The 144,179-nt window shown below is 38.2% G+C and overlaps 1 protein-coding gene, 1 long non-coding RNA gene and 1 pseudogene across 2 annotated transcripts; 2 read left to right on the top strand and 1 right to left on the bottom strand.

Moving 5' to 3' along the window:
* Positions 1–6,902: 6,902 nt before the first annotated feature.
* On the bottom strand, positions 6,903–9,578 carry LOC119063887 (uncharacterized). Its single transcript, XR_005085266.2, has 3 exons — positions 9,468–9,578; positions 7,973–8,144; positions 6,903–7,354 (listed from the first exon to the last, which is right to left on the bottom strand). It is a non-coding gene; the product is annotated as an uncharacterized LOC119063887 (long non-coding RNA).
* A 25,628-nt stretch (positions 9,579–35,206) lies between these two features.
* On the top strand, positions 35,207–35,430 carry LOC119063920 (60S ribosomal protein L39-like; annotated as a pseudogene).
* Positions 35,431–42,499: 7,069 nt separating this feature from the next.
* Positions 42,500–135,453, top strand: CUNH10orf67 (chromosome unknown C10orf67 homolog). Its single transcript, XM_053654763.1, has 15 exons — positions 42,500–42,594; positions 52,232–52,352; positions 55,882–56,025; positions 57,679–57,753; positions 73,798–73,953; positions 80,672–80,819; positions 81,954–82,012; positions 88,593–88,658; positions 96,404–96,466; positions 97,130–97,306; positions 117,531–117,610; positions 117,685–117,750; positions 124,879–124,966; positions 135,162–135,245; positions 135,332–135,453. Exons 1-15 carry the CDS (start codon positions 42,500–42,502, stop codon positions 135,404–135,406), a joined length of 1,497 nt encoding a protein of 498 aa, XP_053510738.1. The 3' UTR covers positions 135,407–135,453.
* The last annotated feature ends 8,726 nt before the right edge of the window (positions 135,454–144,179 follow it).

The following is a 144,179-nucleotide window of genomic DNA, read 5'->3' as shown; positions in this document are numbered from 1 at the left end:
CTTTAAATGCTAAGGTGAGAATTCTAGGCTTATTAGGGAGATTCTGCTTCATAAGATCATTCGAGGACTCAGGTTCCTTCTAAATCACTGCTCTGCTACCCCCATTATCATTGTCAGAATAGTTAGAGAGAGTCCACCATTACACCCAGATTCCAGCTGGTGAGAAAGAAGCAGGGAAAGTTGAGGAAGCATGCCCACTGTCCATGACCTACAACTACTCCAAGCCATATTCTATTTTAAGAAATTAGTCACTTGACTACACCTAACTGCAGGGAAAGCTGGAAAATATCTAAAAAGGTACCCAGGAAGAAGGTAAGTTTATGGTGAACAGACAGCATACACAAATGTATGTTCATATTTTGTGTTTTTATTATGCATTAAATATAACTGTACAGTATTTTTATCTACAAAAATAGGACAATACCACAGAAGGTACTATTTTGTAATTTATTTTTCAAATTTATGATTTACATGGGACATTTTTACATGCCTTTTGGCTACTTAATTCTTTATGATGGTTATACATGATTTTATATACAGATTGCCATAATGTATTAACTGATCCCTAAACTTTTAACCAATTAGGAAGTTTTATATTGTTCCAATATTTTTTTTTATTTCACTTCTCCAGACTAGTCCACAACTTTACTTACATGTTTGCATAGTGGCCAGTACTTGTCCTTTGTTTGGGATTAAATAATATTTAATTAAATACATTAAATAATTTGACTTTTTTTTACAATTTTAAATTAAAGTATAGCAAAATCACTAATTGGGTGACTTGTTGTTTAATCCGTATGTCCTCTTCTGGCACATGAACTTTGTGAGAGTCCTGCATTGAAACCGGGACTGCAGCTGTTCTGTTCACTAACAGATTCCCAGAACCCAGCCCTGCATCTACTATGACATCAGTACTCAATGAATACATGCCAACTGAATGGTGAGTGTATAACTGACTGAATATCAGAAATGTTACAGACTTCACAGTGTGTTTCTGGGATAATTCATAAAGCAGAGCTTCTTGATTACATTCACAAGCACTTTGTATTTTTATAGATATCATCTAGCAAAGAGTTTCTACAAGTTCATACTCCCATCAATAGATAATAAGAGGAAATATTTTACCACACTTTCAAAAACAAGTGTAAGTTTTTACAATAAAAATACATAAGACCAAAGAGAGGAGTTACTTTAAATCAAATTATTACATCTCTGCCATTGTGAGGAGGTGAGAAATGTTATTTTTGGTTTGGGGGAAAATTTTGAAAAGATAAAATAGAGCTCCCTTTAAATGAGAGACTTAGGTATATTGGACTTTGTAAACTTTCCAAATATTATTTGATCTTTGATCCACCTCAAATATGTATTCACACATATGAGGGGGGTACCCCCCAAAAAAGGAACTATCTTCCAGAGGGCAGGTGTCTTGTAGTACAGGCTTCCCCAGCTAGGGAGTATTCCAGGAACACATTTGTAGCAGTGTGCCAACTGGTGTTGCTGTGAGAGGCTGTGTTCGGCTTCAGTGAAGTTTGTGAAGACTCATCCAACACGTTTGCCCATTTCATGATGGGGGATTTACAAGCTCACTTGTCTGTACTGTGCTGAGTGTTCAGCAGTTTTGGACCAAAAATGGCATGATCCCCATGTCCTATCCTCTCTATTTACCCAATCTCAACCCGTGAGAATTTTTTTCTGTTTTCCCAGATGAAAAAAAGTCCTCAAAAGGAAACATTTTGCCAACATGGAAGAGATGGAACAAAAAATGGCAGAAGCACTAAAAGGCATCAAAATCGACAAATTCAAACACTGTTTTGGGCAGTGGAAAAAACATCTCAACAGGTGTATTGCATCAAAGGGAGAGTGTACTTTGAAGGTGACTGAAGTTTAAATATGTAACAATAAAGACACAATTTTTTTGTCCTGGCTTCTGTGCTTCAGTGGACTGAGTGCTGGCCTGTGAACCAAAGGGTTACCGATTCAATTCCCAGTCAGGGCACATGCCTGGGTCGTGGGCCAGGTCCCCAGGAGGGGGTGTGCAAGAGGCAACCACACATTGATGTTTTTCTTCCTCTCTTTCTCCCTCCACCTCTCTCTAAAAATAAATAAAATATTTTTTTTAAAGACTATTTTTTATAAATAAATTCTGGGGGTTTTAGGGTCCCTCCTCATATATGATATGTTACTGCAGTTGCTTAATATTTTTCCTCAAAAAATTAGATTTTTATTTACTAAGATTACACAGTAAATATTTAGGTGCAGTTCTCCCTCTCTCTCCATCTCTCTGCCCTGACTCTTCCCCAGGTGTGTTTATTCACCTTGCCTCTCTCTAAGCTCCAAGGGCCCTTCTTATGCCTTTATAACTTATTTCCTGAGCCCATTTCTTCAACAACTCACATCTTCTGCCTCTAAAAAAAACTCAATATTTAAAACTTTTTATTGAAATATAATATAATACATAAACATGCACATATCTTAAGTTTTTGGTTCAATGAATTTTCACAAACTGAACATACTCATGTAAGTAGCATCTACATTAAAAAAATTGAACACTATCAGCACAGCACCTGAAAAGCCCATCAAATAACAGTTTCCATCTAATTATGTCAGCAAATTCATGGTATGTATAATAGTAATAGTAGTAATGTGCTTTTTATGTTGATATATTTAAAATACATTTGTATACATCTATATATTTTATTGTAGAGGGGTTCATACTGAAGGTTTCTCCTGAATGTCCTTTATTGTTACACAGGGTACTTTAAAGACAGGTCAATAGAGATAAACAGAAGACCTATCACGTCATTCATGGTTAAAATTAAAGCCACTGATTACCCTGCACATTCCTAGAGTATTCCAGTTAGTGAGTGCTGAAAGCCAACCAGACAAGTCATGGAAACAGCTGAGGACTCTATGTGACAGGTAGTGACGAAGGATGATTCAGGCTCATGGGCTATTATTAGAGCAAGCAAAGGTTAGATGTGTAAACAGATTATTAAATAATCACTTTGGAAGAGGAAGGAGAAAAGGAAAAGTGAATCCAAGTCCCTGGCACCTTCTCTCTCCTAACTGTACTAGTCATAATCCAAATGCAGGGTCTGCCGGGATCCTTGTAGCTCTGGTTCTCAGACTCCACGTGTCTGCTGCTTGTGCTTAGGCAGATTCCTGTGGACTGAGTCAAGCTCCACGTGTCTATTGTCCCTTTGAGTGAACTCAGGGTCACTGCTCTTCAACTCTGATTGCTATTTTCTCAGGCTTTTGAAGAGTGTCAGAAATGACACCGTATTTTATTTTTTATTTCTCTTCCCTTCCTTCCTTCCTTCCTTCCTTCCTTCCTTCCTTCCTTCCTTCCTTCCTTCCTTCCTTCCTTCCTTCCTTCCCTCCTTCCCTCCTTCCTTCCCTCCTTCTCTTTCTTTCTCTCTTTCTTTCCTTTCTTTCTTTTCTTTCTTCTTTCTTTCTTTCTTTCTTTCTTTCTTTCTTTCTTTCTTTCTTTCTTTCTTTCTTTTCTTTCTTTCTCTCTTTCTCTCTTTCTCTCTTTCTTTCGTGGAAGGGCTGTGTGTGTTTGTGATTTCAGAAGTTCTTGCCGGTAGGAAGACACAGTGTTCCTGTCAGTGGAATGGGAGGAAGAGAGGGCAATGTGACAGTTGTGAGCGTCCGTGGTGTGGCCTGCAGAACCCTAGCTGCCAGTGGAGGGGGCGGAGCCCTCATGGCCCTCATCAGTACACATGTGGAGACGCATTACAGGTTCATTCAGCTATTTGTTCCATTCAACCTATGGTTACTAGTGGGCTTGGCCACTCACCAGGAAGCTAGAGGGATCTCCCCACGGGCAGGAAGACCTTAAGTTTTGGAGGGAGGTGGGAGGGCTGTGGTCCCAGCGTCTCCACTACCCCTGTGCTGGGGGGCAGGCAGTTGTGGTTCTGGGATCTCAGGTTCCTCTCCTGTAAGTGGGCACAGGTCCCCGCAGATGCTGATGTGGGACCTGTGCAGTGGTCGGTGCCCTGGGCTACCAAAGAATTCACAAAGAGAAGAAAGTGTGGAGAGGCAAGGTTTTATTCACTCTCCCAGAGAGGAGAGGGGCATGGTGTGAAGAGATACGCCAGCCAACACCGTATTTTATGATTTTGTTTGAGTGGTAGTTATCTTACATTTGAAGGCCCAAGCATGAAAGATAAGCGTCTGTCAGCAAAGTGGGATCAAAGCAGAAGCTAATACCACTCTCCAGTAGAAATAAAACCAACTATGTAACAACAAATTTAGAAAAAGAACTATTCTCTATGTGCCAAATTGTTACACACAAATTGGATTTTCATTTGACAGACCTCATCGACATTCAAAATATCTCAGTAAATTAGGGAAGTTGCCTACTGAATAAAATTTAATAGAATAATATTATATTGAATGAAACCAATGTTTAAAGTATAACTTTAAGAAGATAACTTCTTGTGTGACTTCTAGTAGCATTTTTTACTACTTTTTTAATTTAATATGCATAATGATGTAATTAATTAGTTACTATCATTATTGCCATTTTATAATGGAGGATACAGAGTGTCGAAGAGAGGACTTGCTCTCAGTTACACACCTAGAAGGGAATAAGGAGAGAGAACTCAGGTCTGTTTGTCTCCCCAGGTTGCTCTCCTAAATATTATTTTCTATAAAATGACCTCATATTCTTTGAGCTCAATTATTGTAGTCCTTGGCCCAGAATATGAATGGCAATGTGAAAATAGGTCAAAAACAAAAGTTGTAGGTTTACAACCCACTTGTCCCACCACTTTTAATAAGCATCTGTTATGTAGGCCCAAAGCAAAACACTTTCATGGATGTTCCTATTTAATTCTATATAGACCAGCTTCTGGATTAGGTTTAGAGAGGTTGAGAAACTGGCCCAAGGTCAAGCAAGCAAGAGGTGTGACGGGGGGCTTGAACCTGGTCTGCCAGTCTGACTCCAGACTGTACTATCTCTAAAAATGGATTTTTATGCATCAGAAAGTAGCACACTACCTTTTTTGCCTTTTTTAAAGTGTGACCATGATGAATCTTGGAGAGGCATGGTTCTCCACAGTGAAGCCTGCCCCTGTTGTTTGCAAGGACAGGACATGAACCCAAATAGAGGCCCGCATACCATGTGACTAAATATTTAAATATAAATCAAGCTCACACACAGTTAAACAAATCATGTCCAATCTATTCTTAGAAGATATACCTTTATGATAATCTGGAAGGCCAGGTTTCATCTCAGATTCTCTGTCTCCTTAGCATTAGAAGCCAGAGGGTTACTGCTGCATGGAGGCCAGCACTTGCCCTTCTCTACCCACTCAGTGAAAGGTCTTGGGCTGTGCTTGTGATCCTTGAGGCTCTAAGCTGTGTATCAACCACCAGGGCCCTGGGTGCACACCTGGCTGCACAATGTGCTCTTGGGAAAAGATACCCAAAGCTGAAGCTGGGACCAGCCTTCTAAATCAGCCTGGGGCCATTTGGATATAAAAATCTGGGGTCCTGGTACTTTGGAGCACGATCTAGGTAGGAGGAGGCAGGGAGTTCGTGGGCACGTCTCTGGCCCCAACTCTTCTCTAAGAGACTATAGCTGGAGGAGATCAGAGCTAAGCCCCCCATGCAAAGGACCCTTCCTGCTGGGGCTTATGGGGCAAAGATATTGCTGGTTTTCAAAAGCATTTTCAAAAAAGCATCCTTCAAAGAGCCAACATTTTGTTTTAGAAAGAATTCCAGTCTTTTAATCTTGTCTGAGTTTTAACACATTAAAGGTCACCTAGTGCATAAATCCCAGCTGTAATTCTTTCATTCTTTTCTTGCCTTGACAATTTTATACCAACTTATCCTATGCCAAAGCCCCATCAACCACACATCCCCCCAATAAAGACACCCCCAAAGAAAATCCAGCACCACTTCTCTGTCCTCCCATCCTCCCTTCCTCCTTTCCCTTCTCCCCTTCCTGCCTGCCTCCTTTTTTCTTTCTCATGGTCCCTTTTCACTCCCAGCTGTGTATTATGTCATCTCAATTAGCTCTTCTTAAGAGACATTTCTTCTTTCTTTTCTCATTCGGTTCCACTTATTCTCAGATTTTATATCACAGACGTTTTTAACCAAAAAGACAGGACCACTTGGAGGTGGAGGTGGGTGGGTGCATGTGTGTGTTTGGGGCAGATGTTCAAAGAAAGTAAGTGGCCAAAGCAAATTCCCTGAGGAGGGAGGTTGGGTGGGGCATAGAGCTGATATGGAAAGAAAGACCATTTGCCTTGGCTGGAACCTGAAAATGAGACTTGGGTAGACTTTAAAACAAATTGAGTATATTTTGTCTTTTCTTTGGGGAACACCTCTAATGTGGACACTGAAAATCTGACTTACAGAATTAAAATGTAAGGAAATCATTAAAAATGTATGAGGACTTTTGGGCTGTTTTTTTTACAGCTCTATTTGATTACTTGTCTACTGTGTGTTTTTGTATGCTTGTTTTCTTTTTAAAATAACATCAGAAAAATCATTTTTTAAAAGCCAGATGTACCCTTAATTCTTCAGAATGCACACCTGGGTGCCCTGGTTGCTGTGGCTCAGTGGGCTGAGTGTCAGCCTGCAAACCGAAAGGTTGGCAGTTTGATTCCCAGACAAGGCACATTCCTGGGTTGCAGGCCAGGTCCCCAGTGAGGATGTAGGAGAGACAACCAATTGATGTACCTCTCACACATCAATGTTTCTCTCTCTTTCTCCATCCCTTCCCTACTCTCTAAAAATGAATAAATGAAAGGCTGTATAAAAAAGACACCTGGGAAACCCAAAGAACATATTGCTAACTATATAACATCAAGGAGAGAGACCACATTTATATAACTTTCATTGTAGTATATTGTTATAGTTAGTCTATTTTATTGTTGCTCATTGTTGCTAATTTCTTACTGTGCATAATTTATAAATTGAACTTTATCATAGGTATGTAAGTATAGGAAAAACATAGTACATATCAGAGTTCGGTAGTATCTGTGGTTTCAGGCATCCACTGGGGGTCTCAGGACATTTCCCCTGAACATAAGCTGAGACTACTGTACAGTGGCTTAAATAATTTGTTTTATTCTCACTCACATAAGAGTTCCAGGTTTAGGGGGAGAGAGGAAGGACTCAGCTTCAGTCTTCATTAAAGTCCTTAGACTTATGGTGGTTCCAACAACTGAATTCCAAGGTCACCCTGAGTGTGGCCCTCCCAGTCAGTCAGAAGGGCAAAGAGCTTGGGCAGATCTGTGCATGGCAGCTGTAGGGCAAATGTCACTCCAGCCCCATTCTACCAGTGAAAACTTAGTCACATGGCCCGAGTTAACTGTAGGAAAGGCTGCTGAATGCCAGCCTAGGAAAAAGGGGAGAAGAGGTTTGGTCAGTGTGTGTCTCTACAGCCATGTCATCACCTGGCCTTCTACGCCATTCATCTATGTGCTGCAGAGCAATGGATTTTAAAGGGTTCTCCGGGGCCAGGAACCTATCGAAAATTACCCATTCTTTCTTCCAATAATTTATATGTGAATGCTGTACATCTTTGCAGAGCTTCATTTTAAAATAAAGATGAATTCTATTTTAGTAAACTATAAATTACTGAAATTTAATATTTGTTAGTGTAACATAGTAGTTTTACTGGGTCAAAACTACTGGGGTATGAATCCACACTCTGCCACTCACTAACCACATGACTTTTGACCTCAGTTTACTCATCCCGAAATTGGCTACAATAATAAAATTTTCTTTCACAAAGCTGATACCAATCAAAGAAGAAAATGTGTAAAGAGTGTATAATTGGACAGCTTGGTCCATAGTAAACACTCAATAAATGATAGATTGGCTTCTACTATTATAAAAGAAAATTAACATATTGTTTGAATTTACCAAATAAAGTCTTCAGCTATCCACCAGAAACTTTGGCTCCTATGAAACACATGACAATGATGCAAAAGCCCCCACTGCAAATACTTACTTGCAGATAATTGGAATTTCCACAACTTTCCAGGTGATGAATTTATTGTCAAGCCATGGTCAGAATTTGGAGTAACTGTGATGTTTACTCTCTGATCATCTTTCTTCTAAATATAAAATACTTTAGTGTAGCTTCATCAGAATGAGTGCCGCTGTGGGCCGTTTGGGTAACTCTAGAGGAAGCAGTAATATACACTTGCATCAGATATTTTGGGCCATCATTTTGCAGTAAGTAAACCTTAAGACATGAATGAGTTGTAGTTCAAATATGAATTATCCTTATACTTCTTTCTAACACTTTCTGCAATTCTGAGAAACTTTTTTCTCTAAAAGTGAAACTAGGTGGGCTTTGAAATCTTTTGTGCCACTCAAGTGGATCACTCTTTTAAAACTCAAAAGAGTTTTAAAACACACAAAAAAAATAATATTTAAGACTACTTGGAAGCTTTTTTTGGAAAGTGATAATTTTTAAAAAATTATTAACAAATCTTAGAGAACAGAATGTAGAAACTATGCAGTAATTGTCTTCTAAACTTGATACTAGTCCTATCTTTCCAAACATTATATTTAATTCTGAGCTTTGTGTCTAGAAGGAGACAGAAACTTGGAGAGAGTTTAAAGGAAGCCATAAAAATGATTAAAGCTTTGGGAAACAAGGCCCATGAGGACAGGCTGAGGAGAATTTGCTTACTCTGCCTGCAGCACAGAGCTGGGGCCCAAACCTGAGGAAAGATTTCAACTAAAGGACAGCTATTGTCTCTCAGATACCACATAGAAAAAAACATTAAGTTAAAAGTGAAATAGCATGACAATAGAAAGAACAAAAAAAGGCCGAAAGAACATAGAAACCCCCCTTGCAAAAGATTATTACAAACAGGGTAAATTTCCAATTGCAGACTGATTTTTGGACTCCCTGATGATGAGAAATGTATATATTACATTGTTCTCTGGAAATTTCTTTCAGCCTTATGATGCTAGGATCATTTCTGTTTCTCTAAGTGAATAGTTAGGGTTCAGTTACAAATGGTGAGATGCCAACCTTAAACTTGTGTTTAAGATCTTAATCAGATCCTGATGATCTACAAGAATAATACACTTTTTGGTAAACCAGGAAGTGTGACTCAATAATTATAATAACAGAGCGCTTGCGCAGAGCCGCCCGGGCACAGGCTGGTGAGGCAACGGGGCAGGCACTGCAGCTGGTGGCCTGGGGCCTGGCGCGCGCTGGGCTATTATGCTCTTCTCCAGGGTGGCAATACGGAAGCTCCACGTGGGCAGGGTTGCCAAGCCACCGGTGGTCAGGCCAGAGTCTGGTCCACCACCTAGGACAGGTCCCGGGTCAGGGGGTGGAGCGGGGTAGCGTGATGGGTCCCTCCCCTGGTTCCCTGCAGCCAGTCCGTTTGGCCGAGGGTTTTCTCGCTGTGATGTGGCGCGACCACCACCCCAACCCCAGCTTCAGCCCCTCCTCTGCATAGAGAGTTGTCTTGTGCAAATACCTGGAACTGGGAAAGGGGTCATTTTGACCCATGTGGATGTTTTTCAGTTCTGGGTAAAGGGCGTAGACCTCTCAGTGGCGCTGCGGCCGTTGTTTCCCTCCCTCAGCTTCTCACTCCACGAACTGGATGTGGCATGTTCGGCCCATCCCAACTGCTGCGAGGAGGGGTGTGAGTGCCTAGGAATGACGCCTGGTGGGGGGGGGGTGGGGGAGATGGAGGCCTCTGTGCTGGGAGGGCGTGTAGGGATCCTGGCTCAGACCCTGGCCACGTGTCCTTATTGAGCATTTGAAAAGTGACTCCTGTGATCAGGAAACAATTTTTAATTTCATCTAATGTTAATTCAAATTTTAAAATTAAAGCAGTGCAGATGTTTAAGTGTTTATGTGCTGATAGTATTTGTGATAAGTTGGATTAAATAAAGTGAGTTACTAAAAGAAATTATTATAACAAGATGAATGAGGGTAAGAATACAGTTCTGTTGATGTTTAGATCAATTCATTAATTATTAGAATATTTAATCTTCCCAATTACAGCCTTGTTTCATTGGTAACTCTAGAAATGTGGGGAGAAATCATAGGACATTATATTCTATATATAGGCTTAATCGTTGAAGACATAACTCAAATGCACTTACATGACAGTTTTAATAATTAGGAAAATTGGTTAAGATCAGAATGTCATAAGCAAACATGTACCTTTATCTGTAGGGTTCTTTACCTGATATTTATTTTGACCACAGGCACTCTAGAGAGCTTTGTAGACTGACCAAAGTACAGATGATAAGCTGCATAAACATCCCCGCCAGAGTTAGGAACTAGGCATACTGAGCATTTGCTTGGTATTGGAAGGTTTAAAATGAAAGTTTGCAAGACATTTCCTGTCTTCCCCAAAACAAAACATACTAAAGAAACATATGTTGTACTGTTAGAAGGAACATGCTATTTATTACTAAAATAATTTTTTAAACCAAACTAGTTTAAAGTATTGACACACCAGAATTTTGGAAGAGCCACAATATCAAGCAGAGAAAATTTAAGATTTGATTTTAAACACTGATTTGACAGCAAAGTAAGTATATTTGACAAACTTGATGAACCTAAATCTAGTGATGAAGAAACAAGTAAAGAAATCTAGAGGAAGGAACTTTGTTCAAGATTCTTGGGGGGAAGTCATTTTTTTTAAGGCAGGAAAATTGCTGTAAGTTAAGAACTAAAGAATCACCAAGTGCAATGTACAAATTCGGATTGGAACACAGATTAGGAAAACAAAAAGCCTAGCCATGAGACATTTTTTGGAACGATTGAGAAAATCCAAATATGAATAGTATATATTACAAATATAAATAGTAATGAAAACATTTGTTTTTCTTAAATGTAATCATTATATTGTGATTGATTATATGCGTTTACTCTTTTATTCACTTTTGATTTATTTAATAATATTTATTGAGAATCTATTAGTTCAAGACACTGTACTTGGTGTTAGAAGATCACAGTGAAATAAATAGACATTGTTTTGCTCATTGGGTAACTTAATTTGTGCATGATTTCTGGCATGAAATTTTTTTTTTCATTTACAAACTCTTTTTAGTATGTTTTTAAATTTGTGCCAATAGCATAAACTCAGACTCTCAAAGAAACATTCTAAAAAATTTACCTACTACTAAATATTTTTCTATTAGTAGTAAATAAATTTTGAACAAATTTAGTAACAGGTGGTAACTTCAGTACACAAGGCACACGTGATATAGATAGATATTATAAATGCTTGCAATGTATTTTAAGAAGTCTTATTCTTGTTTGAGTCTCCCTCCCTCTCTTTTGCTCCATATGTGTATATGTGTGTATATGTATGAATGGCCATCTGAAGTCTTTTTTTTTGCTAAACATGGAACGAAGAACTTAACAAAACAAATAAAAAACATTGCATATATAAATTTGCATGTATATGTGCATAGATATTAGGTAGATAATGCAAATGTGACAAAATATTAAAAAGTGGTGGATTAAGTAAAGAATGTATGTGTTCACCCTGGCTGGTGTGGCTCAGTGGATTGAGCACTGGTCTGCAAACCAAAGGATTGCTGGTTCGATTCCCAGTCAGGGCACATGCCTGGGTTATTGGCCAGGTCTCCAGTAGGGGGAACATGACAGGCAACCACACACATGTTTCTCTTCCTCTCTTTCTCCCTCCCTTCCTCTCTGTCTAAAAATAAATAAATAAAATCTTTAAATAAAAATGTGTTCATTGCCCTATTCTTTCAACATTTTTGTAGTTTTTTAAAAATTATCAAACAAAAATGTTGAGGAGAGTCATGGAATTGCTTCAAAACAGTGCAGTTAACAAACATCAATATATAATTAAGAACCCATATAATATTTGAATTAACAAAAGAAGTAAACTTTTGGTGGTTATTACTTTCTTGTAGCCTCTCTCTCCATTTAATAATTGCAATTCAAGAAGTATTTGCTTTAGATACAAAAACTAAGCAACTAAGTGCTATAGAAATTAAATATAAAACAAGTACTAAATCATTTTATAATATGTCATCTTTACATTGTTTATCTTAAACTTATACAGAGCTGTAGGTCATGTATATCTCAATAAAATTAGAAGAAATAAGTGCTACAGAAATTAAAATGTATAGTCACTATGTTATATCACAATTCTCTTTATCCTCAAGTTATCAGAAATCCCAGCAGTGATTGCCTTTACAATAATTTCTAATAATGAAAAAAAGTGATAATGGTTAGAACATAATTATAAAAATGCTTTGAGTTGTATTCTTCAGTATGTCATACTATATATACCATAGACTGTAATTTTATTAATAACCTTAATGGTGCATGAACTTTATTTAAACAAATTGTGTACTGAGTTAATTCCATTAATCCAAACTGTCACAATTTTAAAACATTTTTGTGTTCTGATTTTTTGAAGTATAAACAATTCATGAAACTGCAGCAAATTCCATTCAATTTGCCAGTATTAGCCTTTTTATTGCCTTGGTCTATCACAATACTGCTCACTATATTCATTTATGATTTGCCAAATAAGTTGTGACTTGCATATTTGATATTTAGCTGAGGGAATCTTTCTGGAATGCTGCAGACACATTTTGCTTTGTTTATCAAATTATTTGCAATGTCTTGCAAAAAAAGGATTTGGCTGGATCATAAAGGGCTACACCCTGTAAATGCTTCAGAAACACAGGTTGGACAGAGCATTTTGTTTTCTGCTCAGTACTTGCCTGAGTCATCAGATGACTTGTTGGATCTTGAGAGCTTGCTTAAACAGAATGAGCTTGAGGCATAAATCAGAGCAACTATGGTGTTCTTATTTCATATTAGGCTCAATAAATGGTCTGCTGACTTTTTCCTACTAATATTCATGTTACAAGTTTTCTTCTGAAGCAATTATTATTAAAACAATGGTTGAATTCTCCTGTGTTATATAGGTATTAAACATTTTGGGATATGCAGCACATTCTTGCAAGAAGAGCTACAACATTACATAGTGACATGGGAATAGTATTCCATGTTTTGTGCAAGACAAGTTCAAAGGTCTCATATTAATAACCAAAGAGAAACCTAGTAGTTATGATGTAGTTATTTCTTTCTGGGTAAAATCAAGGTTTGTGCCATGGATACATTTGTAATTAATCATTTGTTACATAATATATATAATATATGATAATGAATGATAATATATGTAATAAATGATATGGATCATAACTGAGGAATAGCAATTTTTCACAGAACCATCTTCAGAAAGGTCCACCCTTGACCACATCAGGCTTTTTTTTAAAAAGTACATTTTATTGATTATGCTATTACAGTTGTCCCAATTTTTTCCCCTTTGCCTCCTCTGCCTGGTATCCTCCTTCCCTCCAGCAATCCCCCGCTTTAGTGCATGTCTGTGGGGTGGGTTGTGCGTATAAGTTCTTAGGTGTCTCCGTTTTCTATATAATTCTTAACATTCCCCTGATTATTTTGTACCTACCAATCATGCTTCTTAATCCCTATACTTTTCCCTTTGTTCTCCCCTTTCTCCCTCCCTGCTGGTAACCCTCTGTGTGATTTCCATTTCTGTGATTCTGTTCCTGTTCTAGTCGTTTGCTTAGTTTGTTTTTGTTTTTGTTTTTTTAGATTCAGTTATTGACAGTTGTAAGTTTATTATCATCTTACTGGTCATAGTTTTGATCTTTCTGTTAAGTAAGCCCTTTTAATATTTCATATAATAAGGACTTGGTGATGATGAACTTCTTAATCTTTAACTTATCTGGGATGCACTTTATTTGCCCTTCCATTCTAAATGATAGCTTTGCTGGATAGAGTAATCTTGAGTGTAGGTCCTTGCTTTTTTTTATCGCTTTGAATACTTCTTGCCAGTCCCTTCTAGCCTGCAAAGTTTCTTTTAAGAAATCAGCTGACAGTCTTATGGAAACTCCTTTGTAGATAACTCTTTCCTTGTCTCTTGTTGTTTTTAAGATTCTCTATCTTTAATCTTTGACATTTTAATTATGATGTGTCTTGGTGTGTTCCTCTTTGGGTCCAACTTCTGTGGAACTCTGTGTCCTTCCTGGATTTGTGTGTTTATTTCCTTCATAAATTAGGGATGTCTTCTTCCATTATTTTTCAAGGTAAGTTTTCAACTTCTTGCTTTTCCTCATCTCCCTCTAGCACCCCTATTATTTGGATGTTGGTACATTTAGAGATGTCCCAGAGTCTTATTCTTTCCTCATTTTTTGAATTCTTGTTTCTTCATTCTATAATGGTTTACTGTTTCTTTCTTACGTTCCAAATCATTGATTTGAACCCTGGTTTCCTTCCCTTCACTGTTGGTTCCCTGTGGATTTTTCTTTATTTCACTTAGTGTAGCCTTCATCTCTTCCCTTATGTGTTTGCCGTACTCAGTGAGATCTCTAAGCATCCTTATTACCAGTGTTTTGAATTCTGCATCTGATAGATTGGCTATCTCCATTTTGCTTAGTTCTTTTTCTGGAGTTTTGATCTCTTCTTTCATTTGGGCCATATTTCTTTGTCTCCTTAATTTAGCAGCCTCCCTGTGTTTGCTTCCGTATATTGGGTAGAGATGCTTTGACTGTTTTGGAGCAACTTATAAGAGGTGGAGCCTTAAGTATTCACCAGGGTGGAGCAACCTGCTTTGTGGCTTTGTGGTGCTTTACATGGGGGGAGGGGTCTGAGAAGGAATAATGCCACTTGCTCGGCTCTCACCCCATTTTCAGTCACTTCCGCCACTCCCTGTATGCAACTGGCACCCTTCTAGCTGTTGTTCTGGTGCTGAATCCCAGAGTGGGTGGGTTTGTGTACATTCTAGGGCTGTGCAGGTCTCTCAAATGGACTCTCCTAAGACACTGGCAGTTTTTTCTACTGCCCCAACCCCCACTGGTTTTTATAGTCAGAAGTTATAAGGCTTTATTTTCCCAGCTCTGGAACCCTGGGCTGTGGGGTCTGGCCTAAGGCTTGGATGACTTTCTCCCCAGGTGTCCCTTCTGGTTTTTATCCATTATAGGTGAGTGTGGGACCACCTGTCTGCTGGCCACTGCTGCTGCCGCCTTGCCTCCTTTGCTACACCACATCCTCTCCACCCTGGCTCCCCATCTCCACACTTTCTACCTGTTTGGATGATATTTCTTCTTTAAGTCCTTGGTTGTCAGACTTCCTACAGACTGAGACTCTGGACCTCAGATTTGTTATCCCCATTGATTTTTCAGTGTGTGTGTTATATTTCTCTTAGATTGTTAAGAGTGTGAGTAGGATATTAATGTATGTTGATGTTCTACTTTGAGTGAACCTGCATTCAATAAAAGCTGAGTGAATAGCATAGTTACCTTGTGGGACACATCTATTCCTTGGTGCTGCGATGCTCAGCAGGCAGCTAGCTGAGCAGTTGCCCTGCTAACTTATAGAAAAGACTATATTGTGAACATATGCTTGTGACAATTATCTCTATCATTTTCCCTTTGTCCATACTTATTCACCACCTCTAAGAACTGCTTTAAATTTTTAAGACCTGACTTTCCCTTTATTTTTGCTTTGAGAGACCAAATGCCCCTTGCCCATTTCAGAAATTGGAGAGAGTTATCTAAGGATGTGACTGTGTGGGTGTGTTTGATACAACAAGTGGGATAAACCATTTGTATTTCTTGCCCTGGCTGGTATAACTCAGTGGATTGAAGGTGGGCCTATGAAACAAAGGGTCACTGGTTTGATTCCCAGTCAGGGCACATGCCAGGGTTGCGGGCCAGGTCCCCAGTAAGGTGTATGCGAGAGGAAACCCCATATTGATGTTTCTTTCCTCTTCCTCTCTCCCTTCCCCCTCTCTAAAAATAAATAAATAAAATCTTTTAAAAATAATTTGTATTTCTTAAATAATTGGAAATTCATACTTTAAACACCCCCCCAAAATTTTAATATGCCCTGATTTTGTCACATACGCTGTCTTCAAACTAAAGGTCAGGTAGATAAGTCCCTCTTCCAGTTTTTCTACTTCTGAGAAGCCTGGACTATTTCTGTTCCCTGGGTCATAGAGGAGCTGATAAAAGAAACTCACACAAAGCTGTGAGTGATTCAGTATTAGGGAGGGTGTATCAGAAAGCATGTCCTCACATAAACAATGAATTGCTGCTACTGGGAATTTGGGCCATTGGCTAGAATATAGGAGGTATTTCCAAGTTTTACATGAGTCACTAAGTCAATAAGCATTTATTGATGACCTTCTATGGCTAGACACTGTAGTAGCTGTTGGAGATACCCAGAAGCCCTTGCATTCAAGGAGCTTGTGATTTAGTAGAGCAGACAGCCAAAAAAGATAATTATAATACATTATAATAGAATAAGAGCAGGTAAAAAGACGTGCCTAAGATATGGGATATAACAAGAAAATAAAACTCAAGAAATTATATTTGCTCAACATCCTCAACACCTATTTCATTTTGTGTGGCAGTCATAGGTTAGAAGGTTGACCTTGGATGAAGGGGGAGGCCCTGAGGAATCTAAGTCCTTCAGAGATCCACAAACCTCTGAACACAGAGGCATCCCCCAGACCACTGGTCTGGTTCATATGTTTCCATTTAGGCCACTTGTTCTGAGAATTTGTGGAAAAGAGGTTTTTATACTCCTTTTGTTGTTAATTGAGATTTAATTCTTACACCATAACATTCATCCTTTTAAAGTGGATAATTCAATGGTTTTAGCATTGGTTTGTGCAACCATCACCACTATCTAATTCCAGAACCAACCATCACCACTAATTCCAGAACATTCCCATCACTCCCAAAAGAAACCTTGTATTCACTCTTTTCTCTCTGCAGCCCTCGGCAACCATGAATCTCTCTTCCCCTTTTCTTGTCCTGCATATTGCATGCTAATGAAATTATACAATATGTGTTTTTTTTGTGTGTCTGCCTTATTTTGTTTAGTAAAATGCATTCAAGGTTGATCCATGTCCCACTGTGTATCAGTAGTTAATTTCTCTCTACAATATTCCATTATGTTGATATACCACAATTTGTTTATCCATTTATCAGTTGACAGATTTTGGGTTGTTTCCACATTTTGCTTACAATTAACAAAGTTGCCATGAGCACTTGTGCACAAGTTTGTGTGTGTGTGTATTTGTGTGTGTGTGTGTGTATATGTGTATATATATATATATATATATATATATGTTTTTTTTCAATTCTCTCAGATAAACACCTAGGAGTAGAATTGCTGGGTCATATGGTAAATTTGTATTTAACTATTTGAGGAACTGTCAGCCTGGTTCTCCAAGACTGCACCATTTTACATTCCCCCCCCCAGCAGTGTACAAGGGTTCTAATTCCTCCACATTCTCACCAACACTTACTATTTGTCTTTTTAAATATCCCTAACCTAGTGTGTATGAAGTGATATCTCATTGTGGTTTTAATTTGCATTTCCCTAATGACTAATGATGCTGAACATCTTTTTATGTGCCTATTGGCCATTTGTATATCTTTGGATAAATGTCTATTCAAATCCTTTCCCTACTTTTTCAATTGGACTATTTGTCTTTCAGCTGTTGAGTTGTAAGAGTTCTTTATATATTTTGGATACCTGATTCATGATTTGAAAATATTGTGTCCCCACACGGACCAATGGAACAGAACGGAGAGCCCAGAAATTAACCCAAGTCTCTACAGTCAATTAATATTTGACAAAGGGGGCAGTAACATAAAATGGAGTAAAGATAGCCTCTTTAACAAATGGTGTTGGGAGAACTGGACAGCTGCGTGCAAAAAAAATAAAACTCGAGCACCAACTTACACCATACACCAAAATAAATTCAAGATGAAAATATTGTCCCCCTTCTGTGGGTTGTCTGCTCATGTTCTTATGAAAGACGTCTTGCATGTGATCCCCTCTCCCTCTGCATGTTGATGTAACTGAGGCCAGCATGGCTGTGGGCATCTTGCCACTGGCCTGAGAATGAGCTGAGAGAACTGTGGAGACATGGAGTTGGAGCTACTGAATGGAGACAGTTTTGGGGAGAACTTTTTATCTTATCTCTTGATTCCCAAGTTTATAAGCCAATGTATTTATTTGTATTTAACTGTGATGTTCAACTACCTGCTACTGAAAGTTTCCTAAATGAAACAGGTAACAAATTCAGCATAAGTCTTGACCATTTTCTACTCCTCCAATCAAACCATAGACTTTAAGAACTAATCTTTAACAAAGTCAATATCAACATCTTCCACAAGTGTCTCTATAGCTTGCTTATGTATATCCACAGAATAAAAAGATTAGAAAGATATATACCAAATGTTTACAATAAATACTGTTGTTATATTTGGGTGGTAAAATAATGGGTGATTTTTATATTCTTTCTTGAACTTTTCTGTATTTCACAAATTTTCTATGACAAACACGTCACTATCATCATCAAAAATATTTATTTTTAAATGTCCTATTAAATTTGATGAGATAAACCAAAACAAAAAACAAAAACCAACAAGTGGAGATTTATTCAAGCCTTATAAGAGTTGTGAGTAGTATTACCTCAAAGACAAGGAAACGAAGATGTGGTTTTAGGTGTTACTGTTGCCTTGCTAATTAAATGTTACTTTAATAAACTTTTATCTCTGCATACAGTTTTCTGAGATATAATCTATATTTTAATGGTCTTTGGGCAGATCAATAGGGCAAAGACTGAATGGGTAATTTACCTCCCCAGTCAGGAAACCATTGTGACTGAATGGGTTTCTTAATAAAGCCCAGTGTCCTAACCACTCTCTACTTCCTCTCCTTTGGCACAAAGGAAATGTTCTGCTGTTTTGTTTTCAAAAACCTCAAGGTGTATCAGTTAACCAGCCATCCTGAATGTGCCTTTGCTAGCTTGTGTACTGTTACTGAATGAATTACAAAAGGAAGAAAGAAAGAGTATGCCAAAAAAGGCAAATTAAAAAAAAAGGCAAGGCTTGGAGAGAAGTGATCACAGTAAAGGGATCCAAAGCACCAATGGGTGGTGCATTTCACTCATTTCGAAACTAGTGACAGGAGAGGCCACTCAACACCTACTTGATTTTTTTTTTTTCCTTAAAAGAGAACACCTTTGCTTTAACAATCAAAACACCTAATCGTCTCACCAAGACTGTTCCACTGATCTCTCTCAGTCCTTTTCTCACAAGGATTAAGTAACAAAAGTTCCGGTTAGATATCTTGTTCCCAAGACTTTTCTCTTAGACAGACTGAGTCAGGTGACCCAAATGCTTAACCTACAGGGCAGCAATAGAAGCCCTGAGGGAAAGGCATGTACACCCACATCCCTCAGTGCCCCTCCCCCTTCAGTGGGCCTCACAGTCACAGACACTAAATAAAGTAGAATAAAATAAAACAAAAGAAAATGAAATAAAACATTAAAAAAATTTTTTTAAAGCACATTTCTTACCAAGTCACAGGGAAGAAAGTGCTTGAGTTGATCCGGGTATACATAAAATATTATATTCTAGTTTTTTAAATGACTCACCAAGTGACGTTGAGTACTTTGGTCAGTGCTGCTTCCCACCAGGAAACTGCCCAGGCCACACAGCAGGGGCCACTCCAGAAAACTGGCCAAAGACAGAGCAGGGGGACTTCCAGGCTAACGTACCTCAGTGACCCCGGGGTTTAGACCAGCTACCACTGTGCTGTGTAAAATGACCTCTCAGAGTCTCTGTAGCCTCCTAGAGGCCTGAGCTTGTAAGAAGCTTTAATTAATGCTTGCTTTGAATTTTATCTGCTCATATTCTTTTAACTGAATTATTTATTAATGAGAAAACGTTTCTCAAATGGTCTACAAACCCTCTGTTTGTTTTAATCAAGTGTTGAAGGTTGCTTTTCTAGAGAAATCTTCCCTGACCAGCAGAAACAGCATCAACTTGCCTTCATTCTCCCTTTTCCTATCCTGCTTCATTCGTCACCATAGCACTTACCACCACCTGGCGTATATGTGTATGTATATTCATTTGTTGATTGTTTATGTCACATGCGGGCACACACACAATAATATAAGCTATATGAGAGACGGGTTGTTTCATCTGTACCTTATTCCAAATGCCTAGAAAAAATAAATGGATGATACAGTTTTTATAGGATAAATAATTCAATGAATCTGCCTATTTATTTACAGATTTGTTAATTTAAAATAACATGCACACGGCTTAGATGCACAGGCTCAGGACACAGTCTAACTGAATCACAGTTCTTCCACTTAGAAGCTGTGTGACCTTGGGCAATGCACAATCTCTCTGTGCCTCAGTTTTGTCATTAGTGTGACAGAAATAATAACAACATACACCTCACAAAGTTTTGTGAGTATTAAGTGAGATGTTACACACAAAGTGCTAAGAACCTCTGCAACATACATAGCACACAAGCATAGTGCCTATAAAAATCTCATGTGCGCAATAAATGTTAACAACCAGTGCTCATTTATTCAGCAAATACTTATAGAATTTTTACTGTAGGCCACTTGCTGTGCTAGGTGCTAGAAATAGAATGGTGAAGAAAACCAATAATGGACCCTGACCTTGTGGAGCTTATAATACAATGGGAGAGAAAGTCATTAATCTGAGTCACCATAAAAAATGAATGTAGCATTAAAACCACCTTAAATGTTAAAAACAAGTATTAGGGCAAGAGTATATGTATAGGGGCATTTAACCTGGTCAGAGCTGGAGGAGAAAGATTTCTGGGGGAAGTTAAGTATGGGTGATGGGGTGAAAACAGATACAACATCCAATTTCAAGGTGTTTTCTGTTATGTGCTATTCTATAACCTCCTCTTTTTTTCAAAGAGTTAACAAGAATGAGTTAATAGTGATTTCGCATTGAAGGAGAAGAGGCTGGTCTGCAATTAGGGAGAGGCTGTACTGAGAAAGGATTTCAGCCGCAGGCACATGGGCAAATACAAAGGGACAGGACAATCAAGTGTATGCTCCCCACATCCTCCCTGGGAATTTTTTTAATCATAGGAAAATATTGGGATATATAATTAAAACATTTTCTTTGGACATAAAATTAAAGTCAGAGTGCTGCAGTGTAGGGGAGTTTCAAACATCCAGTTTACCTATAATAACAATATTCAGAGAGAATTTAGAGGAAAGAATCAGTTTGCTCATGATCCCACCTCCAGAAAACATAATCATTTTTCCTTTTTTGTTTTTATTTTGTTTTCTCTTTTATTCTCATGCTATTATAATTACCGGCATAAATGGTTGTACTCATGTTGCTGTCAGTATTTAGCTATAAAAGGAGAGTGAAGAGAACTAGACATTGAGCGTAATAAATTGGGGAACATTAGCCTGCTTGCTAGCTAGGAAGCTACAGCTTCACACTCCAGGGAATTACAGCATTTCTCACCCAAGGGGATTAACACTCCTCCCTTCCTCCCTTCCTCCCTCTAGTACCAGATAATCAGGTGGGACTGGGGGAAGATAGGCCCATATGCAACTGAAGTCAAGATGTTTCAGGGGAAGGTGCTGAACCATTGAGACCTGTGAGTCTAGCCTGGGGAAAGAAGGGATTGTTTAGGAGGTATACCTATCCAAAACCCTCAAAAGTTTAGAAAGTTGGTTGGTTATTTTGAGAGGTACCTGGTCCGTCCAAAGCCCTAGCTAATCTCATCTCAGGGAAACAAAGAAGTTCTACCTCTCTCTTGCCCACCTGGTGATTCACTCACCCCACTTGCTCATGTGCTTTCTTACACAGGAGCATATGCTCACATGGGTCTAGCAGCTAACGGGGCCCACAGCAGACCGTGTAGGCTCCAAAAGGAACAATGGCTTGCAGCTGGAAACACACACTAAGCTAGCCGGATGCTGGAGTGGACTGTACTTTAATAATGGAGCATAAACTCTGGGCAGTGACCTTCATCCTGCCCTACGAAAGACAAGATCCGACGTTTTCCAGGATGGGATGGATGGACACGAGACATTGGGAAGTCAGGAAGGAACCCCCTTAGTTTTACATCATCAATAAATCGCACCACAGAACCACATCTTCCTGTGTGTCTCTTAGGAAAGTCTTTTCCTTTAGATACCACAAGGACCCCCCTTCCACCAGTAACATTAATAGGACACAAATAATTTTATGTGGCAGTACACGGTCTTTGTGATTATGCATATTAACCATCACTTTGTGTTTATAAAAAGAGAAATTAGCCTTAGAACCTTAGAACATTGCTAATTGTTGTTCTCAACAAATTATAATCAAGCACTACATGACAACATTTCAGTCAAGGACAGACCACATGTAAAATGGCAGTCACACGAGTTAAAATGGAGGTGAATTTCCTGTGAAAACTGGAAAAAATATGTGGCTCAGAAGGATTTCTTTTTCTCTGACTGGAACATTATCTGTGGGTTTGGCAGTAAATTCCCTCTCTCTCCTGGCACTTCAATTTTGAGTACAAAGATTACATCCCAGTCAGTCAGCCACTGACCTGTTTCCGCGCCGAAGTGCTGTCTGCAGCACCACATATTTGGAGGGTGCCACAGCCCTCCAAGTTTGATGGTGTTCAGAGTGCACTGTTGTAAACTCTTTGTTTGGCTGAGCTCCTGTCCAAGGACACAGGTCCACAGGAGGTACCGCAACAAGTGTTAAGTGCCACTGGCACTTCAGTAAAGCTTTGTGTGGCAGTGAGGAGCTGGCCTGTCCCTGCACTTTGGAAATATTTTTGGGATGTAATAATGTACAGCATAAAAAACTTTTATTTGTTTCAGAAACTTGGTTTATTATTTCAATGCCAAAGAGAATCCTTTGTGCCAGATGTCAATAAAACCAAAACCAAATTCTCAAAGTCAAAATACTGAGTTCTCAGTTCTACCCTCTCCATGTCAAACACCCTCCTCTTTAATAAATACAAAAAAATCCCTTAACCTGACCACTGCTCCAACACCCTACAACCAAAACCACATGACCACATCAACCCCTGTATTCCTTTATCTCTCCATCTGAATATCTTCATCCTACTGATTCTCAGGCCACCTTTCACTCCCTCCTGACAATCACTACCATGACATTCTACTCCCGACCCCCAAAATTTCTCCTCAATATTTCTAGCCAATCCAGCTCACATCCCTGTTCACAGAGCAGCATTGACAGGTTTCATGTTGTATTTCTGACCCTATCAGAAGGAAGCCCAGGAAGGGCTGATGGGACAGTGTATATGAAGTCTACAGTAATGTACAGTGATTTCCTGAGCCTTCCCATTCACTCACCACTTACTGACCCTCCTAAAGCAATTTTCAGTCCTGCAAACTCCATTCACAGCAAGTACCCTATACAGGTGCACAATTTCTTACCTTTTAACTGTATTTCTAGTGTGCTTTTTCTATGTTTAGATATACAAATAGAGAATGGGGAAAAAGCAGGTTTACAGTTGTTCATATGAAAAGTAATACAATAATTAATAAATAAGGGTAATAATTATAAAAATAATAAACTGTTTCACATACTCACAACTGTAAACCTACTTTTGCTCCACCCTGTACTTACTGTTGTGTCACAATTGCCTGTAGTATTCGGTACAGTAATATGGTGTACTGGCTTGTGGCCTCGGAATAGCTTCTAGGTTTCTGTAAGTGTGCTCCCTGAGTTTCACACAATAGAATCCTCTGACAATGCATGTCTCAGAATATATCCGTGTCGTTAAGTAGCACATGACTATAAAAGCTAATGGCCCTTTGTCAGAAAGGCAAGTGCGTGGAGTTGCACTTCATCTGCTCAACTAACCCAGTACTTTGGCCACAATGAAGCAGGATAGAAAGAAGTCAGGGGAAAATCCCAACAAGAGCAATCAGGAAGTAAGAGCTGACATCCTCTCGCCAGAGCTCCCACCCCCAGACATGATCAAAGGAAAACAGTTAATGGCTGGAAACCCCCATGGTGGTTGTAGAAGTTACAACAGTAAGGACCCCCCCACCCCTCAGAAGGCAGAGTCAGAATTTTGTACCACAAAACTTGGAGACAACCTTATTACCCTTGGAAATACACAAAACCCCAAGAACCAACTGAGCACACAGCTTACTCTCAAGTTAGTCCATGACCACCAGACATATACCTTTCAATTCTCTCACGGTGGTCCCCACACCCTGACTTCTTTCTTTTTCTCTGTATGAATAACTTGCTTTATTCTCACTCTGATTCGTCCTTGAAATCTTTCCCGGGTGAGTCAAGATGTGGAAGTCACCTGACGTGCGAAAGGCCCCAGACCGTGCCAGGGCAGGGCCAGCCCCATGCAGAAGCAGTCTGGTAACAACGTGACTGTGCACATACATTTAGAGGTCAGGCTAGGAGGTCTGTAGGAAAAACACACGGCTGTGTGTCTCCTCTACTCTCAAAACTACCCCAATAGTACTTTACTTCTGACACAGGATGTGCGAGTTTTCTACACATCGAGCCATTATGCGACACCAACTGGGTGTTCTGTCAATACATTTTAACTCAATTCTGACATTGAGTTAAATACCATCAGAGCCTACAGGTTAAAGGCTCAGCCCCATAGGACTACTTCCCTTTGTTACTGTAGGTACTTAACTAGTTATTAATAAGAATGAGAACAAAGGGAATTAGTCATTAAGCTTAATGAACTGGGGGAGCATAAGCCTGCTTGCTTAGTCAGAAAGCTACAGCATTTACAGGCTCATTCACACACTCCAGACTACTGCCTCCTAGGACACTTAATCCCAGGAGCACAGAAAACTTCCCCAAGAACACTACCCACCCTCCAGTCCCAGATTTTTGGGGATGGGGGAGAGGTGCTTGACCACAGAGACCTATCAGTCTAACTAGGGGATGTGGACCCATCAGAAGCCTTGGGGAGTTGATTGGTTATTTTGAAAAAGCTCCTAGTTATAATCCCAGGGGAACAAAAAAGATCTTCTCTCTCTGTCTCTTTCCCTTGCTTGGTGACCCACACTCACCCCATTTGTGCATTTTTTCTTGCCTGGGAGCACATGACCACATGGGTCTAGCAGCTACTGGTGGCCTGGGCAGACTGCACCGGTTCCAAAGAACTAAACTTTTATATGAAACAGAAGCTCTAACCTTGGCCTTTGTTTTGGCCTTGCTGAAGTCACAGTTGGACTTTTTCCATGCAGGACAGATGAAGATGAGCCATTAGAAACCCAGGGGCAGATTTCGCCCAAATAAATTTTGCCACACCACAATTTCCCATGCATGGTTCCTTGCAAAACTTACCTCATAATCCTGTGGAAGAGGCTGATGTCCACTGGCAACACTTTCAGAAGCCAGTCTCAAGTCCAGGCTGTCACTTGTGCTTTGGACCAACTGGTTAACCAGAGGTTCCCATGCCGCCCAATTAATTTGCTAAAGCAGTACACAGAATAGTTTACTTGCTAGACTTCTGGTTTATTATAAAAGGATATAACAGCCAGATAAAATAGACACATAGGACAAATTATGGGGAAAGGGACCATGGAGTCCTCATTCCGGCTTCACACATACCATCCTCCCAGCACCTCTCTGGGTTCACCAACCCAGAAGCTCTGCAACCCTTTCTTTTCTGGGTATTTGTGAAGGCTTCATTACACAGACATGATGGATTAAATCCCTGACCTTGGTTATTGATTTGAACTCTGACCCTCTACCCTCCCTGGAAATTTGGGAGTAAAGCTGAAAGTTCCAACTTTCTAATCCTTATTGGTTCCCCTGACAACCAACCCCATATTTGGAGCTTTCCAATGTCATCCCATTAACAAATGGTTGAAAGGGGTTTGTTATGAGTAACAAAAGATACCTTTATTATTCTTATCACTTGGGAAATGCCACAGGTTGTAGGAGCTCACTGCCAAAAAAGATGTGAAGATCAAAACACATATTTTTTATTATAATTGACAATATCATAGAGGGTCACAGAGGTAGTCTGTGGCCAAGGAAGAGAGAAGGCAACACAAACTAAGCCAATGATCTTGAACACGTTGGTCTAATTAGCTTATTCATTGAGCTAAACAGTCTGAGAAGGCAAAACGAAATACAAAACTACAAACTGTTTCAAGACTGAAGAATTATTAAAAGCAATCAAAACAAAATAATATATAATACAGTGTGATGTCAAGATAGGGAGAGGTACAATTAAAATTCATTAAGACACAATAAGAAACACTAGTCTAGGCTTGCTGCAGGTACAAGGGACTTGCCAATGAATTATTCAAGGAGAAATGAGCTGAAGAAGTGAATCCTCTCTTAGCTTGGCAACAGTTCAGACTTAGTTCAAACTTTCCCCCCAGGTAATTGTATAACAAAAAATAACAAAGAGTCGTGTCCATTTGTTACTTGAGTACTTACTTGGTACAGTACAGGCCAGCTTGGCCTTAGTCCTTCTATTGTAGTCTGAATCTTTCATAGTCACCTAGGAAAAAGAACATTGGGAATGTAATCTTTGATTTAAAAATTAATTAATAACAAACACATTTAAGAAAAGTTTGGAACCCATGTGAATCCTTTTTTTCTACTATTCTAAGCAAAAATGTCAAACTATATCAATTGAACAGTTTTGAGCACCTCTTCTGTACCAAGTGCAATGCTTGCTCCACTTATTCTCGGAAGAATAAGGCCCTTTCCTCCAGACAATTAAGATCTGGTGAGACAGATACACAAGCACAGCCAAGGATCACTCAACCTGACATGCCACAACCAGGGGGAGGCACTTTACCAGGAACACAGCGCAGCCAGCCTTTGCTTATGCTGTTTCTAAAACTGACTCCCCTTTTCTTCACCTATCCAGATTATATTCAGGCTTCTAATCCTGGCTCTTACACCAACTTTTACAGGAAATATTCACCGAGTATTCCTCCTTCAGTCATCTCCCCTTTCTTGCTTGTCTTCATGTTTCCTACGCCATCTGGAATTTTCATTACACAAAATAACACTTTATGATGGACTGTTTTGTAAGAACCTGCTTCACTTTATATGCTTCATTTTGCTTTGTCCTCTTGATTAACATTATAAATTTCCAGAAGACTAAACCTTTCATCTGTATTCTGTCTTGTGACTAATCTAAGGCTAAACACTTGTTGTGTGTTTAGGTCTGCCATTCTCACTTGGTTACCTTTGCTTCTAAAATCCTAATTAAGTTTTCCCTTAGGTCAAACAGGGTCAATTTATCTCACAATTGTAATTTATTTTTGTCACATCTAGGTTCAATGAGTTGATGACTTAAAGTTCTAGCCTAGATGTGATGATTCAAATCATAATAGTGTCATTACATAGCACCTACCACATTCTATTAGGAACATGTGGTTTTTACACTGTTTTTACACTAATATCATCAAATTAAATAATGTCCAAACCTATAGGGATTTTATACTCATTTATTTGAACTAAACTGATGGCATATACTGGGGAGCTAGATATCAAAATTTTCTGCAGAATAACATTTTGCAGCTTGCTGTGTGCACTTGAAATTAAGGAGGGGTTACATGGAGGTGGGAAAAAACAAGGTGGAGATTGGATTACAAGAAGTTAACAAGGTGTGCTTTCTTGAAAGTGGTTATTTCAAAGGTCTGTTAACATCGATGCACAGAAACAATGGACAGAGTTTGTTTAAGGCAAAGATAAATCTTCTATACTAAAAAGTTATACTACTGGGATGTGACTCCCCACCATGACCTTGCCAGTTAGGAATTTATGATCAGATCACACTGTAAGGTTACTTTCTATAGAACCCCTCCTATTTTTCATCCATGATACAGTAAGTATTAAGTACCTATACTTACATGGCAAACATGTTTTGTTGTAAAATAAAGGGTACATTTGGTTATAAGTAAGGAACCACAATTAGAAACTAGCTCTACTATTTTCTTTACTTTGATTAACCCTTGTGCTTTAAAGTACTTTTGCAGTGAATTCTGAAAATGGCTTCCTCATGTTGGCTGCCCCTGGATTAGATTCTTTTTCCACTTTTGTCTTCAGCTCTGACTAGACTTTCATTATCCCATCTGGTAGCAGAAGGATGAGTGGTAACTGACTTAGAAGACATGAAAAAGCTAAATCTCAAATCACTATTAGAAAAAAACCCAAGAAGCAAAGGTTGTGATGCAAGGCCTTCAAAAGGCTCAGGAATTGGCAAAGTGGTGGAAGTGGGAGTGAAGAAGACAATGTCGAACGTTCATTTCAGAAACAGTCAGACCTCCAGATCCTTTCTGCTAGTCTGTTCAGGTGGGACAGTGGCACTTCCATACTTTGTCAGAAACTAGACATTAAGTCCTGGGGAGGGTAAAAGAATGTGTGAATCAGAGGACTCCAGGCGTAGTTGGGAGTGGTTCTCGCACTAAAAAGGGTCGGCAGGGAAACTGCCTACACATCCACTGTGTAGACTGAGTGAACATCTACACAGGAAATGTTGGATCTCCAGTGCTGCTCCTCAGCTTGGCTTTGAGAATGCAAGCAGCCAGGTTTATAGAGACTCATTTGTACTAACTTAAGCAAATCACTCAATTCCATTGAACTTTCCCGGAGCTTAATTTTCTCATATGAAAAAAAGATAATATTATTGTACAAAGTGGAATTAATAATCTACTTAAAAAAAGCATTTTCTGGACCTACGAAGACCTATGCAGATTTTAGATATCATCATCATCATCATCATGATCATTGGTATTATCCATCCCTGTCTCGTAACTTACAAAGTTGTTTCAGAAGAATAATACAAAGCAAATAACACTGGTATGTAATTCTAGTCTTTGCCAATATTGCTGCTCTCTTCATCCTGAGCACTCGAAAGAATAGACTTTCCAGCTCCTTTGTAAGTGGTGAAACCATGTGACTCCCCTGATCAACAGAGGAGGTGGAAGGAACCAGCATATTTAATTAACAGTGCTGATTCTTTCTCCTTCATGGTGCTAAAGTGGCTCAAGAGGTTTTTTGCTGCTGTCACAAGACAAAGCTTCTGTCAGCCGGATGCCTAAGTAGTTGTGTGGGGCAGACCTCCCTGCCAACAATGTGGGACTTGGAGTGTTAGTAAGAAATCAACTCGTGTTGTATTGATTCACTGAGATTTGGATTGTTGGTTACTTGCAGCATAACATAGGCTACCATGACTAACACACTGTGATGGACCAAAGGCTAAAAATATCCTAGTTCTAGCCATGGCCTAACTACCTATATATCCTTGAGTAGGTGAACTAAAGTATACCATCTCTAAGGTCACTTCAGCTTTGAAACCTCTGATGTTACAACACAAAGCAATTCAAGTGATAAATTACCCTTTGTTTAGGGGTGAAATAAAATTTTAACTATATCAAAATACTTTAAAGAATGAATCAGGTTAGAATAACTTTTAGAATCAAGACTATAAATTATTTTATACACACACCTGCCCTTTAAAGAGAGTGTGTTAAACATAGTTGCATTAAATATAATCAATGATTCATGGTCATTATTATGAAATTTAGTTATCTTGCAATAAAGTCTTCAGGGCCAATGATGCAACTTCAGGGTCAGAGTAAAAAGTTAAGAAACTTTTCTAATCCCTGGCTATGTATCTCAGTTGATAGAGCATGCCCTAATGTGCCAAGGTTTAATCTCTGGTCTGGGCCTATACAAGAATCAACCAATGAATGCATCAATAAGAGGAACAACAAATTGATGTTTCTCTCTCTCTCTCTCTTTCTTTCTCTTCCTTCCTCTCTCTTTCTCTCTCTCAAATCAACAAATAAAACAATTCTTAAGTAAAAAATCAATTAGTGACTATATCAATAATAGGAACAACAAACTGATGTTTCTCTCCTTTTCTCTTTCTCTGTAAAATTAATTTAAAAAAAAAGAAGAGTACTTCTGGTCAAGATGTCACCATAGGTAAACATAACTTGCCTCCTTCTACAACCACATCAAAATTACAACTAAATTATAGAAAAGCCATTACTCAGAACTATCAGAAATTGCATGGGATGAAGTCTGAAAACTATGAAATTAAAGAAATCACATCCATCCAAACTGGAAGGAGGGGCAGAGATGCAGAATAGGCTGGTGGATAAAAATTTGAGAGGGATATCTCAGAGTGAGGTGTCAAAGTTCCACATCAGGCCTCTAAGCCCAGAGTTCCAGTGCCAGGAAGGTAACTTCCCATCGTTTCTGGCTGCAAAAACTAGTGGCAACTTACTCAGTGGCAGAAATTTCTGGAGTTCCAAGCAGTTCCTCTTAAAGAACCCACACACTGATTTATGCAGAATGACTCCTTCTAAGCTCTAGCACTGGGATAGCAGCTTGAAAGGTACCAGAGGCATATAGAGAGGAACTGTAGAGACTGGCATCAAGGCAAGAGCTGGGGGACAGATTTCTCCCAGACAGAAAGGTGGTTAGAGGCTATTGTCCCTTTTCTGAACATGCTCCCCAAAGAGCTACAAAACTGGCATGGGGTGCCATATCTGAGACTCCATTCATCTCTCTAACACTATTTGCCCCTCACTAGAGCTTCCCAAGATCCAGAGCTCCCCTGAGATCTTTCCCAACCAATTTACAGTGTTAAGAGTAGCTTTTTCATAAAAATGGCTAGTCTTGGCTCATGCTTTACAACTTCCTAAATCCTGTCAAGCAAGCACTAGCTGGGCTCAGTGAGCCCCTAGACCCCTATACCTCTTGCTAAGTGGCCCCAGGTCCAGCACAAGAAAAAGCCAGCCTAGGTTCACAGTTTGGCCTCTTCTAGAAATCTCCAAGCCAAGCACAAGTAGTAGACATCTCAGATTGCTTTATATCTCAAGCAGTGTGGCTCTGGGCAAAACACAGGTGGGAGCTGACCCTGGCCTGCACCACCCAGGAAACCACAGGGCCAGGAAACACACAGTGGATAGCTGACCACCTTGGAACACCATTACCCTGCCCCTGCATAGCTGATCCTCCATGGAGGGCAGAGTTTGGTGATAAGTGGTCATAGCCAATTCTTATAGCTGACTGGCCTGGGTAAATCCCTCCATTCAACCTGACAACAGTAACCAAGTTTCAACTACAAGGGGAGGGTATACTCAGCCTACATGAACGGTTTACCTTTTGTACTCAGCTTGGGTGATAGGGGAGGTGGTGCCAGTGGACTCTACAGGATACCCACTATATTGGGCCACACTATCAAGGCAGGGGAGTCATAGTAGCTCTACATAATACATAGTAACAAACACAGGGAGGCTGCTAGAATGAACAGAAAAAGAAATATGGACCAAATGAAAGAACAGAGCAAAGGTCCAGAAAAAGAACTAAACGAAATGGAGATAAACAATCTATCAGATACAGAGTTTAAAACACTAGTTATAAGGATGCTCAAGGAACTTAGTAAGGATCTTAACAGTATAAAAAAGATACAGTTAGAAATGAAGGATACACTAACTGAAATAAAGAACAATTTACAGAGAAATAACAGTAAAGCAGATGAAGCCAAGAATGAAATCAATGATTCAGAACATAAGAAACCAAAAAAAAAAAAAAAAACCCAGAAACAAAAAAGAATAAAAACAACTAATTGGAACAATAAGAAGAAAAAAGAATTAAAAAAAATGAGGACGGGGTAAGGAGCCTCTGGGACAACTTCAAACATACCAACACTTGCATCATAGGGGTGCCAGGAGGAGAAGAGAAAGAACAAGAAATTAAAAGTCTATTTGAAAAAAATAATGAAAGAAAAATTCCCTAATTTGGTGAAGGAAATAGACATGCAAGTCCAGGAAGCACAGAGAGTCCCAAACTAGAAAGATGCAAAGAGGCCCACTCCAAGACACATCATGATTAAAATGCCAATGGTTAGTAATAAAGACAGAATCTCAAAACAGCAAGAGAAAAGAAGTTAGTTACCTACAGGGGAGTTCCCATAAGACTGTCAAATGATTTCTCAAAAGAAACTTTGTAGGCTAGATGGATTGGCAAGAAATATTTAAAGTCATGAAAAGCAGGGACCTGCAGCCAAGATTGCTCTACCCAGCCAGCCTATCGTTTAGAATTGAAGTGCAGGTGAAGAGCTTCACAGACAAAAAAAAAGTAAAGAAGTTCATTATCATAAACCATTATTATATGAGATGTTAAAGAGACTCATTTAAGAAAAAAATCAAAACTATGAACAATTAAATGGCAATAAATATTTATATCTATCAATTATTGAATCTAAAAAACAAACTAAATAAACAAGAAGAACAGAGAGAAAATCATGGATAGGGCGAGTGTTGTGATGGTTACTTGATGAGAGCGGGATGTGGGGAAGTGGGTAAAGAGGTGAGAGGATTAAGAAGTACAAACAGGTAGTTACAGAGTAGCCATGTGTTTATAAAGCACCATCTAGGAAATGGAGCAGCCAAAGAACTTACAGGCATGGCCCGTGGACATGAACAATGTTGCAAGGGTTGCCTGACAGAGTGGGGGGTATTGAGTGGAGGGAAGGAAAGTGGAAAATTTGGGACAACTGTAACAGCATAATCAATAAAATATAATTAAAAAAAAACTCTCCTAAGATTAAAGTAAATAAGTTTAGCCATGAACTTTGTTAGACTTAATGGGTACATATAATTTTGCTTAATTTCTTGTTCTCACAAATGTTTCACACAGGTGAATTTCCCTGATAACTGGGCTCCAGTTAGACAGTATGGTAATGTATTTAATTCTCTACAGCAACCCCAGCAATATGTGTTCATAATCAAGTTGCTAATATGACCTGACAACTTTAGAAATATTTCTGAGGCCATTGCCAATATTCACATTGCGAGAACTGAAACAATTTGTTCCTCATGACAGTTTGCTGAAGCAACTAATGATTTAATGTGTATGCTCTGGAACAATACTGTGTTCACACCCAAATTTACCCCTTGCCAGCTGTGAACTTGGACCAGTAAGGCAACTTCTTGGCATCTGCATTTTCTCATTTTTTAAATTGCAGATAATTGGCTAAATGAGTTATGTAAAATGCTTAGAAAAAGTTTCTGGTACAGAGGAAACATTTAGTAAATAATATTAAAATTGCTATAATAATCACTTTCTCAGTCCTTTTAATATGTTTATTGCGTTAGGGTTCTTCCGAGAAACAGACCAATAAGATATATTAAAAAAAGATTTATTGTGAGAGATTGAAAAGATGCACAATTTGCTATTTGCAAACTGGAGGCCCAAGAAACGTATCCTTCCTCCAACTTTTTGTTTTATATAGGCTCTCCACAGATTACATGATGCCCACCCATAATAATGAGGAGATTGTCCTTATTCAGGCTACCCATTCAAATGCTAATCTCTTCCAGAAATACCCTCAGAGACACACACAAAATAAGTAATGTTTTACCAGCTATCTGGGCATCCTTTACTCTGGTAAGTTGACATATAAAATTAACCATAACATTTACTATTATTGATAATAAAATAACAAGCTCTGTAAGACTATAATGGCATTCTCTGACTAATTTACTAATTTTCCATTGTTCACTGTGTTAGTGAGCCTTTGCCAGAGAAATAGAACCAATAGGATGATTTTATACAGATAGATGAGAGATTGATTTATTTTAAGAAATTTATTCAAATGATTATGGAGGCTGGAAAGTCCCGAATCTGCAGGGTGGGTGGGCAAACTGAGACCAAAGGGAGAGCTGATGCTGCAGTTCTAATCTGAAGGTCATCAGGCTAAAGACCCAGGAGAGAGCCAAAGTTGCAGTTCAAGTCTGAACACCGTCTGCTGCACAGTTCCCTTGTTTGGGTGAAGACAGCCTTTAATTTTCCATCAGTACCTTGCTCATAGCATAACCAATGAAATATATTCATGCAACACATACTGATGCACATACAGGAAGGTAGACCCATGAGATTATATGGAGCCGAAAAAGTTCTATTATCTAATGATGTAGCTGTTGTAACAGCATAGCACAATGGTTAAAAAAATCAGCCACAATGGTTGAAATGACAAACAACTTTAACCTGGGTGTGGATGACAATGACACTGAGGAGCTCTTGGAAGTGGTTCCTGAAAAATTGACTATGGAACAGGTATGCACAGCCGAAGAAAGAGCAAGAGTAAAAGAAACTGTAGAAGGAAAAAGAACCCCAAGAAAATCCATAGTGAAAACTTTAGTAGAAGATTTGAAGATCTTAAGAAGCTCTTTGAAAAGTTTGAGAACATGGACCCTCAAACAGGTTTTCACTGATAGCAATATTCATGGTACATTATCTGCTTACAAGCAAGCCTATGATTAAAAAAGAAAAAAATAAACAAATCAAGTAAACTACCGTGGACATGTTTCTGAAAAGAGTGGCAGCTCCTCAAGAAGACCCTCAGGCAGCTTCTTCAGGTGGTGTTCCAGAAGAAGGCACTGTCATAGTAGGAGATGACAGCTTCATGAGTGTTACTGCCCCGAACACCTTCCAGTAGGGAGAAGGGATGTGCAAGACAGTGATACTGATGACCCTCAACCTGAGTAGGTCTAGGCTAATGTGTGTGTGTTTCCCCTTCATTTTTAACAAAAATGTTTAAAAAGTAAAAAAAAATTTTAAATAGGAAAAGAGCTTATGGAATAAGGATATAAAGAAAGAAAATATGTACAGCTAGCTATACAAGGTGTTTGTGTTTTAAGATAAGAGGTATTACAAGAGTCTAAAAGTTTTTAAAAATTAAAACATTTATAAAGTTAAAAAATATAGTAAGCTAAGGTTAATTTATTATTGAAGAAAGAATGTTTTTTTATAAATTTAGTGCAGTCTAAGGGTCAATGTTTACAAAATCTACACTACTGTATGGTAATGTCCTTGGCCTTCCCAGTCACTTCTAACTCACTCACTGTCTCACCCAATATAATTTCCAGTCCTGCCAGCTGCTTTCCCCATATGGGTGTACCATTTTTATCTTCAACAGTATTTTTACTGTATATTTTCTATGTTTAGCTATGTTTAGATACACAAATACTTACCAGTGTGTTACAATTACCTACAGTATTCATATAGTACCATGTTGTACAGGTTTGTAGCCTAGGAACAATAGACTATATCATACAGCCTAGGTGCATAGTAGGCTATACCATCTAGATTTGTGTAATGATGTTTGCACAGCAATGAAATTGCCTAATGATGGCTTTCAAAATGTGTCTCTGTCCTTATGTGGTGCATGACTAGAGCATTCAACTAATCGGATGAAGCCCACTCACATTATAGAGAGTAATCTGCTTTACTCAAAGTTCACCAGTATAAAGTTCATCTGCCTCTCTTTGTCCATCATCGTGGTACATGTGGTTGACTCTTCTTTGCCATGTCTTCTCAGAAGACTTTCAGGGTCAAGAGGTCCCTACCAAGAATCAAAAGTGGAATCAACCCATTCCCCAATGGACTCAGAAGAAAACTGGTAATAAAATCAGGTAGAACTCTAAGAGGAGACATTGGAAAAGAAACAAGTTGTATCTGCAAGGAACTGCACATGATATGGCTCACATGTTTATGCAGTATCCAGGTTGCTGCATCTTATCATATCACTGAGAAGATTACTACTATCTGGACTACCTGGATGTATTTTATTGGGAAATTTGAGACAAATTATTTTTCTTTGTTAATATTTTTCTGCACTACTAGGTTAGTGCAGTAATAAATAAGCGAGATCTTTTAAGAATAAGTAAATAAAAGTTAGTTTGATCCCCAAACACTCCATCATAAACAACCAAAATAATGTTTGCCCACATATCTGGGTACCATGTTTCAGCCTACTTGACGTATAAGATTAACCATCCCAGTCACATATAACTTTTCCTAATGGGGCCAGTCTCTTCATCAATTGAATCTAGATGCTGATGGGAAATATCCTGATGGGAAATTCTTAAGTGTATTCCTTCCTCTCTTTTCACTTCTCATTGATGATGGGGCATTCCTTCTTCATAAAGAACGTGACAGCAAAGCATTAAAGTCTGAAATATCTGCTGCTTCCCTGGAAGGCATGGCTTCCTGAAGCATCAAGCATTGACAGCTTGGATTATGGTAATCTCTCAGTCTCTCCTCCAATAAGCAGCCAGGATTTTCCTGCCAACTACTCCAGTAGTTCTCCAGTGGCAACTACTGAGGTACACAGCTCTTTAGAAATAGTTCTTTTAGAGAACTTATTCAGCGTTAGTCATTGACTCACTAGGTAAATACTTATTGGATACCTACTATGTGGGTGGCATGGGTGGGGCTGGAGATACTAGAATAAATAAAACAGATACAGATTTTGTACATCAGTCAGTTGTATCAGGAAGCTTTTATTCTCGTAGTTCCCCAAAAAACTGATCCAATCAGTCAAACACAATCTTAGGTTTCTTTGAGTAGATGTATCCTTTAAAGAAGTTTGATGAAGATTAACTATTTCCTCACAATCTTCCTCTCAGTTTATAATGAAAGCAAGTTTCAGACATTTATTTTGAGAAATATCCATTAGCACCCTGACTGAATAGCTCAGTTAGCTAGAGCATTGTCCCAATATAACAAGGTTTTGGGTTTGATCCCTGATCAGGACACATACAAGAATCAAACAATGAATGCATAAATAAGTGGAACAAGAAATTTCTGTCTCTCTCTATCTCTCTTTCTTCCTCTCTCTCTAAAATCATTAATTTTTTTTTTAAAGGAAATACTCATTAGCAAGCAGCCTGTTCATTGAGGACCACAAAATCCCACCTTTCTCTGTTTGGGTGTTTTGACTACCACCAGGGTGAATGGTACTTTTAAAGCGGATGTAATAACATTTCAGAAGAAAGATCATAAGCCCTTTAAGTAAGCACCAGGCAACAATAAAGCAAAGCTGAACAGAGGACAGTTAGGGGACCAAGCCCTAAGCCCCATCCCTCAGGGTTTAAGTTACACTCTTCATAGGGTTTTACATACTGTTTCTGCAATGGAGGGAGGATTTCTTACCTATTTTAGCTAAGAAACCACTCTCTCAGGTGGATGTACTTATGCATATGGCTAAGCTCTTCCATTTTCTTCACATTTACTTATTTCCCTTTTAAAGATCTAAATTTAGTTCCAAAGAGAGGCAACCCCCTACTATAGCATTCAACAACATTTGGCAGACAGATCTAAATTCCATACCAAGGATGCTCTGGCCCAGACTCCCTGTCATGCTTCCGATCTTGGTTTTCAGTATTAGTCATGTGCCAAACACTTACTGATGGACTTTGCTCTTTATAAGAGTGGATATGTTATTTCATCGCATCAAAATTTAAGATGTTGAAATTATCTAGTCCCAAGTTTTACCATCAAGGATAATGTAATATTGCCCTGGCTAAGGGTCCTGCTATCTCCTTTCCCAACACTTTACTTAACAACTTTGGTTATGGCTGGCCACGATGGAGGCATATGTAGATACAACTTGCCTCCTTGCACAACCAAAAAAAAAAAACCCAATAAATTTAAAAACAAAAAGTAACCAGAACTGCCAGAAAATCAAACTCTATGGAAGTCTGACAGCCAAGGAGTTAAAGAAGAAACATTTATCCAGATGGGTAGGAGGGGCAGAGATGGGCAGCCGGGGACTCACAGCAAGGCAGCAACTGGAGGACCAGGGCAGGCAAGGCGGCAGCTGTCAGACCGGGCCGGGTGGTGGCTGGCAGAGCAGGTGGTCCCACATTTTGCATGTGGATAAACTGGGAGGAACAACTGGGGAGTGAGACAGAACACGCAACCCAGGGTTCTGGTACTGGGAAATAAAGACTCAAAATCTCTGACTGAAAAAACCTGTGGGGGTTGAGGTGGTGGAAGAAACTCCCAGCCTCACAGGAGAGTTTGCTGGAGAGACCCACAGGGTCCTAGAACACACACAAATCCACCCACCAGGGAATCAGCACCAGAAAGGCCCAATTTGCTTGTGCGTATTGGAGGAAGTGACTGAAAGCCAGATGAGAGCTGAACAAATGGCATTGTTCCCTCTCAGACCCCCCCACATATGGTGCCACAAGGAAGTGTGACCTGGGTTGCCCCACTCTGGCAATACCTAAGGCTCTGCCTCTTACTATATAACAGGCACACCAAGACAAAAAATATGGCCCAAATGAAAGAACAGATCCAAGCTCCAGAAAAAAATACAATTAAGTGATAAAGAGATAGCCAAACTATCAGATGCACAGTTCAAAACACTGATAATCAAGATGCTCACAGAAATTGCTGAGTATGGTTGCAAAATAGAGGAAAAAGTGAAGGCTATGGAAAATTAAACAAAGAAAAATGTACAGGGAACCAACGATGAAGGCAAGGAAACCAGAACTCAAACCAACAGTTTGGAACAGAAGGAAGACAGAAACATTCAACCAGAACAGAACAAAGAAATAAGAATTTTAAAAAAAAATAAGGAGAGGTAGAAACCTCTGGGACAACCTTAACGGTTCCAACATCTGAATCATAGGAGTGCCAGAAGGAAAAGAAGAACAAGAAATTGAAAACTTATTTGAAAAAATAATGAAGGAGAACTTCCCTAATCTGGCAAAGGAAATAGACTTCCAGGAAGTCCAGGAAACTCAGAGAGTCCCGAAGAAGTTGGACCAATGGAAGCACACAGCAAGGCACATCATAATTATATTACCCAAGATTAAAGACAGGGAGAGAATCTTAAAAACAGCAAGAGAAAAGGAGACAGTCACCTACAAAGGAGTTCCCATAAGATTATCTGCTGATTTCTCAAAAGAAACCTTTCAGGCAAGAAGGGGCTGGGAAGAAGTATTCCAAATCATGAAAGACAAGGATCTACATCCAAGATTACTCTATCAAGCAAAGCTATCACTTAGAATGGAAGGGTGAATAAAGTGCTTCCCAGATAAGATCAAGTTAAAGGAGTTCATTATCACCAAGCCCTTATTATGTGAAATATTAAAAGGACTTATCTAAGAAAAAGAAGAAAATAAAAAATCCAAACAGTGAAATGACAACAAACTCACAACTATCAACAACCAAACCTAAAAAAATAAAAACAAAAATAAAAATGAACTAAGCAAGCAACCAGAACAGGAAGAGTTGCACAGAAATAGACATTACATGGAGGGTTATCAGTGGGGAGAGGGAGGAGGGAGAATGGGAGAAAGGTATAAGGAATCAGAAGCTACAAAACAGACAGGGGGAGGTTAAGAATAGTATGGGAAATGGAGAAGCCAAAGAAATTATATGGACCCATGGACATAAACTAAGGTGGGGAAATTAGGGTGGGTGGTGGGTACAGGGTGGAGGGGAATAAAGGGGAGAAAAAACGAACAACTGTAATAATATAATCAATAAAATATATTTAAAAAAGAACTTTGGTTATGGATGAAGCAGGACGCAAAACAAGTTCATATAACAGAGCCTGTACTACCTAATTATAGATTACATCTGGTAATAAAAGAAAAATGAGCAATTAACATATGATGACTCTTAAAAAAGGAATTTAAATTACAAACCTAAACTGAATCCTCTTAGCTTTTATTAGACTACAGAAGAACCAATAATATCCAACTGGGATATATAAATTACTATGTTTTGAGTCAGCACTTGACTCTCAAATCCTCATTTTGTTTAATCCAAGATGTTATCACTTTTAATAATTGGTAGGTGATATTTTCATATAAACACACATTATATTTATACATGTATATGTTTCAGAGAAGCACTTGAAATTTTAAAATTGTGCCTTATGTCCTATTACTTTACCAAGAAAAATTATTTTAGCTTCTGAAATTTTCAAATTAAAAAAAATAGAAAACCTTCAACAAAGTATTCCTCAGCTGAGGTTCAGAAGGAAGGAACAGAGTCCTTGAGGTCCTGACTTATATTTGTCTGTGTGATGCATGCTTTTCTCACTTTATAGAATACTCCTCCCAACTACCCTGAAAAGTTCATTGTTCAGTTTTTACCGGTGAAAATAAGAGAGGCTCACCGGTGTTTGCCCAATTTCTAAAACGGTGATTTTCAACTGGTGTACTGTAGCACACTGGTGTGTCACAAGAATCTGTCGCAAGAACATGCAATACCTGTCTCATTAGTCAGGCACTGACCTCTTTTCCCTTAGATTTTCAAATAAAATAAATGACAATAGTCAACACAACAATAATCATTTGGTGTGAATGAGTCAAAATTATACTTATTTTTGCCCTGGCTGGTGTAGCTCAGTGGATTAAGCACGGGCCTGTGAACCAGACAATCGCGGTTCGATTCCCAGCCAGGGCACATGCCGGGGTTGCAGGCCGGTTCCCTGCAGGCCAGTTTCCAGCAGGGGAAGCACAAAGGCAACCATACATTGATGTTTCTCTCCCTCTCTCCTTCCCTTCCCCTCTAAAGATAAATAAATAAAAAATCTTAAAATTATAAAAAAAATTATACTTATTTTTTGCCAGATTGGCAAAAAATATTTTGGGGGGGTGTGCTGCAGAATTTTAATTATTAAATTATGTGTGCCACAAGAGGAAAACGTTTGAAAGTTGCTCTTCTAAAGCAGGTAAATTTCAGAGCCAGTGTGTTTTTAAAAATATTTACTCTGGAGCTCCTGAGATTTCCACTAAAAACCATCTATGAATTTAATATGTAATAATAAGAAGCACAGATTTACTCTGACAAATACTTTGACAGTGCCACCCCCCAGTTCTTATACGTGAGAATATGATCTGAAATGAACAATTTTATGAGGAGTACACCTGAGAGATAAATGTAGGTAACTGATGAGAAGAATTACAGAGTTACTGGTTTCAAAAACAGACCAGTGTTTGTGTGCTCTCTCTTTCTCTGTGTCTCACATACTCATGCCTTTCTCCCTCACCTTCCCGCAGGCATGTTTTCCTTGCCTTTCTTTCTCCTAAACTCTAAGGGCCCTTCTTTTTGTCTCTGTAACTCGTTTCCTGAGCCCACAGAGCCCAGCTGGCTCACTTTTTCCATGGCTCACTTCTACCTCTGTGACTTTTTAAATAAACTTTTGAAAAAAAGTCATCATTACATGACCTACTAGACAATGAAATCTGAACCTTCTTGATATGCTATAGCAAGGTTTCGAACAAAGCGGTTTTGTCCAGTACCTGTTTTTGTGGGATGATGTAACTGTGCAGTCCATATCCATTAACAAACACTGTGCAGGGCTGACCAATGACTCATGAATCTACCGTGAGATCTCCCTCCTCAGTTCCAAAATATTCATTTAGAATTACATTAGTAAAGTAGCCAACGGCTTATCACATTCTTTTTGCTACCCTGGCATGCTTCTAAACAGATCAAAATTTTAATTTTAACTTGAAATTTAATTCTTTGTATTTAAGATTTTATATGCTTTGTGTTATAAAAAATCACTTAAGAACAGACAATTTGTAATAAATACACTCATTTCTTTTTTTAATACATTTTGATTACATAATAAACATTTTCTAAGCAAGCTTAGAAGTTAGATTTCAAAAATAAAAATCTTTGTAGAGTAAAAGTAACTTTTCTCCTCTGTTCATCTCTCCAAAGGAAACTGTGCCTTCAGAGAAGATTATTTAGGTATTGATTATGATTTTTGTTCACCATTTGGGGCTTTTCCTCTTTGTATTTAAATATAGGAGTGGTGATACTTGCTACAGTGATTTCCTTTTTTCTATTTTGAGCTTCTATCAAAATAACTTCTTTTCACATAGTTATTATAAGGAAGAGAAGAAAATGTTTTGCTTTCCTGTAGACAATATACCAAAATGGAAATGTAGTATACTTAGTTCTAAAACCAGGCAATGACATGAATCTTAGGATATGTGTCTCTGTCAATTATCAGTGAGTGACATTTAAAAGATAAGCAATAGTTGCACGATTTAAAATATTTCTCTTATTATTGTAGGAACTTAGTAAAAAATTAATTCCACATACAAGCCTAACACCTTAGTTCTGGCCTTTAGGTTAAATAGGAAAGTAGGCCTGTTTAATCTCTGCAAATAAATTTTTTTGTCTATGAACACCTATGTCTGTGCTTAAGTGGCAGGCAGGTGTAGGCACCTCATCGGGCCGCCTGCTTCTTTCTTAATATGGCATTGCTCTGACAGCCCAGGACTCACTGTGTCCTGAGCATCGTTACTAGATGGGCACACTATTTTAACATCTCTCTGAGGGTGATCAGTAGCATAGGGCAGAGGGCTAGGAAAGCAAGGGCCACCGGAACTAAGGGTGTTATTGAAAGAGCAGGGAGCCACACTCTACCCCACCCCACCCCCCCAAGAGCGCGGACCTCACAAAAGGCTGCACTCAGAGCCTAAGGTGAAAAGAGGGCCAGAAGAGTTGGAGGTGGTAGGATGTCGCAGGATTATCTACAGGGGGTCCAGCTTTCTGGGGACATTACAGCGATGGTCTGGCTCCTAGCCGTCCCTGGAAGAGACTACCTTGTCGGAAAGCCCAGTGTTGCGGACAAAGGAAGCCGCACTGACACGATGCCAGAGCCAGCCCAGCGATGCTCTCTGACCCCGCCGCGCCCCCAGACAGCGAATTCCCGCGCCAAGCCTGTTCCCTAGGCGTTGCCATGGCAACGGACGCTGATTCTGGCCTCGCGCTTTTTCGGGACTGAATCTCCGCGGAGGCGGTGCGCGGCCCAGCCGCCAACCCCCCAGCTCCTATGGAGAACGAGGACTACACGCTCGAAAGCGAGGGGTGCCGGGAGAGCCTCGAGAACTGCGAGTCTGTTATTGAACAATTCCAGACCTGCTCCAGGTGACCTTGCAGGCCCCAGCGCCCCGCGCGCCGCCACCTTCCTTTCGGCCCTTTCGGCAGGTCCCGCATGCCTCGCCCCGCACCCCGCGCCCAGCGCCTCTTTCGCGCCGCCGCCAGGCCCCAAAGCTGCTATTTTAATTTCCTAAATCTATTACTGTATACTAAGAGGGCAAACTCTGGAGCCAGACTGCTTGGGTTCAATTTTGACGACCCTCTTAGAGGGCCCATGAGTTGAGCAAGTTACTTTTCTGTGCCTCAGTCATCCCACTGGAAAACAGCAATGAGAATTATAAATACCACCTACTTCATAGTTCATACCGAACATTTAATGAATTAACCTGGTTAAGGTGTTTAGTAGAGTGCCGCGTGTATAATGCCATCTGTTATTCTTTGATCCTTTTTTTAGTTTTTTATCTTTCACACTCCTTTGCCCCCTCTCCTCCAGTTCTGTTTATTTAGATAATGCAGAGCTGATATTTCTGGAAAAATATATTTTCTTTTTTAAACCCTTTAAAATCGGTAGGTAACCAGCAGTAGATTAGCCTTTATGTAAATACTTAAAATTCTCTAAGCACAGGGTGCCAGAGGGCCTAGCTCAGAGAGTCAGAGAGAGAGAGAAAGACAGGAGAATGAGAACCGCAGCTGCGCTGGCCCGGCCCTGGGGCCTGATCCAGTGATACTCTTCTACCAAACTCAGTCTCCCCAGCTCAACTCTAGTAAGTGGATGCATTCGTTAAAATCAATCAGGGTGCACACAGGACCTGCTTTATTGGTTTTGAAAGGTACATGTAGGCGGTAGTCCATGGTAAGCACCATAGGCACACAGCGTCTAATCTGTTCTAGTTGTTTACTTATAGGAATGATTCCTGCTTTGGATTCTTTGGCATTACCTGGTGGGTAGTTCTTCAACAAAATGCACCCTTGGACTCAGTGAGCAGACTGACAATGCCAGGTGCTCATTGAAGGCATGTTGTCTGAACAAAGGAACCACTGAAACCCATGTTCATTTCTCTTCAGCCACAGTGCTAGGGGGAGTGTGTCACTGCCTTGGTATGAGTGTATGAGTGGGAAAGGCTCCAGTATTGCTGAAACGCTGGAATTAAGGCAGAATTAGGCCCAAGGGAGACAGCAGTCTGCCAATGGACAAAAGCCCTGCCTTTGTGAAGTTGATATTCCAGCCAGGAAACCAATGACAAACAGGCAAACTTTATAATAAATAAGTTAGATAATAGTGGTAAATGCCAGAGAAGAAACAGAGCAGGAGAGAGCAGAGGGAATCCTGTATGGAGTGTAATATTAGGTACCATGGTCAAGGACAGCTTGGCCAAGATGACACTGGGATGAAGACTGCTGGCTTGAGAGGGAGCCATGTAAATATATAGGGACAGAGTGTTCCAAGCAGAGGACAGGAAGTGGAAAGACTGAGCCTGGGTGTTCTAGGACCATCAGGGAAACTGGTGTGGCTGGGGCAAAGTGACAGGGGGGAGCAGAGATGAAGTCAGAGGTGGGAGGTTGGTGCCAGATGGTGTGGGACCTAAATCACTGTAAGACCTTCAGTTTTGACTTTAAATGAGATGATATGATTTTTTTAACATTACCAAGCAATTCTCCAAATTCTTAGTGGACACTGAGTAGGTGTTCTACAGTTTAACTCAATTCTGACACTGTCTACCTAGAGCTAGTATCAGATCCCACAGGTTAAGGATTCAGTTTCACAGGACGGTCCCCCTTTTTCCCCTTCAGCTGCTAACAGCAAGTCCAGGTTTTCACCTGTGCTTCTGACCACCAGTTATAAATTGGGGGTTCCACAGGTTGATCAACTTGCTAGAACAGCTCACAAAACTCAGGATGCCAGTTTTCTTATTAGCTTATTTGTTTATTACAAAAAATATTAAAGGATGCAAATGAACAGCCAGATGAAGAGACACATAAGGCGAGACCCAGAAAGGACTCGAGCACAGGAGCTTCTGTTCCTGTGAAGCGTGAGGTGTACCATCCCCTCTGCACATGGATATGGTCTTGTTCACCAACCTGTAAACTCTCTGAACCCTGTAACTTAGGGATTTTATGGAGATTTCATTATGTAAGCAAGTTTGAGTAAATCATTCACTTTTGATGATTGATTCAACCTCCAGCCCCTTTCTGGGGGTAGGACTGGGGAGTGGGACCAAAAGGTCCAGCTCTCTAGTAGTGGCTGGTTCTTCTGAAAAATGCCCCATCCTTAAGGGCTGTCCAAAAGTCCCTCATTAACAAACTCAAGTGCTCAGGTGATGTTGAAAGAAGTTTGTTATGAATGACAAAAGATACCAGTTTACCTTTTCCACACTGAAGCTATTTTAGGAACTGAGGACAAAAGACACAAATATTTAACAAAAGATGCTCCCATTGCTCTTGTTGTTTAGGAAATTCCAATGGTTTTGGGAGCTATAAGGCACAAAGAGCAAAATATCAATATATATTTATTTTAAACCACACTATCACAGATGGGAAGCCATGAGGGGATTGGAGCAGAGGAATGACATCACTGGCTAAACTTTCAACAGGATCTCTCCAGTTGTGGTTTTGATAATAGATTATAATGAGGATAATGGCTGAAACCAGGAGAACAGTTAAGCATTGTAGGGGAGGAAAATACTTTCTTCTCAACATTTTTAGGTTATTAGCTGAGACACACCCTCACTCCACCCCCACTCTCCTGTAATATAAAACAGATTAACAGGAGAAGAAAACAGAAGTTTAATAACATATATACCTCCTGTATACATGAGAGATAACAGGAAAATGAGGTAAATCCCTGAAATAGCTGAAGCCACCACCTTACATATCACCTGTAGCTAAAGACAAAGGGTGTTATGGGAGGTTACCAGGGTGTTATGGGAGGTTATCAGGGAAAGTATGGTAAAGTAGGGTAAGATTTGTCTCGCCAATTTAAGTCAGTGCCCTCTGCATTGATAAGATCCTCTTCCTGTGATCTACTCATCCTTCTCTTCTTGGCACAGAGGAGACCCTTAAAATGGAGATTTCTTTGTAAATAAAAATTTATCTTACAAGAGGGCAGCCTTTACTATTTGCAGAGCTTCTTCTGTGTCTGCAGTTTCTCAAAATAATCCTTATGCCAAAGAGACATATTTTGGGATGCCATATTCTATTAGCCTTCTAGTCTGAGTTCAGAGAAGATGTCTGGGCTGGCTAATATCAACTTGGGAGTGGTTGCCACAAAGATGGATCTAGAGCTGGGAAACTTGGTGAGATAAACTAGAAAGTGAATGAGGCTACAAAGAAAAGTCTCTCTGAGCCTTGGGACCTATCAAAATAGTATATTCTTTGAAGAGGAAGAAAGGGAAGCAAACTGTCTTTATTTAAAATTGAGCAGGGCACCACAATAAAAGTTTAGCATACCTAATGTTACCAAACCCAAATTTGTGTGGCTGATGCTTCGAAAGGCCAAAACTCAAAACATCAGAGCATGGAGTAAGGAAAGGTTTATGGATCAAAAAGGCACCATCTGAGAAGATGGGAGACTTAATAGTGGCTCAGATCCATCTTGCTCACTGGACTAGTTTGAGGATTTTTAGGGGCTTGGGAAAATACATAAGCAGAAGGGCTGGTGGGGGCAAGTTTTAATTAAAGGACTATGGAATTTGGCCATTTATGTTAAAGGAGCATCAGCACTGGATCTTCCTGGGTGATGAGCTCTTTTGATAGGTTTCTGGTATTCAAGTTCTGGTTTGTCCCTGTCCTTTGGTTTTGAGGAGAGAAGGGGATTGGACTCTGGTTCCTGGTGCAGCAGTTGGAGGTCAAAATTCTCTTCTCTGCACAAGCTTGGGCTGTATGACTTGCAGTTTTGGTCTGTTGTCTCTGAAAATCAACTCAATATTTTGTTAAATAGGATAAGACCATTTTGAGCTGGTTACGCTAATGCCATTTTCTTTGACTCATTCACTAATGAGTATTTGTTAGGGCAGACTATTCTAGGATTCAGGAGAAGTATCATTGTATTATATTAGGAAATATTCATTGATCTGTTTTCTATAACAAATTAACAGATTAACAACCAAGCTATTATTTAGAAATCAAATTATTGAGACTATAAATAAGAACAGTATAGGAAACACTTAGCTAAATTTGTTGTGATGTGGTTTCTACTCTAGGCAGTGGGGTGTTCACCTATAATTAGAGACATTGGGATTTGACAGGAAACTGAAGGATGAACCTTCAGGTTTCACTTAGATTCTGAATGGGCTGTATCTTTCTGAATCAGTCCTACAGTAAGTTAGGACATGAGGAACATTAGAGCCACAGTCCTGTTCTCACTAGGGATAGAAAAGAGGAACCGTCACTCCAGGCTTATGATGTTAGATGAGTTATTTACTCTATTTGAACCTCAGTTTCCACATCTTCAAAACAAGAAAGTTAATATCTCTTTTAAAGATTATTGAGAGTGTAACCTGAGGGGAAAATGTGTGTGTTGATGCATATGTCTTAACAAAACATGTGGGATGAATTAAGCACTCAATACATAGGCACGCATATTATTTTGAGGTACTCTAGTGGGGTATCTGTAAAATTTCTGCACTTAATTTAAAAATATTTTACTGTAGTACTTCAGTATTATGACACCAGAAGGCATAACTGAAAACATTATTGTACATTTTAAAATCATATCCTGAAAATGTTTTTTGGTTTTTATTTTTTGTACTTTTATTGTTTTCGAGCTTTTGGGGATAGAATTGACATGTAACATTATATATTTGCAATACTAACTACCCACAGTTCATATACCTACTGCCCACAATTGATTTTTTTGCTTATAAAGAAAAGGAAGAAAAGAACACACATGTGAAGCTTAATAAAACATGAAGTTGAATAGTAAAAAGGAGTGCTTGGCACTGAGGAGGTTGAGGACTGCATTCGTGGACTGCAAGGGTGAGTCACAGGGCTCCATTAAATGTGCAGCATTGTAGATTAAAAGAAGCAGGTAAAGTTTAGTTGGAAGTTTGTATTTTTTATACTAAGGTAGCAGCACTCAGGGTGTGGACAGAAGGCAGAAACCTCACCAGTATTTGAACTGGTGAGGTTTTTTCTTTTCCTTATTAAACATTAACAAGGATTTTTAACTAGTAAAAGGCAGTGAAGTGGCAAAAGACTTAAGCAGTTACTGTAGATGCAAATGCAGAATGCAGTTGTGACACCCAAAGGCTGAAATGAAGTCCTCTCTCAGATGTGGCTAGTGGCAGAGAAACTTGCCCAAGCTTGGAGCTCCCAATCATCATTCCTGGTGGTCCCGAGTTTCAAAATCGTGTGGTTTCTTTTTTCTTTTAAGCAAGAAAATGTAATTTTTGTTTTACCCTTCTGGGTGCTTGGCTGAGAGCCCCTTTAATAAAAGACAGGTTAACAGGAGAAAAACAAAGGTTTAATAACACATATACCTCCGATAATTTGAAATATATATATACATATATATGTATGTATATGTGTGTGTGTGTGTATATATATATATATATATACACACACACACACACATATATACTTCCTGTACACATGGGCAATAACCAGGAAAACTAATTAACTCCTGTAAATGGTCCAAGCCACCATCTTTAGTACTTTTTACAATAAAAGAGTAAAGAAGATGTAGAGGGGAGAGGGGAAGCCAGGTATGGGAGGCAATCAGGCAAAGCACAGTATGGTTGTTACGCAACTTTAAGCCTGAGCCTTCTCTACTGGTGAGTTTCTAGAGATTGAATCCCCCTTCTCTTCATGGTATATATATGGAGAGAGACAACCTTACAAGTCTAAATTCTCGTATAAATGCAAATGTCCCTTACAGAAGGCAACTTCTACTTAGCTTGGAGTTTCTCCTGTGCCTGCTGTTTCTTAAAAGCAATCAGCTCAAGATAATGCTTATGCAAAAGAGGCATATTTTGGGGTGGCAAATTCTGTTCCCCTTCAGCATGGAAATAACTAAGAGGCATCCCAGAGACTCTCTTGAGTTCCCAACATAGTTTTCCTGACTCCACTGTACACCAACAACCCAGCCAGAAGCAGTCACTTCAGCCCCTAGAGTGACTACTTTCTCTGCCTTTGTCTAAATGTTTCTGGGAGGAAGCATTCTCCCTTTGGGAACTAAGACCTCCAAGCTAGAAGATCATAAACATGTTGGGACAGGAAGCAATTTCAGGAGTGGGTGATTAGGTGTATCAGCACAAGATGTAAATTGCACTTCTACCTTTTGATTCCTGGACCTATACCAAGGGAGAGGGAGTACCACTACTGCTTCAAAGTATAGCACCACTGTACTGTACCCTATAAGACAGGACCACATCCTTTCATGGATCGGGCTCTCAACTGCCATAAGTGCATCTTCAGTAAACTATTCTACCTTTCCATTAGGCCAGCCATACAGGGTGATGGGACCTGTGATAACACCAGTCGGTTCCACTGGCATTAGCCTATTGCTGCACTATTTTGCTGTAAAATTAGTACCTTGATCAGGAGTGGTGCTATGCATGATGTTATGATGGTGAATGAAGCATTCTGTAATGCTTTATCAATGGATGGTGGTTCTGGCAGATGCATTACGGTCAAGGAATACAAATTGGTATCTAGAATATATGTCTGTCTCAGAGGGTCAATGTTATTAACTAACCACCAAGTGGCTGACTATCCCTGTTCATCGGTTAATACTTCCATATTAGGGACTCAGTATTGATCTTTGCTGTTGATTGATTAGGCACTCAATGCTTGTCGCATCCAGGCCTGCTTTGGTAAGGGGAAGACCATGCTCTTGAACTCCATCTCTGCCACCATAGCTATTTTGTTTTGGTAGGAGGAAAACATTATCCCATCCTCAAGCATGCTCACTGTAGACACAGTTTGGGAGAATGGCCTGTGGAAAGCATGGTCAGGGCTTCACAGTCTTGGCTTGTGCAGAAAGAAAGTGCAGGGACGCTCAAGGCCCAGGGAGACTTCTCCGAATAGCACTGGGCTAGTGAGAAAGAATACAGCCTACTGAAATAAATTAAACCCAATCTAAAGTATAATTTTCTGTGGAAAAACACTAGAAATTTTCATTGAAATGGAGATACTGATGCTCCCTTCCCACCCAGATCATACTGTTGACAAGGTGTACTTGCTGTATACCTTGTATACATCATCAGTATAGCATAAGTATACTTGATATGTGTGGAAGATTAGTTGAAAATTTAGTGAGATTAATAGCAAATCATTATTCTGAATATTAAAACATTTTAAAAATTTAAGTAATCTTTGTTAGATGAATATTGCTATGCCTTAAGAGTATTCTCCAAACATGATGAAAAAATTATGATATTTTACAGCATAGTAGTAACAGACATACTCACCACCACCACAGAGTCAATAACAGGTAACATTGCTGAACTGCTTACTATGTGACATGCACCATTCACAGTACTTCTAAGTGTTAACACACTAATCCTGACAATGACTGTATGTAATGGGCACTATTATTTTGCATAAGAGGAAACTAAGGCACAGAAAGTTTAAGTAATTATGTTATGTCACATAGCTAGAATATCGGTGGACAGAAACTCTCACCAGGTACATTATTATATGATGTTATGGGAAGACCAGAGGTATGACAGGTTACAGAATTAGCTGAGTCAATGTTTATACAGTCATCAGTCAAAATGATTTCCGTCTTTTGAAAAGCTCATTATCTATGTCCTGGCTTTGCCCCTCTGGCAGGACCTTCTGGTGGTCACCAGATAACTTGACCACCAGAAGGTCCAATTCTTGGCACCATTTCTACATGTGACAATGTTCACAGTCCCAGAGAAAACCTCTCCCCTCAGACCCCTGTGCAGACAGAAGTGCAGACTCATTGTCTTTAGAGATGGCAGTGAAAAGTCTGGTAATTCTGTTACCACTGGTATTTAACTAGATATTGATAAAGGAAAGAGAGCAAAGGGAACTAGATATTCAACTTAATAAAATGGGAAGCATAAACCCACTTGCTAGCCAGGAAACTATAGCTTCACACCCCGGGGGATTACAGCATTTCTGTTCCAAGGGGATTAACACTCCTCCGTTTCCCCCTCCAATAACAGATTGTTGGGAGGTGCAGGGGGAGGCTCAGGATCATACAGGCCTAACTAGAAGGTATAAACCCATGCAAAGCCCCTGGAAATTTGAGAGGTTGACTGGTGTTTTTGAGAAAGCGCCTGGTCAGTCCCAAACCTAAGCTCCTGGTTGTAACCCCAGGAGAACAAAGAAGCTCTCTCTCTCTCTTGCTCATGACCTGCACTTGGTTGGTACACACACCTGTTCTCTGCATGGCGTGTGGCCCACGGATATGCAGCTCCACACGCCGCCTCCGGGAGGGAGCCTGAAGCAGATTGCAGCTGGAAACACATGCTAAGCTAGCCAAATGTTGGAGTAGACTTCAATACGGAGCATAACCTCTGGCCAGTGGCCTTCATCCTGGCCATACTGAAGACAAAAATGGACTTTCTCCGTGGCAAAATGGACAGAGATGGGACACTGGGAAGTCAGGAGGACAACCCCCTTAAATGAACATCATCAATAAACCACACCACTGAGCCTGATTTCTACCAACAACAATTCCACTGGAGCTTTTATAGCTTTCTTTTTTTTAGCTGACATTTTATGAACCAATAGGCCTGGTAAGTTTCATCAACCTCAAAAAGAAAGATTGCATCCAGAATATTGCCTTCTTGTTATTGTTTGAAATGCTTGTGATTAAAGGTCAGTAGGAGGAGTTTACAGATACTTGCTCTTGGCCTGCTCAGATTTTTCAAGAACTGACTTTGAAAGTCAAATACAATACAGTTACGTGATCATCACAAAGAAGCAGTTCTAAAAACTTTTGGTTTCAGGACCTCATTACAGTCTTAATAATTGGGGATGTCAAAGAACTTTAATTTATGTTTTCTCTATTCCTAGTGATCATTTAAAATTATGATATATCAATTCTGGGTTAATATAAGTAATATTTCATGGAAAAATGAACTGTAGTCTCAAACCAAAAACTTTAATAAAACTAGTGCCACTTTTTAGGTTTTTGCAACTCTTTTCAATGCCCGGCTTAATGAAAAATACCAGAATTCTTATTCAATCTGCCATGCAGTCATGTACCCTGCTGCTCCTGGAAAACTCCACTGACCACCTGTAAAAAATTATAGTGCAAAGGCAAACAAAATCTTAATATGATTATGAAAATGATTTTGATCTTGCGGGCTCCCTGAGAGTCTTGGAGTCCCTGGGGTCCTCAGACCACACTTTGAGAACCATCATCTTAAACTAGTTTTTCCTGTTATGCCTGTGCATAATATAATATAATGGTTTCAAGTGGTAGCACACATAAAACAGTAGATAAGATACTGAGAGGGGGCTTATAAATTGATCAGATCTCAGAGAATGGAAATGAGTATCAGTGGAGCAAAATGCCACAGTCCAGGGAATAGGATAACCCGTCAGAGTCCTGGTGAAAACCCCGAATTATCAGCAAGTGATTCAGAGGTTTCTTCACTTTACTAATTCCTCTTTAAAATATAATATGACTTATACAAAAATATACTAACTAACATATATTTTAAGGAAATATCTGCTACATAAAGTGCATTTAATCTTTTTTTAGACTTAACATATCAGATGATTTGAAAGTTGGCTTTTTCAGCACAGACCATGCTACTCAAACGGATTCCAGTGAAATTTTGCCATTAAAAGATTTAAGCTCATCTACACTAAAGCTAATGCAGGTAAATCTGGATTAATTTGAAACTTCTGAGATAATTTTTAAGTATTAATTGCCTTTATGTCTCTTTTCTTGACAGAACTGATATGATTAAAAAATTAAAAATATTAACATCTTTTACAAACTAAATTGGAAGACATTTGTGCTTTTAAAAATTTTCAATAAGACCCTGGCTGGGTGGTTCAGTTGGTTGGAGTGTTGTCCTATACACCAAAAAAGTTATGGGTTCGATCCCCTGTCAGGGCACTTATGTGAGGCAACCACTTGATGTTTCTCTCTCTCTTTGTCTCTCTCCCTTCCTCACTCTCTAAAATCAGTGCGTATACTCAGGTGAGGATTTAAAAAATTATCAATATGAACCATTACTTATAATTATGGCATATTTATGTTGTGCTTATGTATGGTTTTTTAGAGAGATGTTTTGCTACTCTCTTTGTAATTCGACATCTGTGAATATTTTCTATGTATGATACTTTTTAAAAATTGTAGAAAGAAGAGAATAATATAACAAACAACTATGTTACCTAACATGTAACTTGGTCAGATAGTTCCTTTGGAACTTCTTTGACTGTAAAGAAATAGAACATTTCATGTATGTCAGATATCAAGGGTTGTTATTAAATTTCCTAATACATGAAACTGTCACACGAGGTGGCATCCCACTACTGTCAATACTTTTGTGTACTTTGTTTCTGTTTCTTCACCTAACAGTAGAACTTGAAAATCATTCCTTAATAAGATCTCCTCATTTATTTCACAAGTGCATCATGTCACAGAAACGTGCATATGTATTTAGCTGTCCTCCTATTGATGGACATTTTGGTCATTTCAAATCCTTCACTGTGATAATTCTGTACGTACTCATATGCCAGCAAATCTGTGGTGGGAACTCTTAAAAGGGGGATTTTTGAGTCAGAGGATGTAAGCATTAGTCATTTTGAAGGATATTGCCAAATTGCCCTGCATAGAGTCTTAACCAATTTACACTCCCACTGGTTAACATCTGAGGCTGTCTCTTTTCCTACATACTGGACAATTTGTTGTCTTTTTAAATGCCTTTGGGAAAGTTTTATAACTGCATTCCCTTGCAGCTAAGGATGTCTAGATGACTAAGTTCTGGTCAGTAGAATTTAGATGGAAATGTCATCTGGCTGCTTTTGGGAACCTTCTTAAAGACACAGTTTACATGCACTTTCTATGTATTAACTTCTCCCTCCCACTCCCCCTTCCCTTCCTTCCTTCTTTCCTCTTTATTCTCTAGCATCTTTTGAGTTGTTGGTTGTGTTTTGGTTATATATCTAGAGTTTATAGTATCAATGGGAGTCTGTGGTCCAACAGGAGTTTATTTGACTACACCAGGATCCCTGGGCCTCCCTTCTTCTGAACGAGCAAGCAGCCTGGTTCTCGTCGGCAAAGCCATAGGGCTGGTTCTTCTAAAGGCAAAGTCATCTCTACTTGTTCCTGCAATTAAAGGAGTTTCTTAAGACTTCACTTGCTCTAAGATATATTTTTAATGATTTCTTAACATAGTACCGTTATATAAGGAGAAAGGAATATAAGTCAGTGTCTGTTCAAATCTGGGCTTTTCTCTTATCAGCCACATAGTATTAGACTAGTTAGTTACTTAACTTCCCAAAGTCTTGATATCCTTACCTGCAAAATAAAACCGTGCACAGAGCATGAAGATACTAAAATGTGATTCTTTCCAGGATGCTTTCTAAGCATCAAATTCTAAAGTCGGTGTGAATTAGATCCCATTTGCAGAATTTGGAAAGGGAACGTTGCACATCAGACCAGTGACTCTCAGCTCTTAAATCAGATCAAGTGCAATAAAAAAAGGGGATCAAGAGGTGAAGAGAAAAAAAAACCACTGGAGCAGTTTCTTTGGAAAGCACTTGTGACATGCTCTTTGTGGGGGTTAGGGCAGCAGAAGTGGTCTTCCTCAGCGGACAGCTAGTAAGGCAGGCTTTTGTGGAACTTGAAATGTTTTCTGTTATTGGAAGACATAGAGGACTAGTGCTCGATTGCTTGATCTGTGTGTAAAAAAGCTAAAGTGGGTTGGGACAAGAAGACAGAATGGCTAAGTTGGGATCAGTTTACACTTCACAGTGATTGTTTTCTGTGGACCAGATGTGGTCTATGAGAGAGAGAAGAAGAAGGAAGAGGAGGATGAGGAGGAGGAGAAAGAGGGGGAGGAAAGGGGAAAGGGAGAGTAGGGGGAGGAAGGGGAAAAGGGGGAGGAGAAGAAGAAAGAGCAAGAGTGCTAGCCAATGTGGGATATTCTGGGTCCTATTCAATAGAGTGGTCTAGGAAGACAGAGGACCACCAATAGCAGGGAAAGGAAAAAGGAGAACGCCAGATTCACAGGGACTGAAGAAGGGGCAGCCATGATCACCACAGTAGAGAAGCATCTGCTTGGGTCACTAAGCATCCACAGGAGAAAGGGTCCTGGCAGGAAAGAGGGTACCGGCAATGGGAATCTCTGGAGAAGCGATGTCAGTGGCCAAGGGAAGAAAAGTTAGTTCTCTTGGTCTGCCAGTCTTGGGGGGATGAAGCCACCCCACCACGTAGGAACAGCCATGCTCCTTTATCTTCTTGACCTTGTCCGTGTCGGAGACCCAACAACTGGAGTGTGAAAGGAGAGGTGAGACAGGAAAGAGTTCAAGAATGAATCACACTCTTTTTCTTAAAGACAGGCAGCTACTGCCCGTATCTCTTGGTGTACAGGGAGAAGTCTCACCTATGAATGAAGTTGGAAGTGGTCATATTAACTCATAGTGGTCATATTCCAAATGATATTTTTGAGGTTGTGATTTGAGTCATAGTAGGACTTCTGTTCTCAAGAATGAACAAAAAGTCATGGGATTGGCTAAAGTTTTCATTCAGGACAGGGGCAGATTAACTAGGAATACATTTTAAATGGACAGCATTTTAATGATCATGAATAATAATGATCAACACCCTGGTTATACAGTTAAGTGGTTGGATAGTAGATTTGTAACAAATAGTGACTTAGCCCATCTCTTCTGATCCAAATTTCACATCTTTAAAACTATGCATTTTGAGGTATGACAAAAGATCATTGTTAGCACAATTGTTTTATTTTCTATGAGAGGAAATTACTAGGAACCTCCTCTCCCTTATTCCATTAGCTTATAATCCTTTAGCAGCATTCTCAATACTGTATACAGAGTATTTGACAGGTAATCTTATAAGGCAGTCCAAGCCCTGACCAGGTAGCTCAGTTGATTAGAGATTTGTCCCAATACTCCAAGGTTGTGAGTTTGATCCCCGATCAGGGCACATGAACGAATCCACCAATGAATGCATAAATAAGCTGAACAACAAATTGATATTTATCTCCTTTCCTCTCTCTTTCTAAAATATCAGTAAAAATGTTTAAAAATTAGAAAGACAGGACAATCCCCTGACCAGGTACCCAGGTTACATGCCAAAAACTAGGCATGGTGTTACAGTCTCAACACAGAGGACCCTTACTCTGCATAATAATGTACGTTTTTCTTTCTTTTTAGATTATTAAATCCTTTCAGGTAGATTTTGGGTTCCTGAAACAATTGCTTCAATTGAAGTTTGAGGACCGTCTTAAAGAGGAGTCTTTCAATCTCTTTACTGCTCTACATGACAGGATCGTAATGATTGAAAAACATTATCAACAGGTAGAAGTACTGTCATGTGTGTGTGTGTGTGTGTGTGTTGATCTTGTGCCTAGATATGTAGATACTACAGTCTTGAACTTAGCAACTTTTGAGGGCAATTTAATTTGCATGTTTGTGCTCCATATAATAGCAACATAGAGCTACATAGACCTATATAATACATACAGCTTTGCTGTGTGTCAGGAACTTTTCTAAATACCCTGTATATGAATTTATTGAATTCTTACACTAACCTTATTAAGTAGCGCTATTATCCCGCTCTTATAGATGAGGAGACTGAGGCACAGAAAGGTTAATTAACTTGCTCAGAATCACCAGTTTAAAACTGCTGAGTTTAGGCTCCAGGCCAGTTTGATGACCTGGCTCTCAGCCACAATTTTATGTGCTCTTGTGCTTTAATGGCTTTTTGGGAGACAAAGACATGAGAACTCTGCTGCTTTGAGGAATTTCTTAAAATCTTTGGCCAAATTAGCATATTTATCTGTCATTATGAATAGGCATCACTCTTACTTCTCTGTTATAAAACAAAAAATCCAACTCCATCTATTGTTGACCACAGTAACTTAAGTATCATAAGCCGTCTAAATCAGTTTTCTCAAGTCCCTTAATAATCCTGAAATGGAAATGCTATTATCCCTGATCTGTAGGAACTGAGCTGCCAGCCCTGGCTGGTGTAGCTCAGTGGATTGATAGTAGGCCTGCAAACCAGTCACCAGTTCAATTCCCAGTCAAGGCACGTGCCTGGGTTGCAGACCAGGTCACCAGTAAGGGGGCATGCAAGAGGCAACCACACATTGATATTTCTCTCCCTCTCTTTCTCCCTTCCTTCCTGTCTACAAAAATAAATAAAATCTTTATCAAAAAAAAAGAAGTGAGCTGCCAAAATTAAGTACTATTTTGCTGTGTATAATACACACCCACATTTTTGTGTGCATTATACATGGGGTTATTATACTCTTGACATGTAATCTTTAGACCCATGCATAATGGGTATTCTTATTTTTCCCTCAGTAATTTGGGCATAAAAGTGTGCATTATACATGGCAAAATATGGTAATTTGCTTGAGGGAAGACAGATAGTAAGTAAATGGCACAATGATACTGAAACCTGATTCTTTCTGACTCTAGACCTACTGCTGTTTACACTCCATGCTGGAATCAGCGTTGGTATCAGAATCAAGGGTATTTTTCTAAATGTACCATTGTTCATTGTAACTCTAAATAACGATGGTCAAATGATTTGATTAATAAGACAATACACAGTTTATGGATTCGTGGCTCTAGATTTCTTTTCTTTAGCTCTCCCATTCAAGAAGCAGAAGTACCAGAAGAGGTTATGAATGCAAATAGATTTTACTACTTTTAATAGCAGTTCTAGAAATACACTAAAAAGACTTTGATATGTAAAATGAAATAAAATCTTCAAATTATCTGTATTTATTTTATCCATGTAGACTATATTGCTTTGGTTAAATATAAGTAAAAATGGAATGTATTATAATAGCTGTAGCATAGGAGAAATGATTATAATATAAAGTTTTTAAGGAGTTGTAATGATTTGAATGGTTTTATACTGAGTTCCTCCCTGATAGGTATGAGAGGTGTTTTCAGAAATACATTGTGGTGCTCACTGTACTTATTTTTGGATTGCAGAATGAGGATAACATAAGAAAATGCTACAATCAGCAGTTGGCGGATGCCATAGCTATTATCAGAGGAATGTACAGGGTGAGTTTTTAATGCTGTCTGGGGCAAGGCCAGCTTTATATCTTGGGAGTGAACAGAGTGTAGCTCATTATGGCTTCCCAATCTGTGTTACATTGATGTAAAAAAATTCAAACCTGTAGATAATTCTTATAAGAGTTTATTTGAGAAAAACTGATGACATATGCCAGCAAGCAAGATCTCAAATGCTCTTCGTAATGATAGTTTTGTAGTTACTTTTATGCATTTAAAATCAAAGGGGGAATGTAAGGAATATTATATGGAGGTGGTAGAAAGCAAGGTGGAGATTGGATTACAGGTTAACAAGATTATGTGCTCTCTTGAGGATGATTACAGTTTGTTTCAAAGGTATGTTAACCTAGATGCACAGAAACAATGGCTGTGGCTTGCTTGAGGTAAAGATAAACCTTTTATTAAAATGTTGTATGACTGGGGTGTGACTACCCACCATGACCTGCCCAGTCATGAATTTATGATCAGATCACCCTATGAGGTTTCTTTCCATAGATCCTCTTCTGTCATCTCGTGCTTACCTTTGAAGATCTGTTTTCTCAATAATCAGGTTCCTGAAAAGGGATTAGGCCTAAGATTGTTCATGCTCACATTAAATTGAACAAAATAACATACTATTGTGGTGGATATAACTTTCCAGATACTGGAAGATCCCAATCGGGCATCCACAGTGCTGGGCACATGATGAAATAATCCAGCCTGGTGAAAATGTACTTGAATAGAAGAAGGTCAGATAGTCTTAGGAGAGAGTTCATTGGGTCCATGTTAAATCCCAGTAAGTCATCTCTGGCTCTTGATGGAGTAACTTTTCTAATGATGAGGACACTTCTACCTGCCAGACTGGTGCTTCACTCCCCTATGTAATGGAAAATTCATAGTCTTCAATGATTACTTTTTAGGCTTCATAAAGACCTTGTCCTTCTTCTAGTAGTTGTTAATCTCTTCTTTCATTTCTGTATGTGCCCATAAAGAAATATTTTTTTATTCCAGCAAATTGTGCATTGATTGCATACTTATTTTCATAGCACTTAACACATTTGTGTTTAATTATGTGGTTCCTCGTTACATATCTCTGTTCTATGCCAGACTGTAAGCCTTATTGGGGATGTTGTCTGTGTTATTCACTGCAGTGTCCTGCCTCTCTTAGCACTATGCCTGGTACGTAATTAGCAATCAACTAAGAACTGCAAAATGAGTGGACGATGGTAGATATACTTGTGGCAGATATTGGTCACTCAACAGTCATTCTCTCTCCTCCTTCTTTTTATTAGCAGTTGAGCACAATATTGTAGTTGAGAGTTAGCATAGTGTGTGTTTTTTAAAAAAAGACTCTGGAGTTAGACTATTTGGGTTCAAATCCTGACTCTGCCACTTAATTGCTCTGTGACCTCAGGCAAAGTATTGAATCTCTCTGTCTCAGTTTTCATACCTGTCAAATGAGGATCACAGAAGTACCTGCCTCATAGGCCTGCTCTGAGGATGAAATGAACTGATCTTTGCCTGGCACATGATATGTACGATATTATCTCGTGTTAAATAAACAAACACTTTCACATATTCATGGAACTCCTTGGTATTTTTTTCTGTCCATTAATTATCCTATTTAGTATTTAGGAGGGTAGTGCCTTATCTATTAGACTACTGGGGCTTCTAATGCTCCAATCTTAGTATTTAGGTGCATAGCTTTCTGTCTCCTGACTGCAGAATTCAGATATGATCAAGTGCTTTAAAGATATCTGTAATCATTATCAATTTTTATTATGTTGAACCATATGAAATTGACATTCTTGGAGTCAAAAAAGTCAAATATCAACAATTTTATAAAGTGATGACAGCAAGTATACTTATTTTATATCTAATCTTACAGGGAATGAATATAATGTTTGAATATTATCCATAATACTTGCTGTAGATACTCTCAGGCTATTTCTTCTGCTAAGAGACTTTTTAAAACAAATCATGAAAGCATTTCAATTTTATAAAATGAGAATCTTATGCATCTACTGAGAGGCCATTTGATTTTTTCCTTAACCTATTTATAATTAATAATGTGGTAAAATTAATTGAGTTTTTAATGTTAAATCAAGCTTTTTTTTGTATAAGCCCAACTTGATCATGATATGTATTTTTTGAAAAGTTTTCTTTGGCTGGTGTGGCTCAGTGGATTGAATGCTGCCCTGTGAACCAAAGGGTCGCCCGTTGAATTTCCATTTAGGGCACATGCCCGGGTGGCAGGCCAGGTCCCCAGTAGGGGGTGCACAAGAGGCAACCATACATTGATGTTTCTTTTCCTCTTTCTCTCTTCTTTACCCTCTCTCTAAGAATAAATAAATAAAATCTTTAAAAAATTGTTGTTGAATTTAATGTGTTAATATTTTGCTTAGGATATTTTAAATCTACATGCATCAGTGAGGTAACCTTTTTAAATTTGTTTCTTTGTTTGTTTGTTTTTGGGGTTTTTTTTGCTGTCCTTGCTGGGTTTGGTATCATGGCAGCTTCACAAAATGAGTTGGACTGTCATGACTAGTTTGTTCCCTAGGATCATTGGCATAAAATTGGAAAATTTTCTTCCTTGAATATTTAGGATTTGCAAAAGGATCCAACTGGGCCTGGAGAGATTGATTGATTGACATATTTTTGACTCATTCAGTTTCCTTAACAATTATAAGACTATTTGGGTTTTCTATTTCTTTTGAGTTAGATATAGTGAGATATTTGTCCAGGACCTTGTCTATTTCATTTAAACTCAAAAGTCTGGTGAAATAAAGGCTTAATAATGTATGCATTATTGCTGTTCTATATCTTAATTCTATATTTTAAACCCCCCTACATATTTTTATTACTATTTTATCCATTTCCATTGAGTTTTTAAGTATCACATGCCTTTTATAACTAGGAATTCTATTTGATGCTCTATGCTTGATTATTTAATTTTTGTTTTTACAACTCTTGCTCTTTGTTCATAATTTCAGTATGGTTATTCTTATGTGTTAAATAACATATTTAAATATTATTAATTTATATTCTATATTTCACAATTTCCATATCTTCCATCTTTGAGTGTCTAATAAGTACTGGCTGTCACTTATGATGTGTCTTTTACTTTTGGGTTTCATGATTTTTGTGAATTCTTACTTTTGTGGGAATTCTGTGAAGTCTGAAATTCAAATGGGTTATAGTAAAGAATATTTATATTTTTCCTCTGTGAGACTCCTGGATTTGTGACCACTTTAATCTAATTCTCAACTAGATGTATGACTTTGAGTCATAAAACTATGTGGGCCATCTTATGCTTCTAAGAAATTTTTTCCCTCCCTATACTTGGAACCGAGTTTCCAGACACAGGGCATTTCACTTTCTATGGGGTGGGAAGGGGTATAGCGTTCCAGGAGGTTACTTCTAGTTTGTTCTTGCCCTGAAGTGGTAGCCCTCACGTATCTCAACCTTACTTAGAATTGCCATGCTGAGGAAGACCTAGGCAGTGTCTCTTCTCGGTGCCCTGTAAAGAGGTGTAAACCAAGGTTCCAACTCACCTGGTTCACCAATGTGCTGGAGTGAAGGCTGGCTTCAGTATGCACACTTCAGTGTTGTTTTGGTTTCAATATCCCCTACCACGTGTTTATAGGTGTATTTTACCCATGTTATCTAGAATATTTGTTGTTTACATTGAGAGGATAATTCAGAATTCCATGAATTTTTTAAAACATGTTTTCATAGTACGTTCTGTCTTCAATGATTTCTGGAACACTGATATACTTCTAATGCATATCAGATGTTCTAAAAATGTGGCTAAATAACTATGGTTCTTCATATATACTTTTTATACTTCTAAGAGTAGAAAGTCCTAAAATAGTTAAGTGCTTTATATTCATCAGGTTTTTGTAAATATGTACTGGTTAAATATGCTTAGCCAACAGTATATTAGTTGTGGTTAGCGGGTTTATCTAGTTTAAGAATTGTTTTAATGATACAAAAGTGATCATTTAAATCTTTGCTTTGGCTTTTTGGTATGACCTCAGAGTGCCTTCCTAATTCTGGCCACCCAGTTTGTAAAACAGGGCTTAGTCATAGAAGGAACAGAACAGTATTGAAAAAACAACCGAAGTGTACACTTTCGGTTAAAATGTAATATTTGATTGTGTGAATAACTCTCTGCTGCCACCTGGAGTCCAGTTAAGGATACAGGTGTGAGTACTTTCTCAATTATGGGGCAAATTTCTAAATTCATTTAACTTTAAAAACAATTTTTTGTGTATTATTATTGTATTGTGTACATTTCAAGGTAAAAGAAAATATTTTCTAAAAATGTATTAGCTCAGATTCAGGTAAAAAAATAGAAAATATGCTAGGTATTTCAAACACAAGGAGTTAATAAAGGGGTTGGAGAGCTTGTAAAAATATCTTGGAAAGACTGGAGGAGCAAAAGTCAGAGAGACTGTCACTAACTTTCAAATTAATAAATGATTTTCCAATGTCGTTCGTTGAATATCTTTTTTTTCTATTGATTTACGATGTTTTACTTATGTTTAAAGATAAATTGAGTTGGGCATATTAAAATTTTTAAGAGTCTATTGAGCACAGATCTATTCGGATTGGGCAGTGCCCAGCCAGAAGTGGTTAGGACTGCTCCACCAATAGCAACAGCACACCAATGGGGCATTCCACTGATAGGAGCGTTCCACCAACAGGACTTACATAGAGAAAAGGTGGGAGCAAAGCAAGGACAATTTGGTTATAGCTTAAGCATTTGCCTTATTTGGAAAAAGCCTCCTTGGCTGTTTGTGATTGGTTGTCCTTCGGTTTTTACTTCTTAACCTTGAGGCCTTTACTGGCTTTGGTTTTGTTAGGCTGCTAAGTAAGGTATTAGAACCACCTCAGTCTAATAGCCTCCTTGTTTAACATTCATCATATATCAACAATAAGGTTTATGTCAAAGTTACTTAGGCTGTTTGTTGCTCTGTGTTAACATTATCTATGCAGCATTGTGGCCTTCTATTGCTTTTCTGTAGTAAATATTTTTAGAATTGCAATATGTTTTAATATATGGTAAGTCTAGGTCTTTTTTTTCAGAGTCTCTCAAAAATGTCTTAGCTTTTATATTCTTCCAGATAAACTGTATTTGTTTTTCTTCCATTCCAAAAAAACTTCCTTTAGTGCTTTTATTGAAATTGAATTTGTTGAAAATTTATTCAGTCCCTGGTCAGGTAGCTCAGTTGGTTAAAGTGTCATTCTGAGAGGCCACAGTTGCAGGTTTGATCCCTGGTCGAGGCACATACAAGAGTCAACCAATGAATGCATAAATAAGCGGAACAACAAAGTGATGTTTCCCTGTCTCTTTCTTTCTCTCCCCTTCCTCTTCTTGTTCTAAAATCAATAATTAGAAAAAATTTACTCATAAACTTTGAAAAAAATTGTATTACTTATTCAATCTATCAAGATTATTTCTTGATTCACATACGTGAATTTTATTTTATGTATCTCACTAAAGTTTTATGATCTTATTTATGGAGGTTGTATATATTTTTCATAAAATTAAGTTTTTCCTAAACATTGCATTTTGGCATTTAGAGGGGATTAAATTTTCTGGATTCTGACTCGTGAAACCAAGATGGGTTTGTAGCTCACCCAAGGGCCATTTCCTTGGATTGTGAGGAATTTCTTTCCCTGGAACCTTATAAATAACATTATGTTGAAGAGAAGGTGAGAAAAAAAAAAAAACCTGGATAGATGGAATGGCAAAAAACTAAAGTCTATACAAGAAAAGAATTATAAGTCACCCCAAACTCACCATGACCCAGTTGTGCACAGCGTCTTCCCCCTTAACTCTGTGCTTTTTCCTGAGTCTTCTGGCCTTAGCTGGTGGCACAATGATTCAGCCAGTCTCGCAGGCTGGGAAGCTAGGGGTCACTCCCTATACTTGGTACCACAATACAGCATTCAGGTGGTCACACACTTGTGTGATCACTTTTTTTATCTCCTAGAGTGTGAGTGGGACATGGGACTTGCTCCTAATCAATAAAATACAGCAAAGGTGCACAATGATTATATGAGAGAAGAGTGTAGTTCCAATCTTGCAGCGTTTCTCCTTTGTTGGCTTGGAGGAAGCAAGAGGCCATGTCTGAGAGCCCCAACATTTCGAAGGACAAAGAACTGTGGACACTTCTGGAGCTGAGGGCACTCTTCAGCTGACAGCGAGAAACTGACATCCTTATTGTTACAGCCAGAAGGATGAGAATTCTTCCAACAACCTGGGCGAATGCAGAAGCAGGTCCTTTCCCAGTTGAACCTCCATTGAGCCCATCACACTGAACGTGTTGATTGGCAGGCTAGTAGCCCTGAAGCAGAGGACTCACCTAAGCCATGCCTGAATTCCTGACCCTCAGAAAGTGAAATAATACATGAATGTTTTAAACCACTAAGTCTGTGGTAAAATGGTGACCATAGATAATGGCATAGGTAACAAGTGAACCCTTATATTTTTTGATGAGCTATCATTTCCTGCCAGTTTGTACCTCTGAAATCCATCTCTTTCTCTCACCAATGAATAGCTCAGGCTGTCAACACTGCTTGTCTGGCCAGCAGTTATCTTCTAGTCTCCTAAAGTCCATTGTCTGCCCAGTCAAGTGACTGGTTTTTCGAAACACATATCCCATCACGTCATCACCTTGTTTAAAACCCTTCAGTATCTCCTCCATACCTGTAGGATGACATCTAGACCCTTAGCATGGTCCAGAGGCCTTTACATGTCTCATCTCTTATTTTTTCCACTTCTTGGCAAAACTTCACCCTCCAGCAGATGAGCTACGTGCACTCATCTGTGTCCTTCTGCACACCTCAGGTTATTAGTAACCTCCCTGGAATTTTCACATAGTGTCTCTTCTTGCTGGAATGCTTTCTTTCCTGGATCACCAACACACTGAACTGTGTCACAATTATATACTTAGGGATTGGTGTGTACACTAAACTTTTTGTTCTTGGGACCATGGATTAAGTTTTAATCATCTTGGCACTCTGCTTCTTGAGAACCTGATACACAGAGGTATTCAGGAAATATTTGTTGAACAAAGGTCTGAACACCAAGAAAGGTGCCAGGAGAACTTGACCTATGCTATCTATGGTCCTGAAAATATCAGTTTCTAGTAAAATCTTCCTAGAACAAAGGCAATGCCTAAAGCTGAGGTCTTTAACTACTCTTTCCCTCAATCATTGGTTCATCCAGTCATTGCCGATTTTGTAATAGAGACAAAAGTAGTCCTTATGCTCAAGTTATTCACAATCTAGTCATTATGAGCGATAAGAATCTCGGCAACTGCCCTGATTGGTGTGGCTCAGTTTGTTGGACAGCATCCCACAAAGGGAAAGGTCACTGATTCAATTCCAGGTCAAGGCACATGCCTGGACTGCAAGTTCAGTCCCTGGATGGGGCACATGTGAGAAAATACCCATTGATGTTTCTCTCTCACACCAATATTTCTTTCCCTCTCTTCCTCTCTCTCTAAAGAGAGAAGAAAAGAATTGCCTCTTGGCAATTGCAGGAAGACTTTTGAGAGGAAGTGATTCTTGAGTTAAGCCTTGAAGGATGAGAGATGATGAATTTTTGGTGAGCTGAGGGAAGAATAGGACGAAGACAAGGAAGTGGCCTATTTGACAGCCACTGGCATTAGGTGCATTGGTAGAGGTGTTAAGGTGCAAGGCCCAGTCAGGGAGCTGCAAATGGCTGGTTGTGTCTGGAAAATGGGAGAGCTAGGGAAGGTGGTGAGGAGTGACACAGGACAGTGAAGCTACAGAATTAATATTTTATCTTGGAGGCATCAGTGAATTCTAAGCAGTTTTCAGGACATGCTCAGATTTTCAACTTTGAAAGATAAATATTTTTGGTGTGTTGAGGAGACTTGACAAATAATACCCCAGTTATTTACCCAGGTTCTGGACCATTCAAAAATAAAGTCAGGGAGCCAGCAGACAGTTTTACTAATGAAACAGACTACCTAGTGCCAAACCCCAGAATCAGGCAGACCTGACTGCCATTAGAGGAGCAGTGGCTAGGCAGGTCTTTTCCTGCCAGGGCTCAGCATGTGCTTCTGCAGTGTGTATCCCAGAGGGCAAGAGAAAAGGAAGGGGATGGCCAAGGTTGACCAACTCTTCCCTTCCAAGATCATAATCATATCACTGAGTGAAGGATGTCACCCATGTGGAAGGAAACAATATTCCTAGATTTTTTTTTCTTTTTCTCTTAACTCATTGAATTTAACCATTTAGTCTATTATCAACTAAGTATGTGTGTGAGCCCTGGGGGAGAGGAAATCCCTGCCTGTACGTACCTTCAGGATGCAGCCCCCAGTACTACCCACTGTTCCTCTGGGGATCCTGAGACCACCAGCACTCCAAAAGACTCAAGATAGGGTTAAAATAGTACAGTATTTACATTTAACTCCAAGGTCATTTTGTAGCCTATACCGAGAATTTACTTCCTAGTCTATCTCTTTCCCCAGATTATGTTCCATATGTGGCCTGATAGTCTATCAAGAGGTTTTGCCCATGATCAAATAACATCACAAAATTATTCTAGTAATAAAAAGCTAAGTTATTCCTGAGATGGTAATATTAACCCCTTCTACTTTTCAAGTGCAAAAAGAAAAATTAACATGCAAATATTAATTCTTCTTGTAAGACCAAAGGAATTAAAATCCAAAACAAATATTTTTGCCATTGTGAATTCAAAGATCAAAGACATGCATGCCTCTATAACACTGGGGAATTGTAACCTGCCCCACCATTGTTTCAACGTTGTTTCTGTAAGTGCTGACTCTGACTGATATATAGCTTATAGACAAACCACATGTTTGTGTAAGAATCTTAGGAACTAACTTCAAAAGGTACAGACTGTGACCTTCAAGCATTCCTGCTCCTGAGCAGGAATGTAAACCTCTGAACGTAAAACCAAGATGATGTAAGACCAGGATGATACACACCAGACTGTTTCTTGATCATTTGCAAGGCCCTTATCAGAATAGACTGTGCTGGTCTGCACATGGAGAACTTTCTTCTGCTTTCCTTCTCCTTCCTTATGAAAACATCTGCCTGCAAGGAGATGTTAAGATGGGTTTTGAGACAAGAGTCTGCCATTTTCTCAGACTGCAGGCATCTGAATAAGCCATTTTTCTTTTCCACCAGCAACTGTCTGATGAATTTGGCTTTCTTTGCAGCAGGCAGCTAGACTTGCGTTGGGTCACACCTCCCCTCTCTTCTGTTACATTTGAGCCAAGCTCTCAGTAGCACAGTTGGTCAAGAGATCTGCTACATGAAGGGAGGCTCCAACATATAAATACATCAGTGCATTGGGCATTGACAGCAGCCAGTTTTCTTGATTCCAGAGAGGGGGTTTACTATGGAAAGGAGACAGGCCATAATAAACACTGTGGTGTTGGCTTGGAACTAAAAGTGTAGATGTGAATTTAGGGTCTTGAGATATAGAATTTGTATTAGGGTTCTCCAGAGAAACAAACTCAGTAGGACATTTGGAGAGAGAGAGAGAGAGAAAAAAAAGAGATTTTAAGAAATTGGTTCATGTGATTGTAGGGGCTGAAAATCTGTAAGGTAGGCCAGCTGGCTGAAGACCAAGGGAAGAGTTGAGGCTACACTTCAAGTCTGCTGACAGCATTGCCTCTTGCCCTGGGGACCTTAGTTTTTCTCTCAAGGCCTTAAACTGATTGGATGAGGCCTGCCCACAGTATGGAAGTTAATATTTTTACTCTGTCTATTAATTTAAATGTTTATCTAACATTAAAAAATACCTTCACAGCCACATCTAGACTGGTATTAGACCAACTCTCTGGGTACTAGAAAAGGAAGCCAGGCCTAGCCCATTCACTGCCCTGCAGGCTGCCAAGTGTGAGGGAGGCCAGAGCTGGGGAAGACAGCGCTTTGATGGGTATGAACAGACTGGATTGGGATTGGGGTTTTTTTTGTTTTAACTTTTGCTTTCCTCCTATTTTTTCTTTATACAGTTTTGTTATTATCTAAGAGTTACAAAGAATAGTTGGTTATAGTCTCAGCACTTTCCTGAGAGTTCTTTTAGAAGGTGAGAAACAGGTGACCAGAGACCTGATTTGAAGGAGTGTGGAAGGAAAATGAAACTGCATTTCACTCATCTTGCCTTGACTCCAGCTGGTTCTATAAACAACAGTACATCAGAAACATTCCAGGAGAGGAAGAGAAGTCAAGTCAAGGTGTTTGGGTCTAACAGTTACTTTATGAAATATCAGAAGTGAATCTTTTTATTCTTCCAAAAAACTGTGACCCTCTGCATACCCCCAAGTCCAGAGAGATGGGGCCCATCCTAAAGAGAGGCTGGCTGAGTTGTATATTAGCTCCTACTAGGATTTTAAATGAGCCCCCAGGAGTGGTTTGTGCCATGTTTTGTGGGTGGTTTGTATTTTAAAGGTATCATCCTGATTGGTCATCCTGTCAGAAACATCCTTGTTTGGCTGTATTTCAAGGGTTATAGAAATTCATCACACTCAGAACATAAAAAATTAGTGAAAAAATAATAAAGTAACCCTAGAAGCCTGGTCTCAAGATATAGAAAGAACTCAGTGGGGGAAGGCAGGTGGGCAGGAGAGGGGTGCTAAGGTTTTCCAGAGCAGGTGGCATATTACAACTCACCTGGGTTGAAATGACAAACAGTAACAATGGTATATGCTAAGATATCATACTTACTGGGAACTGAGTGTCTTGTTCAAAATTGTTTACATGTATTATCTTTTGAAATTCTCAGTGATTTGGGTGCTGTTATTCTTTGTCCCATCTTACAGATGATAAAACTGAGATATAGGGTCGTGGCTGGTGTAGCTCAGTGGACTGAGCATGGGCCTGTGAAGCAAAAGGCTACCAGTTCTATTCCTAGTCAGGCACGTGGGTTGCAGGCCAGGTCTCCATTAGACCTGAGAGGCAACCACACATTGATGTTTCTCTCCCTCTCTTTCTCCCTCACTTCCCTTCTCTCTAAAAATAAATAAATAAAATCTTTTAAAAAACCAAACTGAGATATAGGGGGTCTGAGAAACTGTTCAAGGTCACAGAACTACTAAGAGACTGCAAAGCTGGCCTACAGACCTAATGCTAGTCTCTAATGCCATTCTGCCTGACTGACAAGTAGAAGCTTGTTAGCTGGGGTCGGGCCTCCAAGAGCAAAGACATAGAGACCTGTGGCAACATGGCATTTCGGAGAAGTTGCATGCTGACTATCAGTACTGATAAAATGCCCTGTTTGGGTGGGAGGAAGGGGAGAGAAGGCTAACACAAGTTAGTGGCCAAGTAAGCTGGCAGCAGATTGTAAAGGGTGCTATTTTGTGCACTGTGCTAAAAGAGTTGGATTTTAGCTTGTGAGAGATGCACTTTAGAAAGATCATTTTGACCACAATGTGGAGATTGGTTGGAGAGCACAAAAGAGGAGGCAGGGAGGCAAGGTAACAGGCTATTTCAATAGCCCTGGCAAACAAGGCAAGGACTGCAAAGGCAGTGGGACAGAGGTGAGGTTGGGTTCAGGAGAGGTTTTGGAGCGGACCGAACAGATTTGGTGATTTGGTGAGGGAGTAGAGGGACTTACAATGACGGAAAATGGGTTTGGAGTGTGTGCTGTGGTTAATGGGGGAAAACAGAAAGGATGACAGTGAAGCTGGTGAACTCTTTTGGGACCTGCTGAGTTTGACATGGCTGGCAATACCAGGGTGCTAGGGGGGTGATGTGTCCTGGCCTCTAAAGAGCACTTGATTCGTAGGCACAGCTACAAGTAAGTGGGAAAGGTAGAGCTACATAATCAATACTGTTCTTTGAAAATCACCCAACTTAAGAAGTGATGTTATCAGATAGATTATTCTAGATTCACTCAAGTCTGCACATTCATATACTGATTTTTTACATTAGCGCTGTGTAGAGTATGTCCACGTTGCCTTCCTGTTGAGACTATTAATTCCACCACAATATATTATTTTTCTCAGCCTACTGGTGTTCATTATAATGTAGAGAAATTTTAGTTTGTAGATCTCTTTTTGAAATATGATATTAAGTATATTAGCAGTATGATTGGGTTTTACTCTGTTTCTTGTCTGTGCATGTGCCCAAGTGTATTAGTAATGAATCTATGATAAAAATAAAATAGTTCTTCTGTGATTCCCTCAAGAGTACACAATAGATATTATGGTTTTGATGTCAGTGTTGAAAATGAAATTTTTATGTGCTGGAAGTCAGTAATGACATTTAGTTTGTAAGCATTTCTTACCTGTTTTGGTTTTGTGATACAATTCTTCAGAGTAATGATTATGAACAGGGAAGTACTTAAATGCTAAAAAAGCCTGTCAAGAAATGGTACTTATACTCTAACCAATGAAAATAGCAGAATTAGACTACTTCCACCAAGATGAAGGCATAGGTGGAGATGCCGTGCTTCCTCACACAACCAAGTTTAGAGACAACTAAATAATAGCAACAGAAAACAGAGCCAGAACACAGAAAATTGAACTTTTCTTAAGTCTGATAACAACAAATTCTTCAGCCTGACCTGTAAGAGGGGTGAAACCAGCAGCTGGCAGAGTGGGGTAGCACAGGAAAACTCGGTCAGACGGACTCAGGCTCGCAGAATCCAGGTGCAGGGTTGGACCTGGTGGGCAACTCAGCAAGCAACTTCCGGGAAACAGCGAGGAAGCAGGACTGCGGGTTGACTGTGGTCGCGCATTCGTGCATTCACTTGTGGATAGACAAGCGAGGGAGTGGGCGATTGGACAAGTGCCAGCAGCCCCAGCGGCAAGCTGTGGTGGAGGGCGCCGCCATTTCCCAGCTCTAACCCCGCCTCCACAAATAGCGTCATAACCCAGCGACCTAAGTGGCCCTGCCCAGTGAACAACCTAAGGCTCTGCTTTTTACCCAGCTGCAAGAAACAGCAGAGGGGGGCGCCATTTCCCCACTCTGACCCCGCCTCCACATATAGCTCACAACCTAGCGACCTGGGAATCCAAGGCTCCTCTCCTCATACTTAACGGGCGCAAACAGACCAAAAATGGCTCAAGAAGATCTCAAAGCCCCAGAGCCTATAAATCTAAGCGATAAAGAAATAGCAAAACTCTCAGACGCACAGTTTAAAACACTGGTAATCAGGATCCTCACAGAACTGGTTGATTATAGCCACAAATTAGACAAATATATGAAGGTGAAACTAATTGAAATGAATGGAATTGCACAGGAAACCAATAGCGATGAAAAGGAAACTGGGACTCAAATCAATGGAGTGGACCAGAAGAAAGCAAATAATGGCCAAACAGAAAAGAGTGAAGAAGCAAGAATTCAAAAAAATGAGGAGAGTCTTAGGAACCTCCAGGACATCTTTAAACACTCCAACATCCGAATTATAGGGGTACCAGAAGGGGGAAAGGAACAGCCACAAGTGGAAAACTTATTTGAACAAATAATAAAGGAGAATTTCCTCAATCTGGCAAAGGAAATAGACTTCCAGGAAATCCAGGAAGCTCAGAGAGTCCCAAAGAAGTTGGACCCAAGAAGAAACACAGCAAGGTACATCATCATTATATTAGCCAAGATTCAAATGAAGGAGAGAATCCTAGAAGCAGCAAGAGCTAAGGGGACAGTCACCTACAAAGGAGTCCCCATCAGACTGTCAGTTGATTTCTCAAAAGAGACCTTACAGGCAAGAAGGGGCTGGAAAGAAGTATTCCAAGTCATGAAATCCAAAGACCTACAACCAAGATTGCTCTATCCAGCAAAACTTTCATTGAGAATGGAAGGACGGATAAAGTGATTCTAAGATAAGATCAAATTCAAGGAGTTCATTATCATCAAGCCCTTATTATATGAAATGTTAAAGGAACTTACCTAAGAAAAAGAAGTTAAAAAAAAACATGAACAGTGAAAGGACAACAAACTCACAGTTATTAACAACCACACCTAAAACAAAAGCAGACTAAAAGGACAGCTAGATCAGGAGTGGAAACATAGAAATGAAGATCTCAAGGAGGGTTAGCAACAGAGGAGTGGGAGGAGGAGAAGGGGGGAGAAGGTATAGAAAATAAGTAGTATAGACAGTAGATAGAAAATAGAAGGGGGGCAAGAATAGCATGGGAAATATAGAATCTAAAGGACTTGAGACACATGGTCATAAACTAAAGGGGGGTTAATGGTGGGGACGGGGGGGGGTAGGGTGGAGGGGAATGAAGGGGGGGAATAGAACAACTGTAACAGCATAATCAATAAAAAAAATTAAAAAAGAAAATAGCAGAATTAATTAATAAAATTGGTTAATATAGAGAGCAAGGGGAGTTCTAAAAATATTTTGAGTTCTCAACAAAATGGTACATAATTAAAACTGAGTATTTTCAGAATGTAAAACATGTAAATAGTGAGTAGCATATAAAAAATTCACCTTGAATGGTGATCAAAACATGCTGATTAAAACAAAAATAAAACAGTATATTTACATATTGTCACATTCTAAGTGACAATATAGGATAGTTCAGGAAGTGTCATAAGATAAATATCCTTATACTCAAGGTAAAATATAAATTAAACAATCTTTTTAAAAAAGAACTTTTAAAAATGAATCAAGGCCACTAGAACATTCATATGCATTGGCTGGAAATTCTACTTCTAGGAATCCGTATACCAAAAGAAAATCAGATTTGTGGACAGAGACTTATGTATAAAGATTAAGTACAAGGGAAAACTTTAAAAAACAATTATTATATAAATTGTGGCATTTATATAAAGCAGAATGTTATATGATCAGCAATAAGTTTGTGTAAAATGTTAATGATATGGGAAATGCTCAAGGTATAACCTAAATGAACTAAAATAGGGGCAATCCTATATATGACAGATGAAATCAACTAATATTATAATAATTTACTTCACGTGACCTTCATTTCTATGTGGAGGGGAATGAAAGGGGGAATAGAACAACTGTAACAGCATAATCAATAAAAATATTAAAAATAAAAAAAACAAAATGTTACTAGCAGCTAAAAAAATAATTTACTTCAAACTAATTTGTAACTGGGTTTTTAAAAAATTAACCTCTATTTGGTTAGGGTCATCAAAAAACAGTTTATTAGGTTTTTAAGAGAAGCACAATGTAACTATCTTTTCTTCATGCAAAGAGAAGGGGAATGAAATCTTAGAATTAGGTAATTTTAGAATGTTTATGCACCTAGACCCTGAAGATTACTGTTTTTATGCCTGATGGTTCTCAGCCACAACTTTGCATTAAACACATCCTCTATTTTGCCCTGGCCAAGCAGCTCAGTTGGTTGGAGCCTCACCCTGCCCCTGCACCACCACCAGGCTGCAGGCACTATGGGAGGCATCCACTGGGTCTTTCTCTCTCACCTTGATGTACTGATGTTTCCCCCCCCGCCCCGTCCCCCTTCCTCTCTCTCTAAAGTCAGTAAAAACATATCCTCGGGTGGGGATTAAAAAAAAACTTTTAAAAGCCCCTCTACTTTAACGCATATTCCTGGTCTCAGTTTCTTAAGTTTCCAAATGAAGCATACTTTGTCTAGATTAAAGGTCAACACACCATTTCTTTGGGAAAAAAAGAAAAAAAACAGTATTTATTTTTTTCCACATCTCCATTCAAATTATTGAGGAAATTAGTTTACATCCTTTTTTACATTTTCAAATAGTTGCTGTCTCTTTTTAGAGGAAGACTGAAGTAGGACATTCACAGTCATTGTGTGACTTTATTAAACTTTACTACTATTACTTGCAGGACTGATGCAGTTGAGTAAGACTACATACCTTGTTTTGTATTTTATAGGATAATACTGTACTATGGGCTGTGATACTTAAGCATATTGTTCAATATATTGATAAGTACATTTACTAAAAATTGTGTGCAAGTTACAAAAATGAAATAACTTACAATACAGTAGCTTAAATAAAACATGAAATGGTTTCTGTGGTGCTAGCCATGGTTTCTGATTTTTAATGCTGCTCCCTCTGCTCATCTCCCCCCCTCACCCCCACCAGGAATTCTTTGAGGTGGAAGAAGAGTTGGCTTCTATGCATGACTCAGCTGCTGCCAAAATAGCTATTTTGTTTAAAAAACTAAAGGAAAAGAAAGAATTGATTAAGGAATTAAAAGAAGAATTAGAAAAATATGAAGAGTTTCGATTTCAAAAATCTGTAAGTTTTAAAGCAAGATCACTTAGTTTTAATATATGTAAATTAAATTATAACTATCTAAAACCTTGGATTAAGAATAAAGGAAATACAAGTAATGTATCTTGGGGCATCCTTCCATAACATAGGCCAGTCCAATCCTTTTCTGCCTAATGGCACATTCTAGAAAACCCATAATAATTATAAATAGGAGCAATATAATTATTCTCCTTGTTTTAATAATGGCAATAAAATAACCTATCTCCCACTGCAACAATGTTCCCATTCTAGAATAGCATGTGAATAGACTTATGTTTTAATTTTGAGGATTGTCACTCTGTTTTGCAGTCAAGATAGTTTGAAAGACACCAAACTATCTCTCCATGGAAGTCAGAGGCTTTCATGAAGCCAGCTTGGAGTAGGGTGGCCTTCGGGAGAATTGTCAAGAAGGAAATTCTCAGAGGGTTTTCCCCTGGTTCTCTATTGAAATGGGAGCCAGAAGTTGCTTCACTGCTCAAAAAACTGATAGGAACAAAAATGGAAAGAGAAAGAGATCAGAAAGGACAGCCTACACTCCTGTCAAAGAGAATAATTGTAAGGGCTGTTGAAAGTGTGGACCCTGAGGGTGAATTCATTTTCATCTCAAGTCAGCTCTGAGCCACTAGGCTATCCTGGCCCAACACAGTCCACAGCCATGGAGGGGCTTTATTCTTAAGTTCTGAGAGCGAGAAGCTGATCAGGTGAGTAGGAGAGGCTCCCAGAGAGAATGGCGGAATAAGTCTATTGAATATCAACTAGCAGGTGCCAAGTGCCTCCAGAGTAGTACCTCTTCTCATCTGGCAGCTTAGTGAGAAGCAGAGACAGGGCGGCTAAATAACCTCCCCCTAGGCAGACAGCTACTAAATGGTAAAGATGGTGGGTAAACCTGAAGTCCAGCTGAATCCACATCCCACTGAAGGAAGTGGAGCTCTGTGTTCCACAATGAGAATTAAAGGTTGTTTTATATACAGATATATATATGATTATATTATTATAATGTCTATTTATACTATAATGCCTTTTATTACAATTAATATATTTTACATATGTATGTGAGGTCTGTCCAGAAAGTGTTCTGCCATATACTATGACAAATAGAGACATTTCTTGAAGAAGATATAAGAAACATTGTACATAGGACAATGATGCCTCAGTCCCCTTTAAAGTAGGCACCTTGGGACCTCATACAGTTCTCCCAGATTCTCTTCCACTGTTCAAAATACTGTACGAAATCCTTTGTTGAAATTGCCATCATGTGCAGCATCTTATTTTCCTGAATCTCATCTGCGGTTTGAAATCACTTTCCTTTTAAGGTGATTTTAGTTTTGGGAAAAGCCAGAAGTTGCAGGGCACCAAATTTGGGCTGCAGTGGAGCTGAGTCACCTGGGTGATTTGACATTTCACCAAAAACACTCTCTACAAGACGTGATGGGTGAGCAGGCACATTGTCATGAGGAAGCCGCCAATCACCAGTTGCCCACAGCTGTGGCCTTCTGAATCATCCAAATAGTTTCCACAGAGAAATGTTCAAGCTTAACACAAAATATGATGCAGATTCATTGCTCTACTTGCTCAGTCATTTTGAATGTGATGGTAACACTGTACGCATGCTCACTCAAAAGCATCTACTACCCCCACCGACTAGTACAGTGAAGTTGTCATTGTTTCACACATGCACACTCCATTTCACTCTCCTTGGCTGCCAGGTTACACTGATGTCTTGCAAACCGTTCTCATTGTATTAACAATGGCTTGACTTTTCCTAGACAGGCCTTGTATATACACATAAATATTGACACATGCATAAAAATGAGAGATGTTATAAATCAAATTAACACTAAGAAAAAAACTTGTGGGTTGCTGGTCCTTTCAAGAGCAATCTACAGTTTATGTAAACTTTGAAGTTAGAAGAAACAAGGAATTGAATATGTACCATTCTAAAGGACTTTGTTTACCAACTGCTGAAGCAGCATTTGCTTAGTTTAATTTATTTGAATTATTTATGTTCTAAAAAAATTGAGCATCTTCTAAAGCAACATAGTATTAAGTATTATTAACATAAATCTTGTAAAATTGAGTACCGAGTCTTTTTCCATGTTCTGATTGCCTTGTGAGAGAAGGCATATCCAGTTTTTTCATTTACTTTTTTAAACATTTTCCTGTGTCTATATTTATTCTTAGTTTTGGGGGAAAATAATTTAATATAAAAGGCTAAAAAACTACCTTAGTTTCAGCTGTTGTGTCTTGGCCAAAGAAATGCAGCATAAATTGGTGAAGCCATTTTAATTTGTCTATTTTCCAGTTGTGAACTGGAAAGTGAATCCTTCCTGGCCAAGAAAGAGTGATGAGAAGGATACCTGTTGTACTGGATGTGAACTGCTCTAAGTTCTCTGAAGAAAGATAAGCCTATAAATTCTAGTTATCATTTATGAGGCACTACATAAGTTTTTATGACCATCTGGTTTACATTCTGTGAAATGCACTGAATAGGCCTCTGGATTGTCGATCATGTCCCAATTCAGTAACAGAGCTCATTACACTAAAACATGAGGTCTTACTTGGAATGTTTACCTTCCTCAGTGTCTCAGCCAGTTAAGTGGTCTGTCTGGATGTCCTGGATAAGGATGGGTGGTGGCTTTGTGAAGAAGAAAGGAGGGCATCCAGGAGACCCTGCATATTCCACTGTACTTTGCCCCCAGGGAGGCCACATCAGTTTTTCTGTTAACCTTTTAAGATTGGAGGAAAGTGACTTGCATATTAACTGGGTCTATACATTTCTCCCAGCTCCTTAGGACCACAACTAAAACATACGGCCTCAGTCTCCCACCTTAATCGAGGACAGTGTATGGCACCAGTACTGTGTGCGTTCCAGGAACACGGACTAAATGCCACAAAAGCAGATCATGTATTATAGAAAATAAATCTCTGGGAAAATACCTTTTTTGAATCCTCTAAAAACAAGCTTTCCTAAAACCCCATGCCACTTAAGTTCTAGATGATATACTGGCTTTTTATTTAAAATTTCATTTTATACACCTGCTCCCTCTAGTGGGATAAAAAAGTGTGAGACGTCAAGTATCTGAAATTAGATTTGGAAAACAGAATACAGAGAAACAATTAGAAAAGTTTCAAAGTAGCAGTGGGAATAACTTGAGGGGAAAAAGTTGAAACCACCAGACTGTATAAACAATAGGGGAACACTGTAATATGTTCTTACTGATAGTCAAACCTCTTAAGTAGCTTTACAGTTAATAAGTAGTCCTAGTATTTCTCCAAGGCTGTTTTTTAATAGAAATCTGACAAGAATGTGAAAGTTTAATAAACAGCTAGTTTAAGTTATATTTATAACAATTGAAATCAGAAAAGGAAGCTCCTCCAGTTGCAGAAGCCTCCTCTCCCCAGGTCAGGCATCCTTAATGTTGAGTTTTCCTGAGAGCATCTTTATTTGAGGACTGAGCTTCTTTTCAGGATTAGTTCTATAGGAAACTGTTGTGACTTAACTGCATGCCACTGTAGTTATCAGGCTGTCATGCCGTTTGTTAATAAGAACTGCCAAAACAGGCTAACGTGTCAGACTCTTGCCAGTGTGTGTGTGCATGTGCAAATGTATTTTAATTGCAGTTGTTGAAGTTGTTCTTTTGAAAGGCATTTCCTTTCTTTCTTACCCCCACACATATGAGCTGTGCAACCGTCACTCGTGCACCCTCCCAACAGGTGAACGTAACAGTTTGTTGTTGACAGTTTTGAAAGAGAACTGTCATTCAAGACTGGCAGCTCTGCAGGGCTTCACTGTCCCAGCATGCCACTTTCCTGGTTGTCACTCATTGGGAAAGCACCTGCTCTGCTCTGTGACTGCCATGCAGCCTGGGCATGCATCCGAACCCTACGCCACCCCCAGCACCAAATTGAGATGTCCAAGTAGCATACATGGAGCCTGAAGAATTGAGACACCACTGTGGCGAAAGGAGGACTGCTGAGAAGGCACAAGCAGTGCTCTCAACAGTACTTCGCAGACTTGATTGTGCATGTGGATTGTCTGCAGCAATTGTTAAGGCACAGCTACTGATAGTGGAGCTGGGCTGGAGCTAAGATTCTGCATTTCCAATAAGCTCCCAGGTGATTCTTTGGCTCTTCAGTCTGTGGACCACATTTTGAGTAGCAAAGCCCTTGAGTATGCCAGTTTTCAGAAACAACTCTTTCAAGGACAGTTTGGCATTCAAACACCTGGCAATAGTGAATCTGCACACCTTGTGGCTTTTCACAAGAGAAACAGTGCCTAAACCACTACCTGAAGTCCTAGTTTTCATGTGATAGAAAAACTTTAAATTGGCAAGTTCCTTTATCAAAGTAAGATTAATTACAGGATGTTCATGGGTCACACACAATTTCTCATTGATTGCAATGTGGTTTTAAATTAGCTACATTTAGTTCACCTTTTAGTGATCTTCCCAACCTTGGTTTATTAATGTAGTATATTTTAAAGAAGTCTCATGATTTAAGTAAGCTAAAACTACTGGTGTGGGCAGATGGTAGAAAGAACACCATCACAAAACCTGCCACTCAGTGTAACAGATGACCGTAGCAGCCCAGAACTATCCTTTTGTTCATTTTGCTAATGAGTGTCCTCATTGCTGTGGGACTCTGCATAGTTAATTACTTGCAGTTCCTACCGCGGACAGATGGTGGAGACAGAGCTAAAGGTTAACCTCATAAGAACAGGAGCTCTGGATGGCAACGTGGAGAAAAAAGTCTTTGCGTTAAATGTGCTTTCCTTGTTTCCAGTTTTTATACCAGATTTTTAGAAAATGAATTTAGGCATTAGCTGCTACTAGTTAAAATTTTACACTTCACCTGATTAATTCAAATAGTTCTTGTTTAGTTTATGGTAATGGGTGCTCATGCAATCCACTGTGGATGTTCAAATTCTGCCACTCTTAGGAAATGTATGTGTAAGCCTACTAAGTCAGATATTGTTTGTCTGTTACTTAAAATCCTTCTTAGTTTGTAAATACATTCTGTGATAATCTCAAATTTAACCATATGGGACAAGAAATTAGTGACTGGGTTCCCCCTCTAAGAAGAAAACAGTGCTGTTTATTACTATTAGATTTTTTAACTAGGAATGAAGTGAGCTCAAGTAATTTAAGTGAAATGGTAACTCAAACTTGTGAAAACTTGGAACTAGGCTTAGTAGAAAATTAACAACATTATTTTAAATATTAACTCTGATATAACTACATTAGTAAGTTGTTAGTTTTTAAAGGAACAACAAACTCACTTGTTATTACATTTTGTAATGTAATGCAAAAGATTGTAGCCATTTATTTTTCTTTTAAACCATTATGATTACAGAGAAAAATATTTTAATAATTTACTTTCAACTATCTCTGAAGTTAAACAAACATACGATTCCGAAAGGAAAGCAGCCTATTGGGAGGAACGATTTTATTTTTGAGGGGAAAATTATTCTCATGTATTTGCAACCATGGCATTGCTAATAAAAAGAGGATGTTATAATTCATCTAAAGATTACTTTACAGTTCAAAAGTATTTCCAGTGTCTATCAATTTTGAAACAAGACATGTAGAACCTTCTATCTCTTTTAGCCTAATATAATCATTTTAAACATACTTTTTAATATTTTGAAAAGGCGTAATCAGTCTAATATTTTACCACAATGAAACATAAAGTCTGCAACCGCTTCCCCAACCCATTACATCTTAATTTTAAAAATAATGTGTGGCAGTAAAATGTCGACAGTCATAGCAAGCATATTCAGATGTTTTCATTAGCTTTGAAACAGACAAGAAGAAGAAGAAAAGAAGAGTAGCTGTCCCAATACGCTTCCAGTGCATAAGAAAAAGCCTCTCCCATAATGGACATGGCAAGATTTAAACAAAAGACTCACATAATAAAAATGTAAATGAGTTTGCTTTACTAAAACTATAACTTTAAAGTCTTTTGTTGTAAGTTATCCTGAAACCTTCTTACAAGGTAATCGCTGTTTGCACAGAGATTTAAACCGAAGTCTTCAATAGCATTAAACGCCTGCACAGCCCCAGTGTGACAGGCATGCAAAGCCATGTTAATGTTCAGAATATGAATTGCCTCTGGGTGGCTCCTCCACCCAGCAGAAAACCAGACTGTGTGGATATCCGTGTGCCTGACGGACTCCATGCGGCTCCCAGCCTGAAAACGTCACCACTTTGACATGTGATGTGCTCCTCATGACACTGGCGGCGCTGACACTGGGAAATGCCACAAAGGCAACAAGCCCCCCTCCTTAACCGTGCACTTTGCTACCCCCTGGTGCTGCCCGTCCATGGTCTCCCCAGCCTGCCTAGTTACGGCGGACAGCACTTCAGACACACACAGGAGGAAGTGTGGGTGGAGTGGCCCAGCTGCCTCCCCGGGCACAGCCCCCGTAATGAATTGACCTGAATGATGAGGGCGCACAAACAGTATGATATGCATTATTCCTGTCAATAAAATGTCCCCATGTGCTGTGGTCTTTGTACAGAATGTACTGCAGTCTTTCTTCCAGCAAGCTCTATTTAATCCCCTTCCTTTTTACTATTCATATTATAAGTGTGTAATAGAATTCAGAAAATTATATGATAGCTCTTCTGTGTCTGATTGTCTTAGGTTGCATATTTAAATCCTTGGCTCCCTGCTTAGAAATACGAAATTCCCCATCTTTCAGGACTCTTTGACCTCAGAGAGCAGCTTTGAAAAATCAACTCCAGAAAAGGAAAATTTAGAGTTGAAAGTGGAAAATGAGAGACTGCTTCAAGTCATTTCAGTACTCGAAGAAGAAATCCAACTCAGTCTACAAGAAAATTCAGCATTAGGTAACATTTTAAAGAAAGTGTATACAATGGTCACTTATAAAACTCATAGCTGTGTTCATCTTTTTCCAAACATACATTTGTCTGGTTATTTACATTTAAAAGATCAGTTTGATAGCCCTTCTTGATTTCATTTAAAATGGCATTCTTTGCTTGGAACAGAGAATATATTTTATATGTAAATATTATAATTGTACTTCTCAGCCATGTGATTTTAACTCAGGAAATTTTTTTAAATTTTATTTTCAAGCCAACCATTGACCTTTGAAAAAATTGTGCTTATCAATGCTTTATTGACCTTAGAAATATTATACACAGATAGAAACATTTGCCAATTTCTATTTTATAGGCTTAATTATGTAAAATTGGTAATATTTAAATACCTATAAATACATATCAGGGTATGCTTTGTGGAGAAACTGAGTTAGCCTTTCAGGAAAATGTGCTTTGACTTACTACTTAATTATCTTCAATTTTGATAGGTTTTTAGTACAAATTTTCATTCATATACCTGTGACCTCCCCTTTTTTACATGCCATAAACATTGGTCAAAGTTGCATTTTAGTCACCAAAGTTAGATTGCTTGAAGTATTTTTCACTTACTGTTATCTTTGATTTTATGTTAATTATATAATGTTGCCCTTAATCTGCAGTATGAAAAACAATGAGTAAGCAAGGCAAAAGTCACAAAATATTGACAAGATCATCTATATCACAATATCTCTTGAATATACAACTATACTGTGCCAGAGTAGTTTTGCTTCTCTTTTGATGTGGCATAACAGTGCTTTTTTAGGTTTGAGGAGTCCTGACTGAGTCAGAAACTGCCACCTGCTGAAACACTTTGTATAGGCTATGAAGAACAGCTAAGTATCCCTTGAAGGTATTGATGAAAAGCTTTCAGCCCTCTGCCACACTTGTATCTTGAACTTAGTTCTTAGTCTCTATCTGACCAGCCGTCTAAACAGCAGGAAGAAGGCTTTGAATGTCAAGGGCAGTTGTGAAGGTCACAATCCTGCTAGGACTTGCGCCCACCAAGCCTGCCCATGATGTACAGCCTGCCCGGAAGCAGGCAGTCTGAATACAGGGCATAAGCTTGTAATTTCATGGTTGGTCTCTCTCTCCTTTTGTTTATAGAAGATGAAATTATAAGTCTGAAAGAGAAGGCAGAGAAGGATAATAAAACCATTCGAACGGTACTGTAACTTTTTTACATTGATGAATGACTCTTTTACATTGAAATACCAGCCCAGTTGGTGAAATAACGTGTGTCTCTCTTGTCCTGTGATGTAAAGTCAATTTCTGTATTTAATGTCTCTTCTTATTTGGGTAGGGTCTCTAGTTACAACTAAGGACTCCATCTTGATATTGACTTAATGCACAGATACATCTTTTATTTGATATAACTGAGTGTCCACCTTGTTGATTGTGAGGAATCGAAAAGTTACATAACACAGGAAGGACAAAGATGTATTTATGGAAAAATTACATTGTTGAGCGTGATCAGTGTAGTCTCAGGGCAGCTGTTGGTTTACCTTCATTTTTCTGTATATGAACGATCTGGACTTAACGTTATTTAGGAAATTTGTATTTAGTACAGGGAATTCTTTTGGCGTGCAGAATCAAGATTTCCTAGTGCATTCAGAGCAGCAGAACCCAGCACTTCCTGCCCTGCATGCACAGGTCAGGTGCTCCTGCTTTGTGCTTTCTTAAGTCAATGTATCACCGCTGTCCAGCTTTCAAAACACTTTTCTATGGGGGTCAGTCTTCCCTGCCCAATCGGAAGCCCCACGAGGGCAGAGACTGCGCCCTCTCAGTTACTGGGACAGTCCCACTGCTGAGCGCAGCGTGTGGCATCCTTCAAAATACTCTTGCACTCATTCGTAGAATGAGACTGTATTTAGAATCCATAAAATTTCCAGAATTTTAAATGAAAAAGTGAATTTTCATGTATGGAAATACATGAAATTTTTATTTATTTACATTACATACATTAATTTGTATTTATTCTAACTAAACATACATGCTTTCTACAAACCAAATAAAGTATCAGGTTTTAATTAAAAATTAATCAAATTAGATAAAATTAAGCACTCAGTTCTTCAGTCACACTGGCTACATTTCCAGAGCTCAGTCACCATGTGGGCCTAAGTTTCAGTTCAGATTTCAACTTTAACTAGGTTATTCTTATGTTTTAGGTAAAATCATTATCAAGAACTATATTTTAAAGACATGGTTATCCTGATGGGCCAGTTGAGGGGATGTTTTCTATGATAACTGAATCTCTCACAGAGTTTCACAAAGCCATTTATTTCCCTTTCCTGTACTGTGTGCCCCCCCCCCCCCCCCCCCCCTGCCCCCTGCCCCCCTGCTCCCCTCCCCCCCCACCCCTTGCCCCCTTGTAGCCATGACAGTGCAAGTCCCACTCTTACAGAGATCATAGGGTCTGTGAACAGATAGACACCTTCAACCTTTTTGGCATCAAACTCTGAGGTTAAAAATAAAATCTCAGCTTTCGAGTTTCACTTAAGAACCTATAAGGAAACCATTTCAGTTCCTTTCAATGTTTCTAAAGCTATTCAGTCTATCTGTCACTGGTAGAGGTGAGGTGTGCAAGCTTTCTCTTCTCTGTGAGGAATATAAGAAATTAAAGTTAAAAAAAACAACACCTCACCTTTTAGCCGCCCATTAGGCAGAAACATACCCTGGGAGTGGCCGCTTATGCCTGTGTGAGCTTCAATATTTCAGTTAATATGGCCTCAGCTTTCCAGGTCTGCACTGCCCAGTGGCAGGCACTGGCCCCATGCGGCTACTCAGCACTTCAACTGTGTCTAGTGTGACTCAGAAACTAACTTTTTAATTCTATTTCATTTCAATTTTTTGAAATTGAAATATAAAAACTGATACTTTTTTCAGTTATTGGAAAGTCTTTATGTCTGTTTTGAATAACTTTGGTATGTGAATGTACTTTTTCATCTGTAAATATTATTAATTTTATGAACTTACAGTGTGGATAGAATGCAAAATATGTGTGAGTGCTTTGTCAACTGGAAAGCACATCAAGAGTTGAGCAAATGAGAGCTGGTATTTACTGGTTTACTTTCAACCTCCTTCACTAAATCAGTTCATTTATCAAGTGCCTTTTAGTGTCATGCATTACTGCTAAGATAATATATACAAGATATATGCATTTTATATAAATAGTATATTTTATGCACACACAGACAGTCCTACTGTGGAAGAAATCAGGTCTAGAGGGAGATATTAAACTAGAGGGCAGTGTGATAAGGACTATAATAAAAGTGCACACAGAGAAGAGATGCCTAGCTTTACCTGGAAGGTTCTATGAAGGGTTCACAAAGAGTTCCATGCTTACCTCACGCTCTTACTCGAGCTGATTTTTCCAAGTAGGTAAGAGCTGGGTACGAGTGTGAATACATAAGCCATGAGATATGTTTGTGGACCTGTTTGTGATTTGGTATGGCTAGAGTGTGAGGCAAGAATCTGGTGAGACCACGTGCTGAGTATTTGTGTTAGAAAGGGGGGAACCTGGGGTATGGGGAAGAGCTAAGCAGGTAATAGAAGAATGGAAAGGGCAGCTCAGAAGACTGAATAAGTCACATGTTCCCTTTTTTAGCTGTAGATGTAATTAAAAGCAAGTTGAAAATGGGACTGAACTTAGGAAGGCTGACCTCCTGCCATCTTTGTGGGCTAACATGGGGTTCAGTAGCTCTTTTGTTTTAATTCCAATACTCTAATAACAGCTGGATCTCTATTCCAGCTTGGTCACAATAAGAATTTCTTTCTGGGAGGCAGACAGAGCAGCAGCCAGTGATGGCAGCCCAAGGTGTGGTCTGAGTCAGATGCAGGCAGCAGACAATGCCACAGTGGGGCACTCCCAGCCTGGGGTGGGAGGGACCAGGGAGTGTGGCGGAAGGACACTGAGCTAACTCCCGAAGAGAGGTCAGAGCTCCTGGGAAAGGATGAGAAGGAGGTGGGAAGGGTAAGAAGCATGCAGAAGGGAAGTAAGTGCATGTGATTTGCAGCAGCTGAAGGGTATGTGAGAATAAGCGGTGTTGAGAAGCAGGGCACGTGGCAGAAAATTATTATTCATTCCAAGAGGTTTTGAATGACCTACTGAGGGCACTGGGGAGCCCTGAACATCGAGGCAGGATTCTATTTGTATTTCCTGAAGAAAACAAATGGGAGGGAGGAAAATCTGGAGCCAGAGAAACCAGTTAAGAGGTTACTTGGATAAACCATGGAAACTATAAAGTCCTAAAACAGAATGAGGACAATGATGTTAGGGATGATGAGGAGGGATACACTCCAGAGATGATTAAGCAGCAAGGGCTGTGGTTGTTGATAAGGCTGGAGGCCTGAGAGATTAAGGAGAGAGAGAAGTCAAGGCTGGATAGCATTCAGATGAAATGAGAACAGGGTGGTAGAGCAGGGGGAGAAGCAGGAGAAGGCATTTCAGAAGCCATCAGGAAAAGAATCTCAAAAAGCAAGGAAATACTCACAGATGTCAAATGTTGCCTACAGGCCAGGTGTGCTAAAGGCCAAAAAGGGAAAATTGGACAATTTAGCTTTGGTACAAAAATGACCCTGGTCATATGAATGAGAGTCATTTTACTGGGATGGTGGAAGCAGCTGAGGGGTGGGGTGCAGTGAGCACGGACACTCTAGAAATTCAGCTGTGGATGGCCAGGGAGAGGTGGGGAGCAGTTGGAGGGTGAAATGGGATTGAAGGTGTATTTTTAAAGTGGGTCAATGGAAAGAAGAATGAGGGTAAAAGAACAACAGAGAGAGGACAATATGGATGAGAGATCTAAGAAGGCAGGCAGGGTTGGGGCTAATGGCCTTGGTGTTTGCTGGTAATTGACCCGCACTGGAAGCTTGGTGACACTTCTTTCCAGACCAAGCTGTGATGGCTGCACACAAAATCTTTCCTTTCCTTCCACCCTTCTCATTGTTTTATTTCCTGTAAATCTGCTGTCAGCTTTCCACATCTTCCACCACACTCCTCACCCCACTTCAGAGGCTCTCATCTAGCCGGTCCCCAGTGTTCTCCAGCCCTGGTCGGGGAACCCCCTGTGCTACTGGAGACAACTCCATCCTTGTCTTTTGGTGACATTGCAAACATACGGAGTTTCTGAGTTGCAAACAACTCAGAGTAGCTGGGCACTCCCTCTTATAGCACTTCACGTGGATCTAATTAGTACCCCTTTTTACTGCCCACTACAGCTCGCCAGCCTTCCCTGATTTTCTCAACTCCAGTACCCCATTCCTCTGCACTCCTCCCTGATTCACAGAGGACATGATGGACACTGGATATTTTTTCTCCTTGGTAATTTCTTACTCTGTCACTTAGTTTACCTTTACTCCTTGTCATCAGAAGAGGGGACATTCTTCTTTGCCCTGACTTCTCCTTCCACCTGTTTGCCTGACTCCATCTCTTCCTTATTTTCTTCTGGGACCTTTCTTCATCAGCCTTTTTCTCTCTGGTGCCTTTCAAAGCCATTGCCCTTCACTGTTCTTCAAATACCATTTATAAGAAAACCAGCCCGCTTTTCACCCTCCACTGCTAGTTTTTCCTGTTGATCAGGTCATAGTGAGATTCTGATTGCCCTTAATCATTTCCAACCTTTTTCCTTCTGGAATTTTCTGTTGTGCATGACAGAACCATGCCCCACGTCACAGGTGCCCTCTACAACAATGCTTACTTCTGATCTTTCTCATACTTTCTCCATCCCTTCCAAAGCAACATCTGTCAGTGGCTTCCTCTCCTCCATCTTCCACTGAAATACTAGTCTTGAGGATTCTGTTAACCCTTGGTCTTTTTTTCTGGCTGACTTCAGATTCTTGCATTACTGACACATCTGCTTACCAATGACTTCTAAACCTTTCTGTCCTGCTTCAGGTTTTCCCTAAACACCACCTCCTTAATTTGAACTCTGTCCTCATCCTCACTTTGAATGTCACTTGCACTGGAAAGACTTCTTTAAAGGTGCCCATCAATCCCCTATGGTAATTAGGGACCCCTCTGTTCTCCCACATTCTTGGGACTATTAGCTCCCTGCAAGTCAGGAACTATGTCTTGTTGTTCGTTTATATTCTAATTAGCCCTCAAAAATATTTGCAGAAAAATGTCAAAACTTGAACTCATCACCCCTCAAATCTAGACTCTGCCTTGATCCTCATTTGAATTAATGACATTGCCATCCATTCAGGGGACCAGATGACAAATCTAGAGTCCTTCTCTATTCTCTCTTTCCTATCTCATGTCTAATTGGTAACTAGGGCTATAGACTTTCCTTCCAACATTTGTCTCAAATCTCCTTTCTCTGCAACAGCATTGCACAGATTTGGTTGAGGTCCTCATCATTTCCACAGTCTTCATTTTTTGTCTCCATTCTCTGTCCTTTTCAAACCTAGCTTCCACACTGCCTCCATGGTTATCTATACCCTACTCTAATGTGCTGAAACCTTCAGTGGTTTTCCACCACCTTCAGTGTAAAACCAGGCCACCCCAAAAGTATACTCAGTGATTTTTAAATGTCAGGAACAACTAAACACTTTTATATTTGCTATCTCAAATTCTTTCCACAATAACTCTTTATCGTCCTAATTTTACAGAAGAGAAAACTAAAGCTTGAAAGCATAGAATTAACTTACCCACACAGCTAGTGAGGGGCAGAACTATGATTTGAACCAGAATCATTGCGTCGTTCTGCCTTTCTATCCTGTCCTGAGCACCGCACCCCATGATATTAGTTCGCTGTCCTTCTCCCATCATTTCCTGCCATTTCCATGTGGAAGCACCATGGGCCTCAGAACACCAAAGGGTTCCAAATTCCTCCATTACCCCAGGCTTGTCTGTTTGCACCGCTGTTTTGTTGGCTATTTTCTCCACCTTCTTCCTTCTCCGACTTGGAAAATTTTTCTTGTTGAAAAATAAGTCTTCTACTTATTTTTCAAGACCCTTGTCAATGACTACTTATGTGATGTTAACACCAGGAATGGCATATCTTATTATAATTATGGTTGCTAGTTATGTGGATTTTTATGCTTTTTCATGACCCAAAGATTTGATTTCGCATTTGTTCATATGTTTTCCAGTCATTTCACATTGTTCTCCTACCATACTGCCAATGCTGCCAGGGAAGGGATCTGCTCTAGTTCATTTTCAAACTTCCAAGCTGAACAAATGTTGGGCATCTAAAAGGCATTTCCTACATGTTCATTAAATTAACAAGTATAGGAATTAGTTGAATTGAATGGATGTCAACACCCAGGGCTGAATTTTATCGATGTGTATACCACACACAAATTTAAAATACTGAGGTGAGTCAGGAGCACAGTGGCCCTGTGGTCGATGGCTCAGGGCTGTTTTTAACTGCACAAAACATAGCTTGATGTGCATAGGAATATAGCACAGAAACCCCAAGTAAGAAATGGGTTCTATGAAGAGTAAATTGCTCTTTTTCACAAACTAGAACTTGCTTTATTATGTATTTATATCACATTTTGGAGGTGAGGTGAGGAAGGTTGTAAATAAATTGGCATTTTCTGTGTATATTTTGCTTATATGACAAAAATACAATAATTACATGGTAATATGTTACATGGCAATCTGTAAACATTTAATTTTTTCTTTAAAAATATCGGGATTCATTTTTCTCATATTCAGAATCAAAATATATTTCACTAAATTTTTTGAAGGGTAAATTCAGTTGTACTGTTTTTTAATCAAAATGTAATGTTCTATTTCAGTTATTTGATAGTAGAGACAAATTAAGGCTTGAGCTTGATGCTGAAAAATTATTAGTTCAAGAAATGGTAAGGCAATTTACATTATTTCCTAATAAATTAGAATTCAAGAATTTAATCATGAAAGTTTTATAAACTGTATTTGTAACTGTTTTGTGATCTATTCATTTTCACTTTATCAATAATCTAAGTGCATGCATAATTATAAACATTTAAAAATGATCACTCGAGTAGTATTATGATAAATATACTTACTATGTAGAAGAGTCTTATATAAATATTATTATAATTTAAAGCAGTGTACAAAACTTTTGAATTTCATTATGGAGAAGAAAAGAAGAAATATGAGAGCTCAATATTTTGAGGGATTTGCTATTTTTAGTTACAAATTGCCATAAGTGACAACAAAAACAGGACCCGTTAGATATTTTGGCATTCTGTGTTAGTCTCATAAGAAAACACTGCCTTTTTATGTTCTTTTAAGAGAACTTTCCAGACGGCTGGTCTTTTATTTTATCAGTTGACTGCCCACCCCCAGGCCCCCCCTACCCCACCCCCCACCCAGTTTATGGGGTTGTACTTTGGCTTTCAACTGATTAGGACTAGTATGTCTTTGTTACAGTAAACTGACTGTGTTTATTATAATCAAAAATAAAACACAGCTTGACTTGCGTTCTAAATGTGCTTGAAAAGAATATGATACTGTTTAGAAGAGAAAAGGTTGTTCATAGGAAATCAACACCACTTCAGATATTGAAACATTCCCCTTTTTACAGCTTGTCACACTTTGTGCCAAGTCATGACTGTTTTTCTAACTCTGTTTTGTTACTCTCGGCACCATGTGTTTTGGGTTCCTTGTCATAGAAATTAATGCAAAACAATGCTCCCGGAGTACAATAAAGCCTTCTATGAAACCAACTTGTGAATGCAGGCCAGGAAAAAAATGATGGTTAGCTAGTCACAGAAACCATGTGTTAACAAACATGTCATTTTGAGCCCTTTACTTTTAAATACCTGGCATATAAAAATCAGCTTCACTATTTGTGTATAACTTGGTGGATCTTTTCTGTCCCTCCCCACCCTCTTCTTTCCAAAGTCCAGGAGTTGCTTCTGAAAACAACTAAATGTGTTTGTTGTCATTAAACTGGAAAGTGTTATTCCAGAGGGTGAAACAAATGTTACGTTGTCAGTTTGTTAGTAGTGTTAGACAAGAAATTAAACTACTTAATTTGAAAGTTTGCGCCTATACTAGGAACAGACCCCATAGTTTTTTGACCACTTTTCCTCTTTATTTGAACTGTAAGCAGTTAACTGGTGCTATTCTATTTCCCACAGGGGAACCCACCACCTTTTATTTTGTTGTTTAGAAGTTTGTTGAACCCGCTTGTTGCCAAGCAGCAAGATCTTTCATTACAAACCTCACAACAACACAAGAACCTCAGTACCTCAGATCTAGTTTGGAGGGTCCGTGTTTTCAGTGGAGGGAGGGTGCTTATGACCAAGGTTTCCATGGCATATCTTTGGGCCCAGCAAGGTTACCATTTGGCACCCATTACCCGCCTCGAGATATTTTGCTATGCACTGGGAGGGGGGCTGGCTTTGTTGCTACTTGGACTTCCTTTGTTTCTTGCCGGAACTCTTTATTCCAGAAATGAAGATTTGTGATTGTGCCTAGATGGAGGAGTAGGAGAAAGTGGAGTAACTGGAGTCATTTTATAAAAATTAAAAACCTTTCTCACTGAAGGGTTTTTGTTGCATGCTTGCCTATATATTTTATTTTCTGGCCTATTAAAAGCCTAGTTTAAAAGTCATAGAGTTGGTAATAAAAAGGCATGATCAATAAGTATAGGTAAACAATAAAATATCCTTAGATTGGTTTTAATGGAAGCATGTAAAATAATTTTATATTTTCCTGTGATTCCTACTCTTAGTGGCATATGACATTATATTAATTTTAAGTGTATAACAAAATCAATATATGTATAAGTTGCAAAATGTTACCATGATAAGTTTAATTAATATCAATTGTCATGCATAGTTAACACTTTTTTGTTATAGCTATTAAGATTGATTTTCTGAACAACTTACAAATATATAATACATATTATTAACTATAGTCACCATACTGTACATTAGGGAGGATTTATTTGTTTTATAAGGGGAAGTTTGTACCTATCAACTACCTTTACCCAATTTGCCCCCTCCATCCCTTGCCTCTGGCAACCACCAATCTGCTCCTTGTTGGTGTCTGTGAGTTCTGGGTGCTTTTTGTTTGTTTGTTTGTTTGTTTCTTTGTTTGTTTTTTAAGATTTCACTGTAAGTAAGATGATAAGGGATTTGTCTTTCTCTGTCTTAGTTCACTTGGCATAATGCTTTTAAGGTTCATCCATGTTGTCACAATGGCAAAATTTCATTCTTTTTTATGGCTAGGTAATAGTCCATTGTATATATGTACCACATCACCTTTATCCATTTGTCTGTTGATGGTCACTTAGGTTGTTTACATGTCCTGGCTATTGAAACTAATACTGCAATGAACATGGGGTACATATATGTTTTCAAGTTAATGTTTTTTGATTCCTTTGGATAAATCCCCAGGAATGGAATTGCTGGGCTATATGGCAGTTCTGATGTTAAATTTATTGAGGAATCTCCATAGTGTTTTCCACAGTGGCTGCACAGGTTTATATTCCCACCAACAGTGCACAATGGTTCCCTTTTTTCCACATCCTTATCAACACTAGTTATCTGTTGTCTTCTTGGTGACAGCTATTTTAACAAGTGTGAGGAGACATCTCCTTGTGGTTTTGATTTGGGTTTCCCTGATGATTTGTGGCATTGAGAACCTGTTGGCCATTTTAATATCTTCTTTGAAAAAAATGCCTACTCATATCATCTGCCTATTTTATAACTGGATTATTTGCAGTTTTTGATATTGCATTGTATATTTCGGATATTAACTCTTTAGCAGATATATGATCTTCAAATATTTTCTCCTATTCTATAGGTGCTTTTTCATTTTGTTGATTGTTTCTTTTGCTGTGCAGAAGCTTTTTAGGTAAATGTAATCCCACTTGTTTATTTTTGCTTTTGTTGTACTTTGAGTAGCATATCAAAAAATTATTGCCAAGACACATGTTAAGAAGCTTTTCCCCTATGTTTTCTTCTAGGAGTTTTATGGTTTCTGGTCTGACATTTAAGTCTTTAATTCTTTAAATTTAATTTTGTAAGTGGTTTAAGGTAGAGGCTTAGTTACGTTCTTTTACTCACAAATATCTAATTTTCCCAGCACCATTTATTGAAGCATGTTTTCTCCACTGAGTATTCTTGGCTGCCTTGTCAAGTATTAGTTGACCACACATGTATGGGTTTATTTCCGAGCTCTTGATTCTGTTTGATTGGTCTATATGTCTGTTTTTATGCTAGCACCATTCTGGTTTGATTACTATGCTTTATAATATAGTTTGAAGACCAGAAACTACTATATAGTTTGTCATCAAGAAGTATAATACCTCCAGCTTTGTATTTTTTTCCTTTAGAATTGTTTTAGCTTTTGAGGGTCTATTGTGATTTTATATAAATTTTAGGACTGCTTTTACTACTTTAAAAACTGTCATTGAGCCCTGGCTGGTATAGCTCAGTGGATTGAGCATGGACCTGTGAAGCAAAAGGTCACTGGTTCGATTCCCAGTCAGGGCACATGCCTGGGTTGCAGGCCAGGTCCCCAGTAGGGGACACGTGAGAGGCAACCACACATTGATGTTTCTCTCCCACTCTTTCTCCTTCTCATCCCCTCTCTCTAAAAATAAATAAAAATTAAAAAAACCTGTCATTGAAATCCTAATAGAGATTCCATAGAATCTATAGATAGTTTTGAGTAGTATTGACATTTTAACAATATTAATTCTTCTAACCCATCAACGTGGGATATCCTTCCATTTGTTTGTGTTTTCTTTAATTTCTTTCATCAATGTCTTGTAGTTTTTATCGTAAAGATTATTCATCTCCTTGGTAAGATTTATTCCTAAATGAGTTACTGTTTTTGATGCTATTGTATATGAGCCCATTTAAAAAATTTTTTTTCAGATAATTAATTGTTAGTGTCTAGAAATGCCACTGATTTTTACACATAAATTTTATAGGCTGTACTTTGATTTATCTTGAAGCTAACAAAACAAGAGTCTCCTCATCAGGAAAATACTATAGCTGAACTCTTACATTAACTGACTTTTCATCTGTGTCATCCCATACACCTTATTTCTGGAAACAATTCAGACTCCAGTTACAAAGGAATTACAAAGATTGCTGTAGCTCCTCATTCTAGGGGCACAACACTGATTGTTACAATTGACTCTGAGTCCCAAAACTGGGCTCCTTGTTGCCTGAATCCCCCCTAAGCCATGCTTCAAGTCTTCCCAGGTTTATTACATGTAACAAGGTCACTAAGTATGAAAACTAACATTTTGGTAACCCAGAAATTTACTTTAAAAAATGTATGACTAAATTTCTGTGCCTGAAAACCATCATATATTTCTGGTGGGAACAGATAAACTCAAGACCCAAGGGGAGGACCTCTAGTAGTTATCCCATCTTCCACTGTGGTATGTTAGCTTTGGGGTTCAGATAACTTGTGTCTGAAGTTTCTGGTCAAGGTAGACTATATTCAAAAAGCCTCATCTGCACCTGGACCTGACTAAGATAATGAGATCCAAAATCCAGCTGATGCTATAATAGCATGAGATCTTTGGAGGCCACAAGGTCTCCAAACATAGGGTGAGGGTGGATATGTTTTGCACATTCTGTCTTTATCTTTAGTCTTGGGTAATGTCATTATGATGTGCCTTGCCGTGTGCTTCCTTGGGTTCAACTTCTTTGGGACTCTCTGAGCTTCCTGGACTTCTTGAAAGTCTATTTCCTTTGCCAGATTGGGGAACTTCTCCCTCATTATTTTTTCAAATAAGTTTTCAATTTCTTGCTCTTCCTCTTCTCCTTCTGGTACCCCTATGATTCAGATGTTGGAATGTTTAAAGTTGTCCTGGAGGTTCCTAAGCCTGTCCTCATTATTTTAAATTCTTGTTTCTTCATTCTGGTCTGGTTGAATGTTTATTTCTTCCTTCTGCTTCAAATAGTTTGAGTCTTGGTTTCCTTACCTTCACTATTGGCTCCCTGTACATTTTTTTATTTCACTTTGCATAGCCTTCACTTTTTCCTCTATTTTGTGACCATGCTCAACCACCTTTGTGGACATCCTGATCACCAGTGTTTTGAACTGTGCATCAGATAGGCTGGCTATCTCTTCATTGCTTAGTTGTATTTTTTCTGGAGCTTTGATCTGTTCTTTTATTTGGACCATATTTTTTTGTCTTAGCATGCCTGATACATAGTAAGGGGCAGAGCCTTAGGTATTTGCAAGGGTGGGGCAACCCTCTTTGCTGCATTGTAGTGCTGTATGTGGGGGTCCAAAAGGAAACAGTATTGCTTGCTCAGTTCTTGTTGAGCTTTCAGTCACTTCCCCTGCTACCCACAAGCAAATTGGGCCCTTCTGGTGCTGATCCCTTGGGTGGGTGGGCTTCTGTATGTTCTAGAACCCTGTGGGTCTCTTCAATGAACTCTCCTGTGAGGATGGGAGTTTCTCCCACTGCCACAACCCCTACAGATTTTTCAGTCAGAGGTTTTGAGGCTTTATTTCCCTGCACTAGAACCTTGGGTTGTGTGGTCTGTCTTGCTCCCCAGTTGTTTCTCCTGGTTTATCCACATGCAAATGTGGGACTGCCCAGTCTGCCAGCTGCCCCCTTGCCCACCCTGGTCCTCCAGTTGCTGCCTTGCTGTGAGTCCTCTCCATCCCTCCTACTGGTCTTCTTTAACTCCTTGCTTGTCAGACTTCCATACGGTTCAATTTTCTGTCAGTTCTGTTTGTTTTTTGTTTTTTAATTCATTGTTGTCCTTCTTTTGGTTGTGCAAGGAGGCAAAGTGTATCTCTCTATGCCTCCATCTCAGCTAGAAGTTCAGTTATTAAAATATTATTGACTATATTCCCTACGGTTACTTTGTTTTATTCTTTTGATCTCAGCCAAAATGTTGACACCTTAGGAGAGGTCTTTTCTGATCACTTCATCTAAATTAGTCAGTCCCATCTTTATCAGTTTTTCTTTATTGTTTATTTTGTTTATCACCATATATTTGACACCTAGGATAGTATCTGACATATGGTATGCACTCAATAAATACTTATGAGGGATGGTTTATTCAATATTTTTAGAAATTTCTTATAGAGGTATGGAGAAAGTTATTTTTAAACCATTATAATGGAGGTGAATTGGAACATTCCCCTTGAATTTAAACCCACTGAGATCACCTAAACATAGTCTTTAGTGAACATCAGTTACTGTCCTCCCAGATCCCAAGATTTCAGGAGACAAGAGTTGTGTTCTATTGAATTCTGATCTATCAGTAGAGAAGAGATGTTTTTGAAAGCACATTATAGCTGATGTTCAGACACAAATGAGATTAATGGTTATATTTATTTACCATCATTTTTGAATTTCACAAAAAGATTACCTGAGATTAATCACTGGCATTACTTAGAAATTTATATTATTAAAAATCTTAATATTATTGAAGCATACATTAATAATATATTTTTTGCCATTCATGACGAGATAAATGGACTTTGAGGAAATTATACAAAGTAAAGTAAGTCAGATAGAGGAAGATAGATACTATATGATCTCAATTTGTGTGGAATCTAAAGCAAAAACAGAAAAAAAAAAAAAAAAGAAGCCCTGCTTGGGCCGATGTGGTTGATTGGAGTGTGGACCTGTGACCAAAAGTTGTAGTTTTGATTCCCAGTCAGAACATATGCCTGGGTTGTGGATTCATGCCAGGTCTGGGTATGTGTGGGATGCAACTGATCAACGCTTTTCTCTTGTATTACTGTTTCTCTCTATCCCTTCCTTTTTTCCTTCCTCCCTCTCTAAAAGAAAAATGAAAAATGTCCTCATGTGAGGATTTAAAAAAATTCATAAATACAGAGAACAGATTGGTGGTTGCCAGAGGTGGGAGGTGAGTGTGGGTGAAATGGATGAAGGTTAGAGGCATGAACTTCCAGTTACAAGATAAATAATTCATGGGATTGTACAGCAAGATGACTATAGTTAATAATACTGTATTATAAATTTGAAAGTTGCTAAGAGAGTAGATGTTAAAAGTTCTCACAGACAAAAATTATAACTGTGTGGTGATGGATATTAACTAGACTTTTTGTGATGATCATTTTGCAATATATAGGAATATTGAATCATTATGTTGTATACCTAGAATTAATACAATGTTATATGTCAATTATATCTCACATTTAAAAAAATATATTGATAAAATGTGTTTTATTCCTGGAAGTTATAATAGACTTCATTACATTATTGACATTTGACTACTAAATTATCTGAATTTTCTCCTAAAAAATCTTATAAGGCCTGAATTTTATAGCTATTTTAGTAATATTTGAAACAAATTATCACCACATTAGCAAACAATGCATGTTTATAATTTCTATTATGCTTAAAGCCATAAACAAATGCTAATGACTTTAAATATTTACAATTTTGTCTATTCCTATTTACTTCTTTTAAATGCTTTTTTCTATGTACAAATTTATGTTCTAATTCATATTCAACATTTTAACTTATTTTCCCACAATGGTTTTGTTAGTCTAATGGTTTAAGATACTCTTTCATTATTATAGAAAGTTTTACAGAAAATTCTCTTTTTCATTCTTTGCAAATGATAACAAATTATATGGGCCTTTAATTTCACAGATCAATAAACATAATAAAGAAGAAATGGAGATGAGAAGAAAGCAAGAGAGCATAAGTGTCAAGGTTTGTATTTAAGTTCTTTTTCTCTTTTATTCTGTGCTTCTCTTGTTTTGGCATTGGGATTGAAGAATCTACATATGGCATATGGGATTTGCTATGTATAGCAAATGTCTGAGTTCTAAAGAGAAGATGCTTGACAGTGAGTTAAGAAGTGTGGATGAGAGACCAGGTGACTGATGTTGAGAGAAGTGAGAAGGAAAGAGTGAGTGTAAGGATCCAAGAAAGCAAGCCTGGAATAAGAAGAGTGAAAGGTATCATCCTCCTGTACTGATGCTCAGGCACAATGCCTTCTCCCCAGATTCCTGTCCCTTTCCTCCTAGCTTTTATTCCCTTCCCCCATCTTCTTACAAATAAGGGAGAAATTTCAAGCTACCACATCACCCCATTCCATTTTTCCAGGTGCTGCCAGAAAACGTTGATCTGATGGTATGTTTTTCTTTGTACATTAGCATCAATGGGAGGAGTGCGGGGTGTGGAAAGCCCAAATTGCAGATTAAATCAGGCCAGAGGGGGATTGTGGGACTGGGAACAGTAGCAGATCCAGGTCCTTTGGGACTGAAAACTTTAACCCTGCAATTCCAGCTCAGAACAAAGGAGGAAAAGAAAAAGACACAAATCTGAAGAATGAAGTGAGAATAACAAAGTTGATTCTTTTTTGTGTGCCAGAGTGCAAGATCAGCCGATGGAAAAAAGGCCACTTTACTGCCACAGTCCTCCGGAGCCAGGATTCCATCCAGGACAAGAACCATTTTGAGGCCACATTCCGTCTCCATTGGTTTAGTGCATGCTAAGACCAAAATAGTTAAGACTCCAGCAAAATCTTTAAAGCGAGAGCACCTTATGGTAAGAACTGCTCACATGGCCACACCCTACGACATCCTTATCTACACATGGGCCCTTGTTCTGTTAGCAATATTGCAACCACACATCATACCTCACATCCAGCATTAACAAGATCACCAGTCTCAAAACATTTGCTTCTCCCTACTCCTTGCACATATCTGGGCAGAAGGCTCTGGCTGCTCTTCTGTACACCAATACATCCTTGTCACTTACCCAAGAGAATGCCACTGCTAACCCCAGCTCAGTGATTTATTTAGCTTAGGCACTAAGCTATAGTAGATCTCTGTAAAATTAGCAGGATAGAAAAGCCATATTTCAACTACTTTCTAGGGCATATAATCTCTAACTCATTACTGCCCAATATCTACCAGAAGCTTACCAAAGTTTCCCTGAAGGACATGCAGCTAAACAGAATGTTTGCTTATAGTTTTCTAAATAAGACACCTGGATTGACTCATACTATTTAACCATGCATGTAAGAATTATCTACTATTGCTATCTCTATTCACCTTCATCCAAAATAATTAGAGTTGCTTTTGCTGGATCTGCAGTGGTACCGTTGATCTACATAAAGGGGATGTCAAGAAGTAGCTTGGTGATGCTCAATGCAACATGGCTTCTTATGTGGGCATTGCTGAGCCACTGCTCATGGCATTACACAATGCCTCTCCTTAGGATGGTCCTGTGGGGAACTTTCTTCTGCCCTTAGAGGAATAGTTGTATTTTCTCTGAGCAATTGATCTTTCCTGTTGACACTGTGAATTGTGTAACTAGTCAAGACTCCTTTTCCACATTTATTCTCAGAAAGGTTAGAAGCCAATGGGTGACTCATCTTGCCAACACGTAACACTTCATAGAGAGTCCCACCACCTGCACGTTTTGATTTCCTAGACTCAGTCTTATTTCTATATGTTCCCACGTTCTTCTTCTTCTACAGGGAACAGAATCTGCCTCCCTACCATTCAGAGCAGGGAGGAACAGAGCAGAACCATTCTCTTGTATCATGTTTGCTACAAATAAACACAGAAAGATCTAGGCCTCTCATGCCAACTTCCCAGGCAGATGGCTTACTGCTTGTACCCAGCAGAGGAGTGAGACAGCAGGTAGAGAGAGGACAGGGTATTATATTAGTGGAAGTCACTCCCCAGGAGTTGAGAAAAAGTATTGCCTTTTAAAAGCATTTCCATTTTGCAGAGAGTTAGAATTTATAGACCACTGGAAACCAGTGTAATTCCTCAGGAGGAGAAAGACATTTAGAGGGGAAGTTGGCACATGAACTGCCAGTGCTTGGGTTTTAGAAGTAAGATTTTTAGAATCCGGGTCTTGGGAAGTTTTTTTAAATTTTAAACTTAATTTATTTTTTCTCATTTTTTAATTGTTGTTCAATTTTTCCTCCGACTACTCCTCCCCTGCCCCAGCCATCCCCATTTCCCACCCTTAATCCTATCCTCCTTTGGTTTTCTCCATGTGTCTTTTATACGTGATCCTGTAAACCCTTCCCTCTTTACTCCTATTATCCCCTCCAACCTCCCCTCTGGTTACTGTCAGTTTGTTCTTAATTTCAATAACACACACACACACAGAACAACAAAACAAAAACAAATAAACAAACAGAAAAAGAACCTTGCCCCAGCAGTGCTGCCTGCTGAATGGGCCAGGAAACCAGCCATACTGGGTGAGGGACTCTAGTCCAAGCCTTGGATTAGTAAACCTATGATCAAGGCACCATCCTGCTCCAGAAGGCTCTGTCAGCTGCCAGAAATCAGGTCGAGTGCCAGGGTCCTGTGCTCCAAGGCTCTGCGATGAATGTGGGCTGCCCAGCTAAGTTGGCAACTGGGGTAGAGTGATGGGTCCTCCAAGCAGCAATGGGGAGCTGCCCCCATCCCTACAGCAAGCCCAGGGCTGTAACTAAATCCTACATTTCCAGTTTAGAAACTCCAGTGTCCTCAATTTACAGATTGAAATTGAGTTTCCAAAATCACAGCCACAAGGGGCAGAAATACTGCCTATTCTTACCCACAGAAAATGCACAGGAGAGACAAAGGCAGACACAATCTCTGAGTAGGTGACATTTCAATAGAATTTTCTCTTGGTGTAAGTTTTTCCTTCTCTTTGTAATGATGGTTATCTTGCTGTTTCCAAAACATAGCAGTACATTTTGTCAGCTGATAGACTCTGAAGTTAATGTATAACAATAAGTAAAAATTGGGTGAGGGAAGGGGAGAGATGACATAGCTGGTGTTTACATCTTTATATTAATTAACTTGATTTTACAGTGTAATGTAGTTTTCTAGTTCATCATTATTACTAGCATATATATTTCTGTTGTTAATAAAAATTCTGTATTATAAGGGCTCCCTTATAGCACCTTCCCCTGCAGTCTGTTTTCACTATAGATTAACTATATGTATATGCACTCTGGTCATAAGTTTCTATTTCTTTCTTTTAAATATTATTTTATTCTCAGGTAGCTGGACAGCTTAAAAATTACTTTTAAAAGTTTTATACTTCCTACGTGTAAATGTCCAAATGGAGAGCTTGCTGCAGGAACTTTTAAATCAGTCATTTAACTTATCCAATTAATCATACTCATTTTTTTTGAAATCTGTGTCAGTTGGTGGGAACAGCACACATGCTTCACTCGGTGGAGTACACAGTGATAAACTGAGTGTTTAGCCAGTCTGAAAAACGCGATATGAGCACTGCTGTCTGATTTCTATTTATGAACGATTTCACAACTTAAAATTTGTATTTGTACAGTGTTTTTGTGCAAAGTTTATTTTTTGATATCTGTAAAAGATTTCAAATACTAAGGTTTCACATATCAAGGTTAAATTGCATTTCCAGGTTTCCCCTACCCCAACCCCCCAACCAGGGTAATTTGTTAATTAAGGTCACACCCACTGAATGCTTCCCTGGAAGATTTCTGACCTTCCATGGGGTAACCGGTGTATGCTGATGGAACATATGGTGTGTGCTTAGGTCTGCAGAAAGCATCAGCACCCTTCTGTGTGGGAAATGGGACAAGGGACAAAGTGAATCATGTTCCCATTCTTAAATTTCATGTAATACAAAGCAATTTGTAAATTATACAAGATTTTAATAAAAACTCTAGAGCATTATTCTTTTCATTAAAGAATTGCTAGATGAAATATTTTTGCAATAGTTTTGCAATTATAACCATAGTCACCATACAAGCTAGTAAGTTTTGAAAAATTATTCTTACAGGTTATAGAATTATTATTATGGGTATATAGTATTATAGGCTAGGTAGGGAGAGAAGAATCTTTTCTTCTGGAACTTCCATTCCTCTCCTCTACAACCTATTTATTTGACTAAATTGCACATGAAGTTCAAAATAAATGCCATCCAGCAGGAAAATAATGTAATATGTTCATTGTTTTATTATTTTTTTCTTCTTTCCTCTTGGCTTGGTTTGATAATGTAGGCAGTTAATAGCTCTGCAGAGCATTGTGGAACGCCAGCATTTTGCTTGCTATTAATGTGGCCACAGGGTGAGGGGAGGGCACAGAAATACAGAGGTAGGACATCTGCGCATGTGCATAGTCTTTAGAGGCTGTCAAAGAATGTTTATTGTGTTTTGATAGATTATGTTGACACAAAAGAATTTCCTTTATACTGGATCTTTGTCTCATAATATGAATAGTTTAAAAATATACAGGTAATTGAAATCATATATTACAATTACTTGTTTTATTTTAAAATCAAAATTTTTGTTTACCATAAAAATGAGTTCATCTTTAGATTCTGCTCTCAGAGAACTGTAATTAAAAATTTGAATAATATCCTACTTAAAATTCAACTGAAAGATGGCTGTTTCTCCAGTATTTTATTCTGGTAGTTTTATGATAAATTGAACACTTTCAGTATATTTGGAACTGAAAATATTTTAGTGAAAATAATGTTTACTACTTGCATAAATGAACATTTTTATTTGCAAAACTACTCAGAGGCTTGTGCTTTGTCTCTTATTTATTTTGCCAGAAGATGATTATAATATTTTATCTGGAGAATTTATGATATTTCAGTATCATTTAACTTAAGGACCTAAGATAGTACCATGAAAATTAGGAAAAGATGAGTTTTAGATTGGTGTCAATTATTACTCTTCCCTAGACATCTTCAGTCATGGGAGCAGCTGCTAGGTCCTCACCACTTGTAATGTCACTGTGGTGGTAGCAGAAGAAATGTCATCCTTGACCTTCGGAAGCACACAAAGCAGCCATCTTACCCCTCACTGCATGGTGTTGCTTTATTGCATCTGCCAGGGTTTCAGCTGTGGGTTCTCTCCAGTTCCCATTAGGAGTTGAGGCCAGTCTTAACAGTGGGTCATTTGGCCAGAGTCCTGATACGGCCCAGCATGGGTCTTACCTGCAAGAAGACTAAACAATTTGATAGGTTGTCACTCATTCTAACTGCCATTATGGCAAATATTAATATGGCAGATATCCTGTTTCTGGGTGCTATGAGTTCTATTATATAGAACTACTTCACATTGATACTCAAGGCCAGAATTAAGTTCAAGGTAGCCACAATATTTCGACACTGGTATTGGACTGTTGGCTACCCTCTTTGGATCTAGCACTACCAGTTTGTAAGTTTCTCCAGCCCTGATTTCTTCAGGCCTGGAGTCTCCAGTTTGCAGCTTTATCCTCAAATCCTAAGGGTATGTTTCTGTAAGTTATAACACATATCAAGTTTTTTTATAAATGTATTTTAATGGATGGTGGTATTTAAAGTTTTCTTCACTTAATATCCTTCCTTTTCCTCAGTGTAATCTATTTTTGTTAACAAGAAAACTTGAAATTGTAGCCCTGACTGGTGTGGTTCAATGGGTTGAACAACAGCCTGCAAACTCAAAGGTTACCAGTTTAATTCCTGGTCAGGGCACATGCCTGGGTTGTGGGGCCAGGTCCCCAGTACAGGGGTGTGTGTGTGAGGGGCAATCAATCAGTGTTTCTCTCTCTCTCTCTCCCCCTTTTCCTCTCTCTAAAAATAAATAAATAAAATCTTAAATAAAAAAGCCTGAACTTTTTAAAAAAAGTTACTTGTTTTCTCATATTTATTCATGTATTATATAGTACTTTTAACTTGTATAGCTGATCAAACTTAGATAATCAGTAATATCTCACTGAATTGATTTAATACTAACCAAATCTGAAGAGTTCTTAAGTTTTGTTAACCTGTGCAACTCTATCACAGAATCAAGGGACACATTCATTTAGGCTTTAAAGATCTGAAAATAGCTTGAGAATCTCCTTCACCAATCTCAAGTGGGATTCCTCCCTCTGTTGAATATATGAGTGTATGTAAATATCAGGAATAGAAAAACAAGTTACCTACAACCAATGTCATGAACTGTTATGGAGTCAAGCTCATCAAATTCATGATGAACCCCTATTTGGTTTCATGCCACCAGAATTGGTGAACATGTTTCTTTTTTTAAAATATATTTGATTGATTATGCCATTACAGTTGTTCTATTCCCCTCTTCATTCCCCTCCACCCTGCACACCCCTCCCCCACCATTCCTCCCCTTTAGTTTATGACCTGAAGTTCTTTAGATTCTATATCTCCCCTACTATTCTTGCCCTCCCCTATATATTTTCTACCTACTGTCTATGCTACTTATTTTCTGTACCTTCTCCCCCCTTCTCCTCCTCCCACTCTCCTGTTGCTAACCCTCCATGTGATCTTCATTTCTATGGTTCTGCTCCTGATCTAGCTGTCCTCTTAGTTTGCTTTTGTTTTAGGTGTGGTTGTTAATAACTGTGTTTGCTGTCCTTTCATTGTTCATCTTTTTTATCTTCTTTTTCTTAGATAAGTCCCTTTAACATTTCATATAATAAGGGCTTGGTGATGATGAACTCCTTGAATCTGATCTTATCTGAGAAGCACTTTATCTGCCCTTCCATTCTAAAAGAAAGCTTTGCTGGGTAGAGCAATCTTGGCTGTAGGTCTTTGGATTTCATGACTTGGAATACTTCTTTCCAGCCCCTTCTTGCCTGTAAGGTCTCTTTTGAGAAATCCGCTGACAGTCTGATGGGAAGTTCTTTGTAAGTAACTGTCCCCTTATCTCTTCCTGCTCCTAGAATTCTCTCCTTCATTTTAATCTTGGCTAATGTAATGATGATGTGCCTTGGTGTGTTCCTTCTTGGGTCCAACTTCTTTGGGACTCTCTGAACTTCCTGGATTTCCTGGAAGTCTATTTCCTTTGCCAGATTGGGGAAATTCTCCTTTATTATTTGTTCAAATAAGTTTTCCACTTGTGGCTGTTCCTCTTCCCCTTCTGGCACCCCTATAATTCTGATGTTGGAATGTTTAAAGATGTCCTGGAGGTTCCTAAGCCTCTTCTCTTTTTTTTGAATTCTTGTTTCTACATTTTTTTCTGTTTTGATTATTTTTTTTTCTCTTTCTGGTCCACTCCATTGATTTGAGTCCCAGTTTCCTTTCCATTACTATTGGTTTCCTGTGCATTTCCCTTCATTTCAATTAGTTTAGCCTTCATATGATCCTCTAATTTGTGACTAAAATCAACCAGTTCTGTGAGCATCCTGATCACCAGTGTTTTGAACTGTGCATCTGAATGTTTGGCTATTTCTTCATCACTTAGATTTATCAGTTCTGGGGCTCTAAGTTCTTCTTGAGCCATGTTTTGATCTGTTCATGCCTGTTATGTATGAGAAGCGGAGCCTTAGGTGCTCACCAGGGTGGGGCCACCCAGGTGGCTGGTCTGTGATGCTGTCTGTGGGGGTGGGGTCAGAGAGGGACAGGCGGTTTTCTCTGGCGCTTCCTGCCACTGGGGCCTTCATGGTCTGTCTCACCACCGCTAGCTCCTTCACCAGTTTATCCGCACAGTAATGTGTGACTGTGGTCAGCCTTCAGTGAGTCCGCAGCCCCACGCCTTCAGTGAGTCCGCCCGCTTCTCCACACCTGGGATCCACCCAGGGCTGCTGGCGCACCAGGGTCAGTCAGGTGGATCTTTCCTGCCCGACCCTGCTCTGCTTCTGGCCTCTGCCCCTCTTACCAGTTTGGCTGAAGGGATTGTTGTTGTCAGACTTCCGTGAAGTTCAGTTTTCTATGGTTTGGCTGTGTTTTTGTTGCTAAAACTTTGATGTTTTTAAACTTGGTTGTGGGAGGAGGCACAGTGCTTCCACCTACACCTCCATCTTGGCAGAAGTTGGTGAACATGTTTCTAAGCAACCTAGAATGTAATTCAGGTGGTCTTTTCTCTAGATGAGAATGTGCAAGTGTAGTCTGATTAATACATATAGCATTTCCATCTGATTTGCATTAAATAAGTCATAAACATATTTTAAAAGTAATTTTATATTAAAATTAGAAAGCTCTCAATACACAATTTTAGACCCTTATACCACCATTTGAAGAGCTAGGAGAATAAGTGTTAGGAAAGCAACAGAAAAAGATTTCAGATTAATGCATCCAATAGCTGGTTGATGAATAAGAAGTCAGTGCAATTGGTAGGTACCTTTGCAAATCTCCCACCAAATAGCTTTGTTTCAGCAGTAAAGAGAGTGTTCTTTGAATGCTCTCCAAAAAGTCATTATAAAAGCAAGTCCATTTGTCTTTCCTTTGCATAATTTTTCCAATGTTCTCAACAAAAGTATAGTTCCTTGGAATTCTTGATGTGTTGTAACCTTCAAAATTTTGAAGCTTAATATAAATATTTTCATGTAGCAATAACTAATATAATTTATCACAACATGATTTGCATTTGACACCTTCATTTATGCCATTTCTGTAGCTTTCATCTATTTATGTAGATCTAAGTTTCTATCTGATATCATATTTCCTCTTTCTGAAAAACTTTTTATTATTTATGTATTTATTTTTTGCAGTTCTTATAGTATAGGTCTGTTGGCAATGAACTCTCAGCTTCTGTTTGTCTGAAAAAAATCCTTGTTTTGTCTTCATTTTTGACAAAATTTTTCTTAATGTAGAAGTCTGGGTCAACCATTTTATTCTAATGCTTTGAAGATGTCATTTCATTGTTTTTTATCTTGCATAGTTTTTGACCAAAAAATCCACTGTAAATTTTTACTTTGTTTCTCTAATGTGTCTTTTACTTTAGAATGCCTTCGAGAGTTTATCTTTGCTTTTCAACAGTTAGACTATAATGTTTTGAGGGTGTTTGTTGTTTCTCTCTCTTTTTCCCCTCTCTTTCTCTCTCTTGATAGAACTTATGGAATTTGTGCTTTGATGTATTTTATTAGCCTTTGACGATCATTTAAATTTTTCCTTTTGCCCCATTCTCTCTCCCTTTTCCTTTTGAGACTTCAGACTGTTTGATATTGTCCCACAACTCTTGGATGTTCTGTTTAGTAATTTTGACTTATGTTTCCTTTTTGTTTTAGTTTGGGGAATTACTTTTGGCCTACCTTGAAATTCACTGTTTTCCTTGGCTGTACTGAGTCTACTGATGTGTCCATCGAAGAAATTTTTCATCTTTCATATTGTCTTTTTCATTTATAGTATTTTCATTTGACTCATTTTTATAATTTCCATCTCTATCCTGAAATTCCCTCTCTGTGATATATCATGTATGGTGTTTACCTTTAGTCCTATGTTCTTTACATCTGAATTATAGTTATTTCAAAATCCCCATCTGACAGTTCTAAGACTTGGGTGACCTTTGAATCTGGTTTTGTTGATTACTTTCTTTCTTGACAATAGGTTCTTCTCTGCTTGCTCTTTAATGTGTCTCATAATTTTTTATTGAATGCCAGATATCATGTATAGGCTAGTAGAGATTGAAGTAAACAGTGTTCATACCTGAAAAATTGCATTTCTTTTCTTATATTTGACTATTGCTCTAAGGGATTTAGCCAGTATAGCCAGAAGTTGTACTGAGTTGATTTGGGTTGTTGCTATGGTTCCTTTTACTGGACCACAGCCTAGATTTTTGTGTGTGTGTGTGGTAAATGTGTGCTTAGAGTGGGAGCAAGAATAATAGAGCACTTTCTCTGCGTGCTCCTGTATCCTTAGCTTTCAGCAGAACTTGTCCATCCATGCCACAGAGTGGGTCTCTCTTTATGTATCTAAACTTCCCTTGGTAATAGATTGCTATTTGCCTGGCACTTCATAAGTGAGGGCAGAGATGGTGTTCCCTTGTTTGAATCAAAACTCAGTCTCTGGAAAGTGCTGTGTGCCTGTCCCTCAGAGGTGATCTTTTTCTGGATTTCTGCCTCTTGGTCTACCTCTGCCACAAGGCTAACCTTAGAAACGGGTTTCCTATCCCTCCTGTAACACTAGGAAACTTCACTTGTTTTAGTACAGTCTCTAAGACCTAAGACTATCACCAACCACTCATCCAGAGGAGGAAAATGTTGCTTTTATTTTCCCCTTGCCATAATATGTCTTCATGTATGACCTGTAAGCAAGAGATTTGCTGCCCTCCCCAGTGCTTGGTGCCTAACACTTCTTTACTCATCACCTTCTTTGAGTCTGATTGGCCAGAGAGTTTGCTTCCCATCTTCCAGGGGCTTAAGACTTTTATTTCCTAGGATAGAAGGGCTTAGGAAAGGTTCTTTTCTCCTAGCAACAACTGATCCCCTCCCCAAGCCTGCATTATCACATGACCTGCCCTGCACTCAGTTTTTCTCATTAGCATCTAGTAGGAAACAGTGAAAAAAGCTGTGAGCATAAACTCGTTCAACATATGGCCCCAGCTACTTCAGACCACTCTGCTAACCCTTCCATAGTTCTTTATATTTCAGCTATTTTTCTTACCTGCTTATGTTGCAACTTGCATGGTGCTGTTTCTGCTATAGGTGAGACTCTTCATGATCATAACTATACTTGGAGAGGCTCACCCCTCCGGAATGCAGGTTACCTGGTTGTGACTTCAGTTCTCTGATAGGTTGAAGAAAGGTTGCTTTTTGTACTGTATCTGGATTTTTCTTGTTGTTAGTCTGGAAATAGCATTTTTTGCATTCCATGTGGGAACCAGAAGTCTGAATTTCTTCTATAAAATAGTTTATTTATACAAACTTGGCTCAATAAGGAAATGTCAAAATAAGAAAGTAAAAAAGAATCTTGCCACACAGAAATAATCATTGAAAACCCCTTATGACCATCCTTTCAGGCAAGTCTTTTTTTTATATATGTTTTATTGATTATGCTATTACAGTTGTCCCATTTTCCTCCTTTATTCTCCTTTGCCCTGCACACCCCCTCCCACCCACATTCCTCCCCCTTTAGTTTATGTCCATGGGTCGTACATATAAGTTCTTTGGCTTCTACATTTCCTGTACTATTCTTAACCTCCCACTGCCTATTTTCTACCTACCATTTATGCCACTTATTTTCTATACCTTTCCCCCCTCTTTCTTCCTCCCACTGATAACCCTCAATCTAATCTCCATTTCTGTGATTCTGCTCCTCTTCTAGTTGTTCACTTAGTTTGTTTTTGTTTTAGGTGTGGTTGTTAATAACTGGGTTTGTTGTCATTTTACTGTTCATATTTGTGATCTTTTTCTTAGATAAATCCCTTTAACATTTCATATAATAAGGGCTGGGTGATGATGAACTCCTTTAACTTGACCTTATTTGGGAAGCACTTTATCTGCCCTTCTATTCTAAATGAAAGCTTTGCAGGATAGAGTAATCTTGGATGGAGGTCCTTACCTTTCATGACTTGGAATACTTCTTTCCAGCCCCTTCTTGCCTGCAAGGTGTCTTTTGAGAAATCAGCTGAAAGTCTTATGGGAACTCCTTTGTAGGTAACTATCTCCTTTTCTCTTGCTGCTTTTATAATTATCTGCTTAACTTTAATTTTGTGTAATGTGATTATTATGTGCCTTGGTGTGCTTCCTTAGGTCCAACTTCTTTGGGACTCTCTGAGTTTCCTGGACTTCCTTGAAGTCTATTTCCTTTGCCAGATTAGGGAAGTTCTCCTTTATTATTTGTTCAAATAAGTGTTCAATTTCTTGCTCTTCCTCTTCTTTTTCTGGTACCCCTACAATTTGGATGTTGGAATGTTTAACAGTGTCCTGGTGGTTCCTAAGCCTCTTTTCATTTCTTTGAATTCTTGTTTCTTCATTCTTTTCTAGTTGAATGTTTCTTTCTTCCTTCTGGTCCACACTGTTGATTTGAGTCCCAGCTCCCTGTTCCTTTTTGATTTATTTCACTTAGCATAGCCTTCATTTTTCTATCTAATTTGTGACCATACTGAACCAATTCTGTGAGCATCCTGATTACCAGTGTTTTGAACTGTGCATCTGATAGGTTGACTGTCTCTTGGTCACTTAGTTGTATTTTTTCTGGAGCTTTGATCTATTCTTTCATTTGGGCCATTTTTTTTTGTCTTGGCACGCCTGTTATAAAGTAAGAGTCAGAGCCTTAGGTATTTGCCAGGGTGAGGCAACCCATGTGGCTGCATTGTGATGCTGTATGTGGAGGAGGGGTCCAAGATAGAACAGTGCTGCTTGCTCTGCTCTTTGCCAGCTTTCAGTCACTTCCCCATTTACCCACAAATAAATTGGGCCCTCTGGTGCTGATTCCCAGGTGGGTGGTTTGGGTACATTTTAGGACCCTGTGTGTCTCTCCAATGAACTCTCCTATGAGGCTGGAAGTTTCTTATGCCGCTACCTCAAGTCTCACGGATGTTTTCAATCAGAGGTTTGAGGCTTTATTTCCCCACACTGGAACCCTTGATTGTGCTCTCTGTCTTGCTCCCCAATTGTTCCTCCCAGTTTATCTACATGCGAATGTGGGACTACATAGTTCAAAATCAGCCACCTCACTGGGCCCACCCACCACAGCCTTGCCCACCTTGGTCCTCCAGGTACCGCCTTGCTGCGAGTCCTCTCCACCTTGGCTCCTGTCTCTGCCCCTCCTACCCATCTGGATGAATGGCAGTTTCTGGATGAGGGGCAGTTTCTTCTTTAACTCCTTGCTTGTCAGACTTTCATACAACAATTTTCTGTCAGTTCTGGTTGCTTTTTTATTTTAAATTGTTGTCCTCTTTTTGGTTCTATGAGGCAGCACAGCATGTCTACCTATGCCCCCATCTTGGCCTGAAGTCCCCTTTCAGGCAAGTCTTGATAGAGATTTGCACCCACAACAAGATTTTGGGGAACTTCATTCAATTCCATTGAATGTATATAATCATTCATGTGGAGTATTTCACTCCATAGAAGTAGCATAATTTAGTTAACCAATTTTTATCAATTTACAGATGTCTTTCTGAGATATTGTTTATGCCCTTTTTTTCCTGTTATAAACAATGGCTTCATCATCTTTAATAGAGCCATTTCCATCATGGAAGAATTTTGATCACAAAATTTTTAGATTGGATAATTTGACAGAAGATATGTATACTGCTTTTACATACCTGACTTCCTGCAGTGAACAAAAAGTCTAGGGAGATCTGAAAGCAGGTGAAGAGGCCAAGCCTACATCATATTTTATGGGCTTCCAACTCTTGAGAAGACATGCATGAGATGTGCACATGGCCTGGATTAGCTTGGATTTGATAGGGCTTCATAGCCCAATCATCTGCCAAAATGTTTCTGAGGCCCTGGGCAAACATGGAGTGGCACTCTTGGGACACATCAAATGAGGAAGTCTTGTCTTATTTTTCAAAGAATTCTCTAGCATAAAGATTTTGTTAGAAGCAAATTCATTAATGCTATATTTAGATAAATGTTTTGTTTTGACTATTTGCCTGTGCAATGATTAGTGCTTGATTGTATAAAACTTTATGTTTTAGTCTCAATGTTCTTACTTCTCAAGTCTCTTCTCTCCAAATGATAAAAATATGAGACTGGTTCTCCTTCCTTCATGTGTTTTTTTCACTCCTTTCTCCCACCACCGACCACCCACTGACACATTACTGGTGTTCAGAGAGTCATTTGCTTAGGAGGTCAAAAAATGTGAATATAAAAATCAAGATTAATGAAGTTTTAGGGACAGAAGGTCACCTTTCTTCAGGATGAGTTAGAAAGATTGTTTTGAAAGTAATATAGTTGATGGTTTAAAAGAGAAAGAGGCAAGGGAACATTAAGGCCAGAAAGAATAGTCAAAGTTTCAGAAGAATTATTTTTGTGGAAATTAGAAGAAATGAAAGAATGTAATGGTTCCCTCATTGACAAGAAAAAAAAGAAGAAAGAAGACATGACACGGAATATGATTGCTTTCCTGTAGTTAATAAACATAATTGCACTTCTTCTGTTATAACAAAGCTTAGCTATTGATTCCTAATTTAGAAGATTATATACTTATTAGATGTTTTTAAAAACATTTTCAGTGCTTAAAATAAGGAGCAAATTTAAGAATCATAACTTGTCATAAAGAAACTATTTCTTAATTTTATGAATTTTCAGTTTTATATATCTAAATTAATAAGAAAATGAGAAACATTTGTAAGAAATTATTTCTAACTAGAACTTTTGATTATTTTTATCATTATTAATTTATATTTTCCTACCTAAGAAGCTATCTACTTTTATACTAATATTGCCATTTATTTTCACCTCTAGCTATTGTTTATCAGTCTAATATTTGCACCTGTCAATGAAGTAACCACATAAAGACCAGCATGTGTATTCCAGAGAAAATGGAATGTCAGCAGCTGATAAAACAAAATGACAATTTAATGTGGACAGAGTGAAGATTCAATATAACATGCTATAGCCAAGTTGAAAGTTCAACTCAAACTGGAGAGCAAACACTTCAGTCCACTATAGTACTTTTTTTTTTTTACTGAAAAGAAAAGCTATCTCTGTCATTATAATTGTCAGGGTATTGTCTTTTTGAAAGATTGAATAATTATTTGCTTTACAGAAAATATGCTTTAGTACAGTCTTATCTCTATTACAGTTGATCATTTTATGAGTTAGAAAAAGGGAACCTTGAAAATTGGAACTAATTTTTACTGTATATGAATTTAATCTATTTTTTTAAAAATAAACTTTCAGTTACTGATAACACTTTGGATGTGGTGAAATAAATAAATATAAATGTCTTTCCACAGGGACACTTATTTTGTTTAACCAGTTTGCTATTCTAACTTTTTATGTATTAATCTTTTTTAATTTGGGTTACTTTTTTTTCTGTTAACATCCTGGTAAATGCCCTCCAAATCTTGTGGCTCTTACCTCAATGATTCCCTAGGTCCATGTTAACCAAATGGCAGTGAACTCACTCTGAAGTACTTGTGCCCTGGGCAGGGAGACATTTCAGGTGGATCAAGCTTTTTGAGGGCAAATAGGTACAAGGATCCCAATAAGTTCATGCCTTCAGTCACCTTTATGAACTCACTTTTTTGAAGCCAAAGAAGGCTAATGATAACAAAAGACTTTTGTTTTTGTTAAATTGATGTTGTTTTGCCTTAAGCTTTTGCTTTGTCTAGCTTCCTGTATTTTGAGCTTTAGAAAGACTGAGTCATGGTACTGGTGGTGGTAGATGACAGCTTCTTCTAGGAAGTTTGAGATACAGTGTAGAAAACTAAGGGCACTATTATTTAGATAGATCTGGAACCATCAAAGGGCTCTTCATTACTGTGGGCATTGATGGAGTAGGAGTTAGAGTTTAGAGAACTAAGATGATGTTTTAGGGCCCATGTTCAGGCTAAGTTAGGCTGGAGGATTGTCCTATCAGCCAGGGATAACTTAGAACAGAACATCAGCCATGCCTAGGCACAGCCTTCTATCCCTGACCTTATGCTTTCTATTTGTATAATTTTTGTGAATGGCCTTATTCAAGTCTTCAGCTGATGACTCCAAATTCTATCTGTAGAATTGACCCCCCTTCCAAATTCCGGGCCCTTGTCCCAATTACCTATTAATGTCATTGTGTGATGGTGCCATGGGTACCTGAAACTCAGTGTCTGAAACTGCATTTACCAAATTCTTCCTAAGAAAGAAAGAAAGAAAGAAAGAAAGAAAGAAAGAAAGAGAGAGAGAGAGAGAGAGAGAGAGAGAGAGAGAGAGAGAGAGAGAAGGAAGGAAGGAAGGAAGGAAGGAAGGAAGGAAGGAAGGAAGGAAGGAAGGAAGGAAGGAAGGAAGGAAGGAAGGGGAGAGCTTGCATACAAAATTGTCCCTATGTCTATTAGTTTTTCTTACCATAGTGAATGGTACCATTCTCCATCTAGTTGCTTGAATAAGAAATTATAGGTGGTTCTATTGTCACTCAAAAAAGTGCCCTAAATTCTACCTCTTTCATAATTCCTCTCAAATGTATCTTCTCTACTTTAGCCCTGTTTTATTTTCTGTTGTATCTTCAATGCTTAGAACATTTCCTGATACATAGCAGGAATTTAGCAAGTGAAAGAAGAACAACAAAAAAACCACAAACAAAGCCATTGGCCCTGTAGGAAACAATTAATTTAGGAAACAGGCACAGACTTTAGGAGACATTTTTAAAATAAACATATTTTGGAAAACATTAAAGAAAAACTTTTGTCCAGTAAGCAAGCTGCTATGAAAAAGAAACAATCTGAGGGAAAGAATAATTTCTTGGAAATAACAAATTTTAAAAAATAGCAATGAACATGTTGAAAAATAAAACTGACACAGCTGAAGATCTAAGTAATAATATGAAAGACAAAGAAAAAATGTCTCTTAGAAGTAGTGCAAAAAAACAGACAGAATTTATGAGAAAAGTTAAAAGATATAAAGCAATGTGTTCAAAAGGAAAAAAATGTTTAAACCCTAATTCTTATATCCAGCTAAAGTCTTAACTGAGTATACAAAAAATATGCATGATAATGTGGACACAATAAAAGGAGAAACTAGGTAACTCAAAAATGAGGAAAGCTAGAAAAAAATTAAAAGTCGAAACATTAAAAAAAAACTTGAAAGAGTTCTTTCAGTGGCAAACTTTAGTAAAGGGTTTACATATTCTTCTTTATGGTTAGTTTTATTATTTGGTCCTATAGTAAATAATATTTACATAAGGCATTGTTAATGTTATTTACTGGATTCCTGTTTTTAGAATCAATGTGTGGATAATGCATGGAGGACCTATTTATAGTTAGAGAACAATGCTATAGATATTGACCGTATAAAAATAACATTCCTTCTAAAAACTTGGAAGTTGGTTGAGGGAAGATTTTGGAAAGCATACAAGACTAAGTAAATTTCCCATTTTTCACTCTGAGCAATGTGATTTAGGTGATTGCGCATCCCCCCACAAAGCAAAAGGTTACCAGACTGATTCCTGGTCAGGGCACATGCTTGAGTTGCAGGTTCAGTCCTTGGTCCAATCATGTTAGAGAGGCAAATGATCACCTTTTCTCTCTCACATCAATGGTCCTCTTCCTCTCTTTCTCCCTTCTTTGCCCTGTCTTTAAAAACAAATACATAAAGCCTTTTTAAAAAAAAATTCCATTTTTCATGGCAAAGAGTTTACATATCAAGTATAGTAGTTTACATATACTGAAATCATAATAAAGGCAACAACATCTGTGAATAAAAAAATCAGTCATGTGAGAGTTCAGAGAGGGTGGAAAATAATGTAAATGCTCTAAAATTTTAACATTTATTTGTGGGGAGCCCAAATCAGTACTGACTATTGTTTTTTAAGTATATTTTATTGATTATGCTATTACAGTTGTCCCAATCTTTTCCCCTTTTTCCCCTCTCCACCCTGCACCCCACTGCTCCACCCCCTCCAGCCCTCCACTTGATTCATGTCCATGGGTTGTACATATAAGTTCTTTGGCTTCTCTATTTCCTATACTATTCTTAACATCCCCCTGACTATTTTATACCTACCAATTGTGATTCTTATTCCCTGTACCTTTTCACTCCATTCTCCCCACTTCCCCTACCCACTGATAACCCTCCATGTGATCTTCATTTCTGTGATTCTATTACTCTTCTATTTGTTCACTTAGTTTTTGTTTTTTAGGTTCAGTTCATAATTATGAGTTTGTTGTCATCTTATTGTTCATATTTATGATCTTCTATTTCTTAGATAAAGCCCTTTAACATTTCATATGATAGGGGCTTGATGGTGATGAACTCCTTTAACTTAACCTTATCTGAGAAGCACTTTATCTGTCCTTCCATTCTAAATGATAGCTTTGCTGGGCAGAGTAATCTTGATTAGAGGTTCTTGCCTTTTATGACTTTGAATACTTTCCAGCTGCTTCTTTCCTGCAAGGCTTCTTTCAAAAAAGCAGCTGATAGTCTTACGGGCTCTTTTTTGTAGGTAACTCTCTCCTTCCCCCTTGCTTCTTTTTGCATTCTCTCTTTCTCTTCAATCTTGGGTTATTTAATGATGATGTGCCTTGGCGTGTTCCTCCTTGGGTCCAACTTCTTTGGGACTCTCTGGATTTCCTGGGCTTTCTGGAAGTCTATTTCCTTCACCACACTGAGGAATTTTTCCTTCATTATTTGTTCAAATAAGTTTTCAATTTCTTGCTGTTGTTCTTTTCCTTCTGGTGCCCCTATAATTCAGATATTGGAATGCTTCAGGTTGTCCCAGTGATTCCTCAGCCTCGCTTCATATTTTTGGATTCTCATTTTTTCATTCTGTTCCAGTTAAATGTTTATTTCTTCTTTTTGTTCCAAATTGTTGCTTTGAGTCCTGGTTTTCTTCTTGTCACTGTCTGTTCCCTGAATATTTTGCCTTATTTCATTTTGGTTATCTTTCATTTGTTATTTCATTTTTTGACCAAGCGCAATCAGTTCTGTGAGCATTTTTGATGACCGGGGCTTTAAATTCTCCATCAGATAGGTTGGGGATCTCCTCCTCGCTTAGCTCTCTTTTGAGGCTTTGCTCTGTTCTTTCATTTGGGCCATATTTCTTTGTCTGGCACACCAGTTTGGTTGTTCTGGTTGACTGTTTATTTCCTTTGTTGTAGGAGCTGCATGCAGTTTGATTTTGCATTTCTAGTTATTTATTGATTTTAGATTGGTTGTTATCATCCTTTTGGTTGTGTGAGGAAGAAAAGGATTTCTACCTATACCTCTATCTTGGCCAGAACCTAGTTTAATCTGCACTCTATACTTTTCTGTTTGTAGTTTATTTTAAAAATATGTGCATACATTATCTATCATTTAAAAATCTAAGGTAATCTGAATGAAGAAGTTAGTAGGTTAGTGTATAGAAATAAACAGTAAACAGTAATGTATGTGGAATGTCTGACACAGAGTTGGCACTCAATTAATTTTAGTTTTTATGGATGTTATTACAAAATGTGTTCCTTTAACATGTGGTAGCTGAAGTCAGGTGGGTTCTCTCTGCCCCTTTGGATGTAAGTAAAATTGGGTCAAACCAATTTTGTGTTTTGCAGCAGCCTATAGTGTATCCCACAGTTTCTGCAGATGCCACAGCATCTTCTTGTGGTTGTCACTGTGAATGAGCTCTTTCTTCCACTGACCTAAGTCAGTTTCTGAGTCTCATTGTACTCTACTTGCCATCCCAGTTCACATTTTGTTTAACCAGATGCTGAATTCAATCCAGCTCTGCGATTTCTACTAAAAACGTCCACTCTCATGACACCTTTGCATTTGTAAGTTTAAGGAGATTAAAGAAGGTTAATTGACAGGAACAGTTTATATCACCAAGATGCCATTTAAAATTGAATATTGGACATCACCCTGGCCACTGGTCAGCTGTGGCTTGACTACATACTAGCATCTCTAGCCATCTGGTCTTGCCTCACCATTTTCTCCCCCATCTCTCTTCCAAACCCACACTTCTGATTGCTTGAGGGAGCTTGAGGTCCCTTTCTTTTATTTTATTCTGCGAGACTCTCTGACTCTTATTCTCAGACCCTCCTTGGCAGACCCCACCCCATGAAGAAGAGCAACAAATCAAGGGTTTGGGGGTCACAGAATCCACTAGAGAAGGTAGTAGTGGCAATAAGGGGCATTTTTTTCTGTCATTTAGGAATATAGCAATAGCTAACCAAGCAAATGTTTATATTCAGTATATTTTCTCACTACCATCTATTCTTCTCCTCATCAGAAAGGTATAGTAGCAAAAATTCACTTTGAATATCATTTAAAATAAAAGATTTTTTAAAGCTTGTGTCTTCACAGGTAACAACTACCCATTTAATTTTTTAAAAGTATAATGGTAATGTTTGACCAAGAGTAGTGCATTTTAAAAAACAGTAGTGGGAGAGTTGGTTTTAATGGCCCATAATTGTCCAATTAAAAATGCAATATATAAACTCTGAGCTTTATAAATTGGGTAAGGCAGAGAAGACCCCTCTGGGGCTATGGTTGGCATATTTTAAGTCTCAGCTGCCTTTCTTTGAGTTACAGAGAAACCACATCTTTATGCATTAATTTGAAATGTTATATGGGTGGGGCAAAAGGAGGTCTACAGTGGTCCATATGGAAAAATAATATAATAATTAATAGATAATAACAAAAATAAACTTCGTGTTTTATGCACTCACAACTGTAAACCTAATTTTGTCATACCTGGATTTACCTTGGTTTATTTCTTTGCCAGGTTAGACCTGAAACAGTTTTTGAGACACGTGAAGAAAAGATGGTGAAAATAGAAGAGTTTAAGGTATAATAAGGACTAATATGACCATTATTAGTTACCTAATTATTGTTCATACTGATTCTGGCTATTCTTAGAAAGTAACAATGATTTTGATGGAGAATTAGTCTTATAAAGAGACAGAAGACATGATTGCTTCTATTGTATGATCTGGGGTATGTCCCTGCCATGCTCAAAGAAATCTCTCTCATTCTTGAAATGCCTACATTTCCCCTGTTAGAGATTCATTCCTTTTGCAAAAACATTTTCCCTTGTAAAATGTAAATAATAGTGAAAAATAATAAAAAGCTCTAATGTGATTGAGTTGGTCAGATCTTTTCTTGAGGACAGTTTTGATAGAAAGAGAAAATAGACTAGCAACTGCTGCCTATGATAAAGAGCTGGAGAGGTCACAATAAATAAGGGAAAGCAAAATTTAGAAAAATGGGTACCTGGTAGGGAGAGGGTTGATAGAGATAAATTTGGTTGCTTCATAATGTTGTGTAGAGTTGGCTGTCTTTCAGTGAATCATTTATAGGCAGTGAAGATGTGGGATTTTAAATTCTTCTAATTCATAGGAATTTGCAAGTAAATGTAACTCATTATTCCCTTAAATAATTTTTGATAGTTAGAATGTGCATGCTATGTATTATAATAGCTATTCAGATTTATGGAGAAATAGTGTGTACTGTTCATGTAATTAACTTTGTGATGTATTTTCTATTGAAAGGCTGAAGAAAAACGTGGTTTGGAGAAGCAAATAGAAATATTAAAGGCTAGTTTAGAGAATGAGAAAAAAAAGGCAGAAAGGTACTGGAAATAATGATTCATAACTGTTCATTTGTACCTAATACAAAACTTAACCATCTATAAATTTATTACAGGCATAAAAGGGAGTCAGAACGGATAAGCAAAATCTGGGAAAAGAAATTCTTTACTCTCAGGAACAGGTATAGTGTATGATATATACAAATTCCAGTTATAAAAATGACTAATCATCTTTTAAGGAAATGAGGAGGGATTTTTCTGTACATAGTAAGTAATATAAAATGAATCATACAATTTTAAGAAGAAACACTTAGTTGGCCTAAAATAGAAGAGTAGTCAAAGTCACTTCAAAGAAAAATTAATTTAAAACTCTATTTTATTCCTAATCTCAGTGTTTCCACTTTTAAAGTCTCTACAGGATAGACAGTGCCCATTGATATCTGCTTTAGTCAGGCCTACATGGTCATCTTCCTTCACAGGCCTGTTAAAATGTTTTTATGCTCAATTGCACATAATCATATTTAATTGGTCTATATTTTCTTTGTCAAATTGCTTGATATACTAAATCCTTTTCCATTTTTCAGACAAAACCATACCAACTCTTTAATTCTCAGATGTAATTTTCATTTGCATAGTTATTTTAATTTATTTTCCCTATGTCATCTTTGTCTTTTTTCAAAGATGGGGAAAGTTAAAAATGGAAAAAGTGACACTGTAAAATTCTGAAAAACCTGAAAGCAATGCCAAGTAGAAAAAAATGCAAGGTTAGGCGTGAGATCCACCAGTTGGTGGACACCCCACTAACCTTGGAGGATACCCTGGGGTTCTGGTAAGGTCAATTTTGAACAGTTCCTGCTTCACTCTGTCCCCAGGAAGTTCTTTTGATCACATACAGTAGGGTTCACCAACCTATCATGAGGACTCTGGCGCATAGGCCTGGGGCAGGCTCATGCATGGCTGATGTCAGGGTTCCTCTCCCGACATGAGATGAAAGCTATAGCTCTGAGGGAGTTCTTGGGCTCACTTCTATTCCTTGTTCAGCCCCCTTGCTCTTAGACTATTCTAGACTACAACATATAAAAAGCAGGGTGGAAATTACTGTCACCAAAATTTATCTCTAAGACCATAATTTTTGGTGGTTCTAAAGCAAAAACAAAAAAAAAGAGAGAGAGAGAAAGAAAAACATGCTTTTTTTTCTTGTCCTAACATGTTAACACTAAAACTCTATATTCTATTATTTTGGTTCCTGCCATAATTTCCTGTAGATTCTTTTTTATCAATTATTAATAATTTATTTGCAAGATTTTTTTCACAGTCAAGCATCAAGACAGGATAGATTCAATGTTAGTCTGATGTCCCAGGTCACACTTTAGGCTCACACCTAACTTTATGGGGTGAAAATGCTCTACATTTTCACTGTGTTTCATAAGCATACACTATTTGTGTATATAAAATTATATACATTGCTGTATATATTGCAATAAAATAATCCCAAGGGGCACACTGACTATCTCCATAACAGAAATACCACCAAATGGTGAGTGAAGGATCTCATTCTTGTGGTAAAATGTTCTTTCCACTTCTGCTTGTTTTACTCCAGTGCTATCTACTCTGTAATCTGGAAAAATGTGCATATTAATAGCTTCCCTGACCCCTCACAGAGTTATTATAAGGATAGCATATGCATACAGATGAAACAAGAAGTTGATTGAGGTGATGAAAGAAAGAGACTGAGAACAAAGGAAAGCTTAAATATGCACTTAATTTTATTTTCTTGCACGTGGACCGTGGGCTATCTCTGAAACTGAGTAGAATGTCTTTCCCTTATTGATTTCTGTAGGATTTACTTTCATCCTTAAGATTTACCTAGTATCTGTCCCTGTGTGATTCATCTTATACTCAATGAACATTTACAACAAGAATGTCTTACTTTTGTTTAAAACTGATGTTCTGTTAACCAAGATGTTGATAATTATATTCATCATTTTGGTCTCTGCAGATTTTATGTTGGTAGCTAAATATTTAGGACACCAGTAAGTATTACACACTTTCTCTATGTTTTCTTTTATTTTAAGTTTTTTTGTATTTTTCCATTACCATTTAGTTCCCTCAATCCCCCTTCTCCACTGCAGTCATCACACTGTTGTCCATTTCTATGAGTCCTTCCTCCTTTTTGCTTAATTTTTTCTACCCCTTAACCTCCTTCCTTTATTTAGTTGACTAAAAGAGCATAATGTCAGGATATAATGCATTAAGTCTCTCTGGCTTGGTTGCATCACCAAGTGTTAATTCAAGATGATATACCCAAAACATAGAGAGTGTGTAATCCAGACTGCTATGTCATGGTGTGGTATGGAGATTAATTGTACAGTTGCAGACTTGTGTGTGCTAAAATGATGATTTCACTTATAGTTACAGGTCATATATCAGGAGCAATATTTTTTACTTAATAAAAGAAAAACTTCATCTTAGCCATTCAAGGTAACAGTTTAACCCCATGATTTCTCAGCCATTTCATGACTTATAGTCCGTACCAGTCCAATTCAGAGCTTCTTCTCAGAACTTTTTTTTTCCTGCTGAGTTGTCATGATTTCCAGAAAGAGTGAACTTAAGCAGTGATGACAAGGGCAGAACTTAGTTTTTCCTCTTATCATGGCATGCTTCACTCAGCTGCTGAAGTCACCATTGCCTTTTCTCTCAGCATAAAGGGTGCATGGTTGTGGCACATCAGCCCAGGAATAGATCACTAACGTGGCAATGCCACAGTAATGCAGCCACTCCCACCTTAATTGCAGGATTTTGTCTGGAGGCACCCTTCTGGGCCAGGATACAAAATCAGTATAAAACAATCAGTTACATTTCTATACACTGACAATGAACTCTCAGAAAGACAAATTTAAAAACAATCTCATTTATAATTGCATCAAAAAAGAATAAAATATTCTCTTTTTAGGAATAAATGTACCAAAAGAGTGAAAGATCTGTACAATGAAAATTATAAGACATTGATGAATGAAAATGAAGAAGACACAAATAAGTGGAAAAATCCTCTGTGCTCATAGATTGGAAGAATTAATATTCTTAAAATGTCCATGCTACCCAGAGCCATCTAGAGATTTAATGCAATCTCTATCAAAATTTTAATGGAATTTTTCAAAGAAATAGAAAAAACAATTTTAAAATTTGTATAGAACCACAAAAGACCGTAAATAGCCCAAACAGTCTTAAAAAAGAACAAAGCTGGAGGCACCATGCTTCCTGGTTTCAAACTATAGTATAAAGCTATAGTAACTAAAACAATATGGTATCAGCAGAAAAGGTATTGGCATAAAAACAGACACATAATGGAAAAGAACAGAGAACCCAGAAACAAACTCACACCTAAAGTCAATTAATTATGACAAAGGAGCCAAAAACACTTAGTAAGGAATTATTCCCTCTCAGACCCCTCCCCCACATACAGTACTATAATGCAGCCACGTGGGTTATCCCACCCAGGCAAATACCTAAGGCTCTGCCCATTATTATGTAACAGGCACACTAAGACAAAAAATATGGCCCAAATGAAAGAACACATCAAAGCTCCAGAAAAAATGCAACTAAGCAATGAAGAGATAGCTACCCTATCTAATGCAGAATTCAAACCACTACTAATCTGGATATTCACAGAAATGGTTGAGTATGGTAACAAAATAGAGGAAAAGTGAAATAAAGGAAAATGTACAGGGAACCAACAGTGTAGAGAAAGAAACCAGGAATCAAACCAACAGTTTGGAGCAAAAGGAAGAAATAAACATTCAACCAGAAAAGAATGAAAAAATAAGAATTTAAAAAAAAATTGGAGAGGCTTAGGAATCTCCAGGACAACTTTAAACATTCCAACATCTGAATCATAGTGGTGCCAGAAGGAGAAGAGGAAGAGAAGAAATTGAAAAGTTATTTGAACACATAATGAGGGAGAACTTCCCCAATCTCTCAAAGGAAATAGACTTCCAGGAAGTCCAGGAAGCTCAAAGAGTCTCAAGGAAGTTGGACCCAAGGAAGCACACAGCAAGACACATCATAATGATATTACCCAAAATTAAAGATAAGGAATGAATCTTAAAAGCAGCAAGAGAAAAAGAGACAGTTATCTACAAAGGGGTTCCCATAAGACTATCAGCTGATTTCTCAAAAGAAACCTTCTAGGCAAGAAGGGACTGGAAATAAGTATTCCAAATTATGAAAGGCTAGATCCAAGATTACTCTATGGAGAATCCAAAGAACTTATATGTGTGACCCATGGACATAAACTAAAGTGGGGAAATGATGGTGGGAGGAGAGGTATAGGGCAGAGGGGAGTAAAGGCAAGAAAAAATGGAACAATTGTAATAGCATAATAAATTAAAAAATACTTGGACTTCTGGCCAAGGTGGAGGAGTAGGTAGACACACTGTTCCTCCTGCACAACCAAAGGGACAAACAGCAATAATTTAAAAACAAAAAGCAACGAAAACTGTCAGAAAATCAAACTGTATGGAAGTCTGACAACCAAGGAGTTAAAGAAGATACATTCATCCAGACCAGTAGGAGGGGTGGAGACAGACATCTGGGCAGAGAGGACTCATGGCACAGCAGCAGCTGGCAGACCCAGTGAGGTGGTGGATTATGGAGCAGTGTTCAAGGAAGTCTGCAGCTGGCCAGCTAGGTAGCAGTGGGGCACTGGATTGCGGACTGGGTGGTCTCACGTTTGTGCACAGATAAACTGGAAGGAACACCTGGAGAGTGAGACAGACCACGCAACCCAGGGCCCCAGCACAGGGAAATAAATCTGTTCAAACCACTGATTGAAAACACCTGTGGGGATTGAGGCGGTAGCAGAAGAAACTCCCAGTCTTATAGAAGAGTTTATCGAAGAGACCCACAAAGTCATAGAACATACACAAACCCACCCACATGGGAATCAGCACCAGAAGGACTGAATTTGCTTGTGAGAAGTGGGGAAAGTGACTGAAATCCAGGCGAGAGTGGAGCAAGCACCACTGTTCCCTCTCAACCCCCTCCCCCACATAGAGTGTCAGAACACAGCAATGTGGGTTACCCCGCCCTGGGGGAATACATAAGGCTCCACCCCTCCCTATATAATATGTGCATCAAGACAAAAAAAAATGGTCCAAACTAAAGAACAGATTAAAGCAATAGAACAACTACAACTAAGCAATGAAGAGATACCCAACCTATCAGATGCACAGCTCAAAGCACTGGGGATCAGGATGCTCACAGAATTGGTTGAATATGGTCGCAAATTAGATGAAAAATGAAGGCTATGCTAAGTGAAATAAAATAAAATGTACAGGGAACCAATAGTGATGGGAGGCAAACTGGGACTCAAATCAATGGAGTGGACCAGAAGGAAGAAATATCCAATCAAAAAAGAATGAATAACAAGAATTCAAAAAAAAATGAGAAAAGGCTTAGGAACCTCCAGGACATCTTTAAATGTTCCTACATCCAAATTATAGGTGTACCAGAAGGACAAGAGGAAGAGCAACAAGTGGAAAAATTATTTGAACAAATAATGAGGAAGAACCTCCCCAATCTGGCAAAGGAAATAGACTTCCAGGAAGTCCAGGAAGCTCAGAGAGTCCCAAAGAAGCTGGACCCAAGAAGGAACATACCAAGGCACATCATAATTACATTACCCAAGATTAAAATGAAGGAGAATATCCTAGAAGCAGCAAGAGAAAAGAAGATAGTTACCTACAAAGGAGTTCCCATAAGACAGCTGATTTCTTAAAAGAAACTTTGCGTGCTAAAGGGGATTGGCAAGAAATATCCAGTCATGAAAATCAGGGACCTACAGCCAAGATCGCTCTACCCAGCAAAGCTATTGGTTAGAATTAAAGGGCAGATAAAGGGCTTCTCAAACAGGAAAAACTAAAGGAGTTAATCATCACCAAACAATTACTATATGAAATGTTGAAGGGACTTATTTAAGAAAAAGAAGAAGATCAAACAATGAACAATAAAATGGCAACGAATACATCTGTATCAACTGATTTTTTTTAAAAAAACTAAGCAAACAAAAATAAAATCATGTATATGGAGAACATTCTGACAGTTTCCAGATGAGAGGGATTTATGGGTGAATGAGCGAAGAGGTGAGGGGATAAAGAAGTACAAATAGGTAGAATAGCCATGGGGATGTAAAGTACAGTATAGGAAATAGAGTAGCCAAAGAACCTATGCATGACATGAACTAAGAGGGGGTATTGCCAGAGGGAATGGGGGGTGCTTGGTGGAGGGGGACAAAGGGGAAAATTGGGACAAATTTAATAGCATAATCAATAAAATATATTTTAAAAAAGAAATATTAACTAATAAAAGGTGGTTAACTATTGAAGGAAGTAAAGAGAACTTCAGGACTAGAGGAGTAACATAATGTATGAAGCAGCTTCTACCTCTAGGGCTGAAGAAGTGTTCTCTCCAAAAGGCTGAGATTCAGGCCTCTTACAGGTATACCTGTGGCCCATGAAAGGTGAAAAAGTTCACTGAGGCATTGTCAGACAGCCTGGTGAGCAGGAAATTATCAGCTTTTTGGTTTTAGTCACCCTTGTAGCTACGTAGTGCTACCTCATTATGGTTTTGATCCATGAAACATACATCTAATCTCGCCTTAGAGCCACCTCTGTGACTGAATGCTATAATTGTTTTGTTTCTTCCTACTTGCTAAACAAAGGTTGACCAGCATACTCTTGGCTTTCTCTGCAAAACATGCTTTCCTGAGAGTGAATCTCCTAATTTTAGCATTATTTGCAATATAGATAGATTTGAGAATTTCCCCAATTTTTCATGTATTTGTTGTGCTTTGATATATTGTAATCATTATTTTTGATGCTTAATTTCTCCAATCTTAAAGTTAATTGGGGCTCATTAAAGTTGAATAGTGTACTTTTGACATAATCTTTGATGACTACCTTAACAATAGAATGTCCTAGGCTTATCTTGTAAATTTATTGCTTTAGTTCTAGAAACAGCCATTTCTGAAAGATGTCCTGGTTCATTTCATGGAGAAATGTCTTTAAACCATAGTCTCAGCCCTTGGGGTGCTCATTGATACCATGTTGCCATTGTTCCTGTGCCCTTCAGGGCTGAAAAATATGTAATTTTAAAAATGAAAGAAGAAACAAGTTCATATTCATATTTTAAAGTGTTTACTTGTTTTTTCTCTTACACTGAAAATTCTAGTTCTTAACCATATGAGCATCATACTGATTTGCTCTATCCTATGATTTCTATACATTCAAATTTTACAATTGCTTTTATTTCAGCTTTCATGCCCTTAAGAATGAGATGTTTACCAGGCACACATTGTTTCGTCAGTTTGCAGTGCTTGCTGATACATCCTTCAATTATGTTGTAAGTACAAATGATATTTAGGTGCACTTTCTTTGATATCTGCACATGTCTGTCTTTATTTAACATTTATTGAACTCCTGCTTTTACAGGCTCTAGAGATAGTACATGACAGTCACTCTGGTGGATAGTGAGAGCATGAGACTAGTGCCAGGACCCAAATAACTCAATCTGGTGTGAGTTATATATAAATGCATAAACAAATTGTTACAATGTTATGTGGTTGAGCTACAGTAGAGGCAAGTAAAAATTTCAGAAGAGGGATTACTCATTCTAGCTGGGAAGAAACTATCAGTCTGACCATTTGTGGGCATAGATGGAATGTTAGGAAAAATCAATGCTCCAGAAGCCAGTTGTTACCAAAGGAAAAAAAGAGATTAAAGAGTCTGTCCCTGGGGATGGCTTTGGGTAGTATGCACATTTTGATGATGTTGCTTCTTCCAGTCTATGAACGTGGTATATGCTTCCATTTATTTCTGTCTTCCTTAATTTCCTTCTTCATTGTTGTGTATTTCTGAGTACAGGTCTCTTACCTCCTTGGTTAGGATTATCCCTATGTGCATTATTTTTCTTGTTACTATAGGAAATGGTATTTTCCCCCTCATTTCTGTTTCTGATATTTCATTGTCAGTGTACAAAAATGCCTTTGATTTCTGAATATGGATTTTGTATCCCACTGTTTTGCCAAATTCCCTTATTATGTTGTGTAGTTTTTTGGTGGAGTTTATAGGGTTGTTTATGTACACTATCATATCATCTGCAAACAATGACGGTTTTACATCCTCCTTTCCAATTTGGATGTCTTTTATTTCTTTTTCTTATCTGATTGCTGTGGCTAGGACTTCCAATACTATGTTGAATAGAAGTGATGAAAGTGGACATCCTTGTCTTGCTCCTGATCTTAATGGGAAAGCTTTTAGTTTTTGTTGAGTATTATATTAGTTGTAGGTTTTTCATATATTGCTTTTATTATTTTGAGGTATGCTCCCTCTACTTACACTTTGCTGAGTATTTTTATCATAAATGAGTGTTGTACCTTATCAAATGCTTTTTCCACATCTATTGATATAATCATGTGATTTTTGTCTTTTGTTTAAATGATGTATTACATTGATTAATTGTGAATATTATGCAATCTTTGCATCCCTGGGATGAATCCCACTTGATCATGGTTGCCATGATCCTCAATAGTACTTTGTTGAGGATTTTAGCATCTGTGTTTATCAGTGACATTGGCCTATAGTTTTCTTCCTTTGTTGTGTCTTTGTCTAGTTTGGGATTGGGATGATGCTGGCCTCATAAAAAGAGTTTGATAGTATTCCCTCTTCTTGGATTTTTTTTGAATAGTCTGAGAAGTATCGGTGTTAGCTCTTCCTTAAATGTTTTGTAAAATTCTCCTGTGAAACTATCCATTCCAGGGCTTTTATGTGCCAAGAGTTTTTTTATTACTGCTTCAGCTTCACCAGCTATTATTCGTCTATTTAGGCTTTCTGTTGCTTGGTTCAGTTTTGGAAGATTGTATTTTTCTAGAAATTTGTGCATTTTACCCTGATTTTCAAATTTCTGGGCATATAATTGTTCATAGTAGTTTCTTACAGTCCTTTGTATTTCTGTGGTTTCAATTGTAACTTCTCCTCTTTCATTTCTGATTTTATTTACTTGGGTCCTCTCTCTTTTTTTCTTGATGAATCTGGTTAAAGGCCTGTTGATTTTGTATATCTTTTCAAAGAACCAGTTCCTGGATTTCTTGATCCTTCGAATTGTTCTTTTAGTCTCTATGTCATGTAATTCTGCTCTTATCTTGATTTTTCCTTCTTTCTACTTGCTCTGGGCTTTCTTTGTTGTTTTTCCTCCAATTCTGGTAGCTGTAGGATTAGGTTGTTTATTTGAAATGTTTCTATTTTTTTATTTTTAATTTTATTTAATTATTTTTCAAGTACAGCTTTCTGTCTATTTCTCCCATCCCAGCCCCCCACCTCCCTCCCATTTCCACCCCCCTTAGTTATTGTCCCTGTGTACTTTATACTTGTTCCTCTAAATCCCTCCCCTTTCTTCCCTTAATTCCCTCCCCTCTCCCTTCTGGTCACTGTCCCCCTGTGTCTTTGTTTTTATTTTGCTTGCTTGTTTGTTTTATTGTTTAGCTTCCTCTTAAAGGTGAGATCATATGGTATTTGTCTTTTAACACTTGGCTTATTTCACTCAGCATAATGCTTTCCAGTTCCATCCATGCTGTTGCAAAGGGTAGTAGCTCTTTCTTTCTCTCTGCTGCATAGAATTCCATTGTGTATATGTACCATAATTTTTTGATCCATTCATTTACTGATGGGCACCTAGGTTGCTTCCAACTCTTGGCTATTGTAAATTGTGCTGCTATGAACGTTGTGGTGCATAGGTTCTTTGAGATTTGTGTTTTAGGGTTCTTAGGATATAATCCTAGCAGTGGAATTGCTGGGTCAAAAGGCAGGTCGATTTTTATTTTTCTGAGAAAATTCCATACTGTTTTCCATAATGGTTGTACCAGTCTACAAGACCAGTGTAATCAAAACAGCCTGGTACTGGCATAAAAACAGGCACATAGACCAATGGAACAGAACAGAGGGCCCAGAAATCAACCCAACTCTCTACAGTCAGTTAATATTCCACAAAGGGGGCAGTAACATAAAATGGAGTAAAGATAGCCTCTTCAACAAATGGTGTTGGGAGAACTGGACAGCTACGTGCAAAAAAATGAAACTTGAGCACCGACTTACACCATACACCAAAATAAATTCAAGGTGGATAAAAGACTTAAATATAAGCCATGAAACCATTAAAGTCCTAGAGGAGGACATAGGCAGGAAAATCTCAGATATTTCACACAGCAACATATTTACTGATATCTCCCCTAGAGCAAGGAATATAAAGGAAAGAATAAACAAATGGAATCTCATCAAAATTAAAACCTTTGCACGGCTAGAGAAGACAGTATTAAAATAAGAAGAGATCCAACTGTATGGGAAAACATATTTGCTAATGATACCTCAGACAAAGGTTTAATCTCCAAAATATACAAAGAACTCACACAACTGCATTCTAAGAAGACAACTAACCCAATTAAAAAATGGGCAAAGGACTTGAACAGACACTTCTCCAAGGAGGATATACAGAAGATCCAGAGACACATGAAAAGATGCTCAATATCACAAGCCATCAGAGAGATGCAAATTAAAACCACAATGAGATACCACTTTACACCGAAGATGCTCAATATCACTAGCCATCAGAGAGATGCAAATTAAAACCACAATGAGATACCACTTTACACCGAAGATGCTCAATATCACTAGCCATCAGAGAGATGCAAATTAAAACCACAAGGAGATACCACTTTACACCAGTCAGGATGGCTATCATAAACAAAGCAACAAACAACAAATGTGGGGAAAACAGGACCCTAGTTCACTGTTGGTGGGATTGAAATGTTTCTATTTTGTTTAGGTAGGCCTGTATTGCTATGAACTTCCCTCTCAAGACTGCCTTTGCTGTGTCCCATAGGTTTTGGACTGTTGTGTGTTCATTTTCACTTGTTTCCAGAAACTTTTTGATTTCTTCCTTGATATCATTATTAAACCATTCATTGTTTAATCACAGGCTATTTGGTTTCCATGAGTTTGAATATTCTTGTATATATTTTTTGAGGTTGGTTTCTAGTTTCAAGCCCTTGTGGTCTGAGAAAATGCTTGGTATGATTTCAATTATTTTGAATTTGTTGAGGCTTGTTTTGCTCTATCATGTAGTCTATCTTTGAAAATGTTCCATATGTATTTGAAAAGGATGTGTATTTTGCTTCTTTGGGATAAAAGTTTTTACATATAGCAGTTAAGTCCATTTGATCTGATACATCACTCAGTTTCATAATATCCTTGTTGACATTTTGTTTGGATGATCTATCCATTGTTGACAGTTGGGTGTTAAAATCCCCTACTGTAATTGTGTTGCTGTCTATACCTTTCTTGAAGTCCTCCAAGAATTTCCTTATATATTTGGGTGCTTCTATGTTGGGTGCATATAAATTTACAATATTTATGTCTTTCTGATGGATTCTTCCTTTGAATAATATGAAGTGTCCTTCTGTTTCTTTTTTTATGGCTTTTGTTTTGAAGTATATTTTGTCAGATATAATATTGCTACCCTGGCTTTTTTTTCCTGTCCATTTGCTTAGAATATTTTTTTCAAACCCTTAGATTTTGGTCTGTGTAGCTCTTTTGTTCTAAGGTGGGTCTCTTAGAACAAAAGACCCACCTTAGAACAGCATATGTGTGGGTCATGTTTTCTTATTCATTCTGCTACCCTATGTATTTTGATTGGAGCATTTAACCTATTCACATTTAAGGTTATTGTTGATAGGTACTTATTCATTGCCATTTTACTCCCTTTGTACTTCTGTTCCCTTCTCTCTCACTGTTTTTCTTCCCCTTCTTGAAGCAGTCTGTTTAACATATCTTGCAATGCTGGTTTAGTGAAGGTGTATTCTTTTAGCCTTCTTTTGTGTAGGAAGCTCCCTTTTTCAATTTCCATTTTAATTGAGAACCTTGCTAGATAGAGTAATCTCAGTTCCAGGTCTTTGCTTTTCATTACTTGGAATATGTCTTGCCATTCTCTTCTGATTTGTAATATTTTTGCTGAGAAGCCAGCTGCTAGCCTTACTGGGGATCCCTTGTATGTTACTTCTTGTTTCTCCCATGGTGTCTTTAAGATTCTCTCTTTCACTTGGAAGTTTGCCATTTTAATTATGATGTGTCTTGAAGTGGGCCTCTTTGGGTTCCTCTTGATTGGGACTCTCTGTGTTTCCTGGATTTGCATGACTTTTTCTCTCATCAAATTAGGGAGGTTTTCCATCATTACTTTTTCAAACAGGTTATATGTTCCTTGCTCCTCTTTTTATCCTGCTGGTGTCCCTATTATATGGATATTATTCCATTTCATGTTCTCCTGCATTTTCCTTAACCCCTTTTCATTCTTTTTAAATCTTTTTTCCTTTTCTTGCCCTTTCTGGAAGTTTTTTTCTACCTTGCCCTCCAGCTCACTGATTTGATCCTGTTTCATTTAGCCTGATTTTGATTCCTTCTACTGCATTCTTAAATTCAGAAATTATATTCTTCACTGTCTCTTGGCTTTGGCTGATTGGTTCTATGTCTTTTTTTATGTTGACATAGTGTGCTGTAAGTTCCTCATAGCTTCCCTGTATTTTTTGGTAATCCTCACTGAGCTCATTGAGTGTTTTTATAACAACTATTTTGAACTCAGTGTCTAACAGTTGACTTGTCTCTCTTTCATTTGGCACTCTTTCTGGGGATTCTTTCTTTCCTTTCAATTGGGGGTTGTTTCTTTGTCTTCCCATTATTTTTGAGACACTTCTTGTTTGCTTCTTAAATTGATCTGTTTTGACTTCCTGACTTGTGGTGTGAAATTCCTTGGTAAGAGACCTGTAAGAGTCAGTGGTGCAGTCTCTTTGATCTCCTGAGCCTGATGCCCTTGGGATACCCTTTATGCCTTTTATGCTGGTTCTCTGAATGTAATTGGGTTTTGACTGTTGTTGGATCCTTCTCTGGTGGGTCCTTCCCTCCAGATGGTTGACTGAGAGTCACTCTACCCACCACATCTTGTGTGCTCTTGTGCAGGTGCTGCCAGAACAATACCACAAAGCCTAGGAAACAAGCCCACGCCTGAAAAAATAACTCTCCCAACAATCCCACTATCAACAGCAAAGAAGCCAGTATTAACAAGGATGTAACAAGATTAAGACTATTATAAGAAAGGAGAGCAGATATGAGATGACCTACTGAATGAAAAGTGATTTTGAGAGGGTAGATAAGATTTGGGAGTTGAAGCAGTGGGAAGAGAGAAGGTAAAAATTACATCATGAATAAAAAAGGGAATGAAGAATGTGGAAAGGAGTATGAGAAGAGAAGCATATAGTATTAGGTTTAAACAGAAATTAAAATAAAGTGAGAGAAAGAAAAAGGAAGGAAAAATAGTAACTAATTAATAAAAATTTGGGAGCCAAATTTGGGAGAAAGATCCACTACAATACTATCAACAGTAAATGAGCTAAAATTAATATAGGTGGAATGGGAGTGAGAGGAAAAAAGAAACAAAAGTCTAAGAGAAGTTTAGAGAAATAGGATGTGATTTTGAAATGATAGAGAGAGGGGAAATACTAAGGATGAGGAACAAAAACCAGGCTAAACAGGGGAAAATTCAAATTTGGAATGTAAGGAAAAAGAAAAAAAAGTGATTAAAGACAAAGAAAAGGGCAGGATGAAAGAGAAATAGAAGAAAGGCAAAAGAGAAAGAAACAGTCTAAGATTGCAAAATTAAAATTTCAGGTAAAAAAGAGTAGGAGAGGGGATCAGTAAAATTTGATATTTGAAATACAGATATTTCAAATATTAAATTTTATATTTGAAATTAATGAAGATCTAGACATAAAATTGATAAAACAATACAATAACAACTACCCCACCCACAACCAACTAGCAAAGATTGTTAAAGGTGGAGAGAGAGCATGAGTATTTTTAGAACAGGTAAAAGGATGTGAGATGACTCTTGACAAGAAAATTGGTTTCGTGTGTCTGGACGGGAGAGAAATAATAAGGCTGCAGAATAGAAACAAGTTGTACCAATAGATAAAACAAAATCTGAAATGAAAATAATGTGAGGCAAGAGGAAGGTAAAATGGGCTAAGAGGATGGAAGAGCAAAATATGTGATTTGAATACACTATAGTATAAAACCTAGTGACTTAATATGTACAAACTTGCTGGACAAGAAATGAATGTTAAAAAGCAACACAGGAAAGAAAATATCACAGATCATGGAGAAGACTACAGTGGATCTCGTCTCAATAACCTCTGTATTTACCACTGTTTTTTACTTTCTGTATCTGCCTGTGGTGATGCCAGGTATTGACCCCATCTGACCTTAGGCAGCCTATTTTATATGTCCAGTAATCTGCTGTCCTTGGCTGTCTCCTTCTGTTGTTAATCTACTCATTCTGCACTCAGCAGTCAGGTTTAAGCATGTAGGGGAGGGCCAAATCCCTCCTGTGGTGGGGGCTATTGTTTCCCCTCAGGCTCTTGCTGCTCAGAGGGGAATGGTCTGCCTGAACACCAGGGCTGCTGCCATCAGAAGGATGAGTCAGCCCCAGGATGCCAGCGTCTGTTCTCTCAGTCATCTGCCCAGAGCTTCAGTCCTTAGTCTCTCCTCAAGTATTGCCAGCTCACTCTGCTCTCGCCTTTGCCAGAGCCCAGGGTAAGTGGCTGCAAATAAAAATTTGTGTTGTCTCCATCATCTGTCTCTGCATCTCTGCAACTTTTTTTGGTAGTTGTTATATGTGTACTTTTTGAGCTCTGGTGCTCTAGGCTGAGTATCCTGGCTTAAGGTTTAGACCCCATTCTTCTCAGAAGGATCTAACCAGCTGCTTCATTATCCCTCCTGCATTGCCACTTGTGGGTAACCAGCCAGCCCCCCTCAAGTCTCTGCTAGACTCTGTACCAGATAGATTGTGCCAAAGCTAATTCTTCTGTCTGTCAGAGGTTATATGGCTTCTCTCTTGCTATTGTTTAGTTGTTTGTTCTGAGTGGTTTCTCCAAAATTGAGTTGTAATTCCAGAATGTCTCTGGGAGGAGGTAAGTATGACATCCATTCACTTTTCTGCCACCTTCTCCAAGCTTTCCACCTGAAACTTTCTAAAAAAATATTTTGTTTATTTATCTTTAGAGAGTAAGGGAAGGAGAGAAATGTCAATGTATGGTTGCCTTTTGTGTGTCCCCTGCTGGGAACTGGCCTGCAACCCAGGCATGTGCCCTGACTGGGAATTGAACCATAATCCTTTGGTTTGCAGGCCTGTGCTCAATCTACTGAGCTACACCAGCCAGGGATCCACTCGAAACATTCAAGTGAAGTAATCCTTAGTTTAGATATGTAATCAGTTGGGCAAGTAAAATATTGGAAGACCCATGAGAATTCTATGCTACTCAATATCAGGCTTCTTTTAGGATTGTCTGGTAAGTTTTTTCTGGTCCAAATTTCAATTGCCCAGGCTTTATGACACAAACTTCCAAATCTCAAAATTATACCATGGGGATGTAAAGAGCAACATAGGGTATATAGTTAATAACGTAATAACTATGTATGGTGCCAGGTAAATACTAGGAATATAAGGGGGAACATTTTGTAAAGCACATGATGGTCTAACCACTGTGTTCTATATGAAACTAATGCAAAATAATATTGAATGTAAACTATAACTGAAAAAAATTTAATCTCAAAATTATGCCAGTTCAAGCACATTAATAGATCCAGTCTTTCTTTTAAGAAACATCTTGACCTTGCCCCCAGATATTTATGTAATCTGCCTTCCTATGGAGGTGATGTGGTTCTCTGTCTGCTTTAGAATACACCTATGTGCCACTGCTTATCTGGGGTTCAGGCTCCTGAATCCTATACAAATTCACACAGTATGTAGGCACTTCAGACACTCATCAGAGTTGATAGCAAATATTTAAGAAAAATAATGAAAAGAACAAAGGAGAAAAAGTGATGAGTGAGTGTAGTTTGGCTACACTAACATCTTCCCTTGGTTCCCTATACTCTAGTCACTCATCCACTCCACAAATATTTATTGAGCACAAGCACCATGATCTGCACTGGGAATAAGGTAGTGCACATGACAAATATGGCTCCTTCCTTTATAGACTATAATATAAATTCCATGAGATTATGGAATGGTCTGTTTTATAAAATGTTTCACTCACAGAGATTAGAATATTGCCTGATCTACAATGTCAAAAAGACAGACATTAATAAGGAAACATCAGACTTTAAAGTATATATTGGAATAAGTGCAATGAAAAAATTATTTAGTATTTTCTTAATACTGAAGTATATTTTGTATATGATAAAATGAACAAATATTAGGTATACTATTTGAAGAGTTTTTTTTCTGTGTAACCATCACCTAAATGAAAGCCTGGAACATTTCCACCATCCCTAAAGTCTCCTCATGTCCCTTTTCAGACAATAGCTCACCCAGATTCTTATGCCAAACATTTGGTCTGGTTTCTATCACTACAGGTTAGTTTTGCCTGTCCTTAAAATTTATGTAGATATGATCAGACATTATGTAGTCTTTTATACCTGGCTATTTTACTCAGCAGAGTGCTTTTAAGATTCATCCATGCTATTATGTGTACCTGTAGCAATTGTTTCTTTGTATTGCTCAATAGTAATCTATTGAGTGAATAAACCATAATTTGTTTACCTATTTTCCTCTTGATGGATACTTGAGCTGTTTCTAGCTAAGGGCTATTTTGAAAAATAAATGCTATAAACATTCTTGTACAAGTCATTTGGGGAAATATGTTTTTAGTAACTCTCGGGCTGGAACTTAAGAATGTGTATGTTTAGCTTTATAAGAAATTGCCAACATTCCAAAGTAATTGTATCATTTTACTGTCCCACCAGCAATATTTGAGAGTTTCTATTGCTCCATGTTGGTGCCACCTTGATATTGCCAATTTTCAAATTTTAGCCATGCTAACATACTATCTCACTGAAGTTTTTACTTGTATTTCCCTGATAATTAATGATATTGACCATCTTTTTGTGTGCTTGTTGGCCATTCTTAGATCTTCTTTTCTGAAGGGACTATTCAAGACTTTTGTGTAAATGTATTAAAATATGCATAACATAAAATTTACCATGTTAAACATTTTTATGTATACAGCTCAATAATTTTAAGAACATTGAGATGTTGTGAAACAAATCACCAGAATCCATTTTTTTTCCGGTAAAACTGGACTCTGTACCCATTAAACAACAACTCTCCTCTTTCCTAAGCTCCACGGGCCCTTCTTTTGCCTCTGTTCTAAATAAACTTTTTCTTTTAGTTTGAAAATATTTAATTCTACCTCCACCAATTTGTCTAGTTTTAATTATTATTGAGTTTTTAAGATTTTTCTTGAATTTTCTCTCAAGTAGCCTTAAAAGGAAAAGGTCTATTCCATGGGTTTTAAAGGAAAAGACTTCCCCAGACATATTTAAGTAAATAGGTTTTGATATCTTGGTTAACTAAGTGCTGAAAAACATTCTACAATTATTTGATTTGAACATTATTTGCCCTTGAAAATGTAGTACATATCTTTTGTGTCTTTCAGAAACTAAAACCTGTATTTGTGCACTCTAAAATGAACTTCGTGATGGATTCTACATCTACTGGAACTGATAATCCTGCTTCTTTGGTAGGTAGATTATTTCCCCCCATTAAACATTTAACCAGTCAATATTATTCATCCTCAGTAATGAAACTTTCTGGTTTAATCTACAGATACACGGCAAGTACTTGGACACAGGCAGTGATCAGAAATCCTTTCTGCCTTCATTAAAAGATAAGAATATTTGATGTTGGAAAAGAGGTTCAAACACAGAATGAATAGGTACTCAGTCTAGAATAACATTGCTTTTCTTTCTTATCCCAGTGTTTGGTATTCTGAATGAATGTATGACTTTTTTCAGACAATTTATAAAACTGATACACAGATATGCCAAATAAAAGAATGTTGATACATATTTCTGAATATTGATTGCTGTTAATAGAAAAATAATTTAGACATATTTTAAAACTAGAGACTATCTCAAATGGTATCCTTTTTCTTTTCTATTATTTAAACTGCCCCGTAACCTGATTCTCCTGTTAAATTCCTATTTTTTTAACTTAATAATTAGGAAAAACATATCACTATTTCTAGCATATTTTATCTCCCCTCGATCCTTACAGGGTTTTAATTGGAGTCTTTTGCAAATGGAAGTATGTTTTATCCATCAGTTTCTGTAAGTCTTTGTGGGTACAACCACACTTCCTTTTATTTAAACTTCAAAACCAAAATGCGAACCCTACTTAGTCACCTCTTTCTTTAATTGTCTATGTTATAAGCAGTCCAGCTGAGGGTGTTGAGTGGCAGGATGATTAAGTAAAATTTTAAAAATCCATCATTTAAAGCCCTGGCTGGTGTAGCTCAGTGGATTGAGCACGGGCCTGCGAACCAGACAATCGCGGTTCGATTCCCAGTCAGGGCACATGCCAGGGCTGCAGGCAGGTTCCCTGCAGGCCAGTTCCCAGCAGGGGACGCACGAAAGGCAACCATACATTGATGTTTCTCTCCCTCTCTCCTTCCCTTCCCCTCTAAAGATAAATAAATAAAATCTTTAAAAAAAATCCATCATTTAAAGCTATTAGTGGGCTCTACTAAGCAAGTTGGATTAACAAAATATGACATTATTAGTCTGAATTATTATTATTGAGGATAACCCCAAAGGGTGTCAATAATTTTTATTTTTCATGTCTGGGAATGTTTAAAAGTAGATTTTTATAGTAAATCTTTAATGCCTGGGAGAATTGTGTGATAAGATTTTAAATGCTGGACCCTAATTTTAAAATCTTCTGCTCTTTGAAAGCTCAATGAATCTTCAGCACCGAGAAACCTCTTTCTTGGCTTCCATGCAATGGAGAAGCTCTTTCTGTAGTGCTTACGTGTATCAGCAGTATCTGTTTCAGAGGTGCCTGCCTTTGGTACAGAGGACTTGTGCAACTGTCAGTGTTGGTTAACCCATGGGCTGGCATTTAGATTACAGTAAGGCTCAGACTGGTCTCTATAATACACAGCTATGACCTTTTAAAGGTATCAGCATTTAAATGAGTGATGAGATCTGTTGAGTTGTTGGAAATTCCAATCCATACAGTAGTAAGTTAATTCTAAAACATTTAATGAATTAGGAGAAGAGATTTTATGATGTATCATGAAAATATAGCTCAATTGATTTGGAATCCGCAGTGGGCCAAAAATTTTAATTAAAGGCAGAATTTCATCCCCCCAAATTTTTAATTGAGGAGTTTCCATCCAAATCTTACTCAGCCAAGCAAAACAACCATTTTTCAACAGTCCATTTGAGGTAGTACAAGTGGACAGCTGAAACAAATGTCACTTCCTTTTCTCTGTCCTAAAAATGCAAAAGGTACACTTATTACCACCCTGTCTACTCAAAACCTCCTAAAATTCATTAGTCCAGTTTTTACCTAATTAAACTGAATGTAAATTAGTAAATTATATAAACTGAATGTAAATGTTTCTTTTATGATCCATAATTTTGCAGTACGCCACAGAGCTCCATATTCTAAATATAAATCTGTATTGCAGAGGAGGTGTAGGTGACAGTGTTCACACCAAATACCTCTGAACATAACCCTGAAATTTCTTTTTACTAAATCTCAGATACAGCTTTGACAAGTCTTGTTCTTCTCTCTGAAGTTCTTCCCTTTGAAGAAATAACCCAGTTAACAAAAGTTTCTAGTTAACTGGGTTCCAGTTAATCCACATAATGGGGTTTATTTCTTTTACTAGAAATAATTTTTAATATATTTTATTGTTTATGCCATTACAGTTGTTCTATTTCCCCCTTCATTCCCCTCTACCCTGCACACCCCCTCCCCCACCATTCCCCCCCTTTTTATGACCATGTGTCTCAAGTTCTTTAGATTCTACATTTCCCCTACTATTGCTCTCCGCCCATCTATTTTCTACCTACCATCTATGCTACTTATTTTCTGTACCTTCTCCCCCCTTCTTCTTCTCCCACTCCCCTGTTGCTAACCCTCCATGAGATCTTCATTTTTATGGTTCCGCTGCTGATCTAAGAGATGTTTAGTTACCTGACTTAGAGACAAATCTTCATTATTTTCTCTAACATGGCAGGGAAGGTTGCTTTACTATAACCCATCTGGTGACAGAAGCCATATCAAGCTCTTTAAAGTCACTGTTGTACTGAGTTCCATTTCTTAGAATATTAATATTTTAAATATCTTGTTGAATATGTACCTTTCCTGTTACAGCATCCTTGGTGCCATATCAAAGATTGAGGTCCTTAAACTGACAGTGACCAGAGGGGCAGGGGTAGGGGGATAACAGGAAGAAAGAAGGAAAAGGGGCAGGCAGAGGAACACAAATAGAGGATTCATGGGCAGGGACAATGGAGGGGATTTGTTGTGGGAGTTGTGGGGGATACGGTAGGGATAAGCAATGAGGAAAAGGTGGGGCAACTGTAACTAAATAACAATTTTAAAAAATCAAAAAAAATAAGGTTCTTAAGTTGCACTTTCGCATCACAAGATACTTTTAAAAATTGTGTACAGCTAGAGGGAAAGGGGGGCAGGATAGTTGGAGGTGAACAAAAAGGGAAAGGGGGGAAATGAGGATAGAAAGAGACTTTGGGGCAATGGTACACAATGCGGTGTGTAGATGAAGCTTTATTGAGTTGTACACTGGAAACCTGTGTGGTTTTGCAAACCAATGTCACACCAATAAATTTAATTTAAAAATAGTAAAGTAGTCTAAAAGTTTAAAAACATTATGTATAGCTGACATTTAGTGGATGTAGGTACTGTTTTAAATGTCTTTTACGTTGTGACTTCAATCCTCACAAAACTCTAAGAGGTCAGAACTGCTTTTCCCCAATTTACGGAGGAGACAATTGGATAAAGGTGGATTTAGGAGGCTGCCTAGGTTACACAACAAATAAGTGGAGGAGCTTAAATTCAAAACCAGAGAGTGTGGCCCTAGAGCCCCAACATATTACCATTTGGTCACACTGACTTTGCTCCAAGACTTAGGCATGTGTTGTCCCATTGTCAACAACACAACGGGACAACACATGATGTAACAAAGGCCTTGGAGGTGGAGAGACTTTGGCTCCCATCTCAGTTCCAGACACTGAGTAAGGGACTTCATCACAATTTTCTCTGCCTGTGTAAACAGGAGAGGGTGATTGTACCTCATAACTTTGGGATGAGGATTAAGTGAGATAACATGTGATGTGGCTAGCTAACCCTATCCCTACCTTTCTTCCTGAGCTGTTGATAATAGAACCCCCAGTCCCCAAAATAAAGTTTACATTTTAATGGCCACATGGTAGCCATAATGATCTAAGTAGTAGGCCAGAGATTTAAAAGAGCTTCTCTCTCCATTAGTTCTTTAGAAACCAATTTTCTATCAAGCACAAGTATAAAAATAAAATCCATTATTAGCATTAAAATATACAGTAGCTATTTTGCAAAGTGAAATAAAATATAAAATATATTTTAAAACAATGTTATATCAGGTAACATATCTTTCCTAAACATATTCAAAATAAATTTTTGCTATGTTTCAAGTTTTAACCCAAAAAAGCTTTAAAGAAAACCACAGTTGTACAAAATTAGAAAAAGAGATGAAGTGGTAAATAAATCTTTGTTAATCAAAGAGAATAAAAAATGAGGTACAATACTATCTACAGAATTTCAAAGCAGTTTTTTACTCAGTCCTAATTATCCCAAGAGAGGCCAGGTAACATTATTAATTTGTTTGCTACTTAAGTGTGATAAAATTTGGGATCTGAGCTGCCCATTGTGTTATGTGCACTGCCACAGATTTTATGTACTCAAGAAGACCTTTCTCACAGTCCAGAAATTAGTTGCTATTGACATTGTAATCTTTGTAAATGTCCTTAATGAGCTCCAAAGACACGGATCGCATAGATAAAACCTCAAAGTAACAGTGACTCTTTAAGTGACCTGTCAGGAAGGGAAAGCTCAAACATAAATATCTGAAACACAAGAGGAACCCAAATTTAAACCTAGATTACATTGTGTTGTTAATTCTCTGAGTTTTTAGGAAAGAATCATCGAAGAGGTAATTTAAAGGCTCTTAATAGCAGAAAAATCTCAATATATTTGAAAGAATTTTAAATTCTTACTTTTCCTCCTCTGCAACTTTGGACCTGAAAAGTTCTTTTTTTACTAAGTGTAGTTAAAAATTTATAAAAATAAAATTAACTGAAAGTGTAGTGCATTTGCTCCTTTTTTTGTCTTAAATACAAAAGTAATTTTTACAGTCAAAGAAATTGGAACTTAGCAGATAAAAAGAAAAAAGTTTAGGCATATGTGTTAGCATTGTTTTATATATTGTTTCTAGACTTCAACTATAATTAATATAATGTAAGGATTCATATCCAAACGCATATTTACTAATATTGATATATATACTACATATATACATAAATAATACATAACATTGTTTAGCATGTAGTTGATGGAATAAAAATGGTAGAAGAAATAAATGAATTATGAGTTATATACCAGGACTAACCTGATTTACTAAATATAATGTATTAAGAGGTGTGTAAATGTTAATAATATTACTGCCACCAACTTGTCTACTACTTTTTTTATTGTCACCAATTACCTATTATTCAAATAGCATATTTCTAAGTAATATATGTCATTCTTGTCTTTAAGATTTGGGATGATGCTCAACTACTTTTTCTTAAGAATTTTCCTTATTCTTTATACCTATATTCTAAGGATATTTTCTTTTAATAACATTCCCCGACATTTAATTATAAATTTTAAAAACTAAATTTATTAGGGTGACATTGGTTAATAATGTTATATAAGTTTCAAGTGTACAGTTTATCATGCATTGTCTGTATATTGCATTGTGTGCTCACCACCCAAAGTCTAGTCTCCTGTCACCATATATTTGACCCTCTTTATTCTCTGGTAACCACCATAGTATTGTCTGTGTCTGTAAGTTTGTTTTGTTTGTTGATTTCTGTTGTATATCCCACAGATGAATGGAATCATATGGTTGCTATCCTTTTCCATCTGACTTATTTTGTTTAGCATGATACTCTCAGGATCCATCCATCCTGAGAGTACCAAGTTGTTGCAAATGAAAATATTTCATTCTTCCTTATGACTGAATAGTATTGCATTATATGCGTGTATCACATCTCCTTTATCCAACCATCCATCAGAGGACACTTAGGTTATTTCCATTTTTTGGCTACCATGAATACTGCAGTAAATGTGGGGTGCATGCATCTCTAAAGATATTTTCTACTTGAAGTATGGAATCTATAATATTAGAAGATAAAGTCTGGAAGATCAGCAGCATACCTCTTAATATACCCTTCCAAATACAACAAATCCTCAATGGCATAGAAAAGAGTCAAGATAGCCAATTGAATTAGGGAATTGATGACAAAAATCAGAAGTTCTCTGTGTAACTGAAACTCTGTCCATATATCAGGTAGGGGATTAAAAAATGTAAAAGATGAGAATGAAAGATAATCTATGCTTTGAAAATACAGCATTAATCTTTGAAATAAGTAAGCAAATTACTTTGAATTTGTAAGATCCTAAACATTTAGTAATAAAAATGCCAAGACTAACAGATATTAAGAATATGCTTAATTAATTTGATGGGGTCTCTTGTATTAATTCAATCTAATGGTGCTTTTAAGTAAATGTAGACAATGTTTCATATAATAAATGCTACTAAGCGCATTACTAATGATGAAAAAACTGATACTTGGTGCTCTCCAAAGCATGAAGCATGAGACAAGAAAGTTTTCTAGTGCATATTATTAGTCAGTGGATGAGCCATGAGTTGGACTCCAGCCACCTCTCTGGATCCTGTGGCCACTGATTTCATCCCCAACATCAGCTACTCTGTTGCTGTCCACTCATATAAGAGACATTATAAATCATATAAGTCTTTATGGTGGTAATGAAATATTGAGAAAGGGTTTAGAGGCAAGTAGGTATTAATTTTCAAATTTAGGAAGAGTTCTATTATAGAATGAATGATCTTACAATTTATTATGTATAAATTCATGCAAATTCATGGACACCTCGAGTGTACCCTTGACTGAGCTGGAAATGACATCTTTGTATATGAAAGATACCATATGAAGATTTTTTTACATATATTTTATTGATTATGCTATTACTGTCTCCCATTTTATACCCCTTTATTCCCTTTGCCCTGCACATGCCCTCCCACCCACATTCCACCCCACTTTAGTTCATGTTCATGGGTCATACATATAAGTTCTTTAGCTTCTACATTTCCCATACTATACTTAACTTCCCCCTGTCTATTTTCTACCTCCCATTTATGCTACTTATTCTCTGTACCTTTTTCCCTTCTTTCCCCCTCCCACTCCTCTGCTGATAACCCTTCATGTGATCTCAATTTCTGTGGTTTTGTTTCTGTTCTAGTTGTTTGCTTAGTTTGTTTTTCTTTTAGGTGTGGTTGTTAATAACTGTGAGTTTGCTGTCCTTTCACTGTTCATCTTTTTTATCTTCTTTTTCTTAGATAAGTCCCTTTAACATTTCATATAATAAGGGCTGGGTGATGATGAACTCCTTTAACTTGTCCTTATCTGAGAAGCACTTTACCTGCCCTTCCATTTTAAATGAAAGCTTTGCAGGATAGAGTAATCTTTGATGGAGGTCCTTGCCTTTTATGACTTGGAATATTTCTTTCCAGTCTCTTCTTGCCTGCAACATTTCTTTTGAGAAATCAGCTGACAGTCTTATGGGAACTCCTTTGTAGGTAACTGTCTCCTTTTCTCTTGCTGCTTTTAAAATTCTCTTATCTTTCATCTCATGTAATGTGATTATAATGTGCCTTGGTGTGCTTCCTTGGGTCCAACTTCTTTGGGACTCTCTGAGCTTCCTGGACTTCCTTGAAGTCTGTTTCCTTTGCCAGATTAGAGAAGTTCTCCTTCATTATTTGTTCAAATAAGTTTTCAATTTCTTGCTCTTCCTCTTCTCCTTCTGGTACCCCTATGATTTGGATGTTGGAATGTTTAAAGATTTTCTAGAAGCCCTGGCTGGTGTAGCTCAGTGGATTGAGTGCAGGCCTGTGAACCAGACTATCGCAGTTCAATTCCCAGTCAGGGCACATGCCTGGGTTGCAGGCCGGTTCCCTAAAGGCCAGTTCCCAGCAGGGGACACACAAAAGGCAACTATACATTGATGTTCTCTCCCTCTCTCCTTCCCTTCCCCTCTAAAGATAAATAAATAAAATCTTTAATAAAAAAAAAAGATGTTCTAGAGGTTCCTAAGCCTTTTCTCATTTTTTTGAATTCTTGTTTCCTTATTCTTTTCTGGTTGAATGTTTCTTTCTTCCTTCTGGTTCACACCATTGATTTTAGTCCCGGTTTCCTTCCTGTCATGGTTGGTTCCCTGTACATCTTCCTTTATTTCACTTAGCATAGCCTTCATTTTTTAATGTAATTTGCAACCGTATTCAACCAAATCTGTGAGCATCCTGATTACCAGTGTTTTGAATTCTGCATCAGATAGGCTGGCTATCTCTTCATCACTTAGCTGTATTTTTTTTCTGGAGCTTTGATCTGTTCTTTTGTTTGGGCCTTTTTTTTTTTTTGTCTTAGCATGCCTGTTACATAGTAAGGGGTGGAGCCTCCATCTTGGCTAGAAGACTGAATATTTCTTTCAACTGGAAGAAACCCAACTTTGGAAATTGATGGTAGAAAACCTGGTGTTTATAAATGTCAGGAATATACAGGAATGTATATTCCCAGAAATGGGATCAATGGGTCAAAAGGAAGATCCATTTTTAATTTTTGAGGTATCACCATACTGCTTTGCAGCAGTCTACATTCCCACCAACAGTGCAAAAGAGTTTTCTTTTCTCCACATCCTTGCCAGCACTTGTTGTTTCTTGGAATATTGATGATAGCCATTCTAACAGGTATGAGATGGTATCTCATTATGGTTTTAATTTGTATTTCTCTGATGATAAATGATATTAAGCACCTTTTCACATGTCTCTTGGCCATCCGTATGTCATCTTTGGAGAATTGTCTATTTAAGTCCTTTGCCCATTTTTTCATTGGGTTGTGTTTTTGGTGTTGATTTTTGTAAATTCTTTATAAATTTTGGATATTAATCCCTTATCAGATGTATCAGCAAATATAATCTCTCATTATGTGAGTTGTCTTTTTATTTTGTTCATGTTTCCTTTTCTGTGCAGAAAATTTTAGTTTGATGTAGTCCCTTTCTTTATTTTGTTTGTTTGTTTGTTTGTTTGTTTGTTTCCCTTGCTTGGGAAGATATATCTGATAAAATATTGCTATAAGCAATATTCAAGATTTTGCTGCCTATGTTTTCTTCTAGGATTTGTATGGTTTCAGGTCTAACATTTAAGTTTTTGACCCATTTTGAATTTATTCTTGTGTGTGGTATAAGAAGGTAGTCTAGTTTCATTTTTCTTCATGTATCTGTCCAATTTTTCCAATACCACTTATTTAATAAACTATTTTTAGCCCAT

The sequence above is a fragment of the Artibeus jamaicensis genome, unplaced genomic scaffold (genome assembly GCF_021234435.1).
Source record: "Artibeus jamaicensis isolate MK-2021 breed Jamaican fruit bat unplaced genomic scaffold, CSHL_Jam_final contig_867, whole genome shotgun sequence".
Lineage (NCBI taxonomy): Eukaryota > Metazoa > Chordata > Mammalia > Chiroptera > Phyllostomidae > Artibeus > Artibeus jamaicensis.
Note: the sequence above shows the minus strand (reverse complement) of the source record. Positions and strands in the feature narration are given on the sequence as shown.

Coding starts and splice junctions, on each gene's coding strand:
- CUNH10orf67 (XM_053654763.1), top strand. CDS start 42,500: ATGGAGAACGAGGACTACACGCTCGAAAGCGAGGGGTGCCGGGAGAGC. Junction 42,595..52,231: donor CAATTCCAGACCTGCTCCAG/GTGACCTTGCAG, acceptor ATCTTTTTTTAG/ACTTAACATATCAGATGATT. Junction 52,353..55,881: donor CTACACTAAAGCTAATGCAG/GTAAATCTGGAT, acceptor CTTTCTTTTTAG/ATTATTAAATCCTTTCAGGT.